General features: G+C 47.0%; 3 protein-coding genes and 2 pseudogenes across 5 annotated transcripts; 2 read left to right on the forward strand and 3 right to left on the reverse strand.

The window, feature by feature from the left end:
• Nucleotides 1–8,108: 8,108 nt before the first annotated feature.
• Nucleotides 8,109–8,756, forward strand: LOC149348010 (speckle-type POZ protein B pseudogene; annotated as a pseudogene).
• Nucleotides 8,757–15,014: 6,258 nt separating this feature from the next.
• Nucleotides 15,015–48,401, reverse strand: LOC149348011 (fatty acid synthase-like). Of its 3 annotated transcripts, none has more exons than XM_089585709.1 (14): nucleotides 48,056–48,401; nucleotides 45,499–45,640; nucleotides 44,293–44,619; nucleotides 40,797–40,997; nucleotides 38,488–38,610; nucleotides 35,585–35,818; nucleotides 31,929–32,230; nucleotides 30,401–30,787; nucleotides 27,845–28,034; nucleotides 26,273–26,502; nucleotides 22,712–22,915; nucleotides 19,698–19,970; nucleotides 17,721–17,823; nucleotides 15,015–15,405 (listed from the first exon to the last, which is right to left on the reverse strand). In XM_089585709.1, exons 2-14 carry the CDS (start codon nucleotides 45,629–45,631, stop codon nucleotides 15,209–15,211), a joined length of 2,904 nt encoding a protein of 967 aa, XP_089441835.1. In that variant the 5' UTR covers nucleotides 45,632–45,640; nucleotides 48,056–48,401; the 3' UTR covers nucleotides 15,015–15,208. The 3 variants fall into 3 exon arrangements, with proteins under 3 accessions (XP_089441835.1, XP_089441834.1, XP_089441836.1); XM_089585708.1 differs by lacking the exon at nucleotides 48,056–48,401 and adding an exon at nucleotides 46,025–46,664; XM_089585710.1 differs by lacking the exon at nucleotides 48,056–48,401 and having other exon boundaries at nucleotides 45,483–45,616.
• Nucleotides 42,752–43,811, reverse strand: LOC149348012 (uncharacterized). The gene is made up of 2 exons (XM_089586049.1): nucleotides 43,785–43,811; nucleotides 42,752–43,315 (listed from the first exon to the last, which is right to left on the reverse strand). Exons 1-2 carry the CDS (start codon nucleotides 43,809–43,811, stop codon nucleotides 42,752–42,754), a joined length of 591 nt encoding a protein of 196 aa, XP_089442175.1.
• Nucleotides 48,402–58,249: 9,848 nt separating the features above from the next.
• Nucleotides 58,250–111,607, reverse strand: LOC149348013 (fatty acid synthase-like). The gene is made up of 14 exons (XM_089587860.1): nucleotides 111,514–111,607; nucleotides 85,251–85,389; nucleotides 83,635–83,961; nucleotides 82,273–82,473; nucleotides 74,214–74,336; nucleotides 71,957–72,190; nucleotides 70,363–70,664; nucleotides 68,897–69,283; nucleotides 66,502–66,691; nucleotides 64,023–64,252; nucleotides 62,626–62,829; nucleotides 61,068–61,340; nucleotides 59,930–60,032; nucleotides 58,250–58,633 (listed from the first exon to the last, which is right to left on the reverse strand). The coding sequence occupies exons 2-14, from the start codon at nucleotides 85,381–85,383 to the stop codon at nucleotides 58,437–58,439; spliced, it is 2,904 nt and encodes a 967-aa protein (XP_089443986.1). The 5' UTR covers nucleotides 85,384–85,389; nucleotides 111,514–111,607; the 3' UTR covers nucleotides 58,250–58,436.
• A 346-nt stretch (nucleotides 111,608–111,953) lies between these two features.
• Nucleotides 111,954–114,995, forward strand: LOC149348014 (uncharacterized; annotated as a pseudogene).
• Nucleotides 114,996–121,896: the final 6,901 nt, after the last annotated feature.

Genomic DNA, 121,896 nt, shown 5'->3' on the forward strand with positions numbered 1-121,896 from the left:
AACGGACATGAACACGTAAAATACACTTGACCGAGCAATGATTGTCTAGCTTAACTGCAACCACCATACGGTTGAGTGACCACGTTGGAGATAAGGTTGACGCTATGATGAACGGCGCACACTTACATTACAACTCTTATTCGGTCTGGGGAAGGACGACCGATATGATGATGATGATCATCATCATATCGGTCGTCCTTCCCCAGACCGTATAAGAGTTGTAATGTAAGCGTGCGCAGATTCTGAAGTTGCGCGTGAATCGGCTGATAATGATTATGGTCATATGGGCGCGTGGGCTAGGTAGCGACCACAATTATAGAGGATGGTGTCAGATACGAAACGGCTGCAGCTACAGCTGTTATGCTGTAGGTGTTTCTCTACGTCAGTGGCTAAGAAATTCGGGACCGATGGCTATATTTTAAGGGCATATAAGCTTTGAACGACGGCCACGAAGAAGTTCCTGTCACTCATACACGTGTAGTACGGTATGAGCCACGATGATTCGGCGATTATTAGGATGAGACCTTGATTACTCCGGGCTAATATACAGTACTACTGGCGATAAAACATACGAAGAAACTGACATGTAAAAACGGAACAAGAACTCGCAGATGTTCAGTAGACATGGAATTCTTGCCTCTCATACATATTTACCAGATGCTGAGTCCTGTTTTGATTCTGATCATGCGCATCTGGCCATACCTCGACTTGTCAGTTTATTCCGTTTTCGGCTTGGTTGGTTTATAGGGTTTTAACGTCCCAAAGCGACTCAGGCTATGACAGACGCCGTAGAGGAGGGCTCCGGAAATTTCGACCACCTGGGGATCTTTAACGTGCACTGACATCGCACAGTACACAGGCCTCTAGAATTTCTCCTGCAAAGAAATTCCAGCCGCCGCGGCCGGGATCGAACCCGCGCCTTTTGGGTCAGCAGCCGAGCACCATAACCACTGACCCACCGCGGTGGCATTACGTTTTCGATTAGGTGCATCTCAGTTTGTTTGGTTTGGTTTACTGGGGTTGACCGTCCCGAAGCAACTCAGGCCATGAGGGACGCCGTAGTAAAGGGCTCCGGATATTTCGACCACCTGGGGTTCTTTAAAGGGAAACTGCATAGGTTTTAGAAATCAACGAGCTTAAGAGGGTCGAGTGTGTGAAACTTGCAGGTAATGCATGCGAAGTTTTTTGGGCTAGCACTTGAAATAGGGAAGTAATCGCCGATTTAAATCCGGATGGTCTTCAAGCTTCTCCGCAGCGCACAACGCCAAGTGAGAGCGTATGTTGACGTCATCGAAGGTATCGGTACATTTCCAACGCACGAACGCCTGCTCTGAAGGAAAAAAACCAACGCCAACGAAGGCAAACCCTGCCGACAGGAGTTTGACAGCGTCTAACGAGTCAGGGCAGGGTGTGGCAGACGACAGTGTTAATTTGAAATCATACCTTCCGTGACGTCACACTGTTTTTCCTCCACTCTTCCGGTGCATTGGGGAGAAGCGCAAAATTTAGTCGTCGATTACGTCACTATATTGAATGCTAGTGCAAAAACAGTTGGCATGATTTACCTACAGCCTACATAGATTTGAATCCTTGAATATCCGGAAATTATCAAAAAAGTGCTGCAGTTGCTCTTTAACGTGCACTGACATCGCACAGTACACGGGCCTCTAGAATTTCGCCTCCATCGAAACTTAGCGGCCGCGGCCGGGATCGAACCCGCGTCTTTCGGGTCAGCAGCCGAGCACCATAACCACTGAGCCACCGCGGTGGGGCGCATCTCAGTTTTTGCCAACGCAATGGCAGGCAGAATGCAACACATGCAAAATTCACGAAGATCTGACCTCATGCGGCTAAACTGAACGCTGAAGCACCTCAGCTGATGGCCAAATGCTACACTGAAAACATGCCGCTATATCGCCTAGTCCCGTCGCTTCGTGCATGTGTGCCAGCTGTAACGGTAGGCGACAGCCGTCGTCACTGTACGTCGCGTCCCGAGGGATACCGCCTCATGCGGTTAGCGAGACCGAGAGACCAACCAGGGTGGCGGAGCGACGGGGCCAAGGGGACGTGGGCCAAGGGAGATGTGTGTTTTACTATCCGCTTCGGGACATTAAAACACACATCTTATTGTTGCGATCGGCGTACCAAACAAGGACAAAGAGCAAACACATTTTCTTTGTTGGATTAAAGCAAAGCAAGTCGTCGTGAGCTTTGTGGGCAGCGCGAGATATTTGTCCGCCAAGAAAAATATAATTGTATTTGTGTCGCGTTTTCGAGTAAGCTACTAAACGAAAGTTTTCTTAATGTTCAGTTTAAGCCTATTCATCAAGCACCATTTCTCGATGTTGCTAATGTGAGCTTGCAAAAGGCGACATTCTTGCAAGGTCTCAAACTTACGGAAGAATTTTAAATCACCAGCAAATAACAAAACCCTTGAGTTTACGTGTAGCGGCAAAACATTAATAAACACTAAAAACAACACAGCGGTCCCAAATTGGAACCCCGAGGCACTCCTGACGTTGAAACAAACTCGTCAGACACAGCCGGGAAATCTGACCACATTATGGCGGCTTCCAAGGCAGCTATTGAGCCATTTGCAGCACAAGGAACAAAGTCCGTATTTTTCAAACTTCGTCATAAGTATCTCATGGGAAACAGTGTCAAAGGCTTTAGTCCAGTCAAATATAGACTGCGTCCGCTTGGCTGTGATTAAACACGTCAGGCCCACTATACCCGAGAAAGTTTCATAGATGCGATTCAACAGATCGTCCTTTTAAAGAACCGTGCTGCAGAGGTGTTATCTTTTCTTTAAAATATGAACTCATGCGTTCGTACATTACCATTTCAAAAACTTTTGCAAAACAACAAATAAGTGACACTGGTCGAAAATTATTCACACCACAAGCATCGCCAGACTTGTGACAGGAACAACTACTGACAGTTTCCAAAGACAAGGAAAAACACCAGTGCTCTAAGATAAGTTAAACAAATACGTTAGAGCAGAACCGAAAATGTCACTGCATCCTTTGATTATGAAGCTGGGAATTGCATCGACTGCTTACGAACATTTTGGCTTCAGCTTCTGAACCGCTGATAAAACTTCATCATACTCAGCAGTCAGGACTGTCATCAAGGGTGGTAACACCAGTTGTGTTGGCAGAGCGCACAAAGCAAAAGCTAAAGTGCTCAGCGAAAGCTTTGCATACATCTTGCGGCTTGAAACAGATACTGCCATGTATCCTCAGCACAGCACCACTGACTTTCTACTTACTTTGTTTCCGCACAAAAGCCCAAAAAGAGTTTGGTTCTTTCTTAAATTTCTCTTCAAGATGCGTGTGGTATTGAGCATTATCGCGTTCAGTAAGGTCTTTCACAATTTGCCTGCATAGTGAATATCTTTGGTATCAATACTCTCTGTTCTAACGTACCGTTTGTGATACCGCTGTTTTTTTAGCGTTTCAAATCGCAAGAAAACCAGCAAAGGAATCTAGACCCTCTCGGACGACACCGCGAAATGAATTTTTTTCATTGTTCCCTGTAAACTGAGATCAGTAGATCAACGCATGAGTCAACGTTCTCGATATCGAAGAATCGAAACCAGTCGTAGCTGTAAAGTTCTCTGTACAGCCCCAGATAATCGCCGTCAGCGTACCTGAATTTTTCTGGTTTCAGTTCAAGCGCTGGACGAAAAGAAATAAGAATGACAGAGTAAATGGACTGTGAAACCTGTCTACTAAAACAAGCACCAAAACATGCAAGTACCAAAAACACGCACGTCCGATATAACTAGATCTAAAATATTACCAGCGCAGTTCTTCATCACATAACGTAATCTATGGAAGTTAATAAAATCAGAGACATCGGGCTTTTCTCGTACGGCTGCGCAGTCTCTGCTGACCAAACCAGTTCCCCATTCGACTTTAGGAAGATTAAAATCCCCGTAAATATGAACCTTGTACTTGGAAACATTTTTTCCCCAATATCCAAAAAATGATTAGTGAAAACGTTAAGATCTCAATTTGGTGCAAAGTAATAACAGCCAACGAGACGGTGATATTTGTCACGTGTTGGAATTTCCAGCCACACTCATTCTTCGTAGGTCTCCAGGTCTTGCCTTCTAAATGAATCTTATAAAGACCTGCACGCTATCAGAACTCGGCCACCGTATTTGACCCGGTCAGAGTAATTTCTGTCGGCTCTGAAGACAGCATACTCATCTGAGAAGTAAGAGTTACTAGCACTTGATGAGTTCAGCCATGTTTCTGCCAAGCATATAATATCATACCCACATTGGTATGCATTCGCGAAGAACCCTTCCCTTTTAGTTAGAAGCCCTCTCGTGTTTTGATAATATAACCTAATTTCCTGAGCCATTTTGTGAAAGGGTTAGAGCACAGTTAGGATTGTCAAAGCGTCGGAAGGACCACATGTTTCTATAGAAGGGGCGAAACACGCAACCGTCGGGCCACACTACAGGTTTGTTAACAACACAAATGCTCATGGAGCGAAGCATGGAAAGAGCAATACGCGTCGTACCTCATTTTCAGTCTTGTGCACGTCCCCCACCTTGTCCCACACTATATCCCACAGGAGTTCCTGTATGTCCGACGCTGTTGTAGTCGGGTCTAGGCGAGAAACAAATAGGCCTTGGTTTGCCGGCAGTTTGGATGCTACTTTAAGCATCGATTGTTTAGCATTGCCAAACGTCGCTAGAGGTCGTGATGGCTGGCTCACCGCTTTAGACGGGCGTGGCAGATGAATACGTTGGTGCGGAGCTAGAAGATGAGGAGGGACGCCAGTATTTGGGGCAGCGATGTTTGTGGCCACAGCAGACGCGTAGTTCTAAGGTTCCGAACAGTCGGAGAGCGAAGTCATCTCGTTTGGCGGCATGCACCAGAACGAATGCACTTAGGCCATTCACATCCTCACGCAGGAGCACATTTTCCGCTTCGCACCTCAGCCGCGGACGCGTCCATTCTACTGCTCATTGTCGGCATCAGGTGAACAACGCTCGGCGAAGCGCTGATGCCAGCCGCGCTCTGAAGATCGAGGCAAAAACCTAGGTTCCTCGTGGGGCATATCTGGGCGGCCGGTGTTGCAGATAAGCTCTGCCGACGAGGGGTCTTGCCTCTTCATACACTGAATACATTCTTACTACCGCGCTCAATATGACTTGGAACCCTCGTGCGTGTGGCCGCAGTGTTTTCGGAAGCATATTGGGGCCGACAAGCGGAAAGGCAAGTTGAAAGGAATCTGGTGTTCGAGCAGCCACGCGCACCCCCCCGCGTCGTCTGCTCAACGAAATCTGAGCTCGTTAATTCTCGCAGGCGCCGGCGCGTCTCGCATCAAATCGTCAAAACCTCTCCAGTCATACTGTGATTGAAGCGCGATTTGGGCCACGGTTTCATCGGCCATGGCAGGTGAAAGCAAAAGGAATGAAACAAAATCAACTGTGACATGCGTCTTGCATTCGTCACGCAAATGCCGGTGGTACGATAACGCCATCGTACTGCCAAGACCGCAGGGGAGAAGACAGTGGTGGAACAGCAAAATTACCGGAGACACAATGGAAATTCTAAAGTGCGCTTGGCGAAAGCCTTGTGGTCAACCCACTGCCACTTCCCCGAACCGCTTGGCGCGGAATCACTGGGCCGCCATTGCTTAAGCTTAGCGAGACACCTTTATCGAAAGAAAACGGAATATTTTAAACCCATGCCAATCTTCCCTTGCGCGACGGGCGTGGCTAGCCTCGGACGAGCTGTCAGAGCGGGTGTTCTTCATGCTGGCGCAGAACATTTTCGATATTTGCTGCTTTGTATGAAAAACTTTCTCTCTGTTTCTCCTTTAACAGGACTGTGCTTGTAAAGTTGAAACCTGTACACTGGGAGAATTTTCTAGCACGATGACCTGTCGTTTCTGAAAGAGCTGTGTTCAACTTCGCTATGTGATGATGATGATGTCCTCAAGCTTAATCCTGCATAGAAAAATTCGTCGTTTTCTTCTGAATGATCCCACCCTGAAATCCATGGGTTGCTTGCCGCCCTGCGGAGGAGCACTGATCTTCTGTGCCTAATTCCTTCTTCCGCCAAACCAGTCTCACGTCTATCGCTGCTAAAACTAAATTCTCCTTAAATGACGCCGGAAATATTTTCGCGCTTTCAACTTTTAGTACACCGAATTTTACTTTCCTTTCTTCTTCACAAAAGGCGAATGACCGTTTCAGGCTGGTAATGATGATAGGCGGAGTGAAGAGAATGATCAAATATGCTTTGCCTTTTAAATTCCCGTGCTTAGAGATTTCTGAGAATATTTTACAGTGCCTGTGCCTACCGCTCTGGATGTCCGTGAGTAATTTATTGTTCCCCCTGGTATTCATCCACTTGATCTTCGTATTAATCTTTTTCTTAAGCGATGTGTAGCTGTTAACCGTAATTCGTCTTTAGCAAAGGAGCGCAAAAAAAAAAACGAAATATCATTTTGTTCTCTCTGCTACCTCCTCGCTTACTCCGCTCCCCCGTCTTTAAAATTTCTTAAGACAATTTTGAGTACAGTTCCTTTCTAACCGTCCACATTAGTCTGGAATGCTGAAAATTCACTTTGGCTTCCGAACTTCTGCCATCGAACGATTTGCGCCACTTGGCAGAATTTCATTGACGAATCTATGAAGACACTCACACAGATCCTCCTACTTGTTCCAGTTTACGCATTTCTTCCTGTAATGATTTCGTTTTCAAAGTATAGTAACAGCAAACACAGTCAAAACAGGCTGGAGTCGCTTATGTAACACCTTACGAAGCCTTGTCTTCTCATGTAAGATGAATTAGCAAAATAAATAGCATTTGGCTTCATTATAAAAACGTGAAAAGTAGTGGAAAATGGGTATATTACAGTGTAGTAGTGAGAGCACAATTGCAGTGATGAGTACTACATTACAGTTTAAGAGCAACCAGCAGTGATGATGGAGGCAGAGGAGGAGTGCCGTTTTCACATCATGCATTGTTGATCGTCTTTTCTTATTTAGAATTATGCTGCATACTTTTATACGGATAATTTTACACACAGTTGTTTTTATTTTTATTATCCGTGTTCCACACTTGTGAGACCTCAATCCGGTGAACCATACCTTGACATCACCGGAGACAGCTAGCAATGATAGTGCAGCCAGAGCAGCGAATGCAGAACGAAATTGTTACAAAACACGGCCCCTAGATGAAAGCGTCTTCGGCATCATTGTCATTTTTTTCAGTGATTGATTTTAAGCACTTCAACTTTCTTTTTCCGCTCGTACTTGAGCCAATAAACCGAGTTTTTTTTTTGTTGTGCATTCAGCTGCCACTTTCTTCTTGGGCGGTATTTTCGAATGCACAACGAGAACAACATGATGCTTATTGTTGCAAACAATTATTCACCAAATTATACAAGGACAAGTATAAAAGCCGACGTTGGAGTCTGTGTTATACTGGTGAATAGAACGAGATCCTTGCTGAAGAAGTAGAAAACGAAACGGCGCGCGCCTGCGCGGCCACTATAGCCAAGGCTTGCCGTCTGGACGCTCCTCTCAGAAGGAGACCGTGGTTGAGGACTGAGGCTTACCCGAGCAGTTGGAGTGAGCCACCTGGTTCTACATACACGCGGTAAGCTGGTCTCCTGAGAAGCTTCGCTCGACTGCCCTAAACTCGGCCACAATGTCCTCCATCCAGCTCAGCTCCGTAAGTGAGCCCAAAACCGAGAATATCTCCTTCCGTTGGGTCGTCAAAAACATCCGCTTGTTCTCGCACCAGGTTACTGACGGAATCTACAGCTCCCCGTTCCCTTCACGAGACGAAGACAGTGGACATTGGCGCCTGAAGCTCATGCAGCGCACGTTCGATGGGAACGAGCAATACTTCTCACTGTTCGTGTTTTACACAGGCATTGTCGAAGTGCTCGCCGAAGTAGCCGTTTGCGTCGTCGATGCAGGCAGAGCGGAACGAAGCAGAACACGTTCGGGTGTCAGATCGTTTTCCAGGCACACAGGGTGCTGGGGTGTCGACAGATTCGTCCCCAGAAGCGTCCTTGAGTGCAGCAGTTGTAACAGTTTGATGGAAGGCGACCTCGTTATACGCTGTATGGTGACAGTAATTGACGGTTACGTCAACGTACTTGGAATACGCATGAGCGACAACACCACTGTACCCCGGTCCCGGCTCTCCCAGGACCTCAGCTGGCTTCTTGACAACGGCAACCACGCCGACATCACCATTAAGGTCGGCGAAGGTGTGTACCGTGTTCATAAGGCGATCCTGGCATCCCGATCACCGGTGTTCCGAGCAATGCTTAGCCACGAGATGCTTGAAGCACAGGAAAGGGAGGTAGTCATTTCCGACATTGACTACGATGTGTTCGGCGAGTTGCTCTACTTCATCTACACCGGGCATACCCGGCGACTCCGTGACATGGCGGACGATCTGCTAGTAGCAGCTGACAAGTACGGCCTGCGGACCCTCCAAGACTTGTGCGAAGGGGCCCTCATCGAAAGCATGGACGTCGACAACGTCACGTCTACACTCATCCTAGCCGACCGCCATAATGCTGCCACGCTCCGCCGGAGTGCCATTGACTTTATTGCTGCCCATGGCAGTGAAGTGACTGGAACGGCCGGCTGGGATGCGCTCACGAAGTACCGCGCCGACTTAGTGGCGGATGTCGTCCGTGCGCTTAGCGCTCGCTGCAACAACTCAAGCGAACCACCGGCTAAACGAATGAGAACCTGCTGAAAAGATGAACTGGCTGATGGCTGAGGTCCCGTCTAATGCTGCACTGGTGGCATGGTTAGAGTTTTGCTTCAGTGCTGGCATTAGGATTGATCCGCTTACGTTCTCGTCATGAACCAAAAAATCTGCCTCTGCTGTTTGCTTTTTTTTTTTGGAAAAACCAGGCTCTGACATTAAAAAAAAAATGAAACACAAAACGACGTCTATGTTCGCCTTCTGCGTATTTTGCCGGTGTTCTAAACGTACGACGATTTGCTATGTCGGGACATAATTCTTACACTGTTTTCGGTGGGGGCCATGCAGAACCTTCTGCAGCAGTCTCTAACACAGCTAAACCAGGTGCGCGGCCAAGATAAATTAAGTTTGGTTTGATATGAGCTTTTCAAAGCATTCTTATTTTTAAACACTAGCGATAGCGCGGGATATTTTTTGAAAAAAAAAACGCATTGCTTTATTCAGTGAGTCGCTGATATCCCCTTTCCGCTCTCCGCCTCTTCCCTTAACGCCGTACCTCATGAGAGCAACCTCGGCTCTCAGATAACCTGACTGAGCAGGGTGAATTTTACGCAAGAAATGCTTTTAGCTCCCGTTGTCGGCAGTGTTGTGACGTCACGGTGATACCGAGAGCCAACATCCGGGCACTGAATTCCACGCACTCATCCGGGCACTGAATTCCATGCACTCATCCGGGCACTGAAACGAGAGCATCCGGGCACCGTACGAGATTTAACGAGACTCTCTAAGCCCTCCTACAGGACCGGCATACAAGCGCCGGTAGCTTCGCGCCCTAACTGGTGGTGGCGTTCCTCCCTTCCTGTACGGTGCGGTTCGGGTGTCCGTGTCCACCGAGATGACAGAGAATTACTGCGCCATTTCGTTTCCTCAAAAAAGCGTCGCGTTCAAAGGGCAAGGCATCGCGCCGAATGGGGGGGGGGGGGGGGGGGGGGGGAGAGCGTTCCTCCCTTCCTGTACGGTGCGGTTCGTTCGGGTGTCCACCGAGATGACAGAGAATTACTGCGCCATTTCCTTTCCTCAAAAAGCGTCGCGTTCAAAGGGCAAGGCATCGCGCCGAACGGGGGGGTGCGGTTCCTCCCTTCCTGTACGGTGCGGTTCGGGTGTCCATCGAGATGAGAGAGAATTACTGCGCCATTTCCTTTCCTCAAAAAAGCGTCGCGTTCAAAGGGCAAGGCACGGCCGCTCGACGCAAAGCGCAAAGCGCTTTGCGCTTTGCATCTAGCGGCCGTGGGCAAGGCATCGCGCCGAACGGGGGGTGGCGTTCCTCCCTTCCTGTACGGTGCGGTTCGGGTGTCCACCGAGATGACAGAGAATTACTGCGCCATTCCCTTTCCTCAAAGAGCGTCGCGTTCAAAGAGCAGGCATCGCGCCGAACGGGTGGTGGCGTTCCGTGGACTGCCTGGCAGCGCTACACACGCTGTCGCGTTCCACTCCTAAAGGCGAAGCTTAAGCGTCATTAATTAGGAGATAATTAGTGTTTAGTCATTAATCATAACTAGTCACTAATTAGTAGTCATTACTTCGTCATCACTTACGTGTGACGTAATCCAGTGGTGACGTCACTGGTGTCACGCAGGCAAAGTGGTACAAATAACCGAGGAATGAAAATAACGATTACAAAGATGAAAGGCAAACAGAAACCGGATACAGCTGACGAGGCAGAGCGGAAGAGATTCCCCAGACACTCACAGGAAACGATCGCGTCCACATGGACCAGTGCACAGTATGTTTGGTGTGGTGTGGTGTGTTGAACACTAGATTTTCACTAGCACCATCTACAACCAATGTGTTATGCCCGTAAACATTTCATGCTTACTCTACTCTCGGTTACGGGAGAGGCAGAGATTTTTTTTTTAAGTGAGCTTATCTAGTGTTCTAGTAGGGTGATAAGCTTATTGACCACCATTCGAATGCGCTTGTCTTAAGGCCTACGTGAAACAGTACTCTCCTTCCCCTGTATTAGGCGTGGAAACGTTCTGTCTTTTCCGGGGGTGGCATGCAGCGAAGTGGCGATGACTGTGGCCCCGCTTATAATGATTCTCGCAGGACACATTGACACATTCGTTTTGGATTGCAGAAAACGGTAACTAACAGCGTGGCTGCGGTGAATAATTTAGATACCTTCATTTCATGAAACCTGCACTGCTGGTTATGACGGGCTTTCCGTAGTTTTGTCACTATTTGTCGTTATGACGAACACATTGTTGTATTAAAAAGCGCCATTTTGGAGAAAACTGCTTAGCGCTTTCGCCAAAATGCTCTCAACATCTGGCAGCCTAAGCAAACAGTTGTTAAAGGCTAACGAACGTTCATTTGGTTATATACCTGCGTCCTCATAACTTTACTGCGTTAGCATATGGGCGACGTTTACCTCAGCATACGTTTGCTCAGCGGGTGTTTTCGGCACACAAAGACTTTTAAACATCTCATATGCTCCCGCGCCAATAACAACCAAAAGTACAGACAGTTTTTTCCCTTCAACGTTTTCGTTCGCGCCAATAAAAAATTACCGACGATTACGTTACTTCCTAATGCGAAATTTGAGCGCAGCAAAAAGGTGTTTCACCTTTTCGATAGATTGAGGCAAAGAAATCGAGCAACACATGTATGCGCTATCACAGAGTTTTTTTTTATTTTTCACACGTATTCCTTTAACAAAGATTCCACTAACAGTTCTTGACAGTCAGGAATGAAGCTTTGTGGTCGGAGAAATAGACTGATATATGTTCGACTTGGTACACCAATGCTTGATTCTCAAAGACGAGATCTATACAAGTGCCTCGCGAGGTTGTCACAGCCGTGGGACGCGTTACGAGCGAGAGGAACGGGATGTTCTCCCGCATAAGTGTTAGGAAATTGCTGTTTGTCTTTATGTCAACATTAAAGTCCCCCACTACTAACATCGGTGTGGATCGATGGACGGTTAATGCGAGTTGCAGGAAGTGCACGACGTCTCTCGTGAGTGCGGTAGGGGCGAAGTAGGCAGCTACTACCAGCAAGCCGTTGGGCAACTTTGCGGCGCACAGTTCGCCAAGTTCATGTGACGTGCCAAACATTTCGACTGGTATTGCAGAGAGACCTGTGCGCAAGTAGATAGCGACTCCCGCCGCTCTGTTGTGGTCTCTGCGAGCACCACAGCAGTATAGGAAATCTATGATTTCGAGAGGCTCTTCGGGATCCATCCAGGTTTCAGCAAAGCAAAGTGCAGAGGAATGGCGCAGAATGTGATCGTGGTGTACGTCCTTGGCATGTGCGGCAAGGGAGCGTACGTTAAGAATGTGGTTGTGAATGATGAATCAAGTGCTGCCAGCGAATGACGCGTCCATTGGCTGTCTGCGTGTGTTACTGATGTGTGGTTAACATGTTAAGCTTCGCCTGTAAGAGTGGAACGCGACAGCGTCTTGCAACGCTGCCAGGGAGTCCACAGAACGCCATCGCCAATTCGGCTGTACGCCTTGCTGGACGGTAAATTTATTTTTTGAGGAAAGGAAATGTATCTCTCTCGCATATCTGGGTGGACACCTGCACCTCGCCGTAAGGGGAAGGGGGAAGATGGGAGTGAACGAAGACGCCGTATTAGCTAGACGCGCCTTTGTTCATTCCAAACCATTCAGCTGGCATTACGGAGTGGCTAGCGTGCTCGTATCGCACTCCGGAGACCCTGGTTCGATTCCCCAACTCGACCAATTTCGTTCTCGGTTTTATAGATTTATGCGGTCTAACTAGAAAGGTTAATTAGGCTATTTCATATTTACATTATTGCATTTCTATCCATCGTGTTCTGTCATTAACCTGTCAATTGTTGGAACTGTCTAGGATGTTCGACACAACGTATATGAAACGAGCAACGTCTTACTGAGTGGGGAAGTGCGTGGTGGTGGTGGGAACGCGGCTTCGTACTTATCTGTTTTTTTTTCAGCAGCGTCTCCTTCCGCGGACGCTGTTGTCGCTGCGGCGCGCGTCTTTGTTTTCTTTTCTTCTGACCTCTTCATTCTCCTCTATATTAATTAGGCTAATTGATTAATTAAGCAATTAACTAAACTCAGTCCAACTTAGTTGCAGCATCACTATACGATCCCTTTGATTGGTTGCATGGTTACTAGCCAAAGTACAATTGGCCCCATTTGAAATTCGCGCACTGTGACGTCACGAGCATTTCGACCAATTGAAAAGCATGACATTGGGGGCGGAGCTGGTTACGAGGCCGACGCCGACGCCGACGCCGACGACGACGACGACGCGAAACCCAGGAACGGACGCCAAAGAGCTGCGCTCTAAAAGTTCGAAACGTTCCACGTATGATTCAAAGTTCTGTGTTTCAGCATCAAACTTTGCTATCTTTCCGTAAGAAGGCGTTTTGGCAGTACTCATCACACGCTGCGTCTCGCTTCCTCTGTCAGCACTCCCGTCGGACTTCAGTCGGCGCTTCCGTTAGCTCCTTGAACAGGTACAGCTCAGTCGACGGTCAAGCGCTCGACGAACGTGCCGTTGCGCTGGCTGCTCTCCGTAGCGGATAACGTTGCTTCCGCGGTGACGAGGCGGCCACACGTCTGGACGAAGTGCCTCGTCGCCAGATGATATGACTGACGTCAGGCGTGAACGAAGAACGTTTATTGAGAAGGGTGCAGCGATATAGAGGCCCGAGCGTCGTGGTAACGCAGCACGGAATCATGGTTCGCAAGACCGCAGTGACGTCACAATACAGCGTCGTGCTTTCACAGTGTCCATATATTAAGGCGAAAGCCTTTTATGGCTCATACTCGCGGTGTCCGTCCGTGCGCTGGAATCGTGCCAACTGTGGCCTCTCCTCCGCGCAACGGCGCAACCTCCTCCCCACCTTAGCAACCAGCGCGCCGGTGGGGGGCGCAGCTGTGCATAGCAACCGTGACGTCACAAAGTAGCGGTATAGCTAGAATATACGGCTCTGGGTATAACGAGCGCGCGCGTGTCGGCGGCAGGGGCAGCTGCACTGCCGCTCCTTCGCCAGACGTCTCGTTGCAGTCGAGTGAGTCAGTGATCCCGCGCCAAGCGGTTCGGGGAAGCGGCAGTGGGTTGACGACAAGTCTTTCGCTAGGCAGACTTTTGAATTTCCAAAGTGTTTTCGGTAATTTTTCCCCCACCATATAGACTCTATATTCCCATAATTCCATACCATCGACTCAGATGGAACGCTTCAGTAGGGGAAGCAGGCGAGCGAAACAGCTACGGCGGCATCAGATAGAAAGACGCAGTTGGACAGTGACAAATCTAAAAGCGATTGTACAATAGTACTGATAATGAAAAGTGCTCCAATCACCTCGTATGATCGCCCGCCATTTGGTTCTTGTTATAATTCAGTGGCGACCAAGTACGATTGGAAATGTAAACTAGAAAATAAAAAGATTGGGCTGGTGTAAATATTCGACTACACGAAGGACGATCCTCGCTCTCTTTACAGCGGACGAGGGGTGGGCCATTATTAGAGGCGTTGGCGACGCGAGTGACGAGAAGGACATCACTAACACTGAAATAAAACTAAACCACTCTCCGACTCAAATGGTGGCCTATACGGGCAAGTTAAGCTGAGAAATGGTCTTGAACAGTGTCATCTACCTTCATCTACGGGCCACGACAGCGGTAATCATAACACATGGAATGGCTCTGGCCGTCATACCAACGATAGCTCGCCCATATTGGCAGTGTGCAGTATGGCGCCTGCCCGCAGGCGTTTGCAAAACAAACTGTTCAGAAACTTTTTACGCTTACCATATGTAACTCGACCTCCTGCTAACCCCTCGGTTCTGTTCTTAGGTTTAAAACATAGGAGAGACGGGGTGAAAAGAGTAGTTGTTTTTGTCGTTTTTTGTACTCTGCTGCAGTTTAGTATGAATAATGTACCAGTTAGCTCCGAAATGTACGTTACTAACTACCGCAATCGGTGCATGCCCGCTTCTTAAAGTTTTCGGGCTAATTATGACATGAAGACCTCTTTTCCTTAAAAAAAAAGCACGGTTGAGACTTACCGCTCTTTACCGTAGACACAACCCACGGAAAATTTTCCGTTATTTAGTTGCTGTTGTAAATGTCAGAGATAACGTGTGTTGAGCACTCTTTTCTAAACCTAATGTTTTATTCAGTGGGAGATGTATCCATGGCACCATGAACACAAATTCACATTGGCTTCAGAAAAAAAAGCAGCAAGAAATACTGCTTCTAGGATCACGTCAGTATGGCTACATCTGCCAGCATCAGTAGAGAATACGCATATTCGGTTTGGTTTGGTTTGATTTATTGGGGTTTAACGTCCCAAAGCAACTTAGGCTATGAGGGACGCCGTAGTGAAGGGCTCCGGAAATTTCGACCACCTGGGGTTCCTTAACGTGCACTGACATCGCATATTCATGCAACACGGGCAGCTTACGTAGAAATGTTTTTTCCAGTTGAACACTGTTCAATCGTTTTCAGGTAGCTTGCATCACACCATTCTGGCGAGCGATCTCTTCCAACGCTCGGATTGTGCAACGCCGAACTTCTTTTATGCACAGTACGACACCGCAGATTCGTTCGATCGCGTGCAAAACTTCGACACCCATCCCGGAGTCCATGCCCAGCTCGACGAGGTTGGTGGTTGGGTTTATCCTTGACGGGTCCTCGTAGCCTGAGATTCATAGCAAGAAAACGTTATTTTATTAAAGGCTCGAAACTGGCACGTTTCATGGAAATACAACGAAATGCACCAAGTAAAGTAAACTGGACCCTGCTTTATGAAAACGATTTTTAGCAACCCATGAGCAATCGTCATTTCTTGAGGTAATTTTTTTTCTTCTTGACCAAAAAATATTCGAAATTTTTAAAAGCGAGCCACTTAGAAGTTTATCATGAACTCATTAACATAGTGAGTGTAGTTTTTATTCCCTTTTTTCTAATTTATTAGAGAAAGCATGAACAAGAGAACATCAGTATAACAATGGAGGGAAATAACCGGCAAAGATGGCATCGCAGCAGGTTTGAACGAAGCCTTGGCCCTGCATTTAGAATTGGCAGTTTTGTAGAGTGCCGAGATGCGCATTTAGGATTTCTTTTCCCCTTAATATACTACTAAGTGTAGTCTAATTTCATATTTATATTTTCCCTTTTTTATGTTCAAATATTTATATTTATATGTTCAAATTTGTTTATGTCATTGATAGATGTTCCCTGTTTATCTTTGCTTTTTTAATAAGTATGCTCTAAAATGCCAAATTGTGCTAACTGGGGCAGGAGCCTCTGTCAGGCTATGAGCCCTTAGCTCCTGCTCAATTTTTGACTGTTGTGAGAAAATGAAATAAAGAAAGAAAGAATGAAATACCTCCCAGTTGACTTCTTCTGTAGGATAAACTACAAAGCTAAACACAGGGCTTGAGGACGTTCCTAAACTACCTAAGCAGCGCTCGATTTGGTGTGCTCCAGAGCTTCGCAGCCAGCTTATAGACTAATTTTATATCTTTTTTCTGTTCTTCTTTGGCAAGCAAAGGTCTGTGTTACGGCACGAATTTAAATGCAGTGGAGTTCAGCGCTGTTTTATTCGCCATCAGGTTATTTTTAAAACCGTGCCGAGAACAACAGTGATAAGATTCGTTGTAAATTTAGTTTTGAAGCGAAAAGCTTCGCTAGGCTAGTCAACACCGAGGCTAGAGTGGGCTCCGTCGTCAGAAAAAGGCACAGGTGCGCATGCGCGAACTGCGTGACGTCACGGTGGACACCCCAACCACGCCGTAAGGGAAGGAAAATGAAAATTGATTTTAAGGGAAGGAAACGACGCCTGTCTCTCTCATATATAAATGGGTACCTTGAACCGCAGCGTAAGGGCCTTAAGAAAAACTTGAACCGCGGCGTAAGGGCGTTAAGGAAAACGAAATGAAATGAAAACTGGTTTTAAGGACAGGAAATGCCTGTCTCTCATATCTTGATGCACACCCGAAAGGAGTGACGTCACATGCTCCACAAATAAAAAAATAAAGAAAAGACAAGCAGTGCGTGAGGAACCCCTCATATCTCGGTGGACACCCGAACCGCGCCGTAAGGAGAGGAAAATGAAAAGAGAATTGGATTTAAGGAAAGGAAATGACTCCTGCCTCTCTTATATCTCGGTGGACGCCCGAACCGCGTCGTAAGGGCCTTAAGGAAAACGAAATGAAAATTGCTTTTAAGGAAAGCAAATGCCTGTCTCTCATATCTTGGTGTACACCCGAGAGGAATGCACGCCACAGTACATGTCTCTAAAGCAACCTTCTAACCGTATTCACTACACGCGCGGCTCCTCCTCCGCCTTGCCGCAGCTTTTCGCTTCGAGGGAACTCAGGGAACGAAGCAGCCCACCAACACGCTCGAGGTTTTGTCGGCCGAGCGGTGGGCTCTCGTCCAGGGGGATCCAAGATGGAGGCAGTGATTTCGTACCACGAAATTACCCAATTCTATAAACTCTCTCGAAGAATCTATCCTCCCCCGCACAAGTCACTCTCCAAACACCAAGAGGTGGCTTGGAGAAGACTTCAAACCCATTCTTACCCGAACCCGTACATTTACGCCCACATCTACCCCGATCTCATAGACCCCACCTGCCAACACTGCGGTAGCACTGCCACCCTCGATCATATGCAATGGGACTGCCCGGAGGATCCTCCTCCGGAAGCTCTTATAGAAGCTCCCTCACCAGACGCCTGGGAAGAAGTGCTGCGCTGCTCGGACCCCGCCGTCCAGGCAGGAGCCATCGAGCGCGCCGAAGAGGTCGCCGCCAGCTATCAGCTAACGGCCACCTGGCCCTTCTGCTGAGCGCCCAGGAACTTTTCTTTTCCGACAATAAAGTTTTCTCTCTCTCTCTCTCTCTCTCTCTCGCTTCGAGATATCCAGACTTAACCTTAGCTAAGCCACAGCCAATTTTTTGTTTTAGCGAATACGCAAGCCCCAGAAGTATCGAAGGGAAAAGGTACTTACCAAGAATGCGAGCCACGGTCTCGACGATCTTCTCCCCTGGAGTTTTTTCCGTCGTGGAGTCCTCGTGAGCCTCTTCAGACGGCGTAGAGACGGTAGGTTGGCTCTGAAAAGAAGCAGAATGATTAACTGGAAAGTACAAGCTACCATTCGCTTCTTCTTAGGATGTTTTATTTTTGTGTGCAGAACAGAATGAATCATTACGGGACGGGGAAATGTAAAATCTTGAGTTCAGATTACTTTAGAGAAAGATACATATCCTTTCTACTTGTCAAGAACTTTCTTCCGAAGTTTTTTTAATGCCGTTTCCTTTTTCTTCCTTCATTGGACATTTTATACACTTGTTTCTTTAAAAGGCGAAATAGGTAGTTTATAACGACGCCAGGAAAACATTGAGAAGCCTTCCTCGCATTAGGGTCGTCAGAGTGCAAGCAGAGTGGTGTACTCGGTCTTCAATTTTTTGCTCAAAAGGCAAGCTGTAGGTTTAAAACTTGGGGATAGCGATGTGACCACATCCAAAAGGGCTTAGCAGAGAATCCCATGCAGACATGAATCGTTGGAAAGTTGGTAATTATACACAAACTAAAATAAATTGAATACACCTCACAATTGTATGTAAAGTTTAGCAAAGCCAAGATAATAGGTATTATAATGAATGTATATTCCCTCTTTGTAGCCTAGCTTTTTCGCTTGTCTCTTATCAAAATGCACTCCCTTCGGCCTCTTCTCCAAAGCCAGTGCGGGCCAGCTAGGTCCTTGTGCGCCACGCCGGCAAGACTACAATTACCAGTTGGAATACCAGTCTGACCGGTTACACAAAAATGGTGACCGGCTCTTCCGCCACCCCGTTTATAGGGATCGTATTCTATAAGCTGTCCATTTTGCGTCTATTCGGTCCTCTCTCCGTGGTCACTCAGATATACCCACTAATTTCAAGGGTCTGTTGCAAGCGACTGGGCCATTGGTTGGTTGGCAACCAGACCTCAACACCACCATCATCATGATGATGATTTTGAGGTCTGGTGATGGTGTTGAGGTTGGCAACCAGACCTCTACACTGGCAGCATACTGCATCCAATTTCAGCCAATGGTCAGGTCCGGTCGCCAATTACCCAATGGCCGCGTAGCTTTCCACAGAAGCTTGAAAGCCGCGGTTATATCTGAGTGACCTATGACACAGGACCGACTAGACGCAAAATGGGCAACGAATATTGGACAGCTTATACCTTTTTTCTTAATTTCAAGCAGTCTGCATCTAATAGGTCTGTCGAAGAAAACTGGCTAACTTTCAAAAACAAACTTTCAAATCTGGTCGAAACCTATATAGTATACGGTCCCAGGCAACAATATTTTGCCCCTTTATGTTTATTTCAAATTTGCCACGTGTCAATTATAGCCGCAACCTTTTGAAATCAGCGCGACAGATAAAATTACGTGGACACTTCGGCAACTAAAGTGTTCAGAGGCGAAAGCCGAGGCCACTATGCCATGACGACTTCCGGTGGATGTGACGTCACACCGTTGCCGTGGCCATATCGATAACCAAATTATACATCTTTCGGAGATCTTAAGTGTTAATTATGTTTAATTACACACTTCTCCAACTCATTTTACACAAATCTGACGTTTTCCCGACCATTAAGTCACAATTTGACTATGCCGTGACGATTTCCGGTGGATGTGACGTCACACCGTTTCCGTGGCTACATCGACGTCCGCGCTATTTCGACACAATTTCGACATTTCTGGCTATAATTAATCAACTAATTAATCTACAGTCGCCAAACTTGGCTTCTAGGTTCATTTTTTTCCTCCTCTATCTGAAGCAACCATTGGTTTCCTTCTTTTTTAGTTCCCGAGTTAAACGCATGTGACACGCTTTGTTAACGGACGACAGTATGAGCCATTAAGGCTTTCGCCTTAAAATGAATCTCTCTATTTTACCCGGCGAAGCCCTACTAAGCAATTGGTAATACCCACAAAGAGGTCGTGGCCCTCCGGCAATGTAATGCAGTCCTTCCATCCGACGACGCTCCAGCGCTGAGAATGCTCCCAGGCGACCAGGTGGCCAATGCTCGGCGTGCCTCGAGGTACAGGCCACGTGACTGGCGGGTAGAGCGGGGACAAGTCCATTTGGACGCCCAGCGTGTGTAGGTTGCCCAGAGAGCTTAGGAAGAATGCGTGGTTGTCCGCACCCTTCTTCATAAGACCGACGAAACTGGCCCGGGCACCTACACCACGCCGGAGGATAGACTGCAAATAGGTAGTAGAAGAAAGGAAATAAAACACCGGTGGCAGAATGTTAATGTTACGTTTTACAACGCATGTTCATTATTTTTCTTCCCACATAACATTGCCAGTTCCGGTATCACCCTAAAAAATGCTAAAGAATTAATCCGTAAAGTAACTTCGATAAGTTGTGGCCACGTAATTTGCCACGGTTGTTTTATGACAGGTTGTATTCGTTTGCACCTTTACGACTAGCATCTCCCAGCCGTGACGACTGGAAAGATAGCTAGCAGCGAAGACGTTTCGTTGGTTCCGTAGTGGTTAGTGAAGCGCACAACGATACAAAGAAAAAAAATTGGCTGTGGTTTAGCCCTGGTTAAACCTAGAGTGACGCTATAGCTATAGCTTGCCGAGTGGAACTAGCTCAGTCGAATTGCAATGTCAGTCATTCGCCGCTCCGTTTCGCTGGGGTTCCTCCTTCATATTTGTCCCTGGACGTAGATTCACTCTCTCCATCCCCCCCCTCCTCGACTCCTCCCCCACTCGTTTTCGCTGGCGCGCCGCGCAGCAGGCATCTGGTCCGCACCACGTGACCAACCACGTGACCAGCCACGGTGCCGCCACGCTGAAGGCTCGCGGTGTATTCTAGGCACTATACTCTCGCGGCGCGCACACCAGCTGCGTGCTCTGACGCCACTCGGCGCATGCGCACAGCTGGCGGAGCGCTGGTGCCACGTCTCAGCACGCAGCCACGCTGACCTCGCGAAGCGGCTGGCGTAGTGTAGCTATCGCTACAAAACGATTTGGAAAGAGACATTGCGTTCTTGGGGTATTTTGGGAAGGTCGACTTCTGCTTTTAACCTAGTGGCGTTGTGTGCTGGTGTATCTCAGGTCAGGCTCGTAGCTACCAGGGATATCTTATCTCTGACATTCAAGACAGTGACGCGATCAAAAATTGCTCAAAAATATCAAGATAAGAACACATTTGAATATTGCGTATCTCTGTTCAAGTATCAGATGTAAAAAATGTCCTTCCAATGTCTAAATACGCAAACAGTGGACAGCAATTAACTTACAAATTACACCGCTCAACTTATATTTCATTCAAACAGGACCCAAAAATCATTTTACACCTTTGACCGCTATTTGATATCACGTACTCCTATCGCATAGTGAATTTTCCGCCTGGAAAATGCTTTCATGCGCTGAGATATAAATGAATTGGAACCATAAATTTTTAAATAGTAAATTATCCCCTGAATCAGCACATATTTATCTTTCAATGTGAACCCCAGAAATCACTGGATCATTCCAACCAGTGCCATTTTCACACAACGTTACTAGATTACCTGGTCAGTTTGCAAACTGCGCTGCAGTTCGGCGGCCAAACGTGGCCCCAATCGGCTCCCTCTTGTGAGGTGGCGCTTTCGAGGCTGTTGGCCCGTTCCGGCCGGTCTCTCGTCACACGAACTATTGCTATGAGACGAGCGCGCGCCGTGTTTCACGTCACTTTACGCCGGTAATTCCTGTGTAACGAAGGTATTTCCAAGATAGTGCACAAATATTATTCTGAATGTGCAAATACAGTGGCTGCGCGAACGGTCCTGGGCGGCAGAGGTACAATCGGGATGTCTGAATCATTAGCTATTTCGATGAGACATCTGGTTCTTGGTCGGGTATAGTTTTTTGTTCCATTTACTTCCCTACAAACTAAATGACTCTGCTTACGGCGAGCCACGACACGGTAAATGAGTCGCATGTTGCCGAAAATATCGAAACCTAAGGCAAAGTACCATCGGTTTGAATCAAGACAGTCAATGATGCATACAGGCTTTTTAAAAGGGAGATGCAGGACTACCACCGTGAAACTTCGACGTTATTAAGATCATAAAACGCGAAAAATGACGGTAATAGCACAGGTCAGATTGAAAGCAGTTTATTCAATTCATACTGGAAAAAGACCTGTACATCTTAACGCGAGCCAATTTTAATGGGCCACACAGTTACAAGAGACGTGCTTTTACAAGAGACAAGAGACGTGCTAGAAAAAAAGTGCATTCTTGTAGCAATAACAAAGTTCAGTATCTGACAAGTGAATGCGGACACGTGCTCAACACAACCCAAACGAGCAAGGCTGCACTTCTCTAGCTCTTCCAGCACTTTCCAGAAAATGTTTGCAGCCTTGGCGATGGTCGGTGTGAATTGCGGTCGCACATTACGTAGAATGCTTATCTTGCCTTGGTTTGGGGGCAGACAGGTCGACAGCTCGGCCGCACCGACTCACGGACGCATAGCTCGGGTGCACCGACGCTGTTGTGCTTCTGTGTTGAGTTGCAGCCGGAGCCAACGCCACACGAGCTGCGTCGCTCGAAACGCACTTATATAAATCTGGCAAGGACACAGAGGAGCAGCGATCAACTTGCAGCGCAGTTTAACCCAACAAAGGAACGCCTGGCACAAAAACGCTTCGCTGCAGTCTTCGCTGACGTGGTCAGCAAGGCTACTCTGCCGAGAAGCCGGTCAAACAGCGACGAGAGCGCCCCCGCTCGGCGGTACAGGCAAGGGTGACATCCGGGACGTCGGAGTTTGCAAACTGAAGAAGTAATCTAGTAACGTTGATTTTCACATTACTATCGATGTATTCCGTACAGGGTTAACAACTTCAAGGCAACAGAAATGTACAACCACTAGATTTAGAAAACACAAGTCCCGTTCCACCACTTATCAATGACAGAGAAGCTATTCTGCTAGCGATTTTTGCTTACCTGCAGTAGACAGTGGGGCGCAATTTCAACAACGATGGCGTCCGGTGGCACATGCTGCAGGGCCTCACGGAACAGAACTGGATTGAGAAAGTTGTTGACGAAGTAGTCGCTTGAGCACTCCTGAGCAGCGGGCTCGTTCCAGCGACTCTCCGGCACCGAGGAGCTGATCCATCGCTTGCTGCGGGTCTTGGACTCCGGAAGCACCTGTGCCACGATCACGCAAGAGATTTTCACTAAGCTGAATGACCGGCAGTCCTATTATTCTGCCCGTACAATGCATGTCCACGGTGGCGAATCTTATTATGCGTGCTGAGAGAGAGAGACCCTTTAATGAAAAACAGAATTTAGCCGGCGTTTAAAAATCACTGGCATGCTACGATGACTGTATTCTGTATCAAGTGGTGTCTTCAGTTGACGACCAGGTGCGTGTAAATAATGACCTAGCGAAGGTGGTTGCGTGGTGCAACAAATGGTAGATGTGTATTAATTTTGAAAAAGCCGCCTTCATGAAAATTACACACAAGAAAATGCCTCTTCATTTTGTGTACGGTACTAACAGCATATCATAATTAGAGGTGACAGAGTATAAATAGTTGGGCCTATGGATTACTAACAACCTTTCGTGGTCGAAGCACATAGACGCTGTAGTAGCAAATTCAATGCGGAAACTCTTTTTCTTGAGGCACTCACTAAAGTAATCCTTACCTAGTGTTCGTCTATTGGCGTACAATTCCCTTATCCGTCCGTTACTAGAATATACAATAATCATTTGGGACCCGTTCACGCTAACAAACATTCAGAAATTAGAGTGAATACACCATAAAGTAGCTAGATCTGTTTTTAACTCATATTGCCGTGCATCTGTAAGTGAGCTCGTGAGGCGAAGTGGGTTACCCCTTGTCGTTGAGCGCAATCGTGTTTGTCGATTAAAGTTTTTCTTCCAGCTTATAAAAGGACATTACATAGTTGGTACTTCTAATTATTTTTCTTATTCCTCAGGTTATAACACGAGACAAAGGCATGCTCTAACAATAACCCATTTGAACGCGCGAAATAACTGCTTTAAATATTCTTTTTTTTTTCGAGGACAATTACTGATTGGAACAAGCTTAATAGCTAGGCTGTTAATCATAATTCTTTACTGCTGTTTGGAAAGTGCCTGTAAATGTTATGAATTTGAGTGCGTTTATATGCTTGTATTTTGTTTTGTCCCATCCTGCTATGATCTGTACGAGATCGCAGTATCTATAAATAAATAAATAAATAAATAAATAAATAAATAAATAAATAAATAAATAAATAAATAAATAAATAAATGGCGAAGAGAATCTGGGAGACATAGACGAAAGGAGAGTGGTGCGGAAAAGCCAAAATAAAATAACTAAGAAGGGAAAACAACGAAATTCGGCCATTAAACGCGTATTATGGTACATCGACGAGTAATGATGTAACGCATGAAATGATGAAGTGCATAGTACGAAAAATGGAATGAATGAGGGCAACATGCAAGGTGAAATTAGAGGTTTTAGAGATGCCCAAAGTAATTTAGATATGCAAACAACAAGTTCATTGCATTTCTCTGTTGCCTAGGGAAGGCTAAGGGACCTAAAACACTGTTCATCGTTAGAAGCATTGGGGAGAGCTTCTTCATGCAATATATCACAGTCAGCATACGCAGGACACTCAAGCAGGATATGCGCCCAAAGTTTCAATCGATCAGAAGTGCTTTGTGGCATGTCACTGTGCTTGCAAAGAGGTTTATCAACGTTTCTTGAATCTCATTGGGCATGACCTCCTGTTATGCACCTCAAGCGATTAATTTAATTTTACGCAGCTCTCAGCCACAGCGCAGCTTCTGTAAATGGAGAGGTTTTCTCTATGTCTAAAGGTTTCACCCAGAAAGGGTGCCTTCTTGATACTAGGAGGCGTTTGTAGAAGGTGCTTGTTAAGTGCCACACTAACTAAGAGGCGTCTGTGCCGTGAGTCACTAATCCTTTAAGCTGTTAGTACGGCCTAATGACATCCTAATGACATCCTAGTCGAAATCGAGAGGAAGAAATGGGCTTGGGCAGGGCATGTAATGCGAAGGCAAGATAACCGTTGGTCCGTAAGGGTAACGGAGTGGATTCCAAGAAAAAGCAAGCGTAGCAGGCGGCGGCAAAAAGTTAGGCGGGCGGATGAGATTAAGAAGTTTGCGGGGATACGGTTGGTTTGGCTTATTGGGTTTAACGTCCCAAAGCAACTTAGGCTATGAGGGACGCCGTAGCGAAGGTCTCCGGAAATTTCGACCACCTGGGGTTCTTCAACGTGCACTGACATCGCACAGTACACGGGCCTCTAGAATTTCGCCTGCATCGAAAGTCAGCCGCCGCGGTCGGGATCGAACCCGCGTCTTACGGGTCAGCAGCCGAGTGCCGTAACCACTGAGCCACCACGGCGGGGCGGGGGGATACGGTGGCCGCAACTGGCGAAGGACAGGGTTAATAGGAGAGACATGGGAGAGGCCTTTTCCGTGCAGTGAGCGTAGTCAAGCTGATGATGATGATGAGTACGGCCTGACTAGTAATGACAATTACTTGCTGGCAACAAAAAACATTCAAGGCCTCGTTGCACGCCATACACCTGTGGATGTTTTAAACCACTGGTTTTTAAAGTGGAGCCGACAGTTGAACAAAGTACCTCCTCCGAACAAAGCGGGTGCTCTACAAATGCGCTACAGTAACGACGACTGTGAAAGGATCATTTAATATGAGACGATTCGACCTCACATTTTAAAGCGGAAAGAGAACATTCCAGCAGCCACCGAGCGTAAAAAAAAATATGAAAAGAAACGATCGTTGTTTAGTGAGGTTGAATTCGCAAATAGCCCTAGCGGAAGTTTAATTTGCTGAATCTCAGCTGCAGAACTGATAGAAGCCTGAGCTGATTTCGAAAACCGAGTGTTAGAATTTCTGTTAGCGAACAAACGTAAGGCAGCAGATAAGTACGTAGAGATACGTTTGCACGGCATTGTGTAATATAGTGAGATACCGCGCCGCCTTTACAATTTCGGTATTAAGGCGAAAGCCTTTAATGGCTCATACTGTCCTCCGTTGGCGGAGGGTGTCACACCTATGGCAGCGTTTTAACTCGGGATCTAAAAAAAGATAAGAGAAAACGAATGGTTGCTTAAGATAGAGGAGGAAAAAATGAACCTAGAAGCCAAGTTGATGACTAGATTAATTAACTATAGTCAAAAATGTGAAATCTGCGTCGAAATAACGCAGACGTCGATATAGCCACGGGAACGATGTGACGTCACATCCACCGGGAGACGTCACAGCCTAGTGAAAATCGTCACAGAATGGTCGGAAAAACGCAAGATTTGTGTCAAATTAGATGGAAAATTGTGTAATTAAGCGTAATTAACACTTAAGATCCCCGAAAGATGTATAATTTGGGTATTGATAAAGCCACGGGTACGGTGAGACGTTACATCCACCGGAAGTCGTTACAGTATGGTGTCCTCGGCTTTCGCCTCTCAACACTTTAGTTGCCAAAGTGTCCTCGAAATTTTTTCACCTTTTTGTACGCCTCCCTTAGTGCTGGTCCAACGCTGCTTATGTGGCTACTGTGGAATGCCACGTTCATGCTGTCGACTCTCCGAGCGAACATGTTCTCAGCCGTGAGCTCTTCGACCAACTTGGCAATGGCTTTGGTTGGTCCGGACACGGTGACCGAGTCCACCGCATTGTGGCACGCAGCTTCGACGCCGTCTGTGCAGAGTTTCTGGGCTTCTTCCCATGTGAGCCCTGCAATGACGACTCTAGGTTGAGACTTCCTTATATTAGTGGCGCAAAGGTTGTGTGGCGCGTAACCCTGAAAAGCCTCTGTAACAGTTCCGGTTCCTGGACGGCTCACCCTTATAAAAATGGTCTATTGACTGTGCATGGATTTCTTATAGACTCTATTGCCTTCGAAAAAAACAGCGCTGAGACGAGGGACAAAGAAAGAAGTATAGTGAACTAGAATAGTATTCTAGTTCGCTATAGAAAGAAGACAACAGGACTGGCGCCGGTCCTGTTGTCTTCTTCTTTCTTTGTCCCTCGTCTCAGCGCTGTTTTTTCGCCAGCAGTATGTACCAACTAGCTCAACTCTCCATTCTATTGACTTCCTATGGATATTTCCTTTTGCCTATTCATAGTCTATAGACTGTTTATAGAGAAAGTATACTAAAAGTGAATGTCGATAAATCTTTAGATTGCCTGTGGACTGTCTATGGGATTTGATTTATGGATCTGGGGTTAACGACCCAAAGCGACTCAGGCTATGAGGGACGTCATAGGGAAGGGCTCCGAAAATTTTGACCACCTGAGGTTCTCTAACGTGCACTGACATCGCATAGCACACGGGCCTCTAGAATTTCTCCATCATCGAAATGCGGCCGCCGCGGCGGGGATCGCATCCGCGTCTTCCGTCTCAGCAGCCTAACGCCATAATTACTGAGCCACCGCACCGGCGAATATGGGAGCACGCCGCGGTGGCTCAGCGGTTATGGTGCTCGGCTGCGGACCCGAAAGACGCGGGTTCGATCCCGGCCCCGGCGGTCGAATTTCTTTGGAGGAGAAATTCTAGAGGCCCGTGTACTGTGCGATGTCAGTGCACGTTAAAGAACCCCAGGTGGTCGAAATTTCCGGAGCCCTCCACTACGGCGCCTCTCATAGCCTTAGTCGCTTTGGGACGTTAAACCCCATAAACCAAACCAAACCAAACCAAACCTAAGGTACTGGTATAGTAATATTGAAGGTAATGTTCCATTCTTCCGGTATGTAGCAGAATCTTTCTTTTATAGTGTTTCCATCCCTCGCATTGAGCTGTTAAGACAGGCATACAAAACCAATGGGGAACGCTTCTGACGATAGCAAGAACGTTAATAGCAAAAAAAAAAAAATCAAGCTTGCGGACGGGAGATCTGCGGCTGTATTGATTGTTAGAGTGAAATTTACGATATATGAAAACATTGTGCTGATAAACTCTTTCTCGTTGAAAAATACTTTTGTCCAGAATTCTTGGGTATGAACGCTCTGTCTCCTTCGTTCTCTCCTTCTGTAAAGCGCGACACGCTTCGTCATGAGGACCCGATTCTTCACTTACCAACGGCAGCCATAGCTCCCTCGGACAGGCTAGCCAACTCAATGCAGCGACCTCTCCAGTAGGCGCACAGGGTAGCCTGCTCGGCGGTGAGACATCCATCAGCGTAAGCGCCGGCAATCTCACCGAACGAGTGACCGACGATGCCATCAGGCTGGACACCGATAGCATGAAGCATATCCACGAGCGCCACCTACAGAGAGAAGAAAGGAAAGCTGGTTTAGGTTTGGTTTGGTTTGGTTTGGTTTATGGGGTTTAACGTCCCAAAGCGACTATGAGAGACGCCGTAGTGCTATGAGAGACGCCCTAGTGGAGGGCTCCGGAAATTTCGACCACCTGGGGTTCTTTAACGTTCCCCAGGTGGTCGAAATTTCCGGAGCCCTCCACTACGGTGCCATTGAATTTCAGCTTTGTTTACGTCCTGCATATTTATCTGTGCTTTTTGCCTTTCAACCGAAAATGACATTAAAAGATAATTCCACTACGAAGAGAGTCGAAAGATTAGAGCTCTGAATAAGCAAATATGTCATCTGGATTGAGAACAATACTCGAGAACAGTGACCGTGAGGCATGGCGGTGGCAGCACCTGGTCACTTCAACTAATCATCGGCGGTTTGGACTGGCTCATTTTTTGTAGCGAGAGCTACACTACCCCAGCTCTTCGTTAGCGTGGCACCCCTTGAGCTCCGTGCCTTGAGCCGGTTGGTCACGTGGTGCGGAGGAGCTGCTGCTGCCGGCGAAACCGAGCTGCAACAGCTGTGAGCATGCGCGGTGTCGAGTGACGGGGGGGGGGGGGGGCAGTGGAGAAGGGGAGAGATGTCGCATCTGCATAAGTAGGCGGCTCGGCGGAGCTCTCGCGTCACTCCAGGTTTAACCAGAGCTAAACCACAGCCAATTTTTTTCATGCGACGCCATTCCGACGGGAACGAGAAGCATCGTCGAAATAGCTGTGGGATTAGGGCTATTAAATGCCAACAATCGCCCGCTTTCCATGCTGCCTAGTCGGTCTGTATTAAGCCGCTGTTCCCGGCAACTTCAGACGGACAAGTCAAGCCCCATGCTCTTAGGACTACTGGCATACTTTCTGAACGCAGCGGCTTTTGCGAGATAAGGAGGTAGCGTTGATGACACCGCGACGCACACTGAAGAAGAATCCCTCTCTTCGGAGTCAAGTCATGATTGTTACGGTGTTTTTCATTCCGATCACTGGATTTTCAATCCGATTGCTGGACATTGCTAACAAAGCTAACCGCTTGTTGGGCTACGTGCGCCGTAACTTCTCCAAAACTCCGTCTTCCTTGAAATTATTGATTTATAAAACACTAGTATGTCCTAATCTGGAATACGCCGCCGCCATATGGGATCCCCATCATGAAAAATTGATAAATTTGCTTGAGCTAGTTCAAAATAACGCTGGCCATTTTATCCTGTCCAACTTTAACCGTACCGCAAGTGCAACAAGCATGAAAGCTAATCTTTCTTTGCCTCTTTTAACATCCAGCCGGCAGACAATTTGTTTGAGCCTCTTTCATAAACTATACCATCATCCCATCTACATGATGCCCTCATTTCGTCTCCCAGATACGTGTCAAACCGCATTGATCATCGTCGCAAAGTTGGCATTGAAACGTGTAACACTGTAACCGCATTTCAGTCTTTATTGCCTCGTACATCACGCGAATGAAACCGCCTTCCCGCAGATATCGTCGACATAAGTGATAACCAGCATTTTCGTTCTGCACTAGCTAACATTGTACAACAGGAATATGATAACACTTTGTTTTGTATCATGCATTGCATCTGTTTATGTATTTTCTTGTTTTGTAACCACTCCCCTCTTTAATGTCTTTGGCCTTGAGGGTTCAATAAATGAAATGAAATATATGGTGCATCGGGTTTATGAGTACGATCGATGGCTATGACGGGTGCATAGGGCTATAAATGGATGGGCAACAGATTTGGTCAAATGTGTCATTCGTTCAATGATGTAACGTTTAACGACCGCTGGCGTTTAGAGAACATGACGCCAGCGTGACTGATGTTACCGTTGCGCAAGTTTCTGTACGTTGAACTTTGGTTGAACTAAACATGCTGTGGTGATGTACACCGTGAAGCCGTGAAAAGTGGCTGCGGTTAAAGTACATAATTGTTCGTGCGCTACTATATATTTCTACTCTCTAATGAGGGCCTAACTGTTTGGAAACAGATCAAACACCCCTTAAAGCTCACGCTTTAAGAATATGCAGCATCTATAGGCGAAGAAGCATCAATAAGTGCAGCGCAAACTTATCACCTGACAGGGCTTTTCTCACCAGTCTCTACTCAGTCTCCGCTAATAATAGTTGCAACGCGAGCTAACCTAGGCTTAATTCTTTTATATCATTTCTCATTGCTGTTATAGCTTTGGACGTCCCCCACTTTCAATCCAGCTCTTTCATTACTGCTGATGTTCGGGCCCCTTAGCCCAATACTGGGTGAATAAATCAACGGCAGGTATGCCTTTAAAAGGTGTTTAAATCCGAACGCAAAATTTGCAGAACAATGTCAGTAATTGCACACCTGAATTGCCGTGATGGATACAAAATTAGATGCCATAGTCGGACTGCTGGCTTCCGGGTTGGTAATCAAGGTGATCAGGTCAATGCCGAACTCCTGGACCACGTCGTGGCTTCTCTGGATGGAGCTGGCACACAAGTCGAACTGCATCATCTGCTGGGCCATGGCATTCCACCGGCACCCCAAGCCCGTGAAGGCGAACCACAATGGCCGCTTCTCGGGAGGTGACTGCTCGACCACCTTAACCACCTCCCTGTCGGAGCCGTCCACGGGTACCACGGCGTAGCCACGGTACGGGAACTGCTTCAAGCTGGCCTGCCCCACTTTGTTGAGGAGGGCGTAGGCGGAGTCGGGGTACGGTCCGTCGGATACCAGACGGTCCAGTGATCTCTGCAACAGCGGCGATAGAATTCATTGGCTTAATATTTGACGTGGATGGACAATTTTGGGCACAAATATCCGCTGTTTTTCATAAACACATTGAACGCATCTTTTTTTTCCTCGCTTCCAGTTTAACTTGCTCTTATAAGGAGAGATCTAGAGTGTCCATCGTATTTGGAAAAGAACAACAAAGTAACTGTAATGAGCGCCGCAATGGCGCTGCGATCTGCAGCGACCCAACGTCTCCAAAAGGCCCATCACCATCGCGTACAGTCGATGAATACCAACGTGTCGCTCAATAAAGTCGCTTTGTTCCCATGGACGTCAGTCTGTTCACAGTAACGAAGCGTTCTCTGTTGAACACAAGGCTGTTCAACACAAGCGTTCAACACAAGGCTTGGAAGCCTTGAATTAAAAGTTTTAATTCAAAGTTTTAATTCAAATCTGGCATGTTGCGAGGCAACAGCGGTCCGAAGGAGCTGTATAGCAACTATAAAGCTTCTAGTAATGGCTAAGCTTTCCATAAGCGGCTAATAACAAGAATTCTTCACACAAGCATACGCTTGGACATGCCGAGTCTTTACCAGCCTCCATCTTTGCGTTCTCGTAAATGGCAAAGCCTTTTAAGGCGAAAGTCTTTAATGCCTCATCGTTGCCGACAGAAGGTTGTCAGTAGAAGGTTCTCAGAAGAGGTGTCATGCTTTTCGGTTGATCGAAATGGTTATGACGTCAGAGTGCGCGGATTCGAAGTAATGACGTCACCCACGGATGCCTGACGCCCCCTTTTGGAGCCCACGGCAACTAATGAAATAGTTGTTGCCCGCTCCGACAGGGGGCGCAAGGCGTCCGTGGGTGATCACATTACATACTCATTACTGCGAACTGAGCCATGCATACAACCGAACTCATCGAAGCAGACACAGAGTCGTGCTAAAGGAGCAGTCAAAGTCGGGAATCAAAGTGTGTAGTTGTAACGTGTAGTCAAAGCGTGCAGTCAAATAAAGCACTATTACAGCACAAACAGCCTTACTGTTACTGTCGTCAATGTCAAACAGTGCGCCAGGAAAGGCTTTCGCCTCGCAGCACTTTAGAGAGCGAAAGTGTCCCCTGAATTTTTTTTAGAAAAGTGCTGTATAAAGAATGCACAAACCGTCAATGTTTTTTTGCTTCTTCCAGCCATCAGGACAAGCCTAGGAAGTTCTCGTTTCTGGCGAGGTAGATTGTCCACGTGAGGGCCACTATTGGCCGCAAGGACGGCGTGCACGTTGGTTCCTCCCCTGCCGGTCGCATGGACGCCGATGACACCGCCAGGAAAGGGTGTCACTTTGCTGACGACTTCGACGCTGCCGTCAAATAGCGCATTGATATTCGGGCTCGGCGCGTTGAAGTGCAGGTTACCGGGTATTTTACCGGTCTCCAAGACGAAGACCGCTTTTGCCATGGCGCTGATTCCTGCAGGCAAGTTTGCATAGGAAAATGTTGATCCTTAAAGGGAGACTGAAGCACTTTTTTTGAAAATCGGGCTGGCAGCGGCATCCTATAGTTTTTCATGCTGCATACTGGAATATCCCATCCAAATAAGGCAAAAACAAGCGCGAATTGCCTTTTTTAGCCGAAATATGCGGCCTGCGTCGCGGGGCACGCCGCGCGGCGCGCCGCCGCCCGTGATTGGTCAAGAGAGGTCGTGACGTCACTTTGAGGACTGGAGAAGCTGCCGATGCGGATCCGGCGCTGCGTTGAGTGCAGATCGCAGCTTTCCGCGTCGTTGTAAAAACGAATACGGCGACTATTTTTTTTACTGACCTCCGAAGAAAAGGATACTACAGTTTGCTCATTCCACCTATCGCCTGAAACCAAAAAAGACGCAAGCAAAAAATTCTACGCCTAGCACAAGCATACGCCAGCGTCAAAGACGCGATGCAGACCATGCGTAAAAGGTGCCAGCACAACCTCGGCTCGTATTCTCGGAAAGGAAGTGGTGCGAACAATACTCAAGTCAATTACCACCACCGGACGCCTCCTGGCTCGCCCGGAAGAGCGTCATCCTAAAGAAAAGGCCCAAAGCACTGTGTACAAAAAATCCTGTTCTCAGTACCCGGCGTTGCAGGTTGGGGCAAGAAAGTATTTCAAGGAAACGATGAAGGAGCACAAAGTTGGTGTCAAAATTAGCGAAGCGCAGTGGCCAAGCACTGCGAGGCATGTGACCACAAGATAGTGACGCAATCATAGTGCGCTGGAAAACAAGCCAAATACGCGGACAAGGCTGCTGCTTCACTCATGGCGCGTTCAGCAGATGCCAGAAAATATTAATCGCTGCCTCGGAAACGTTCACCCTTCCTAGATTTGCAGTTTAGGTTCAGTGAAGTAGTTGCCAACTATATATGTGTTTAAAAGCCAAGCTAGCTGCAACTCGCCCGCTGCCACAACTTTATGAAGAAACCGAGTAAGGTTGCGATGTTTTCTTGCAAAAACTCGGTTGGCATTCATTTCTCTCATAAATTTGCATCCGAAATCAATGTCGAACGCTTTCATTTTAATTGCTGAGGTACGATTCAACGAGATGCCGCAAATGAAGAGCTTCGATGCTTGCTTGCTTTGCTTTATTGTGCTTTGCTCTGCTTGCTTGCTTGCGTGGACACGTCGAACCAAGTATAAAATCACTAACCGAGCCTTGCTGAGCACGTCTCAGGTGGTCTGGCCGCACCTAAGCTGAGGATAGCGACACATGCTTGAGCCTCTATAAGGTTTCTTCATGGGCTAAGTGAGCATGTTTCTACTTTTAAAAGGGGCGCTTCTTCGGAATGGTGACACGCCTCTCATGCGCAAGAAAATCGAAGGAACTGTGTCATGGTTCAGCCGCGCCTTTTCGACAGAAATCTCCAGAGGTCACATTAGGGACAAGCTCTGCATGTAGCCGCTCTTACGAAAGTGCTTCGAGCAGAGTAGGCTTGCTTTCGTCAGCTTGAATTCTTCGTCAGCAGCGAGCGCTTGCGCTGCGAGCTTTTGATCTTGCTAAAAACAGTGGAAGACGACACAGTCTCGGCCGTATTTGTTCATGGACACGAACGCATAGTACCTCGTGTTGAATCTGATTCTCAAGGTCGGCTGACACGCTTTGTACGTCACAACGCACGCAACACGAGAAACAACGCGCGCTGAAAGCTCGCGCGGGTGTGCCGCAGTATCCCCGGCTCCTCAACGTGACGTCACGTTGGCCGACATGGACGAGGTTTCCCTCTCCGCTGTTCTCCTCTCCTACGCTTGCGCGGGGCGCGGGAGATTTGAACATCGCGTTTTTAATTGCTGATTGCGCCACTGTTTTAGCCAAAATCGAAAAAATAATTTCACAGACGTGATCAGCAATGATAGTACTTCAAAACCCTAAAAAACTAGCCGATTCGAAAACCGCCTCAGTATCCCTTTAAATCGCATCCTGAGGATAAAGAAACCTTCGGCTGAAATATTTGGTTGATGCGTCTAAATGACAAACATGCTCTTTCCACTGGAAATGCAAGACACAATTCGGCTACAGCCTCCACTTGCCGGTTTGAAAAACAGCGATGACTTCAAGCACTTTGTTTATTTCAAATATTAAAGGCTAGAACACACAGCCATCCACTTCGAGTCAGCGCTCACATACTCTATAATTTTTTCGGCGTCATCATTAAAGTAATAAGTCTTAATCGTGGGGAGACAAGTCGTATTCTGAGATGCAGATATTGTAACAACATTTTTTTGATGGCTCTGACACAACCCTTGTTTTTATTTTTTGTCATCTTTTCTGCCACGATCCTTCCGCCTATGAAAGGTGTGGCTTTCGACGAATAAATCCAGTTGACAGTTAGCGCTGGTGTGTGTGTTTCGTCTCTCTTGTCCGTGTCTAGGCTTGCGCTATAACATTTCTACTTCAAGATGAACTACCATCTCGACCAACAGGAAGTTTAAATGAACATGTATGCCTTCTATTGCTTATATGTACAGAGGGCAAAACACACGTCTACAACAACCGAACTGTGTGTTCCGCAGCTTCTAAAGCTGCTGAGACCAGGAAGGCAAAATATGACGCAGAAATGCCATGAGTTTAACTGGAGAAGCTTACAGACAGACAATTTTTCACCAAAGGTTATCGATAGATATCGCATCTTCAGCATGAAACGCGCCAAGAACGTGTTCTAGGCAAGCGTTTTACCCTGTGTACGCGATATGTACAGTCGGGGACAAGTCTCCGGACCACATGTTCCTCTAAAGAAGCCGATAGCTCTGCTATTATTCGGAAGCTGGAGACCACACTTGTGGTGGTAAAAGTTAAATTTTTGTTCTTTCATCTCCACAAGTGCGGTCTCCAGCCGCTGTCTGATAGTAGAGTTATAAGCTTCGTTTGAGGAACACGTTGTCCGGAGACTTTTGTCCCCGACTGTACATGTTCTGAGATGTTGATGTCCCTTTATCTAGTCAACTGTAATAGCCCGGTCTGTATCTAGTCAACTGTAATAGCCCGGTCTGGGGACGTCGCTTGCCACAAGCCAATGAGAGAATTCAGCTTCAGACAATGCATTTTCTTTACGATGACGGTTCTTACGATATCGCAATAAAATGAACACTGAAGTAGCATCGAACCGCATTAATTAGCCGAGATCTAAGGAAGCGAGGGTAGTTCTGCGAAGCCACAGAAGCAAACATCAGATCTGCTCATGACCTGGTTGAAATGTATGACCACGTTGCGCCTGCTAGCTTTGTTGGAAGCACTACAGTTGCTTACTGTGCATGGCATAATTGACAATCACGCGTGCAGACCAAGTGTCTCACCCGCTGCAGCTTCCGAGTGACCCATGTTGGTCTTGATGGATCCAACCAAGATGGGCTTCTTGCGTCCCGGGTCGCGGAAGACGCTGCTGATGGCAGCTATCTCCTGGATGTCGCCCGCCTGGGTACCCGTTCCGTGAGCCTCCACGTACGACACTTCCCGTAGATCCACCTTGGCCTCGGTGTACACTTCCCGCATCAACTCCGTCTGCGCCTCGCCGGACGGAAAACTGACACCTGCGTATGCAGTTAAAGGATTCACATGCAAGCTATAGTGTCACGATGCGACGTGCCACGGCATTTCCCTTCTCAACTTGGTCACAAAATAATGTCAGCCGCCGAGATGGCTCAGTGGTTATGGGGCTGGGCTGCTGACCCGAAATACGCGGGTTCGATCCCGGCCGCGGCGGCCGAATTTAGATGGAGGCGAAATTCTAGACGCTCGTGTACAGCGCGGTGTCAGTGCACGTTCAAGAACCACAGGTGGTCGAAACTTCCGGAGCCCTTCACTACGGCGTCCCTCATAGCCTGAGTTGCTTTGGGAGGTTTAACCCAATAAACCAAACCGACCACAAAATAATGTTGCCATGATGTCTCGGTTCCCCAGGAAGCAAAGCGTGTCTTTTAGTATTTCCTGCTGACGTGGCATAGTGATGTGCATATTTTGATCATGCGTCATGCTGAGGTCCGTCAAGTTGTTGAGCTCATTCCCTAATCTATCATACACACCACCCTCCTAAGCGAAGTGTCAACTGCCGGTCACACCCTGCGATTATCTGACTATATTTGATATCGAAAGGCCCCTGGAAATGCTGGAGCTTCAGAGCTGTAACTGAAAACTTTACTACTCATCTTTAGGGGCCTTTTCAGCCTCCCTCACAGAAACGATGGCCCCATAATTGCTTTCTTTTGATGCTTTTTCATGCACAAAACAAACTAGAAAACGAAACTGTACACCGAGGCAGAAAAATTCAGGGGGCACTTTGGCTGTCTAAAGTGCTGCAGGCGAAAGCGTTTCCTGGCGCACTGTTTGTTTTTATTTATTTTTTATTTCTCATATTTTTTCAACTTTTTATTTGCGCTCTCTTTCTTATTTTTATTGTTTATTTTTATTTTCATATCTTATTTTAATTTTGTTTTGATTTTTGTTTTTTTCTTATTTTCATTTTTTAGTTTTCCTTTCCTTCACTTTATTCCTTTTATTTTATTTATTTATTTATTTTTTATTTTATTTTAGATGCGCCTTTGTGGCCGAATCGAACCTTGAGCCTTCGTGGCGGAGTGGTAGCGTCTCCGCGTCAAATGCCAAACGCTCCGGTTCGATTCCCACCCTTGGCGCAGTGTCTTTTTAAGCAGTGACTCCGAAAGGCGGACAAATCTGCCGACGCGTCTATCGACACGGCTGCCGACAGCGTCTGCTAACGACAGCATGGGGCATTAAAGGCTTTCGCCTTAAAAGTGCTGGGTCTTTGGTGCCTGATGCCCGTATTGCTGGTTCTCTCGACGCACATTGCCGTTATTATAAGCTCTTTGGCTCTCCCCAGTCTATAAAGTGGTACGTAAGCCTGTTAACATTGAGAGTTGCGGCCAGGATTGCGAACATCTGTAATGAAACAAAAGCTTTAATGCTGAAATCGCGGGGCCCTTTTCTCTTCGTCATAACCTTACAGCGAAGTGGAAGGGAACCCACAATTTCTTTGTTGTGATCTTAAAGATCAGAAATCAGTTAACCATCTCCTCAGTTGACAGGTTTCATCTGTTTTTTGTAGTTCGCGAACACTGGTGTTACTGGACCACAAAAGCCAGATTTATACTGAAATACTCCTTTTTGATATAATTGAAAGGCTTGCGTGGAACACTCTATATAGGTATGTTACAGTGCTGAGTGTGCAGTCTTTGCTACTGTGATAATCTTTCGCTACAAATCTTCCGTTACGGTAGCTTTCTGCAGTTTATTTTATTTCATCACTTGGTTTCATATTCACCCGCGAGGAAGGTGTCTAGAGGCTGCACGCTGCAATCATTGCGCGGGTGAATATAGCCAATGGTGTTTACTTCGCACTTTGTGGGTACTCTACCGTCATCGATGCCATGGAAGTAGATGGTTTAAAAAAAATTATGGGAAACACCAGGTTTTGGCGCTTTTCACTTCAGCTGTGGTTCTCAGAGGTTCACTGTACTATCGTCTCTGAAGCGAGGCCATTGGAGACCGAAGACGATGATTTCGGCACCACTGGCCAGTAGCGATAGTTTTTCAGGCATGCAGGCGTATCCCTCTGGTTTCGTGTTCTTACTCGCAGTGAAGTTTAGGGGTTTATTTCTTTAGAGCTCTCCAGGAACCTGAACTCTGTACCACTATAACCTGGAACTGTTGGAACCTACCTTCGGAATTTAATATTATGGAATTAATGACAGGAGGTTTCACAAAGCCGACGGAAAAAGCTATTTATATGGCATCAGAAAAATGGCCTCAACACCTTCTATATAGATGCCGCATAACAGATTTTTGCTCTAAGACAACGCGTTACAGTTCACGCTCTACATGTAATGCAAGAAAGTTTGTCTATGCTTTCATGGTCATCGGAGCAAATGTCCGGAGGACAGAAATAATGAAACACAGATACAGTACATTATGTGTTCTAGTCTCATAACACTTTCACATATTACAGTACAAACATTAACGAACCCAGCACTGGAAGCCACGGAGACGAAATTACGTTATATACAGAAAGCTCATGAGGTGACTCAAACTGAAATTAATTTTATTTGTGTTCAAAATGGCCAGATGCATTTGGAGTTGAAATCAGTTCCGTTATCTGCCATTCTGTAGCTACGATTGCTGTTATTTTCAGTTACCACACGGCAATTAACATTGGTAGCCGGACGTCACTTAAATTAAACCTCACCTTCAATCTTGTATCCATCCTCGTTGACTTTGACATGAAGCAACTTCGCGTAGATACGGCGGGCTTCGGGTGCTCTTTGAAGGAATAGACTTCCAACGAGGTCGCTGCGTGCGTACCCGTCAGCTGCATTTAAAAACACACCGCTGGTCTCAGTGCCTCTTTTTTATTACACAGAGGAAGAGCATATCACACTGAGATTTACTCTTAACTGTTATTGTGCCGGTTATATGAATTCACGTTGTTTACCTATCGGCCACCACGACCCACAGACATGCCCCCCACCTCAAAAAACTCTTGGCAAGACAGAAGAACACGTCCTTCACCAACTACAAACGGACACTCTCGTAACCCCACTTAAACTCCACCAATGGTCCCCCTTACTCTACAAACCAGAGTGCCCACACTGTTGAGAAACAGCGACAGCTTTTCACATGGTGCGGGCATGCCAATTCAATCCTGCCGTAGACAGACTTCCGAATCCCAATATCGAGCAGTGGGAGGCCATTCTGCACAAAGAGGACTCCCGACCAGCAACGAGGACTGGTTCGCAGGGCCCACGCTGCGGCGCAGGCCAGTGGGCTGCCGGAATAGGTGAGGTGCGGTTCCGAAGTGAACGCAAAAAACCATGGGAAAATCGTCTTCCAGCTACTTCCGGTTCCAAATTTCTCCCATGCACTGCCTTTGCCGTGCATCGAATGCCGTGCATTCGTGTGCTGCGACATTGCGTATTGCACAGCATCACCGTAAGATCAGCGCGTGCTGCGTGTGAACGCGTCCTAAGCGCAGAAAATGACATTAACGAAAGGTACGCGTGTTTTTTCGCGGTTATAATATGCCAGCGTAGGCTGGCTGTTCTGCGTATGCACGGAAGTCGGTTATGTGTGCGGTTGAACTATAGTTTAACGCGTTGGTCATTATTAGTTTTTTTTTCGCTGCAGTACGAAGGCAACGAAGGGCTGAGCTTGCGCAATTTAGCAAACGATAGGTGTATTTTTCTCAGAGCGTGTAAAAGCTGCCAGCGGGCTAGCTAGCAGACTATCCACACATGCAGCTGTGCGCACAAGGCGTCTCAGCAAATCGCACTTCATACGCATAGAAAGCCTCCTACCGTTTACACTATTCTGGTTGTACTTCATGCGAAAACACGCTACGAAGCAGAGCAGAGTCGACGTCGTGTTGGTCTTGCGATGATGCGATACAATCAGCGGTGTTGCAGTGAAAATAAATTAGTGTAAGAAGAGAATTAAAACAGCGGCTGCCGTAAAGCAAGCGAGCAGGCGGATAAATTTGGAACCGGAAGTAGCGGTAGCAGACGACTTTCGGTTTGGTTTGGTTTGTGGGGTTTAACGTCCCAAAGCGACTAAGGCTATGAGAGACGCCGTAGTGGAGGGCTCCGGAAATTTCGACCACCTGAGGTTCTTTAACGTGCACTGACATCGCACAGTACACGGGCCTCTAGAATTTCTCCTCCAAAGAAATTCTAGCCGCCGCAGCCGGGATCGAACCCGCGTCTTTTGGGTCAGCAGCCGAGCACCATAACCGCTGAGCCACCGCGGCGGCCAGACGACTTTCTCATGAGCCTCTGCGCTGAATCTGGAAACGCACCTCACCCATAGGCGGACCATCCAAGGCTCCAGTAATTGCCATTGCTTAAATAAAGTTTTCAATCAACCAATCTCGAAATTGTTCAAGTTGTTGCTAATCCGCAGCATTTTGAGTTTTGAGTCGCAGCCACCCTTCTCTCCTAGTAACAATCTCTCATCTTTCTATCATATGAAAGTAGACCATGACAGCCTTCATCGTTAGTCGAAGTGACAAGCTCTCAGAGAAGCTGAAGCCGTATCTCTGGTTCTGTTACAGGCCGAAGTTCAGTCGAAGACTTGCACCCTAAAATAAGGAAAGGTGACCACGATTATCCCCTTTTAAGATCTAGACTACCTGGGGCAGTAAGATATTTCGTAGCCGTTTATCTCACTGCAGCCTGTCACGTAAATTAATCGAGAAAGCAGAAAACGAACAATCTCACGTGCCAATGATAAACATGAGCCACATTTCTCTTGCCTAGCGTATTTATTATTACCGAAAAAATAACACCCCCCCCCCCCTTCTTCTGAAAAAGAATGCGCAGCCGCAGTACTAATCCAAAGAGCGACTTAGCCTAATATTTAGGAAAGCCAGTCTAATAAGAAAGTGTTTAGTAAACGCGTATCTTCCACACTGTCTTTCTACAAATCCTAGGCATTCCATTTGTCATCTCATCGCACAGGCAGCATGGCTATTGCGAACGCCCCGTGATACAAAACACTAACCTTCAGCATCGAAACTGCGACATTTCCCGCGGGGGGACACGATACCAAGGCGCAAAAGCATCAGCATCGCGGTGGGACTGATGATTACGTTAGCGCCACCTACGATGGCAGCCTCGCACTGGCCCGTACGCAGCGCCACCGCTGCCTGGTGAAGCGCCGTCATGCTGGACGAACAAGCTGTGGCAACGGTCAAGCTGGGACCTGCATGGGAGAGCAATGAAGCAGACAATATAATAATGTAGCGTGCCAGTGACACAGCAGGTGGCAAGAGCTGCTGCGCAAGGCCTCCTACGCTGGCCCGGCAAAGATCAAGGTCAAGGCTTCCCAGATACCTGGGTTCTTCAGCCTTTCTAGGGAAGTAGCGCTTTCGCACTAAAATACAAAAAGAAGCTTATGTAAGCATAATTTAGCACTGAAAAGCGAACAGCAGCTATAACAAAAGAAGTATGGAAAGTCACTGATGGTCACAGGACCACTTGTATAGAGGAGAGAAATAGGTAAAATATAAAACACAACAATCTGGTTTGCATTACTAAACGGAGGGATTAAAATAAAGAACTGAATGGAGTATAGGTCGCATTTGAAAGTGTAAAACCATGAAGTGCAACACAGTGAAGCTAATGTGGGTGGACAGACACACAGAGACTCGGAGGCTCAAAGTAGCCGTAAAGAACCTCGGAACTGGCGGAAACCGAAATTGCGCATTTGGTACTTTGAAAGTCCTGCACGTACGACCACGCAGGTATTGCAAATAATTAGTAATCAGCAATAAGCCCCTCTTTGCCAAGGGGCTAAGTTGAAGTCCCCTCTGGATCTTGTAGAGGGAAATTGGGTTGATGATGATTGTTGAAAGATGCTTGACGTCTTGCAGATTCGAATTGCTCAATCACATTGCTAGAGGACACTTTTGGAGAGGTTAACTTTTAATAACAATTAATAACACAAAGGACGATACAAGCAAGGAGAAAAGATATTTACACCTGACTGACTCGTAGTTCCACTTGACGAAACCAGCCCTCGGTCCTGCCGAAACAGCTGGTTTTAAACCCTATGTCAACGCCCTCGGTGGGGAGAACAACCAATCAGGTAATTGCACGAACATCCGCCCAATGAATTATTGGGGAAAGGAAAACATCACCAATCAAAAATTCGGAAAAGATAACACAACCAATCAATGATTGGGGAAAGAAGGTAACTCATCGCGACAAACACTGTACACATAAGTACACTCTCTACCATCACCGTTTTGGAGGATTATGCTTTCCTGCTGCGAGCTTCGCGAATCCTCTCACTTTCCCATGATGCAGATTATTTCAACGTCCGGTTGACCCAGTTTAAGGAAAGTCACTTCAACCCATCTGTTCAGCATCGTCACTCCTCATGCCTGCAGCTAGAGTGGCAATATCCTGTTGACCCAGTGCTGCCACGACACATAAAACATTAGTAGTAGATTTTTTCGCGAAAAATCAGTAGAAATCAGTAGATTTTTAATTTCAATTTTTGTACTCAGTTTATGAGCCCACGAATTCAGCGCTTATATTAGTACTCTGCTGTTGTATTGTAGCTTCTAAGAAATAGTACAAAAATTGGCCACGAGATTCTTGTCGATACTTTTGAAAAACCCGGGGATCCAGAGAGCCATTGTCAAGCACGAAGTAAAAAACAGTGAAGCCCTCTGATGGGTGATTGGGAGATCGCTGGGAGAGGCCTCCGTGCTGCAGTGGACATAAATATAGGTTGATCACGATGATGACGATCCAGAAATAAGAAAACATGAGTCCCTTATAGCTTACGCAAATAAACTTTATTGCATGTGAACAGGCAACTTCAAAATGGCCATGCATATTTTTATTATTTACAGACTAGATATGCTGACTAGATATGACTAGATATGAGACTAGATATGACTAGATATGCTGTGAAATTTCACAAGTGGCTGTGCCAGCAACGCCGCATTAAATACACTCATGCTTATCCTTGTGCCAGTCGTCCATTCTCCTTATCAGTGGCCTGTCAATGGTGAAGCTGTGACATGCTGAAGACGTCATCAGGCGTTTCGTGTGCAGAAGGCCACAGATAGTCTCCGTGCTAAGCTTGTTCCGCAGTTTTGTCTTCAGGTTGTTTAAAGCAGAAAATACCCGCTCAACTGCTGCACTGGAATGCGGTAAGCACAGTATAGCCGTCACAAACTCGGTCAATGCAGGAAAAGCGGCGCTTCCATCACAATGTTTTTGAGAAAACACGACTGCCCAGAACTCGTGCAACGAGGTATCTTCGCTTGTAGGGATATCAGCGTTTCTTAAATATCGCCATTCGGTATCCAAAGATTGCAAGGCTTTGCCGGAGACTAAATTCGGAAAGGTTTGCGCCAGTGGTGCAAGAGACGCTGCCTTCCCCGTCATGGACACAGTTGGATCTAGGAGTTCGAGACGTTTTAAAACCGGCTCTTGAAAAGGGATACGCTTCAGAATTTGGTCGACACTCTCAATATAAAAATCAAGGCACCTTAAGCGGAAGAACTGACGTTGCTCAGTGGTAACTTAACACTCTCCGGAAAAAGTAGCAGCTTTTGCTTTCGTTTCAGTAGAAAAGCAAGAAAATCAGTATATTCAAGCGCTTTATCACTGAATCAGCAGAAAATTTTAAAAATCAGTAGATCTACTGATAAATCAGCAGCCGTGGCATCACTGTGTTGACCGCGCTTCAAGCTGTCAACGCACGCCGCTGCAGATATGGGACAAAAGCCACGCACTGTGACGCGGATCCGCCTCGCCGCAAGCACGTGCACAACAGGATGCGACCTAATGTATCCGTCCCTGGAGGGAATTTGACCTTTCCCGTAATCCTCTGCTATCCGGCGCCCCCTTATCCCGCTGGGTAGCGAGTGTAACTCACCCCCTTCTCTGCGGTTGTGCGGAGGGCACAAGAGAAAGAACGTAATGGGCATTCCACAAACGCGAACCGGATGCGGCAAACAATGTAGTGCACCGCGAACTTCACTGGCTTACTAGACATGCCCCAAGGACTATCGCCGCCGCGGTGGCTTAGTGGCTATGGTGCTCGGCTGCTGGCCCGAAAGACGCGGGTTCGATCGCGGCCGCGGCGGCTGAATTTCTTTCGAGGAGAAATTCGAGGTCCGTGTACTGTGTGATGTCAGTGCACGTTAAAGAACCCCAGGTGGTCGAAATTTCCGGAGCCCTCCACTACGGCGTCTCTCATAGCCTTAGTCGCTTTGGGACGTTAAACCCCATAAAACCAAACCAAACCAATCCAAGGACTATCCCACAACTCAATGTTGCTTCGTAGTCTGAAGTAAAAATCTGCTGCGTCCTTATTGTCATTGTTCCTGGAGCATAATATGATAAAAAAAAACCTATGTTCAGTTGCCTACGATAGTGAGTCAAATACGAGTCATAAATGTACGTCTACGCGAACGCAAGGCGACAACAAAATAAAAGCTCTAAGAACTCCTTATACACAAAGAGGACTTGCATACCGCGAAAGTCGAAGCAGTATGAGATGCGGCTGGAGGAAGCACCGAGGGTTGTTCCAAGCCTCACGTAGCCGTCGGCCTTATCGGGGTGGGCGTAGAGCGCACTGCCCGTGTCGTTTCCGATGCTGCCGACGAAAACTCCGATCCTCCTTCCTCGCAACGTCGCTGGGTCGTAGCCTGCGTCAATGATCGCTTCATAGGTTGTCTCCAGGAGCAGCCGTAGCTGAGGGTCCATCACATCCGCCTGCCGCGGTGGCGTGCTGAAGAACTGGGCGTCGAAGCGCGTCAGGTCACGGATTGTGCCCATGTATTTCGGAAGTCCTAGAAGACCTGCGGAGGAACCTTATTCAAATAACAATGCATCACCGAAGTGTCATCCGTTTCTATGACATATGGATGCTCCTTGAGTACGATGTGATGGCTACCTAGCATTTCATGTCATACTATAGTGACGGCCTCATCTAAATGCTTTTTGCACGCTCAGTACTTCGTATCCGACTTGCAGGTATATCCTTAGGCTGAAACGTTCCATACGAGTCGCCCTTATGGATTAATAGGAATTCCATATTATGCGAACAAATATATGGACAGGAAGTCCATTTTATATGAACAAATATACGGACGTCCGTACGTTTCTTGTACGGTGTCCATAAACATTCCATAAGGCTTCCATATAGCTTCTATAAAATGTGCATGACGTCATATGGAATCCGTAAGTCTGCATACGCGCTTTTTATAAAGTTTACATAGACTCTGTAGACTCCATACTGACTCCATATAATCCATATAGAATTATGGGACTCGCCTTATGGAGACGTTCAGTACGGCACGATCTCATTAAGCCTCCTACGCCGTACCGTAACATACGACCACGTTTGTTCAACATGCATTCGTTCGGCTAACCATGAGAAAGGCAAAAACTATGCCAGGACAAGCAAATCATTAAAAAAAGTGTTCACACTCGAGGCGTCAGGTATAATGGGCCGGCGATCATATGCACTAGCTTGTCCTAACTGTGGTAGTAAAAAAAAAAAACGCAGCTTCAAAGCATGAGAGGGCAATTTGTTCCCCCCTGTCCTCCTTTGATGCTAAGCCATCTGATGATAACTTGTGCGCAACATACGCGAATAATCGGTGCAGGTTTGAATAGCTAGCTAATAAAAAACTCAGCAAAAGCAGAAAGGATAATATACTTCGGAGTCATCGTACCACGTGGCCAGCGAGTCTCGTCATCCGTGACCATGTCAACACCAGCGTAAAGCTTTTCCTTGAACTCCACCAAGTCATCTGCTTGAGGGAAGCGTCCCGAGATTCCGGAAATCACGATGTCGTCATCCGCCATGGTTGCCTGCTGAGGAACAAATGCAGTAAACTAAGAAAACGAAAGAGATGTTTCACGCAATATTGGGAATTCCTTAACGAAGGGATGCAAGGTCAATGACCACAGACTCTAAGCGGTGGAAAATTGAACCACTCTGGTTAGCCTAGATTTTACCGTAGAAGTAATGTTAATGCTTTCATTCGCCACCTTTTGCCCCTTCTCTACGTGTAGGGTTGCCGAAGTGGAATTTTCATTGGCACATTGATTACATCACTCTGTGGCGAAGGTATCACGTGGAATTCCCCCAGAAGCACAGCTCATCGGCACAATAGTCGAATTGGGAATGTATTGGCAAAGACGCGTCTTACAAAGGACCAGAGTGAAACCATCCATTTGCAACATTAGGATGATGACTTGTGCGGCTTGGGAGATGTTCAACGTCTCGGCTGGCGCAGCATCAGCAGCGAGAAGCGGTAAAGGCCGCAGCTCGGCCGTGTTAGAGGTCCACTGAAACACCTACCGAAGAGAGCACATCAACTCGCTCAATCATTGCACTGCGTTGTCATGGAAACCTGGGCCAAATAATACACTTCTACATGCAGCAGAGGACCCACAATCACGCGCGAAAATTGGCGAGCCCTTCCCGGCGACTTTTTCATGCTCGCACCCTCCTCCGTCGCTCGCACGTGCGTATACAAGTTGAGAGATGGCTATTGGTTAGATTCTTTCAGACGTCAGGCAGCTACCGTGGCCGCAGCCAATAAGCAGCGCAGCCCCGATGGCTCAGGAAGCTCCGCCCCCGGAGGTGAGGCCAGAGGAGGAGCACCGACCTCAATAACATGAAATAACATTCAGTCAATAACATTCAATATTTCTATTATTGCCTTCAAAGTCAATGTGATTTTGGCCAAAATATTTCCCCACATATTCAGGACAACGCAGCGAGCTATGGAAACAAAAATGATAGGTGTAACGTTAAGAGATCGGAAGCGGGCGGAGTGGGTGAGAGAACAAACGCGCGTTAATGATATCCTAGTCTAAATCAAGAGGAAGAAGTGGGCTTGGGCAGGGCATGTAATGCGAAGGCAAGATAACCGCTGGTACTTAAGGGTAACGGAGTGGATTCCAAGAGGAGGCAAGCGTAGCAGGGGGCGGCAGAAAATTAGGTGGGCGGATGAGATTAAGAAATTTGCGGGAATATGGTGGCCGCGGCTGGCGAAGGACAGGGTTAATTGGAGAGACATGGGAGAGGCCTTTGGCCTGCAGTGGGCGTAGTCAGGCTGATCATGATGATGATTGGTCCGAGAACGGTAGGACGTACGGGCTGCGACGTTAAAAACCCTATCGGGAACTCGTCACTTCATGCCGCTGATTTAACATTCCTAGCCAGCCGTTAAAGGACTACGTCCCCGCTTAACGATTGCTCGAAGCCGGTACGAGTTCGAGCTACCGACCACGTCGTTTCCCGATCTACGCTGATAGTCGGCCTTTCAATGCTAGCCTGTTAGGCTTGCTTTCCTCGCGTCAGTCTATCTCTGTTTTCCCCGTTTTTCCGATAGCATTTTTTCTTAAATCCTTACAGGCCATTATAAATAACGACTGTCAGTGTGCCGTATCACTGCACGTGTTTTGATTTCTCTGGCACGCTCTGTTTCGTTGGTGCATCACTGGGGCGCACGGAACATTCGCGTCCCGCGGTAAGTCTGAGTAGGGATTCAGCTAGTTTGTGTTGACATGTAGAGGGGCCGCGGGCAATTTGCTGGAGCAAAAAATTCAGGGGGCACTTTGACTCTCTATAGTGCGTAGAGGCGAAAGCGTTTTCCACACCACTTTGACTGCCCCCTCTCTGGCCCTGGTGACGCCACCACTAGATGATGTCACACATAATTAATAACTAATTATGAAGTAATTAGAAATTACCAATTAATGATTAATTACTCATCAATGACTATACACTAATTAACTGCTATTAATGACACTTAAGCTTCGGCTTTAGCAGTGGAACGCGGCAGCCTGTTGTAGCGCTGCTAGGGAGTCCACGGAACGCCAGCACCCGTTCAGTGCGATTCCTTGCCTTTTGAACGCAACGCTTGAGGAAAGGAAATGCTTGAGTAATTCTGTCATCTCGGTGGACACCTGAACCGCAGCGTACACGAAGGGAGGAAGTGGGAGTGAAAGAAGAAAGAGGGGCCGTAATGAAGAAAATGAAAATTGTATTTGAGGAAAGAAAACTATGCAGTAACTGTCTTACTCACTTATCTCGGTGGACACCTGTCAAAAGCATGACACCTCTGCTGACAAGCTTCTGCTGACAACATTCTGTCGACAACGATAAGGCATTAAAGGCTTTCGCCTTAATACGCGCGTTCATTTGAAGTTCAAATGATGAGCCCAGGATCCGCGCGATTCTGCAGTGGACCTTGCCCACTGTCAGTGTAGGCTTACCGTCCTGTCGGCGAGTTCCACGGACTGGTTGCGAACTACGACTAGGAGAGTGGAGGTGCCGGCGGCCCTTTGCTCCAGACTTCTGCAGCGCTATGCACGATGGCCCAAGGAGCTGACTTATGTGCTGTACAGCCCAGATAATGAAGGAGCCCGCATCTGAAATGACGGTGCACAAGCTGCGTTGGAGGACGACGAGTATAGATTCTTCGTAGCGCCGGGATGGTAACCGTGACCGTGCTAGTGTATCGCTCTCGCGCTACTCAGCGGTCCGTAATTGTCCCCAGGTTGCCGGCGAGTCGTTGACGCAAGACAAACCCCTACGTGGTACGTCACGATGAAGTCGGGATCTTGGTGCCTACTGCAAATTCCCAAGTCCTTTGGGGCGCATTCAGGCGCGCCGTTGTAGATTGCGGAATGAGAGGGGACGTGGAAATGGCCCCCATCCCGGTGATGGGACAGATACATGTCCCATAACTCGTAGAGGTGCTTAGAAAACGTAATTACTTCGTGTGTTTCCCAGAAAATTGAAACACGTGGAGACCAATCACACACACACATGCACACACACATGCGTGTGCGCGCACGCACACACGTGCGCAAACACACACACAGACACACAGTCGGCAGCAGGTGCGATTTTAAAACAAGGCTAGGCTATCTCACAAAGACCTTTGTATGAAGCAGTTCATGTTTTACAAGCAGAAGACAAACATGCCAATCACATAGACTGGAGACCTGACGCTGCACATCGAGGGCACAACAGTCACGCAGCTTTCACAGCGGTGGCAGCGAGATGTAAAAAGTTTAAATCACTGGCAGCGACAGAAGCTAGGACTAACGACGAGCTAGTCCTCCATTTTCGGCTCGCAGTCGGACGTGAGGGAGAAACCCGGCATTGGATAGCTCTTTTTTTTTCCGGTCGTCATTTCAACCATGTTCTCAACTGATGGTGGTGGTGGAAACTTTTATTGCCAATGGTGTAAATCGTGGGGGCGAAGCCCCCTACATGGCACTTGGATGCCTCCTTAATGTGAGGAGGAGGCACTCTTACAACGCGAAGGATAGCCCCTGGAGCGCAATCCTTCTGTGAGCGCTGGAGATGATCCGGCGCTGGTCTTGAGCGGACGAGGTGGTCAGAAGAGACTCCCAGTAAGACTCCGCCGCGGTTGGTGATGGGGGATGAGGGAAGGTGGGGCATGTGAGGAGGGTGTGTAAGAAGTCTCCTGGTTTGCCGCAAAGTTTGCATGATGACGGGAATTGGTCTGGGTATCGGGCATGCAGCAGTATTGGGTATGGAGCAGTTCGGGTTTGTAGTTGTCGCCAATGAGCAGCCTGCGCTATGGTGAGGGATGGAGCTGGGGGTGCGTATTCCCTTCGTTTGTCTCGGTAGTACGAGAGAATATCACGGAAGAAGAGCAGGCGCTCCGAGGCTCGTAGAGGGGGCTCGACTCCTGCCTGGAATGTGAGACCTCGGGCTAGGGAATGAGCCTCCCCGTTGCCAGGGAGGCCAGCATGTGCTGGCGTGCAGATGAAGGTGATGAGGCGCCAGGGCTGCCAGAAGCGTAGTAAACGAGCAGCGGTGCTGGATATGTAGCCCTTGGCATAATTTAAAATTGCAGACATGGAATAGGAGATAATTTTTGTGGCAGACGTAGAAATGAGAGCAAGCGCGATGGCTGCCTCTTCTGCCTCTGTGGTAGAATTGGTAATGATTGAGCTGGAGGTTAGAAGCTTTGCATTATTGTCGGCTACCGCCAGAGCCATACGGGAGCCTGTCGTATATTCCGCTGCGTCCACGTAGACCACCTCATGGTCCTCGCTATACTGTTTGTGGAGGGCCCGAGCCCTTGCTACTCTGCGTTCGCTGTCTCGCTCAGGGTGCATATTCTTGGGGATGGGAGTTACGTTGAGGTTAGAGCGGAGGGTAGCAGAAAGGGGGACCCCCTCGGTAGGATATGTAATTGGGGTCAGGCTTAACTGGGACAATAAAGTACGACCAGCCTCTGAGCTGTATAGACGGGATAGTTGTGCCATAAAGGTAGCTTCTTTGAGCTCCTCAAAGGTGTTGTGTGCACCGAGTTGAGGAGTCGGTCGTTGGATGTGCTGGGGGGAAGACGTAGAGCCGTTCTCGTGCAACTACGTAGGTGCGCATTAACCCGGTCTCTCTCCTTCTGTTTGAGGGGTAGGTAGGGAAGGGCATATGTGGTGCGGCTTATGATGCAAGCCTGGGTGAGGCGAGTCGTGTTTCGCTCGCGTAGGCCAGCCCTGCGGTTCGCTATGCGGCGAATCAGTCGAGTGGTGTGTTGGGCGTGTGTGTGAAGTGTCTTTATGACTTCTTCGTGCGCACCGTGAGGGTGGAGAACCAGTCCTAGCACACGGATTTTGTGTACTAGTGGGATGGGATGGGTACCTAGGGCGAGGGAGATGGGTGCATTGACTGAATCGTGTTGCTTTGGCCGGTAGAGGAAAAACTCAGAATTTGAAGGGGAGCAGGTCAGGCCACGCTCCCGTACATATGCGTCGATGGCGGCTAGTGCCAATTGTAGGCGTTCTTCTATTTCGGCATCGCTGCCATGGTTTGCCCAGACAGTGATGTCGTTGTCGTAGAGGCTGAAATGGATGTCTGGAATATGAGCTAGCTGTTGTGGTAGGGGCAGAAATGCTATGTTGAATGAGCGTTTACTGAAGAAAGGTAAAAAGGAAAACACAGAATGCTCGGCCTGCGAGATGACCATTTCGTCATCCCAACTGAATGATTGTGGTCGGAGGATATCAAGATTTCTCAGAAAGCAGGTGTGTTCCACTCCGGAACAACTGAGCAAACTTTCCCTGCAGCTGCTATGATAGGGTCGAGCTATGATGGCCGAGGAAAGGCCATACTGCGCATGCGCGCGGAGCAGTGACGTCACACGGCGCACAGCTGGCACGCCGCCGCCGTCGCTGAGCGGATGACCCAGAGGTGCCGCCGCCGCGATCGCCAGTTGCGCGTGCGCAGTAGCGGCGCATAGCTAGCGTGCCGGGGCCGCCGCCGCTGCCACGCGCTCTCCATCGCCTCTCTGTCTGTCCTCTCCGATGTGCAGTAGCGGCGCACAGCTAGCGTGCCGGGGCCTCCGGCACGCCAGCTTTGCGTAGTGACGTCACTTGCTCCTCGCGCATGCGCAGTATGGTCGTGCAAGAGCACGCGCAACGGCGAGACTGTGGGCAATGTATTTCACGCAACAATATATGGCTACGCGCCGAAGTTGCTTTCGCAATCCTCAAGGCTTAACCAGAGCTAAACCACAGCCAATTTTTTTATCACAGGTGAGGTCAAAATTGGAAAAACATAGTAATTTCTTTATCTTTGGTACTCAAAAATGCCGAAACTTGCTTCCACGTTTTTCAGTAACTCTAAAGATTTTCCGCCCTCAGGTTGTGCCAGAAGAGTCGGCTTTCTAAAGCTATTTTGAACATGCGCTAACTCGCATGTCTGTTGAAAAAGATGTTGCCTGGAACAAAAGTGGGAATTTCTGTAAGCTCAGATGATTGCTTAACAGCGGACGCAAGGAAAAAAGGAACTATAGGTATGCTCTATTTGACGTTGGCACGTTTTCAACTATTATGTTTTTACTGCGTGTGCATCGGGCGACTTTTGCACGCCACTGCGGCTATTCTGAAAATTCTTCCCTTTTGGCTCTAGAATTAGAAAACATGCGAAAGGCTGTTTGGGCCACCTATTTTGTCCTGTTGGCTACCGAGAGCGATACGTCTCAAGCACTGTGTTTGAGACATACACGCATACACGCATGCATACACGCTTGGTGTGTATGCAAGAACAAAATGACGAACGGGCTTTAATTGCATAACACACCCAAATCACATCTTTGTGCCAGGAAATCTTATTTCCATGAAGTAGAATAGCCAGAGGTTGTTAAGAAATGTCTCCACGCCGAACCGACAATGCCACAAAGTGCTTTATCAGCGTCGTCTGAAAAGGACAATCCATAGGCTGTACATATACTTTTCTCTATAAAGTCTATAGAAATTTCTATAGACAAATCCTATAGACTTGTCTATACGCAATAAAAGTCCTATAGACAGTCTATGGACAGTCTATACATTTAAGGTCATACACGTTCAGTGGACATTTGTTTATAGACATTCTAAAGACTATGAATAAACAATTGAATAGAAAATATCTATAGGAAGGCAATTGAGTCGAAATGTATAGGCAGTCTATAGACCATTTCTGCCACAGTCGGCGATTTCTGGACTGGATTGGAGGGGAGCTGGGTACAGAGTGTCACACTGTAATTGACGGAGTCGATCAAGTGGTTTGGTCTCACGTTGAAAATAACAGCATGAAAAATGCGACGAACTAGGAACATAGCAATACCGGACGAGCTAGTGCAGAGAGTTGGGCTTGTTGGTATCGATCGCTATTCATAGCTAACAGCCTGAAAAAACGAGGACAAGACGAAAAAAAATAACAAAAGAAGCTCTTTGGAAACTACGCGTTCACGGTGATAACGATTTCTCGAGGATTCCATTTTACATCATAAGGAATTATGTAACGACTATGTAACGACTGCTCCCTCCATGACCCCGCCCCCCCCCCCCCCTCTCCTTTTGTAATGCCCTCCTTTTGTAATGCCCTTATCGGAGCTGGTTTTTTTCATCGCGGACAACGAAAACTGCAGTTTTGGTGTTGCTGCACGGAGGGGGACGAACAATGTTTCTTGAAGTTGCGAGATGCTGTTGAGTACAGAGTCCTTAAAATCGGTTCCCGCAAACAGCAAAATGGCCGCAGTGTCGTCTGGACTGCCGCTGACTGCATCCCAGTAATCATTGAAGCCGTTATTGTGAAAGTATACTTGTACTTTTAGATTTAAACCACCAGGGTGGAGTCGTTGGAGGCGTTCTGTGGCTTTACGTCCGGGGAGTGTAAGTAGAATCTAGGCTACGGCAAGACCAGGTGGTTGGTCATAATGCCAACGCTTGATAGGGACCCGAAGCATCTCGCAGCTTCGAAGGGATTATTTTTCTCGGTAGACAAGTCTCCGTCTCTAATGAAATCGCTTTTTGAAAATGCGTGAGCACAGCTCTGGCTGCACTTTCTCCCCAGTTAAGCCGCTTTGTTTGAATCTGCATTGCTGGAGACTGAAGTCGACACAAAGACAGCTGTACACGTACTCAACTTCCTTAACAACATCCGGACAAAAATACGAGAGCGAGGCCCGTGTACTGAGCGATGTCAGTGCACGTTAAAGAACCCCATGTGGTCGAAATTTCCGGAGCCCTCCACTACGGCGTCTCTCATAGCCTTAGTCGCTTTGGGACGTTAAACCCCATAAACCAAACCAAACCTAACAGCACGAAACACACTGAAAAAATGGCTGAGGCTTAGCTAAGGTTAAGCCTAGTCAGATGCGAAGCATATTGATGGCTAGGCTTGGTAATACATGGCTTTCCTTGGTTGACGTTCATCCCGCTCTTCATCGGTCTCTGTGGCACGTTGAAGCTTTCGCTTCTCGTTCAAATCAGCCCTGCTTCTAGGCGGCATCCCAACACCTGGCCGCCTCGTAAGTGCCCGGAGAGCGAGGCAAGCTCAGCTTTATACCGCTGCTGTAGCGTCACGTGGTCAGCTGCAGCGCCTCTGATGTGGAGCCTCCACCGCCGCGGCCGACCGCGCGAGCCGGCAGCCCCTCTCTCCTCTACTGTGACGTCATGTTGTCACGTGGTCAGCCGCCGCGCCTCTGATGTGGAACCTCCACAGCTGCGGCCGACCGCGCGAGCCGGCAGCCCATCTTTCCTCTGCTGTGACGTCATGTTGTCACGTGGTGTCACGTGGTCACGCTAAAGGTCAATGGTAGCTCCACCGCCGCGCTCGACGGGCTGTAGTGTAGCTCTAGTAATATGCTTCGCATAAAATTCCAAGAGAGGCAGTGGCCGAAGTCATGACTATGTTTTACGGCATTTGCGCGCCGTAACTCTTTTCCTAGAATGCGCTGCCGCAGTATCTTTCTTCTAACGTCGCCAATTCTTTTAGAGGAGTCCTCACTGACTGAAAACTCTGGCACCTAAATTTCGAACATGCCCTCATTATCGAAGTATTCTTTCAATATTTATGCAATTTTTTAATGATAGAGCGATTATTTTTTGATTTCATAAATGTTCGATGGCGGCTTTACGTAATGTTTACCGTCGCTCCTAGCATCTCGCCAAAAATATCCTTTCGAAATTTTATTCGTCAGCTCTGCTTCTATTTCCGTCTATTCTAAATTTATGGCGTGAATGAGTTGGTAGTTCCTACGACTCCTGTTTTCCATGTCGCACGTTTTATTCAACAGGTACGATACATTGGCATCAAGCTTAGTAATTGTTGACTTCAGATCCTGTACTTCTGTTTACAAAGCATTGACAGTTGCTACCTCGTTTTTAAAGCCTCTATTTTTTCTGTCAGGTCACGGATCTTTTCTTCAGAAGTCCGCTGTTTTGCAAGAATTTCACTGTCAGAAAAGGTTAGGGTGTTTTGTCGTAAGAATACAGCTAGAGTATTCCTTTTTCAAAAGTATCTGGCCCCGGCTTTTATTCGATACCACCACATTTTAAAAGATCTTCTTGCAAAGAGAAACTGTGAGCTAACATATTTCTTATACACAGCGGGCAAACCAGCGGAAACAAAGAGCGATTGTTGGCACAATATCAATAAGCAGATAAGTAATCACTAACCTGCGCAGTGAAGAAAATAGGGCTACTGAGCACTGTGCCTGAGGTGCTACTGCCAGGCCTACCTTGCTGAAGCATCGATGGAAATATTCTTATATGGGCGGCGGTGTACCCGTAATGTGACGCTCCCAAAGATGGCGGAGTCCTCGAAACAGTGCCGGAAGGCACAACGAGGTCGTTGATCAAGCAAAGATCACCACGTGCTGAAAGCTCGAAGCCAACGTCACTGGCTTAGAACGGAGTACTTACTCTCATCCTGCCGGAAACACCAGGCTATATATCTGCTTTTAACAAGCGGTAGGCATAGAGTCTAACTCGTGTTCTGTTTCTTCGTCAATACACTGTGCAATTTAGAGCTACATATCTCAGTTTAAACTCGTTAGGTCTGATGTTTGGGCGAGTTGATATGCCATCTTCAAAAAGGAAATCGCGAAAAGGCAAGGGCTAAAGGAAGATACACACAGACAGGCGCTTTCCGTATGTCTGTGTACTCTGACTCGTTAGACGAGCGCCTTACCACTGAGCCACCGCGGCGGGTAGAGAAAGAGGGGCCGTAATGAAGAAAATGAAAATTATATTTCAGGAAAGGAAATTACCAGTAACTCTCTCGCATATCTCGTGCACACCCGTCAAAAGCGTGACACCTCTGCTGACAAGCTTCTGCTGGCAGCCTTCTGTCGACAACAATAAGGCATTAAAGGCTTTCGCCTTAAAATTAAACAAAGCTCGAAACACTCCAAGCCATGAAGCTGAAGCTGACAAAGCTCTAGAGAGCGGAATTGGCTCGTTTTGATCCGCATATCACCAGAACCTAGGTCAATTTTTTTATTTGAAACAGCCTTTGCGTGCTTTTTCTCTAGGCTTTAGGGACCCCTTTTATACTGAGAGTTTTTCCGAAGGAGAAATTTCTGGAGTTTTTTATTGCAGTGTGACCTCACTTCTGTTCCTGTATTTGGCTCGATTCGAAAGAAAAAAAATTCGTTACGAATATTAGGAGTCAAATATTATCGCACGAAAAATTGTGTATGTAAGTGCTGAGTGAACTCCACTTAATAGGGGCCGTTCACATCGGCCACCAACAGTAAAAACTTGAGTGCAAGGCACTCCGAGGAAATTGTCACTGAGTATCTTTCCACATTCATGGTTGCCTTGTGTAGCACGTACCACGTGCAGTATATTGTGAGGATGCTGAACTTTTGCTATTTTTTAAAGGGCCTGCACGTGTGAGCATTTTCCTTTCTTTCATCCTCCCCTACTTCCGCGGAATCCTTACTAATTGTCATATTTTATAGAGCATTCTCGGGGGCCAGCACCTGAATGCTGACGTTGTCTCAGGGTTTTAAAACTCTCAAGCCTCTATGCCGACGGAGTTCATTAAATCCTGGCTCGATTTTTCCGACGGAGAATAGAGCTGTATACCAAATGTTAACAGGGCGAAAGCTGTGTGTCGTGTCCCCGCGGAAAGCACAAATAGGAGTTGGTATGAATAGATGTATTAAAATCTCAAGAAACACGAAACACGCGTTTGCCTGGGAACTAAAAAAGATAGAAGAAAACCAATAATAGCTCCAGATAGAGGACGAAAAAATGAACCTAGAAGCCAAGTGTGATGATTGTAGATTAATTAGTTAATTAATTATAGACAAAAATGTCGAAATAGCGTCGAAATAGTGCGGACGTCGATATAGTCACGAGAACGGTGTGCCGTCACATCCACCGGAAGTCGCCACGGCATAGCAAAAATTGTCACACAATGATCGGAAAAACGTCGGATTTGTGTCAGATTAGATGGGAAAATGTGCAACTGAGCGTAATTGACACTTAAGACCCCCGGAAGATGTATAATTTGGGTATGGATATAGCCACGGGAACGGCGCGACGACGCATCCGCCGGAAATAGTCACAGCATAGTGTCGTCGGCTTTCGCCTCTCAACTCTTTAGCTTCCAAAGTGTCCTCGCAATTTTTAACGGAGTCCGCACGTACTGCAAACACAGACCGGAAGCGCAGCGCTACAAGAACAGATGGACAGATGTCCGTCCGACATTTTGCATCGGGCGAGCGCACTTCACCGTCCTGACATCCTTCCACTAGGGGGAGAGGATTTCCGACGTACTGCTCAGAGAAAATAAGCGTTTGATGGCGAGGACTACTAAAGGTGCGAGAGCAGACAGGCGGAGCTTGTGCGCAGTCCAGCTGAACCAATAGCCGGAAATGCCTAAGGTATGGAGGTGACAGAAGCCAACAGCCACAGAAACCAAGGGGCACAGGGGATTTTTTTTTATATATACATTGATTTTGTGGTGTTGATCAATTTAGAATATCACTGAATATGTTATCGCTTAAAGATAATTGATTAGAAAAGCAGAAGAAAAAACAACCACATGCCGCCGGTGGGATCCGAACCCACGACCTCCGAATTACGCGTCCGGTGCTCTACCTCTGAGCTACGGCGACGGCTGTCAATTCTTCTGCTTTCGGGGGTATTTATGTTAACAAGTAACCTAACCTTGAGAGTGTTCATCAGCGCCACCCACGTTCATAAGCGGCGGACGTAGAACGTCCTGAGTTACCGCAGGTGTGACGTAGAACGTCATCGAACGGAGAGGGTGGAAGCTGCGTGAGAACCCTCTTATGCTTCCTAAGGCGTCAAGGCTGCCAGAATCGAGGCCCTCGCTAAGCAATTAAGCAAACAAGGGAAGGGGAATGAGGGGCTCGTTATAAATATGACAGAAGCCAACAGCCACAGAAACCAAGGGGCACAGGGTTTTTTTTTTATATATATACATTGATTTTGTGGTGTTGATCAATTTAGAATATCACTGAATATGTTATCGCTTAAAGATAATTGATTAGAAAAGCAGAAGAAAAAACAACCACATGCCGCCGGTGGGATCCGAACCCACGACCTCCGAATTACGCGTCCGGTGCTCTACCTCTGAGCTACGGCGACGGCTGTCAATTCTTCTGCTTTCGGGGGTATTTATGTTTACAAGTAACCTAACCTTGAGAGTGTTCATCAGCGCCACCCACGTTTATAAGCGGCGGACGTAGAACGTCCTGAGGGTCTTGTATACTACATCTGCTGCCGCGACAGGGATGCGAGGCAACCCACCAATAATCATGTTTCGACAACATCTGTCGATAGTACATCTACCTAGCAACGGATAATGTGCCCATCATTATGGAGACGAAAAGAAAGCAAAAAGGTAAATGACGGAATGCAACCTTGCAGTCAATCGACAATGCATAGGCTGCTCGTCGCTCTTATTTTGCAGTAATTCCTACAACATTAAACGTGCATTGAGAAGTTCTCAGTGCACGAGGGGATCTGGGAGCGTTTTGCGATAGATAGTCGTATGATTAAGTGTTTCTGTCGACCAAAAACGTAAGACACTGGCCTCCGTTTATCAGCCTTCAAATCATGCCAAGTAATCACTTATTTGCTTGCTGCTGTAAAAAGGAAAGGCTACGCACGTGCAGGAAGTGTTTTATTGGCAGGCTTTATTGCACGTGAGATGTAACCATGGTGTGCATTACCAGCAAAAAAACACCGGTTCTTCGGTGCTATCATCTTTGCACTCTCAGCAAACGTCTCAAGAGATGATGCGAGTTCTTTCAAGGAAGGTAGGGGGCGCGGCGATGTTCCTGGATGTTCTCGGAAGCAGCCTTTTTCAGGCTGCTTGGCGGGTGCCGGTGCGGCCGCTGATCTCTAGCAACGAGTTAATGGTGCAGCGCCGAACTTCTTGCATGCACAGCACGACGCCGCAGAATCGCTCGATCGCGTGCAAAACTTCGACGCCCATCCCTGAGTCCATACCAAGTTCCACGAGACTGATGGTAGGGTTTATCGTCGACGGGTCCTCGAAGCCTGCGGTACGTCAACGAAAAACACCAATTAATTGAAACCACGAGCCTTCTGGTAAGATACAACAAAAAATTGTATGCACTGTAAACTGGATTCTATTTAGCATAAAAGGTTTAAAAGATGCCTGTCTTGCAGTCGACTGTTTAGAATTTTTTTTTTTGCAGGCCCATTTTTCTAAAACAGTGAAAGCGAGGCAGTGTTCTTGTTTCAATCACTAACTGCTTGGTAGAGTGAAGCCTGAATTTAAATTTTCTTTACTCCGTTAAAGAACGCTAGGGCGAGGTGAGTAGAGGGGAGGCGAGCATAAGAGACGCACAGACACTTTTTCGTGGTCTGTGTCTGTTTGCGCTAGAACGCTTTATAAGATCGATTAGTGAAATAACAATGCTGAGTGCTTTAAATTCGTACACTACCAAAGCAGCGCTGAGCTAGCCCAAGCAGCACCGATAATGGGCCCAATATTGAGAATGGGCGGTCCTTTGCAAGACCGACATCTGCCAATACATTTTCAATATTGGGCCGAATAGCTGGGCTGCTGGAGAGTATGGTGTGTTGCATGCCTACACGAGGAGCTTGCCATTTTTTCCCTCGTCTGTTTTATGTCTTTCTCATCCAACAAAAGACAGGTTTTCAGGCCTCTGATGTGGCTGCTCGGCGCCCACTCCTCTTATTTCACATCTTCGGACTTTATTTCACACGCTGCTCTGTTTTGGGCTTTCCTAGCAGTCATAAGGTCGACGCCGACGGCGTAACAACTGATTAACGGTAAAGAAGATCTAATGAGTTGGTTTGGTTTTATGGGGTTTAACGTCCCAAAGCGATTGAGGCTATGAGAGACGCCGTAGTGGAGGGCTCCGGAAATTTCGACCACCTGGGGTTCTTTAACGTGCACTGACATCGCACAGTTCACGGGCCTCTAGAATTTCTCCTCCAAAGAAATTCTAGCCGCCGCGGCCTGGATCGAACCCGCGTCTTTTGGGTCAGCAGCCGAGAACCATAGCCACTGAGCCACCGCGGTGGCTCTAATGAGTTGTAAACATTACTCAGTTTGTAGAGGCTATATACTGATCCTGAGTCAACCACACGCACACACAGAAGATAGGACAAATTGGGTAGGGTGCGCCACTGGGTGCGGACAGCCAGAGCAGAAAACTTGTGCGCGGACGATCAGCGACGACGAAGAAGTGCGCCTGTCGCTTCGTCGTCATCGCCTTCTTGCAATGCCCGTTGTGGACGGCGCAGCGGGCGCCGACGACGGAGCGAAACAGCAAAGAATGTTCTGAAACAGCTGGTACTGACCAAGAATGCGTGCCACGGTATGGAGGAGCGCCTCCTCTGGACTATTTTCCGTCGTGGAATCTTCGTCTACCTCGTGGACCTCATTATGGACGGGAGTTTCAATCTACAAGAAAGCAGAAGCATGCACTTGCAGTCATACACAAAAGCATTTTTACAGCGAAAGCTACATTGGCCACGAACTTGCGATTTCGCTGTGGCGGGCACAGAGACCGACCTTGAGCCGTCCCCTAGCAACCGCCGCAGCTGGCGGACGCCGCGCGCTCGCCGCGCCATCTGGTATGACGTCACATCCCGCGCGCCTCGCTGCGGAGCCGCCGCCGTTTGGTATGACGTCACACCGCTTGCCTCGTCTTTGCGCTCGCCAGCCGAAATGCGACGTCGCAACCGCAAGGTCACTAGACGAAACTGCTTTCACTAAGTACATCCTGGCCTAGCTGAGCTAAGCCACTGCCATTTCTTGCTCCTAGTACAGCTTAGTATTGTCTGCACAGTCTGAGTCGTCGAGTGACAAAAAAAAAATGGCGAGAAAAAATGATGCCGTAGGAATCTTTCAGCGACTTCGCCTTGTTGCCGGGTTTCTTCTCTAGTTCCCTGCACTGCACTTTGTTCGTTCTTTTATTTTTCTGCAGCCCGTACACATTAAAAAGTTAAATGGCCAGTGCCACGCGCACCTCGTGTACCTGATCACACTAAATGGTATTCCTATTTTTGAGATCCCGTCAGAAGGGAAAAATAGAGGTTCGGTCAAAAACCACTCTGTGGTTGTCTGGCAAACGCATGCTGTAAGGCTACACATTCAGGGCAGCTGCAATCACACAAATAGGGGGTAGCCAGGAGCCCACAACGCCATGAACATATCGAAAGCAAATGATCCGTCACAAGCCAAAAACAAAGAGAACATTCCTGATATGTAGAAGTAAAATTAGTTTCAGGCAATATAACGTTGTATGTTACTTGTTTTCTAGTTGAAAATATATTTTATTTTTTTTTTTATTTTTGCTTCCTGCGGTACTCTTATCGCTTATCAGCAGTATCTCCCAACCAGCGCGACGGGCAATAATCTAGCACTCGAACTTAACAACACTAGTCGCCCTGTTAGACGAGCACAGAGTTCTACTCGCGGTTCGGCAATACTCACAAAGAGGTCCCGTCCCTCCTTCAGTGTAATGCAGTCCCTCCACCCGACGATGCCCCAGCGCTGTGAGTGGTCCCAGGCGACCAGGTGGCCAATGCTGGGCGTGCCCCGGGGCACAGGCCAGGACACCGCTGGATAGAGGGGCGATAGGTCCATCTGAACACCCAGTGTGTGCAGCTTTCCCAGGGAGCTCAGGAAGAAGGAGAGGTTGTCCACGTTGCGTTTCATGAGGCCCACGATACTGGCCCGAGCGCCTATACCGCGCCGTAGGACAGACTGTAGACAGACGGTGGCAAGGAAAATTAAGAACGCACGAAGCAGTATCATTGTCATATTCTGCAATGATTAGTACTATCAACAATGCTTGTGCCGCGATTCGTTGGTACTCACCGCTCTTGACGCCAGGGCTAAGAGCATGCCATCAATGGTTATGGGAGACCAACGACAAAACTGCAAAATAATGAACCTGGAAAATGGTCTTTACGAATTGGACGATCGTATTTTCTGCTATTTCTGCTCTGGGTGGCTTTCTCCTCCTTTGCTAAATTTTGCTTCCCTTTGTGATGTCACGGCTAATAGCCTGCCATTTATGCCTGTCGCCAGTTTCCGCAACAAAAGCTGTGAATATGAACGACAAGCAAAGCGAACCGAGGATGAAATTTTTTTGTATTTAACATATTTCTGTTGCACTTGAAATGTCGTATTTGAGGGGTGGTAATGTGGGAATTGTCCAGGAAATTATTTTCTGGAGTGATGACTTTGAATTTCATGATCACAATGAAGAATGACATCATCAGGCAAGTAGGTTATCTCAATGACACCACTTTACAAACTCTGCCGCCTATAAAATTCCGTGTCGCGTCAGCAGAGTTTCGGTAAAGATGCGGTCTAGAGACTTGTGACCTGAGATTTTGTGCTCGTAATAAAGCAGATGTCTTACCGAAGGTTACTAAAGCAAAATGAGCAGAAAATCCATTCCTACATTGATCGGTCTGAGAAAATTTGCTAGCGACTTTCTTGATTATGCAACACTAGCATTGGCACTATACCCTTTCTTTACAAAAGAAAATTTTGTAAAACAGTAAGCATGTGCTCGTCAATTACGTGTATAACAGGAAATTTGTCAGATGCTTTGAGTAGGCATAGCAATTCAGTGCAATGAAAGTCTAAGTTTAACCATAAAGTTTGGGTTCCACCAAAATGGGAGACCATCATTCTTCTAGAAATCACTGCGTCCATCGTCATCACAGATTTTAATGAACATCAAATTCATTCAAATAAATGTTGCTGCGGTACAAGAACTTACTTGCCAGCAGTAATCATAAATTTAGCAGTTAGAGGAGTTAAACTGTCCCAAACATCAGCAGACACTAGCCAACAAATTTTATCTGCAGGAATCTCTAGATCATTTCCTCTATATGGTTATACATTACTATGCATGCAGTTAGCAGAAAGTTAGGCATATTCAAGGCACTCTACGATACAAGAACGGTAGGCTAATAAAATCTGTCCGATCAATAATGAATGCCTAAGCGCCTACTACGATTAAGGCGAAGCCTACCTGCAGCAGACAATGGGGCGCAATCTCAACAACGATGGCATCAGGTGGCACATGCCGCAGGGCTTCGCAGAAGAGCACTGGATTCAAGAAGTTGTTGACGAAATAGTCGGCTGAGCACTGGGTGGCGGCGGGCTCATTCCAACGACTCTCTGGTACCGACGAACTCACCCAACGCTTGCTGCGAGGCTTAGCTTCTGGAAGCACCTGTGGTACGGTAAAGCAAGCATCATGGACTAAATGGAGTTGCTAATAGTCACCTGGTTATGTGATTATCGGCAACTTCACTTGATTACCTGCATTAAGAAAGCCTATGGCCATTTTCTGGTGCGACTGCGCCCGCGTACATACACAAAAGCTCATCATGAATATAAATATGGCAGCTGCTCTTTCTATGCTTCTTACGGCGCTCGGCTGCTGACCCGAAAGACGCGGGTTCGATCCCGGCCGCGGCGGCCGAATTTTGATGAAGGCGAAATTCGAGAGGCGCGTGTACTGTGCGATGTCAGTGCACGTTAAGGAACCCCAGGTGGTCGAAATTTCCGGAGCCCTTCATTACGGCGTCCCTCATAGCCTGAATTGCTTCGGGACGTTAAACCCCATGAAACCAAACCTTCCTATGCTTCTGAAGATAGCTATCTTAATCCCTTAATTCTATTATCAATGCTTTGATCTTTTTTCTAAAGGAATAGTGATGGTTTGATTTTATACATTTCCATCTGACAGGGATTCTGAGCAGTGATTTTCTCCAGAAGTTATACCAGTGGTTACGGCCGCAGGAGAAATGTCTCTCGCTAAATGGCATGCCCAGAAGACGGTACGCTGTCACTGTGGCCAAGTGCTGCCCTCAAGAATTGGTGGTTACTGCCATGAATGATTAAGCCTTTAGAGTGCGCTTGTAATTTGACTCGTATGGTAATAATGACAAACGAATGGGATTGACCATTGGAATCCATCGTCAGCCTAGGCCGAGTTACAGACCATCAAACTCGGTATTTTTATCCGGTAGATTTTGTTACCGCTATAGATCCTTCATCTGGAACCTGCTTGAGTAACCCGTTACTGGCATCATGACTGTGGGAGGATCTGCTCTAATATTCCGATGCCATCTCGCATTCTCCGCACCAATAATTCTTTCTGGAATTTGCCTATAGTGGAATGATCTTAAGAAGATTGTACAACGACATTTATGAAGTTAGGCACAGACTGAACGAATATTCGCCTTGCTGAAATTATACGTGCAGTAAAGTTCAAGGTGGAATTGCTAGTCGAAACACTATCTTTTCGAAGAAGAAGCAGCGAAGAAAAAAAGGATGGCAGTTAAGAAAGAGCAGACACGTGTGCACAATGTTGTATAGAGCAGAAAGCTGAAGTGCTTATCTGAGAGTTCATGTCTATACCTTTCTGTACTCTTCTCTCAAAGCTGGCGCCACGCTGCTTATCTGCTTGCTGTGGAAAGCCACGTTCATGCTGTCCACCTTTCGGGCGAAGACGCTCTCAGCCGTGAGCTCATCGACCAGCTTGGCCACGGCCTGGGCTGGTCCGGACACGGTGACCGAGTCCACCGCGTTGTGACACGCAGGTTGCACGCCGTCGGAACATCGTTTCTGAGCTTCTTCCCATGTTAGCCCTGCGGTCCAGATGTTAGATTGAGACACCCGTACACTAAGAGCCCAAATGCCTCTATCGACCACCGCCTTAAGGAATTGCAGTGGAACACGTTCTTGGGCAAGTTGGTGCATAGCTTGGTTTGATGAAGCGCACAAAAGACAGGACACAAAGAAAAAATTCAGGGGGCACTTTGGCTCTCTGAAGTGCTGCAAGGCAAAAGCCTTTCCTGGCTCACTGTTTGGCATTGACTGCGAGACTGTGCTGTACTAGTGTTTTGTTCGACTACACACTTTGACTACACTTCGACTGCCGACTTTGACTGCTTCTTTAGCACGACTCTCTCTCTATGCTTCGATGAGTTCGGTTGTATCTATGGCTCTGTTCTCAGTAATGAGGTATGTAATGTGATCCCCCACGGACGCCTTACGCCCCCTGTCGGAGCGGATGACCACTATTTTATTAGTTGTCTGCTCCAAAAGGGGCCGTCAGGCATCCGTGGGTGACCTCACTATTGCGAATCCGCGCACTCTGACGTCATAACCATTTCGACCAACGGAAAAGCGTTTCACCTCAGCTGACAACCTTCTGCTGCCAATCTTCTGCCGACAAGCTTCTGTCGACAACGATGAGGCATTAAAGGCTTCCGCCTTAATAACACGAGACAGGCGCTACTTGAAACTGTTTATTGAATTCAGGACATGCTTATTTATAGCCAAGACGAAGGCGTGGAGACAGGGGAGACTAAAAACAAGAAGAAATAACAGGTAAATGACATATGCGAGGGCAAATATACTATAATAGAGGGTAATGGATAGTTGGTTCTCTTTTGCACCCTCCATTGTAGTATCCTTGCCCTCGCGCATGTCATTTGCATGTTGTGTAATGTTTTTGTGTCCCCTACCACCACGGCTTCCTCTTGGCTATATATAAGCAGGTCCGGAATTCAATAAAGAGTTGCAAGTAGCGCCTGTCTCGTGTTATTCTTTGTCTGTGTGCTGTCTTTTGTGCTCTTCATCTACTCAAACAACCTTAAGGTTTCCTTAGCTGCCTCAGTTTCGCAGGTGACTACAGAATAGACTCTTGTGCCATTGCAAGATCACTAGCTGAAGGGGAGTGTAGTTGGGCCTAGGTGATGATTTGAAACCTGTCTGAATATCTCAATATATGCATTATGCACATCAGTTGTCATGCATTACCTAGTGCTGAATGCGTAACATAAAAAATTGTAAAATTTGTGCGAATGTGTTTGGATCAGATATGAATGTTGAGAACATTGTTCTTCGAAGGTAGTACACATGTGGTGAATTAGTCAGTAGGGACAAGAAACTGCTTTTTGGTAGTTCATGACGGCGCTGTCCGCAATACCATCGTTGGATTCCATGCTTCTGTGACCAACAAGCGATTGCAAATGTAACGGTAAGCTTTCAGATATTATTACAAGCTACGGCTTCAACTGGGATTGGGTGCGAGACCGTATAAAAAAATGAGTGGAGCTAAGTTTCCCGGCTTAGGCCATTCTTAAGCGAAGTGTGATTGGCATTAAAGTCCGAGAGGTCTGGAGTGGCTGGCACGTTTTGGCATTTCAGAGGCGACTGCCCGGTACGGTGTATCACAGGCCCCCATGGACGTCTCTATGCTTAAGTGCACACTTGCTTACGATGTACAGTTAAATAGCGTTTGGGACACACTTCACAGACTCCAAGCTTAGGAAATATACACAAGGTCCACGATGTAGAGAGACCATCGTCGCTTCAACGCCACACTTCCACTATCCTTTACAGAATCCACGGCAAACCGATTGCTAAATACCTGTGCACTGACCACTAGATCATGATGAAAACTCAGTGCAACAGCTGCGCGGAAATTCCCTGGAAAGTTTTCCTCTTCCGGACTTCTTCAAAATGAGACTGCAGGCCGACGACCGCAATGGGTGACACCTTCGCTGACCTACTTTTCCGCCCCGAAGAATTGGCAAGGCCACAAACATTTCTTTTCTCCTCTCTCGTTGGGACAGCCAATCGGCGGTTTCAGAGTGACCCCGTTGCACCACCGCAGGCGATGCTAGCGCTCCTAGCACTCTTAGTGGCGGCCAGCTTTAACAACGAGGTTTGCCTCCTCTCCCACCCAGCGGCCGCACTGTCATGGGGCTACGGGGTAGATTTGTCGGTACGATCGCTGATGACAGTTTATTCTACCTCGAAATGCTACTCTAAATGGCTCAACTAAGGTTAAAAGAGCTTTTGCTGTGAAACGAAAAACTGAACTCACCAACAGCCGCCATGGCTCCCTGAGGAAGGTTGGCCAGCTCGACACAGCGACCTCGCCAGTAAGCGAACACCATGGCCTGCTCGGCAGTGAGGCACCCATCAGCGTATGCACAGGCAATCTCTCCGAACGAGTGACCCACGATGCCATCAGGCTGGATGCCTATAGCACGAAGTATTTCTACCAACGCCACCTGCAGAGAGTCGGGAGAAAAACGGCGAGCTCCAGTTGTGCTGATGTTGGGCGTTGCTTCTCAGCTAAGGTATCCCCAAAATCCCGAATAACGTTATAAACATGCTCTTTGTGCTTTAATAGCGTTTTGAGCTGCATTAGATTTTCATTCGACCGTCTCTGCCCGCAAAAACTGATCGCAAAGCGCTACTTGCCGGGGCGCAGCGAGCAGTTCGATGAATGGAAAGACAGTCGAAACTAGAATTCGATATACCACGTGACTTGTTTACGGTATTACAGACGATTTTCAAGGGAATATCCTGTGAGGGAATATATATCCGCACTCGACTCTATATCCTACATATTAGCCTGAGGCTAAAACAGAACATAACAGTAATGACAGTCTCCAACTTCTAGTGTCCAAAAGTTTAAAGCAACATTAGAACATAGTTCGATCGCTCTATCCCAAATCTGGTTACTCTGTGCACATAAAAATAAAGTTAAGCTAGCAGAAATTGGCAGTTAATAGTCTTAGATTAAGCCTGTCTTTCATGGGGCTCAAAAACAAAAAAATTATCTAAAAACTTAACTTTTTTTGAATTCATAAATGTCACTATAGTCCGCACTTCTTTCTTGCCTATATAAGGCCGAGGTCATGGCATCTGTTCGAAGGTAAGCACGAGCTGCATCTGTTTTGCGCCTGGTACTGTATTGTTATAGCGTTGCCCTCCTTTTTCTTGCACTTGTAGAATTATTTCAAGATACGTGTTTTGATAATTGCCCTGTCTTTCTCAGCAGAGAGACTCTGAAAACATAAGCAGGGGCCTTTAACAAAACGCGAATATATGTGCTTTTAATATTTAAAGGGATACTGAGGGTAAATGTCGAACTAAGCAAGACGAATAGAATATTTATCGGGAAGAGTACCGACGCTTTTTCTACGCGGAAAGGTTACTGCGTTGCCGAAGAAACTGCGAATGAAAGTCCCAAAATCCTTCCACATTCAAAGAGCCTGCGAAAAATGAAATGCCGTGGCGTCATTTCTGCGACACCATTTCAATCCGACCAATCAAAAGCGCCGCTTCCGAAGACCGGAAACGCGGGCGGAATCCGAACACCGAACGACAACAGATTAGTGCTCACGGCTACAAGGTGCAAGAGCAGCAACTGCAGGCTGCCTCTGCCCTTAACTATTTTGATGGGGGCCCTCCGCGGCATCGTCTGCGTATAGTTGCAAAGCGCGCGTACAGCCGCCCACAGGCTTAACACGAATGACGGAATGCGTGGCCTGGACTGCCGTCAGCGCGATGAAGCGATAGTCATCGGGTGCGAGATAATGCTCTCGGAATGTTTGCGGTGTCTCACGATAGAAGGTGCGGACCGCGGCAGCTTAGCGGGCAGTTCCTGGCTGCCGCGATAAGAAAACTGTAAAGAGCGTTCCCAGGATCATGGAGGCCGAATCGGCGAGCAATAAACTCTGAAACGCCCCCGTGACGAGCGTGCTGTCCACGCGGTGATCAGACACTAGCGGAAAAGCAGTAAAAGCGAAGCTGTCGTCAACCACCGCAAAGATACCGAGAGCATTGTCTCGCACCAATGACTATCGCTTCGTGGCGCTGACGGCAGTCCAGGCCACGCTTTCCGTCCTTCGTGTTAAGTCTGTGGGCGTCTGTACGGTTCAAATGGGTTAGGTGGATGCGGAAGAAACTTAGTGAGGTTAGTTAGGGTGCCCCCTGACTGCAGAACAAACTGCTAATCGCGCTCACGCAACTCGGCGACATCAAAAGAGCGTGTGGTCTTCACTGCGTGTGCTGTCGTCAGGTGTACACATAAGCTTCGAGAGATCCTGGAAAACATGCAAGCAGCATTCGCGCTCTAACGTATTGTATTCCTTACATGTCGTATATCTGCTCTTCTGGGCTTGGCGCGTGTCGCCTGCGACCACATTCCTAACAATAAGACATCACAGCTCTTTTTTTTATTCATGTCATACTGGTCACGCTCTTTTAATTTGACCTATAACATTCCGCATGATACTTACTATTCCTTTTATTGTTGTGCCTGCCCTCAGTTGCATCGGAAGCTTCATCCGCATCACCTACGTTCCAACCGTGGAGCTCAATACAGTAACAGTAAACTGACGTCACATGTCCCACTCACTCTGCCTGCTTCCAGCACTCGAAATTGGTCGCGTGTGATCTCAAAACGAAGATCAAAAGTGCCACACCTGAATCGCCCCGATGCACACAAAAGTGGTCGCCATAGTCTGACAGCCGGCTTCCTCGCTGGTAAGAAGTTTTATAAGGTCAACGCCGAACTCCTTGACCACGTCGTGGCATCTCTGGATGGAGCTTGCAAACAGGTCGAACTGCATCATCTGCTTGGCCATGGCATTCCACTGGCATCCCAGTCCCGTTAAGGCGAACCACAGTGGCCGCTTCTCGGGTGATGTCTGTTCGGTCGCTTTAACCGCGCTCCTGTTGGAACCGTCCACGGGTACCACGGCGTAGCCACGGTACGGGAACTGCTTCAAGCTGGGCTGACCCACTTTGTTGAGGAGGGCGTAGGCGGAGTCGGGGTACGGTCCTTCTGATACCAGGCGGTCCAGGGATCTCTGCAATGGTAGGGAAAGAATGCCATGTACAAGGTTTTGAGGGCATTCCTTCCCTCTGGTTCCTTCAATCTCCGGTAGCATTTACAATAGGATGACCGCACTAATTTAATCCTGAAGACGCTAAGCGCAGCATTTCATATGTTAAATCACGATAGATATATATTTCATACTTTTGTAAAACTACTGCGATATAATGCACTGTTCGCCTCGCACATTAATTACGGCTTTTTGGTATGGGGTACAACTCAGTCAAATCTTAACAATATTTGCACCACGCAGAAAAAGGACTTTACGCCTTATTGCCATCGCATCATGCTCTGAACGTAGTGACCCTATATTTGAGAGATATAACGTTAAAAAAATCCGAGATATTTACACATATCGACTCCCGCGCGAATTCTATTTTAGCAGAAAGAAACGTAATTCTACACTTCTTGACATCGCTAATTTACGTCTAAACGTACCCGCTCACAGTACGCGCCGCTATGAAAAGTGGCAGGTTAAAGCACCCAGGACAGCTTACCGTAGCCAAATGTTTGAGAACGATTTACCGCGGTTATTAAATTCTCTTAATGAAATTGTCATCAATATCAAAAATATGAGCCCCTCACACTCTAAGACTTTGATATATTCATATGGAAGTTGATATACTTCCTACCCTTTCATATTTCATATAGTTCAAATACTTCAGAGTGACTATGTAACGTGTTGTAACAGATCTTTTCCTTCTTATTTCTTAAAGTATATCTGTATGATTGTTTTTCCAGGGCAGGCGACCTGTGTATGTTGTGCTTCTCCGCACTGCCACGTGTAAAGGGGGTCGAGGGCATCTCAAGCTGGATTGTAGCAGTTTTTATCTCGGCCTCCTCCATTATGTAAAATGGAAATCGATAAAAGAAATAAAGAACGGGATGCAAACGAGAAATCTCCACACTAAGACATTTTTTGGTGCCTCGGAACACTAAGCATGCATAGAAGACATACGCTTGTTCATGTCAGGCGCTTAATGTCCTCCACCTGTACATGCTCAGATTTGGCGAATCCTGATTAGAGAAGTGGTATATGATTAACGAACAAACCGTCAGAGTTTTCTTGCTCCTTCCGGCCACTAAGACGAGCCTGGGAAGTTCTGGTTTCTCGCGAGGAAGGGTGTCCACGTGAGGCCCACGGTTGCTCTCCAAGATGGCGTGCACATTGCTTCCTCCTCGTCCACATGCGTTGACACTGGCAAGAGTACCCTTGAATGGTGTGACCTTTGTGACGACTTCGACGCTGCCGTCAAACAGCGCAGGGATGTTGGGGTTAGGAACGTTGAAGTGCAGGTTACCGGCTATCTGGCCGGTCTCCATGGCAAAGATCACTTTGGCCACAGCGCTGATTCCTGCAAGCAGTGTTGCGCAAGTGTTCATGATAAAAAGGGACTTTGAGCAAAAACTGAATTCGGCATATATCACTTGATTACCACGTTCTCAGGTAAATTCGCTTGATTGGCCTTTGGAAAACAATAGAGAAATTAACTGCGAGTTAGCGCTAGCGCTGTCCAGCCGCCATATCGTACCGTGTTTCTGGGCTAGGCGTTATTGTTCATTTATACTAAGCTCACGATGAGCACCGCTACTGTTTAGCTGCGGGGCGTAGTGCGTTGAGAGTTATCCCAGAAAATGTTTCATAATACCCTTGCCAGCTGAGAGTTATGAGACAAAAGCTCTGGTAGGGCATGTTTCATTTTCTTTTCATTTTTATTGCATTTGTTCTTAGTTTTCTACGTACAGAAAGCTAAAGGATCAGGGACAAAAGGTGCTGTGCACCTGACTAGGTCCCTAAACCCCTATTTTGTTCAGAAACAGTGCAATTTTCAGAACAAATAACACAAACTTCGAACCTAGGGAAATCAGATGCAGCTTTTACAAATACAGCATTAAAATAACATTATATACAGAATTAATAAAGGAGCATTACAACGAACACATAACACTTTAAGCAAAACAGTAATAGACCTAATGAACAAAGAAGACATAACTCACCATGTAAAACAACACACACAGGTCTTCTACGAAAATAGATCATGTATGCATAAATCAATGTTTTATCAAATAATTCTGAATTCTTCTAGATGCACAGTCATTGCCAAAAGTAACCAGGCTCCATGATTTGCTTCTCATTCGTATAACAGAGCTCTCACGGCTTCCCTAAAGATCAAAAAGTTTTTGAAGGTGAGAACAGGGGTCCTTCTCACCATACAGAGATTTAGGTTGGTTGGTTTATGGGGTTTAACGTCCCAAAGCGACTAAGGCTGTGAGAGACGCCGTAGTGCAGGTCTCCGGAAATTTCGACCACCTGGGGTTCTTTAACGCGCACTGACATCACACAGTACACGGGCCTCTAGAATTTCTCCTCCAATGAAATTCGACCACCCGCGGCCGGTGTCGAACCCGCATCTTTCGGATCAGCAGCTGAGCACCATAACCACTGAGCCACCGCGGCGGCATACAGAGATTTAGAGCTTGAGGGCTGGCATAATAGCTTCAATATACGACTGAGAAGCAAACTGTGCAGCCTGGTTACTTTTGACAAAGACTGTACTTTAGTGCAAGACCTTCACGCCTGTGACCATACAGTACCTGGTTAAGCATGGCGTAATTCTTAATAACGTTTGTGCACTAAAACTCTCACCAGCTGCGCCTTCGGAGTGACCCATGTTGGTCTTGACGGACCCAACCATGATAGGCCTCTCGCGTCCCGGTTGGTGGAAAGCAGCGCTGATAGCGGCCATCTCTTGGCGGTCGCCGGACTGCGTACCCGTGCCGTGAGACTCGATGTAGGACACATCCCGGACGTCCACATTGGCCTCGGCGTAGACTTCTTGCATCAGCTCTATTTGTGCTTCGCAGGACGGAAATGCGGGACCTGCAAGTGAAGGTAAAGGAATTGACAAGCAAGTTCTAGGTGTCCCCATGCGCCGTGAACGGCGACATCTTTCACGGCAGCGTGCTTACAACACTAAGTCACGATGTCGTTTTGGATTTCGTGCAGGGAAATAGCGCGAAATCATTAGTCAATTAGTAAATATTGGTCAAATGTTTAGACGAATCCCCAAAGGTGGAGTAGATTTGTAATTAAGGGAGTAATTACTCATTGACATCCACCCAAGCGCAGCCATATGGCTACAAGCGAAAGCTGTATTTCGTGCACGGAAATAGCGCGAAATCATTAGTGAATTAGTAAGTATTGGTAAAATGTTTAGGGGAATCCCCCAAGGTGGAGTAGATTTGTAATAAGGGAGTAATTACTCATTGACATCTACCCAAGCGCAGCCCTACGGCTACATAGGAAAGCTGTACTTCGTGCAGGGAAATAGCGCGAAATCATTAGTGAATTAGTAAATATTGTTCAAATGTTTAGGAGAATCCCAAAAGGTGTAGTAGATTTGTAATAAGGGAGTAATTACTCATTGACATCCACCCAAAGGCCGCGATATGGCTACAAAGGAAAGCTGCACAGCTTTCTCAGAAACTTCGGAGTTAAAGAAAAATTCGTCCTGGGCCTGGCCCTTACAAAGGGGAGTGTATTAATGAAACAAATACAAACAGAGAAAGAACGCGGAGCAGAAAAGTCAATGATATGCATATACAGTGTTGGCTAATGCGGTTCGAAAATGAGGAATGTCTTTAATGTTGGCAATCGATCTGGGAAAGATTGTGCACTATTGCAAAATTGTGCACAATTGCACAATAGTGCACAATTGCACAATTGTGCAATAGTGCACAATGCTACATACGCTAAATTTGCACTATTGTGTAATAGTGCAGGGCCGATTTTCATCACTGTATCTTTTGTACTGTTGTTACAAGCCAAAAGACGACATAGACATGCTCCATAGCAATAGTTGGTCTGGTATTTTATAGTTTGTTATCTGAGTTTCTCATCCCCATTTCCAGGTGTGGCGCAGCACATCGGGCATTGTACGCCTGATTTCCTGCCTTTTATTTTCTTTCAGTCTCTCTCTCGTTATGCATCGCGCACAGACCCTGCAGACTTGTGGCGTTTGTTGTAAAGGCGGTAGTACACTACCCCCAAAAACACAACGCTCAAGAACTACCCATAAATCACCGTCCGGTAATGGTGCATATTTAAGCGCTGAAGGGTCAGCGGTTGGCCCTTGAATGCTAACAGTTAGGCTTTGATATCCATATTGTTCGGCATTACGGGAGTTTATCAGGGAAACTGATATTTTTATTTCACATTTGGGGCAGTCCCAGTATTTTTCTTTTAAACAATCTAGTGATCCCGTTTAGTAGTGGCCGCTTTGGGTCTCTCGCGTGTCTGCTCTTTGCCTGCCCCGTTTGCTCTCCCATGATCACTCTGTTCGCTGCTTGAGTGAAGCAGCACGAGTAATCGGTCCAGTATTGCAAATCGATGGTTTCAATGTGGTCCTTCGTAAGTTAGGTTACCCTCTTGCTGCGCTATTAATTACTCAGGACACCTGAAACCTGCCTACAGTATTGCAGTTGTGCTTATATATGCGCTCCCCTCGCTCACAAAAATTTCTTTACATAGTCTATAGACTGTCCATAGACTTTTGTCTAATAAGTCTGTAGAGTTTTTATTCACAACTGCTACTGTCTAGTCTGTAGGCATTGCAAAATCTATCGACAGTCTCTAGAAAATCTCTAGAAATGTGGCTATACACTTTTAGTACGCTTTTTTCTATAGATCCTCCCTGCCTTTCCTTTTATACCTCCTCCTCCTCCTTGTCTATGACAGTTTGTAGACTATGAATGGACAGAAAAAAATATCTATAGAAAGGCAATAGAGTTTACAAGAAGTCTATAGACAGTATATAGAGCACTTTTATAAGGGCTAACTGCAGGTGTTTCATGGTTACTATGTAACTCTGTGTACTGTAGAAGCCTCTGAAAATAAGACTCACCTTCCACCTTGTATCCATCCTCGTTGGCCTTGATGTGAAGCAGCTTTGCGTAGACACGGCGGGCTTCGGATGCACGTTGTAGAAACAAAGCTCCGATGAGTTCACTCCGCGCGTATCCGTCCGCTGCGTAAACAGGCCCAGAGTTCCGTCACGAGGGGTATTTTAAGAGTTTATGAAGAACCTCATTACACTTTGAACAGAGTTCTCTCAAAATCTGATCCGATCGTACATCAGAGGGGATGCTCTTTCTAACTGTCCATAACGTCCAACTTCGCACAGCTTTAAAGGTGCAGTGAAGAGGAATCTGAACCCGTCTTTTTGCCGCGGGAACTCAATCTACATGTTAAGAGCATTCTTAGAAACTGCGATTGATAGCCCTGTGCGGCCGATTTCCCTAATTAAATCGAATTAATGTCCAGCTCCCGCCTTTTTTTTTTAATTCTCCCCGTACGGTGGGTGGAGCCGACCAACGCGTGGAGTGCTTTTCACCCAGTCACGTGGGGGCTTGCCGCTCTGCCATCGGCGGAGTGATACGTAGTAATCCGTAGTAGCAAATAGCCCACGCGTATTTTTATTTCTGCGAGCTTTTTTTGCAGCTATATTATCTGCGAATGAAACTATTTATTCACGAAAACATAAAAAAACAAAATGAAGCGAAATTAAAGCCTCCACGGAGCTGGCTGAAAGGCACTCCACGCGTTGGTCGACTCCGCCCACCGTACGGGTAGAATTAAAAAAACATATAAAGGCGGGAGCTGGAAGTTAATTCAATTTAATTTGGGAAATCGGCCATACAGGGCAATAAGTCGAAGTTTCTAAGAATGCTCGGAACGTGTAGATCGAGTTCCCGCGGCAAAAAGAGGAGTTGATTCCTTTTCACTGCACCTTTAACTCCTGTAATCAAGTCATACCTATTTTCTTAAGTAAGTTCACTCCTTCTCTCATACTTTAGGGGTACGCCGGCTCGCGGAGACCAGCTTATGCTGAAGCTGACCATTTACTTCTACCTTTATTGCAGGCTCATGTTTCTTCAACTCTCTTTCACCCGAAAGATGAATTAGACAATACAATCGCGCACCATTCGTTACGGATCATTATGCAGGCCTTAGAATATTTATTTAGAGTAGCCAAGAAGTGGGACTACGTTCCTGTCACTGCAATCTCTCAGTTACACTAGCCGAAACGTGCCATCATGTCTTGTGAATAAAAAAACTATAGTTACAGCGAATTCGGACAAAAAAAAAATCCCAGCCCACTTTTCTGATCTACACAGGAACTGTTCATTATTGATTAAATGTTTAGGGGAATCCTCCAAGGTGGAGTAAATTTGTAATAAGGGAGTAATAATTACTCATTGGCATCCACCCAAGCGCAGCCATACGGCTACAAAGGAAAGCTACACAGCTTTCTCAGGAACTTCGTAGTTAAAGAAAAATTCGTCCTGGTCCGGGGTTCGAACCCGGGACCACCGCTTCACCGGAGCACTCGCTCTACCAACTGAGCTAATTGGGACTTTTTTTTTCTTCAACATGGTATTTATTACAGTGATGTAATGTTCTATGTACAGAGGCGTCCACTTCCAACCTGAACACCGCTCCGTGCGGCCAGCGCAGCCGGCGCTCCGCGGTGCGCCTCTCTCGGGCGCCTGGGGAAGTATTGCGCGCAAGCGCAGTGACAGCTGTAGCACGGCCGCTCAATGGAGGCGCACTTCACCCAGTGCGCTCTCTCTATTGAGCGGCCGTGGCTGTAGGCGGGGCCTTCGCCGCGTCGTCTGCTTCAGCGCGGTGGCTCCGCGAAGCCACGCTTGCTATGCGGTGAAGCGAACTTTGCTCTTGCTATGCGCAATAAAACGACAGTCCGGCAGGGTGGTGGAGAAGCGCAGCAACCGCGCTTGGTTCTGTGTAGCGCGTGATATATCGGTGGCGTTTACCCCTGTTCGTGTTACCTTCCTTCCTTCCTTCCTTCCTTCCTTCCTTCCTTCCTTCCTTCCTTCCTTCCTTCCTTCCTTACGAGAGTCAAAACGAAGGTAAAGCGGCCGTCCTAGTCAGCAAAACCATTACAGCCATCAGGCACGATACCATCGCCGACACCGACGTTGAACACGCGCTTGTTGAACTTATTCCGAAAAAGCGAAAGGGACGCAGCACGTTCTTACTGAACGTGTACAGCCCGCCGAGACAAAGAAAAGCCAAACTCTTCGAACTGTTTTATGGAGCGCACAAGCTGGCCAAAGAAAATGCACTCATCATCGTAGGAGATTTCAACGCCATGGACAGGAGTTGGGGATACCAGAAACAAGACATCAAGGGAAGAACATTAGTGGAAGTAGCGGAATACTTTGGCTGCAGTCTAATCACAGATCCACGAGAATCGGAAAAAGCGGGAGCACGGACACATGCCCGGACCTCACCTTCGTAAGGTTGGTTTGGTTTGGTTTATGGGGTTTAACGTCCCAAAGCGACTGAGGCTATGAGAGACGCCGTAGTGGAGGGCTCCGGAAATTTCGACCACCTGGGGTTCTTTAACGTGCACTCACATCGCACAGTACACGGGCCTCGAATTTCTCCTCCAAAGAAATTCAACCGCCGCGGCCGGGATCGAACCCGCGTCTTCGAACCTTCGTACCTCGAACCTTCGTAAGGAACAGCAGGGAGTCACAGTGGGAAAACATGATGGAAAATCTAGGCAGCGATCACTTTATCCTCCGGACACGAATAGCATTCGACACCATAAGACGCCAGATTGGACAGGCGAAAATCACTGACTGGAACGCGTTTCGCGGGGCTTGCAACAAATCTGAAGGCGGTATCCAATCACTGGAGGAATGGAGCGGCATGCTGAGAGAAACGCGACAACGATGCACAAAAAGTCTAAGGAGAACGACAGCAACGCCTGAAGTAGACGCCCACCTCCTCAGACTATGGGAAGCGAGACGCAGTCTCACCAAAAGATGGCGGAAGCAAAAACACAACAGGAAACTAAAACTAAAGATAGCAGAAATTACGGCAAAGGCGGAAGAATACGCGATGCAACTCGCGAAACAAAATTGGGAACAACTCAGCGACTCACTTAGGGGAACTCTAGGCACGGCCAGAACCTGGAATCTCTTAAGAGCACTAATCGATCCGACCAAAATAAAATCAGAAAACAATAAAGCCATCCACCGGTTCATCCACTCCTTCGAGGGATCAGACATCGCCCTACTGGAGAAGGCACGAGAAAAATGTTTCGGCGATCACAACCCCCCGCGATACCAAGGAACGTATCGAGGAGCCGAAAACGAGAAACTCGACCGCCCCATAACTGTGGAAGAGGTTTACGCGGCCATAAGAAACACCACCAGAAACACGGCAGCCGGAGCGGACAGAATCGACAACGCCCTAATCCGCAACCTGAGCGACGACATCATACAAGAGCTCGTCACCTTTCTTAACAAACATTGGGAGGCGGAAACGGTTCCCGAAGATTGGAAACACGCCGAAGTAATAATGATACCTAAACCTGGTAAAAAGCTACAAATTGAAAACCTCAGGCCTATATCACTCACTTCGTGCCTTGGCAAGCTTTACGAACGGGTTGTAACTTTCAGACTGCAAAATTACATGGAAGACAACGACTGTGTACCACATACCATGTTCGGCTTCAGAGCGAAGCTCTCGACGCAGGACGTTCTCCTTCAAATACAAGAAGATGTCCTGCGAAACGTACCTCGGACGGGAGAAAATGTCATAATGGCCTTGGACATCAAAGGGGCATTCGATAACGTCAGCCACGAAGTGATCCTTACGGGCCTAGACAACCTGGATTGCGGACGCAGAATCCACGGCTTCGTCAAAGCCTTCCTGTCCGATAGAACTGTCACCATCGGCATAGGAGACCTTCGATCGGAAAAAATTCGCACTCCAAACAAAGGAACACCCCAAGGGTCAGTTATCTCACCCCTACTCTTCAACATAGCTATGATAGGCCTAGCTCGAAAACTAGAGAACATCGAAGGCATCAGGCATGCAATGTATGCTGACGATATAACAGTCTGGACAAACACGGGCTGTCTCGGAGAGAAGGAAGAAAGGCTACAGCAAGCGGCCTCTTGTGTAGAGCAATACATCGCAGAAAGAGGACTCGCATGCTCGACCGAGAAATCGGAACTGCTGAGAGTCTGGAGAGGCAAGCAAAACCGGACCGTCCCAACCAACGAGGACCTAAAACTCAACGTCTACCTAGAAGGGACGCCCATACCCGAAAAGACAACAATAAGAATTTTGGGCATGTGGGTTCAATCCAACCAGCGCAGTACACACACTTTTACCCTACTGAAAGCAACAACGCTACAAGTCGCACGCATGATCACCCGCATCACCAACAGGCGACATGGCATGCGTGAAGAAGACACACTAAAACTAGTCAGAAGCCTAGTAGTTAGTCGAATCACGTACAGCCTACCCTACCAGTGCCTCAACAAAAATGAAATACAACAAGCGGATGCCCTGCAACGCAAAGCGTATAAGACAGCGCTCCGACCACCACGCAACACGTCTACAGAAAAACTCATGGCCCTGGGATTACACAACACCTTTGAGGAGCTACGAGAGGCGCAGCTTGAGTCGCAAAAACTCCGGCTGTTGCAAACAACGACAGGAAGAGCACTCCTGCAGAGGCTCGGATACCGCGAGCAGATGCGAGAAATGTCGAGGACGGCAACGATCCCCGACGAGCTTCGCAAGACCCTCAAGGTAGCGCCAATTCCAAAAAACATGGATCCCAACCTCCATCGAGGCAGAAGAGAAGCGAGGTCCGAATTCATCGAGAAAACATACGCTCCTCAAGCCACGACCGTGTATACAGACGCGTCTTGGAGAGGAGGAGATACCAAAATCGCTCTAGCGGCGGTCGTCGATTCGTCTTTACGCGAAATGACCAGCGCGTCTCTCCGAGGCTGCACAGCTGCAGAGTCCGAGGAAGTAGCCGTTGCTCTAGCGGTGGCGGAGGGCTGTAGAACCGGGCGGTCACTAACAATACTTACGGACTCTCAAACAGCCTGCCGAAATTACATGAATGGCAGGATAGGTCGTCACGCGCTCCGTATACTCCTCGCAGCAAGTGACAGAATTAAAAACCGGGAAGAACAAAACGACAAGATCCGACACAAAATTGTGTGGGTACCGGGGCACACGGGGGTGCCAGGGAACCGAGAGGCCGACAGGATAGCTCGAGGATACATTACTTTCCGAGCTTCCGACGAGACCGCGGAACTCGCGCCAGCACCCAGGGAATACTCGGCCATACTACAAAACTATAGAGGCAGAAGAATGCGATATCCCCCACCGCACAAATCTCTCAGCAGAGAGGAAGCTGTCACTTGGAGACAATTACAAACAGGCTCTTTCCCAAACCTACATATACTAAACAAAATGCACCCTACGATATACACGAACAAATTTCCCTGGTGCGACGAAAAACCTACACTATACCACATCACATGGGCCTGCCAAAACATAGACGTGGTCCCCAAAATACAAAACCCTAGTGCGGAGCAGTGGGAGACTCTGCTGTCCAGCGACCGCTGCGAAGACCAACAAGGTCTGGTACAGCGAGCTCAACGGGCGGCAGTGGCCAGCGGAGCCCTCGACTGAGGGCAACCGACCACTGATTAGAGGCGGACGACTTCGACAGAGAAGGCTCCTGGGGGTAGAACCAAGACGTCTCTGAAGATGCCCCCAAACCGCAGGAAAAACCATTAGTGAAAATAAAGTTTTCCCTTCCTTCCTTCCTTCCTTCCTTCCTTCCTTCCTTCCTTCCTTCCTTCCTTCCTTCCTTCCTTCCTTCCTTCCTTCCTTCCTTCCTTCCTTCCTTCCTTCCTTTCTTTCTTTCCTTCTCTCTTTCTTTCTTTCTTTCTTTCTTTCTTTCTTCCTTTCTTTCGTTCTTTCTTTCTTTTCATGGGATTAAGGCTCTCGTGCAAAACTTGTGAATGAGATGCCCAAGCTGTGCGGACACTTCAACAACTCAGCTGCTCAGCTCCTTGGTGGCGATCAGCCAGGCTATTCCCCGGACTCACATGATTGTTTTCATTGCCTCAAATTTGGGCGCCGCAATGTGATGATTGTTGGGGGTACAGTTGGGGATAAGAGTTAGCAGAGAATACCTTTAACCTGCAATTCACTGGTGACATCGCCTTGCTTAGTAACTCAGGGGACACCTGGTATATCACGCGCTACACAGAACCAAGCGCGGTTGCTGCGCTTCACCACCGTGCCGGACTGTCGTTTTATTGCGCATGGCAAGAGCAAAGTTCGCTTCACCGCATAGCAAGCGTGGCTTGGCGGAGCCGCCGCGCTGAAGCAGACGACGCGGCGAAGGCCCCGCCTGCAGCTGTCACTGCGCTTGCGTGCAATACTTCCCTAGGCGCCCGCGAGAGGCGCACCGCGGAGCGCCGGCCGCGCTGGCCGCCCGGAGCGGTGTTCAGGTTGGAAGTGGACACCTCTGTACATGAACTATATACAAGCCATTATGAAAACGGTGGTAAACAATACATATTCAAAAGACCATGCACTAGAAAAGGGGCAATGCAGAGCACATCACTAATAGTGAGTGCCACTCCGGTTCGTACTCAGTCTGGGCATACACGTCTCTTAGATAAACAACCATTCGACTGAAATGATCCTTTGTAGACACAACAGGTTCACAGTGTCTGTCCATCATGCGGCTTTTCCAGAGGCTGTGCAGTCCAATCAGAAAGAACATGTCCAGGGGTTCATCAACAAATGGCAGCGCAGTGAGATAGCGAACAGAATGTGGAGTCAGATGAATTTTTTTTAAATGTGCGTTGCAGGATATCCCAGAAGAGTACTGCATCTTTGCAACTGATGAAACAATGCTCAATGGTTTCTGGTTCATCACAAAGGCGGCAATTAATGGTAGACACAATAAATGCCCTTTTTATCTAACCATGTTCTAACGGGCAACGTACCGGTGTGTAACTTAAAGAAAAAGGTATTTGTACACAGCGAGACTGGCGTCTTACGTACTCTTTTGAGTACGTCATGCCCCGGTAAACCAAAATACAGAGAGCGGTACATGGGCGGAGGGAAGAGCATACTAATCAAATCCTTATACGACTTTTTCCTCGACACTAAAAAAAGGAACTCAGGAGAAAAACGAACAAGTAGGAAACGGACAGCCAAATACACCTCTTGCATTATGCCTCACAAACACGGACGGTCACAAACATTGGAAGACACAATGAAGTTGGGTAAAACATGAACTCAATTTCTTTGCAGGAATGAACGTACTATTGGGTGTGTAGTGTCACGGAAAAACATGAAACGTGACACTATCTGTCAGACATACAGGTGAACTAGACCAAGGCCGCCAGCGCTTACAGGCCGAAAAAGGTTATCACGCCTCATGGATTCAAAAGACGAATCCCACACAAAAGTAGCGAAAACCCTGTGAAAACGCTGGATAGGAATTCTTGCGCAATGAATAATTTGCAGTACATAATATATTTTAGTGGCGAGAAACACATTACAGGCGGTCACCCTGCCAAAAATTGAGAGGCCATGGGGGACAAACGTTTGAGCATAGCGCTGAAGAGTTGACACGCGGTCTTTCCAATAATGTGCGCTATGCTTACAGGCACTCAAAGGGACGCCAAGCTAATTGGGACGGCAAGCTTGTGGTAGGGCAGAGCGACTTGATCAATAACTCGAAGTGGGAACAGTGTTGATCAAATTTTTAGAGTAATCCCCCAAGGTGGAGTAAATTTGTAATAAATGAGTAATTAATCATTGGCATCCACCCAAGCGCAGCCATACGGCTACATTCGTCCCGGACCAGGACGAAGTTTTCTTTAACTACGAAGTTTCTGAGAAAGATGTTAGCTTTCCTTTGTAGCCGTATGGCTGCGCTTGGGTGGATGCCAATGTTCATTATATGTTCATTATATGGCATTTTTATTTTCTATACATTTATTTTTGCACTATTTGCTTTCGCGTGACCGAGTACACCTGATCATGCTGAAAGAAGGACACCGCGGAGAGTCCGATATTACAGCCCTTACCTTCAGCATCGAAGGTTCTGCATTTTCCTCTTGTGGACACTGTGCCCAGTCGCACAAACATGAGCGTCGTGGTGGGACTGATGAGAATGTTGGCGCCCCCGACGATGGCAGCCTCGCACTGGCCCGTACGCAGTGCCAGCACGGCCTGGTTCAGTGCCGTCATGCTCGATGAACAGGCCGTGATGACGGTGAAGCTGGGCCCTAAACAAATCGGCAGAAATCTTTACTCATTATCTTGGGCGCTCTGAGTGATCCGAGCTGCAATGCCTCTGCCCCGTACGTTTTGGTATAGGCGTAATTTTATTTATTTATTTATTTAAATATACTGTCAATCCCCGGGGTATTGTAACAGGGGTGGTTACAAGAAAAAAATTACAGCATTATTAACAAAGAATTATACCAGAGAGAGAGCGGCACAATCGACAGGGCAGGACATGTCAAAGGAATTCAAGAGGCAACACAGAAAACTTACTGTGTTTCAAAATATATATATAACAATGGTAGGTACACAATTTGTAAAATTAGCATCATAAAATACATGCAAGAAACGCAGCACCAAACAATGACAGCAAAATGATCAATATATATATATATATATATATATATATATATATATATATATATATATATATATATATATCATGCCTTCGACAACATTTAGCAGCTTTGGTGTATATTCGACTGCGGTCCGCCACATCAGGCCGTGGCCAGGAAGACATTTCATCTTTTTGGCATTTCAGATTCACTTCCCTTTTACTAATACTAATGGTTTGTGGTTTATGGGAATTTAACATCCCAAAGCGACTCAGGCTATGAGGGATGCCGTAGTGAAGGTCTGCGGAAGTTTCGACCACCTGGGGTTCTTTAACGTGCGCTGACATCGCACAGTACACGGGCCTCTAGAATTTCCACTCCATCAAAATTCGTCGAAATTAATTATAATTAATGAATGAAAAATTAATCGAAGTAATTAAGGAAAATAAGAAGTGAAAAACCCATGACGCCATCGGCACGGCGTAATATTTCGCAACAGGAAGTAAATAATTACAATTATTTGATTAAAAAATTTAAAAGATTAATAACAATAATGAAAAAAAATGATGACGCTATCAATTGTCGTAATATGTCGTAACCATATATGTATTGCGCATGCGCGTGCAATCAAATATTACGTCATCACCACAGTAGCAGGAAAAGCAACAGAGGCAGAAACGGCTTTCGCCTCAGGGCACTTTAGTCAGAGCAAAGCGTCCCCTAGAATTTTTCCCCGATGTTGATCGCAATGATCTCGCATTGGCAAAAGGGTTTCACGCGAAGATGACGGGACTGAGAATTGCTCGTTTGGTAAAATGGCTTACATACCGCGAAAATCGAAGCAGTATGAGAGGCGGTTCGAGAATGAACAGAAGGTTGACCCAAGCCTCGCGTAGCCGTCGGCCTTATCGGGGTCGGCGTAGAGAGCACTGCCCATCTCGTTGGCGATGCTGCCGACGAAGACTCCGACCTTCTTCCCTCGCAAGGCCGCGGGATCGTAGCCAGCGTCAATGATCGCTTCATAGGTTGTCTCCAGGAGCAGCCGTAACTGAGGGTCCATCACATCCGCCTGCCTTGGAGGCGTACTAAAGAACTGGGCGTCGAAACGCGTCGGGTCTCGGATGGTACCCATATATCCTGGAAGCCCAAGAAGACCTGGAAAGAATTGTAACGTCTTAGCATCGAATTACCCATGTGCAAACAGTTCCTAAGGCAGGGGTAAATTTTTCTTCTCGGTAGACTTGTGCCTGGTTAACACTTGGCCTGACACTATGGAGACGGTTCTGTGTTAATTTTTCCCGCTTGTCTGGTCAGCTATGCGCGACCAGACATGCTATGCGCTATGCTTGCCTTGTCTTAGAATCGATTCGTTATCCTGTGGTACCATCGGTTTTCTGGTCTTCTCATTACTTGTTTCTTTTTATTTCAATTAGAGTGTAATTATTCCCCTTTCTTCCCAGACCCACACTGCTCACTCTCTATCGTTAGAAATTACATCTGTACTTTTCCTTTAGACGTCTCACTGCACTCTCCCGAATTTATTTTAAAAGATCTGTGCGACTTGAAAACAGTTGCGCAAATATCAACACGGAGGAAGAAAAAAAAAGGATGGCGCAACGAAAAGTGCTGGCTACAATGTTTTTTTTTATATATACAATAGGGGCTTTTCATGCGCCAAGAAAGTGCCTGCGAGAGCTGGCTCTATCAGAGAATACTCTTCAGATATAACTATTGCATGCTTTTCTCTTGAGGGTACTAGTAACTTGCTATTCATGACATGACTTTACCTGCCTTGTGCACTCTACCATTTCCTTTCTATTCATTGACGTCACTCTCGTCTCCGAATCTCCGGTCACTACTTACCCTAAGTAAATCTTTTTCCCTCATTGCTTCAACGCTTCGTTACCTGTCATAAACTGTCATTTCGTTTCGAGACTCTGGAGCCTTTCTTTAATGTATTAGTAGTAATCCTTGCTAATTTCCTTGCTTTCCGATTCGCTCTCAACAGTTCAATATTTAATGTAGCTCAGTCAGTCAGAAATGCGAGTCGGGGCACTGGCAACCAAAGCATAAGTGAATGTTCTGTAACAAACTGAGACGAATTTCTCTCTTCAGCACCATCCGTTCAGCGTTTAGTACTTCATATTTTCATCAAGAAACCTACCAGAAAAAAAGTAACAAAGTTCGTCGTGTACGGCTTGCTTCACGGAACGCCTTGTTTTGAAACATGTTTTAATTATATGCCGTTTGGTAGCTACATTTACAACGTCCATGAGCCTGGACAGTAAAACAATATCACCTGAATACGACTGCGCCCTCTGCCCACTCCGCGCAATATATTGCATTCAGTAAAATTTCTCCTTATAGTACGCTGAAAAGCCGCTCGCGTATGGATATCTAGCTGATAGATAGCTGATAGAATGTATCCATGCTAGGGTACTTACCTCGTGGCCAGCGAGCTTCGTCATCCGTTACCATGTCGACCCCCGCATATAGTTTCTCCTTGAACTCAGCAATGTCGTCCGCTTGAGGGAAACGTCCCGACATCCCGGAGATAACAATGTCTTCGTCCGCCATGGTTCTCTAGTGAGATAGATGCAAGAGCAGGAAGCAGAGAAGGTTAGACAAGCTAAAAAATTTGGAGGGCCCACTTAGGTTCCGCCTTAAAGGGAAACTGCATAGGTTTTAGAAATCAACGAGCTTAAAAGGGTCAAATGTGTGAAACTTGCAGGTAAAGCTTGCGAAGTCTTTTTTGAGCTAGAACTTGAAATAGTGAGGTAATCACTGATTAAAATCCGGACGCCCTTCAAGCTTCTCCGCAGCGCACAACGCCAAGAGGGGGGGGGGGGGGGGCATGATGACGTCATCGAAGGTATCGGTACATTTTCAACGCACAAACGCGTGCTTTGAAGGAAAAAAACCAACGCCACCGAAGGCAAACCCTGCTAAGAGTTGTTTGGCAGCGTCTAACGCGTCAGGGCAGGGTGTGGCAGACGGCAGCGGTAATCTGAAATCATACCTTCCGTGACGTCACGCTGAGTTTTCCTGCACTTCTTTGGTGCATTGAGGAGAAGCGCAAACTTCAATCGTCGATGACGTCAATATTTTAAATGCTAGTGCAAAAACATTTGGCATGGTTTACCTACAGCTTACATAGATTTGAACCCTTGAATATCGCGGAATTCTCGAAAAAGTGCTGCAGTTGCCCTTTAAGAATATGACGCGAAGGATTCAATGCCCATGTACGCGGAATTGGTCATTTCCGGCTTTACATTGATATTTTCCTGGGTGTCCTCGCCCCATACCTTGCGCAATGGCGCAGCGGTTAAAGGATGCGCCACTGCCCTGCGATGGCAGCTCCCGTCACCGGTGGGTCTTGTGCGATCCAAGTTGCTCTTCCCAAGAAACCCCTCGCGATCAACCATTGACTTAACTGCGCCACCTGCCAGGGTGTTTAGTTTGCTCACAATCCAGTGGACAGGTCCTGATGTCACAAGGTCACGTGACCTAGGTGGACCACATGGGCTACTTTCCCGGCAGTGGCTGCCTGGGGGACCGTACACCCCCCCCATTTATTGCTCACAACGCTGACAACGCCGACACCGCATTTTCTGCGTCGCTGGGCCTCTAACGTTATCGCGTTAAAATCGCAGTGGTTGTCACTTGATATACAAATTGAAAACGAGTCGTCGCGTGCACTGTATGGCGGACTCCTGAACAATATTGGGGCAGAAAAAAGAAATCGCGAATGAGATAGGAGAATAGGATGCAGTAGGTAGTGTGAATGGTAATCCGTATTAAGAACTGATGAAATCCATGGCCAGATTATCGGGAGTACAGCTGCAAAAGCATGTCAGATCGATGTCCCGCCGCTCAGTTCTCGACGTACTGAGTCAATGGTTTCTGGTTAGCGTCAGTAGGGGCGTTACTTTAAAACAAGTAGTATACTGAGTCGACAAACGATGGAAGACAGTGCTTGGGAAAGAGTGTTCACCTTTAGTGCTCCTTCCAGCGCATCTAGCACCGCTGCAGTCTGTAGGGAATATCAAGCTAACGCAACATTCACTTAGACATAGGGCAGATGATGTACGCTGGAGTACGAAAAGGGGGAGGGGGGAGGATGGTGAGGCGTCATGAAGTGCATGATGAACATTTTTCTATAGTAGCGAGGTTCACCGGCTAGCTTTTCAACAAATAGCTGGTAAATTATTGCATCATCTGCAGAGGAAAGCAGGAAATCAGACGTGGTAAATTAATGCATCATATCCAGAAGAAAGCAGGATAAAGAACTCGATGCTTCGGTCACGTGTCTACTCATGTACTTGGGGCATCCTGTATATTTGGTGAGAATGAATTAAACTCCATTGAATAGAGAACCTCACGGCGTCAACAGCCGGCAGGAGGGAGTAGTTTATAATCGGGCGCATTTGTTCCCTTTCGCATGCTGTTTCTGCCACACATAGAATGACGTTACTGAAACCAGCACTGGGCTAGAGTTGCTGGATATCTCAAGCTTAAGCAATAAATATTGACTGAGCGCCTGTAGTCGAAGCTCCTACAAGAAGGGCTTGCGTTGTGGCTCGCGTGTCATTCAGAACGAGAGGAGGTGTTCGATGTTACCCTCCGGGCCACAATCACAGATTGCCGCATTAGAGGACACGTCTTATACCTGTATATGGTTGGTTTATGGGGTTTAACGTCCCAAAGCGACTGAGGCTATGAGAGACGCCGTAGTGGAGGGCTCCGGAAATTTCGACCACCTGGGGTTCTTTAACGTGCACTGACATCGCACAGTACACGGGCCTCTAGAATTTCTCCTCCAAAGAAATTCCAGCCGCCGCGGCCGGGATCGAACCCGCGTCCTTTGGGTCAGCAGCCGAGCACCATAGCCACTGAGCCACCGCGGCGGCATTTATACCTGTATATAGGAAGCGCTCAGTGACGGTAGGTATACTACCTACATGCAGGCACGCGTCCCGTGATGGTGCCTTTGCGTCCAATTTTGAAGCAGCCATGGTGGCTCAGTGGTTATGGTGCTCGGCTACTGCCCCGAAAAACGCAGGTTCGATCCCGGCCGGGGTGGCCGAATTTCGATACAGGCGAAATTCTAGATGCCCGTGTACCGTGCGATGTCAGTGCACGTTAAAGAACCCCAGGTGGTCGAAATTTCCGGAGCCCTTCACTACGGCGTACTTGGTGGCTCAGTGGTTATGGTGCTCGGGTACTGCCCCGAAGGACGCACGTTCGATCCCGGCCGCGGTGGTCGAATTTCGATAGAGGCGAAATTCTAGATGCCCGTGTACCGTGCGATATCAGTGCACGTTAAAGAACCTCAGGTAGTCGACATTTCCGCAACCCTTCACTACGGCGTCTGTCATACCATTAGTCGCTTTGAGACGCTAAACCTCATAAACTAAATTAAACTAGCCATTTACTGAGGAATCTCGACCCGCCCATTATCTGTGGCTTCAATATAAAGTATGCCAGCCCACTGGCACCCCGTGAACCCGTCGGAGTCTGGTAGCGATTGTAGATACAGACTTACCATTCTTTCAGAGAGCCCAGTGGTGTTGGTGAAAACCTGGTCAGGAAGTGAAAAACAGGTTGTGCGTCCCTCGAAACTTCTACACCTCTGCGAGCGAACGTCAGTATCGACCACTTGGTTGCTATAGGCCTAGGCTCAGGCTGGACAGGAGGCCGCTCCGACTACTTCGTAGCTCCAGAACAGTATACGTGGCCGTCGCACTGCCTCGCTTTTGCAATACGAAACCGTCCGTGAACGCCGGCAGGGGGTCAGCGTGTTATTCGTGCTGGCCGGACCTCATATCCTGCGTGACAGCTCACTTAAAAGAGTCCGGCGCTTAAGCTGCGAATGCCCGATACCTTTCGACGCAACTCAAATACGTTGAGGCGCGTGATTGATGACCTCTAAGGCTGTCCTGTCAAGCCCTGACAGGTAGCGAATTCAAGCGCAATGACCGATCCTTTGGCCACTGATTTCCTTTCGTGTTTTGCGCCGCACTCGCACTCCGCACAAGTTGATGACTTTAAGAGTTATACAGGAAAGGATGGCGGGTTATGAATGGAAGTGGATAAATAAAAGGTAGACGCACTGCCAGCAGGTGGGATTTGAAACCCAGCAAAGTTGTTTCTCGTTGACCTTCTCAGTGATACAGGCAGAAAAGAAAGCGTGCAACAACTGTCAAGCATTGCAGAGCAGACGGGGCATTATCACTCGCAGCTGGGGGCGGACAATGAAAACGAAACGAATTAAAGGAAGGTCAATGGGCCAGTCATACCAACAAGAAGAGCCAATGCTTCTACGTTGCCACACAACATTCATTCGCTTGTGGCTTTCGTTCAATAACCACCCGTTGCTGTTTGTTGCGCCTTTGCTCGCGGTTCCTACAATGGCTGAGATGTCTCAGGTGCTGGCAAATGGAGCTAGTAGTAAAAGAAATTCCGTTCTGCTGCATACGAGATTTCCCACGAGATTTACGAGTTCGAACACTACCCATGGGACTTTTTTTTATGCGATTTTCCCTGTTTGTGCGACGCAGGACCACACACATATCGCTGAAAGCGCTCACCGCGACCAGCAGTGCTAAAACATTAAAACATTCTGTACGTTCAGAATGAATTTGAGCCGTTGCCGGTGGTGAGCTAGTAAAGCTACGGCCACGAGATCATCGCCGCTAGGCTGCTAATAGTTTGTCTGCAGCTGTTTTAGCCCATGATTCGTGTCAAAGTTCTCAGAAGCAGTAGTGCTGAGACCGGTTTGTAGCACCGGATGTTTTGAGAGGGAGTGTCGTTGCCAATTTCGGAATGCCTTGTAGGAAGCGCTCAACTGCTTCATGGCCGTAGCTTAATATCATCGCAAACTTTCGCGCGAGGGTGCCGAACACGTGTAGGAGGCTAAAGGAGACCATAGCCGTAAACGCATGATCGGGAACAATTCAGAACGTCCAGTTGGCAGCAATAGTGACTACTAGGGTATGCGACGAACACCACCCTGGAAGCAGACACTCTGAAGAGTTGCCTCAGGTACTGCTGCAGGCCACCTTATTTATCGTCTACAGCGCCACCTGTTTTTAATGCGAGAGCATTATATGGCTCTGCCGCGTCAGCAAAAAGTGTCCGCAAATTTTGTCCGCACGATTACGTCGTTACCAGAAGATAAATGTGTGAAAATGTGATTGTGACAGATAGTACGTGATAGAATGTTGCCGTGGGAAAAATTTTGTTGATAAGGTGCAATTAGTGAATTAATTAAACGCGAAAAAGTACACTTATACATCAAAATGACACTGGACGTCGATACAGTACATGGACGTCAGAACAGCCACGGACGTCGACATAGTACGCGGATGTTTTGCGTTCGCATTGCTCCAATGCGGGCCGCCGCAGTGATCTTAGTTTTTGTTTACCTCATTACGTACTGTCACTGCAGCGAGAAATACCTTTGGGGAAAATTTATTTCCTCAATGCGTTCTTAAGAGGACATTTTTTTGAAAGTGCGACGACGAGCTTGATTTTTCTTAATGATATCATAACTATTAAAACCAATGACATAAAATGGATGTCACTTTACTCTTTTTCTGGTCACAGTTTTGCCTTTCACAGACACATGTATATGAAATAAAACTGGCGGGGTTTGTTCTAGTGATGCAGAACTATCGGAAAATTGACTACCGATAGTACGATAGTTTTTTTTTTGAAACTATCGATAGCGTAAAAAAAACTATCGATAGTGTTGCTATCGAGAGTCTACTATCGATAGTAATAATATCGATTCTACTATCGATAGTATTGCTATCGATGTGCGTCTATCGGTAGCAAGACTATAGACAGTGAAACTCTCGATGGTAAGACTATTGATAGTGCTGGGGTGCGTTTATTAGGCGTCCTCAAGAGACCGAACCGCCGTGCAGGATCTGGCAGCGTAGACGGGCGTAGCCAGCACCAAGAGAGCGGGGCAACTTCGTCGTCGTCAGGCGCAGCGTAGTGTCGGCGCATAACTTCGTCGTCGTCAGGCGCAGCGCAGTGTCGGCGCATGGCGGTAGCGGAACCTGTCACACTTGGCACACTACAGTTTCCCCCGGGTGAAAAGGAGCCATCCTGGCGTCTTAAGGGGAAGGAAGAACAGAGGGGTCGTAGTACGGCTTCAGTCGGTCGACGTGGACGGTTTCGCGGCCACGGCGACGCAAGTCCGCAGCGGGTGCAACAGGCTCAACAACATAATTGACCGGAGATGTTTGCTTGAGAACCCGGTAGGGACCATGATACCGATGCAGCAGTTTCCGCGAAAGGCCGGGAGTTGTGGGAGGCACCCAGAGCCACACAAGGGAGTCGGCAGGGTAGGAGGTAGAGGCCGCGGAAGTGTCGCGGTCATGTTTTTGCTGCCACTGGGTCTGCGTGGTAAACGAACGAGCAAGCTGGCGGCATTCTTCGGCGTACCTGGCAGCGTCGGACAGTGGCGTGGACTCGGAAATGTCGGGTCGGTAGCGAAGAAGAGTATCCATCGTGCAGGGGGGCTCGCGGCCGTACAGAAGAAAGAAGGGAGAGAATCCGGCGGTGGTTTGTGTCGCAGTGTTATATGCGTAGGTGACGAAGGGAAGAACTTGGTCCCAGTTGGAGTGGTTGGCGTCGACGTACATGGACAGCATGTCCATGAACAATATTAATATCATGCATTTGTTGGCCAGCGATATAACCAATACGCTTTGCGGTACCTGATTGGATTAACGTCCCAAAGAGACTCAAGCTATGAGGGATGCCGTAGTGGAGGTTTCCCGGTATTTTTCGACCAGCTGCCGTTCTTTAACGGGCACTGGGACAGTTCGGAAAAATACCTGCAACTGCATCCGATGAAAGAACAAACAGTACAAGTTCTTACACGACACTATTGTGCACTGCAGACGTCGTCTTGCTGACGCAACCGCTGCAGAACTGCTTTTCGCGCACATGCTTCGCAACTAGAACATTCGCACACTAACATTTTATACAGAAACTTTACGCAGGGAACGTCTGCAGAGCTCGGTGACGCGTCGGCCGCGAAAACGGGCGAGTCCTGTCAGCAACTCATACCATCACCTCCATACCTCACACTCGGGAAACCAAGTTTAGGATGCAGTGGGTACGCGTGGTTGATTTTATAGAATCGATAGTACTATATATGACAAGTAGTATCAATGCGGCTATCGATAGTACTATCAATAAAACTATCGATAGTACTATCGATAGCGCGCTATCGATAGTACTATCGATAATATTTTTTACCATTGGTATTTCGATAGTGACTCAACTATCGATAGTATCGGTAGTATTGATAGTACTATCGAGAGTTTTGCGTCACTAGTTGGTTCGCCAGGCTACAAAGTAGAAGGCCTTTACGGTGCAAACATGAAAGAAGGTGGAATATGAGCTTACATTAAGCGGGAACATAGCAATGAACAGTTGCCTGAATATCTCTATGGCTGTGATTTTTGTTATCATACTTGCGAATTTTATAGCGACACTAGTTGCTGCACCACATAAACAGTTTTATGGAGGTTTGAACACATTTCTCTTATTTCTAAGCTTCGCTACAGTCATTTTAATTCGAGATGTTTATATGGATTATCATATATCAGCTATATATATCGCTGTTTGTGGATGCAGAATTTCCCTAAACCTTTAATGTTATCAACAATTTAAGCAATGTAACACCACAGTTTGAGACTGCTTAATTTTTGCAAGTCTCTCCATGACAAAAGTTGTGCTGTTTCAGCTACTGTTACCTTTTGCTAATGCCATCATGTGCCAGTATAATGTTTCTTGCCACGTTTGAGAAACGTTACAAAAAGTACCGGCTTTATATTCCAAATTCTGAAGTTACAGCCCGTATTAAGACAAAACGCGTCGCAAACGCCTTCGCGATTATCGAATTAGAGAGAAGTACAAATTGAGCGTTAAAAATACTTTTCAAGCAAAGATTTTTAGAATAAATAGAACACAAACGAATCAGGGACAAATTGAACTCTGAGCACAAGAGCGCAAGCATGCAGAATAAGAGTAAATTTTTTACCACTGTTGAATAATTGGGACGAAATTCGGAGTACCGTTACAGATATTGGGATCAAAAAGAGTATTACGATCTCTAGTACTATTAGGGCTTAAGGCATATAATGCTCCAAGGCTTGTTTTACAAACATATCACACTCATTGTTTGAGCCTCAGTGCTAAGCTGGAACCGAATGCAGCTACTAATTGCATGAGAAATACGTAACTTCTGTTACAATTATTTACTTGTTATGCAAACAGTGCACCCCATTGTTTAATGTTCGAATTTTTTACAGTGGATTGTAGGGCTTGTATACGTTATTGGGACTGAGCCAATGGTACACTTTGCTGGAGTCTCGTCTCTTTTTCTGGAGTGTATTTGGAAACATTCATTATGTGCAGGAATATTTCTGGTCAGTGTTAAAACTGTACGAACGTTCATTTTTCGTTACAGCTGCTTACTATTGTCTATTATTATTACAGACCTTTTTTTAAGTTTTCATGTTCTCGAAACTTATAGAGAGGTATAAGCCGCCGAATAACAATGTCGCTTCCTTACAGAGCATTCAGCTAAGACAGCTTCATTGGATGTTAGAGGCAAAATATTTCGCCATCTTAATTATAAAAATTTTACGGTGATGCATTCCTTGTTTCAAAAGCCATCGAACAAAATGAATAGAAATTATATTCTATCTATGCTCCTTTTTAGGACTCTGTGGCGTCACAGTTAATTAGAAACTGTTTGATTTGGTCAAATACAGTTTGCTATCCTTTATATAGATCTTTTTAGATTAATATAGAGGCATTTTGTATGCCAGAAGTTCGTATTGCACTTTGTAATTTATATTATGATGTTCCTCGTATACTGTACACTAGTGGACGACAGTAACAACCCTTCGTTTTTAATTGTTTAAAACATTTAGGCGATCTCGGATACACCAGGAACGTCATCTATCATCTTGAGTTCATCTGCAGTTGACAGTTTGTATATCATAAGCTGTCATCGTGAGTACATTTAAAAGAGCTTATATTAGCCGTACAGGCGTGTACCACACTGAATGTATTTTTTAAGCCTTGCCACAAGCCTGTTCATTTTGAAATTGACACCAAATTTCAGAAATGTGTGCTGGAACGCTTACATCTTTTAAATTTTTAGGTGTTCTTTCTGAAGAAACGGTAACCTAGATTACTTCTCTTCAGATCCACGCAAGAATCTCTAAATCTACCGGCGTCATGAAATGCTGCATTTCCGGATAAAGTGAGCTCATATAACAAATATACTTCACGTTAGAGAACTTCAGTGTCCATTATTCTTCTTAATTTGAAATTGTACGCCTACAAAACATAGAAAGCCTTGCTAAAAAGCATTGCTAAAAACAATGCATTTCATAGAAAGCCGTCAGCCTACGGCAACACGTATCTATTATCTTTAAAGTGAAAATTTTCTCAATTTGCAGCCGCCGTGGTGGCTCAATGGTTGTGATGTTCGGCTGCTGACCCGAAAGACGTGGATTCGATCCCGGCCGCAGCGGTTTAATTTTGATGGAGGCGAAGTTCTAGAGGCCCGTGTACTGTGCGATGTCTGTGCACGTTAAAGAACCCCAGGTGGTCGAAATTTCCGGAGCTGTTCGCTGTGGCGTCTCTTATAGCCTAAGTCGCTTTGGGACGTTAAACCCCATAAAACCAAACCAAACCATCTCTCAATTCGCATTCTTTAAGCAACGTGCAGCAGATATTGAGGCCTAACTGCTTGAAAACCTCTTTTATAGTAACCTAGTATGGCATTCACAACTTTGTTTACTTGACGTCCAAATTATGAAATAAACACCCAAGTAGCTGATTTGGTATTTCAGCAACATCCTCGTGCATACTATAGCTTCAGTACCATTGCGAAAAATTCTGTTTTGTGCATCTTCTGAATCCCTCCCCATGCACAATGGACAAGAAATGCCCTTATAACGAAGAGTGTTGAAACAATACAATATATTAGCTCATAGATAGAGACTACAGGCGGAGCTTACTCCCATTTACAAACTGCCGTCTTCGTGCTTTAGAACGAGAGAGCCCACTGGGCTTTTAGTTTGCCTCACCATCTATAACCATGTCTCGTGGTTCCTGCTTCAATGACATTGTTCCAGTTACACTTGGCCCTGGAATTACATGTTCTTCACTTGATTCTGGTATTACGTCTCTCGCTACTTGGTTCTAGTCTTTTTTTCCCCCTGGCGAGTTTTAATCATGCTCTGCAGCTGCGGCCTTTCATGTATTCTATTGCAGTTTATTTCTTTTTACTCCGCACAGACTGTTAAGCCCTCTGTTTGACTTTGATTTCGGAGCCGCGTAGAGGCTGGAGGGCGCCGTCAGAAAAAAATTGTAATTTTATGCTTGCCCAGTCTGGCAAGGCCTTGTTTTTCCGAACTGAGAATTTGAAAGGCAAAGCGTCCACAGGTAAAATAACAGAGCGTGCGTATCAGTGTTTGAGAGACGGATGTCATCTGAGCCGAATCCTCTTAGATAGTAGTGCACCCTCTGCTAAATGACGCAGGACCAAGTGGGTTCTCGTAATAAATTATTCAGGGAACGCGTGCAAGGCCAAACTTAATAGGCAAAGACAACGGCCACAAAGAAAAGATTTCACCTTCATGTCGCCATCAGGCGCGGACTCGAAACACGTGGACGAGAGCAAAGCCTAAACATGTTGTGATATGCATGCAAGGTGAAATTCTGGCTTATAATCGCTCGCACAAGAATTCACGTCCTGCGTGCCGAGTTTCTGGCTCCGTCGCTAGTAGCTGTAGTGATAACTCGTTGTAAACAAGAGTCTTTGCATCCCTCTGCATGGAATCTGCGCTTCGAAAGTCGTGTCCACATGAAACTCCTGATAGCTTTGAACATCGGGTACTCATTCTTTTGGCCGCAGGCTTCCCTTCTTCGGCGCTTATTGCGGTTGCTGAAACATTACAAATAAATTTGAACACAGACGAAAAATGGCCGAAACTGAACGCGCGAAGGCCAAACCTAAGGTCACGCCTTATATTCGTAAGGCTTCAGATAACCTTGAAGAAGTGGTCATCAGGCACGAAGTGCCACTAGTTTCCTGAGCACCAAATAAGTTGGCGAAGCTGTGTCCCCGCATCTGCGGTGGTGGTGAGCGTGGTTACAAAAAAGGCAGTGGCTTAGCTCAGCTAGGCCAGCATATACGTAGCGAAAGCAGTTTCGTCTACTGACATTTCGGCAGCGACGTCGCATTTCGGCTGGCGAAGCGAGCGGAGGCGAGCGCAATGACGCGGCGCGCGGTGTGACGTCATACCAAACGGCGGCTCCACGGCGAGGAGCGCGGTGTGACGTCATGCCAGGTGGCGCGGCGAGCGCGCGGCATCTAAAGTCACTGTAACTCTGAAAGTACCGCAACCAGCGGGCGGCACGTGGGCAACATTGGGGTGTTGTTGCCAGAGGTGGTCCAGCGCGGCGAGCGCGTCGTCTGCTAGGCGAAGAAGGTCTCGCTTGCGGCCGCCTTGCTCATCGATTTTGCGCGAAAATTAATCAATGAAAGTATTCATGATTGAGACCTTAGATGAGGTGAGGGTTTCGAAAACCTTGAAAGCGTCGCATGACAGCTGCGCAGCCTCTCGTACTCTTTAGCCCACGGGTGTGAGCTGACAACGTAAGAAGCAGGCTTGTCCTATTTTGCTTCCGTGAGAGGCTCGCAAATGCATGTTTTCGGGGCCCGGAAAACTTTAAAGCCGGCAGGCTGCGTACATACGAGCGAAATATAGCAAAACGTTTAGTAAATCGGTTCACTTGGAAGTCTGATGCGTATGAAACGTTCCCTGCGCGCTTGCTGTTTCCTGCCTCCTGTTCTTCCCTCCGTGTGGGCAGTCGCCGGTCGGAGGCTTGTGGGAGGTAGTTGGGCGACCCCAAGGTCGACGACGGGGCCAACGCTCTAACTGTGCGGCCAGATAGCATGCGGGCGCGCTGTGGCTGTATTTCGATGGAGGCGAAATACAAAAACTCCCGTGCGCAGTGCGATGCAAGTACGCGTTAAATAACTCCAGGTGGCATAAATTCTCCCACTGCGCTCCACTTCGGCACCCTTCACAGCTATCGTGTCTCTTCGGGACGTTAAACTCTGCAATTTATTATTTTTTATTTAATCCTCATTAGCCAATATCGATGACCAGCAGAGAAAAAAAATCTCCTAAAGCAACGTCTTCGAAGACATTTATTGCGGTCACACTCACACAAACACACGACGCACACAGACATACGCGGTGCTCAAAGACACACGCGCACACAGATACGCACGCAGACACACGCACCGACAGAGACACGCATACACAGACACACGCGGTGCACAAAGAAACGCGCGCACACAGATACGCACGCAGACACAGGCACCGACAGAGACACGCATACACAGACACACGCGGTGCACAAAGACACGCGCGCACACAGATACGCACGCAGACACACGCACCGACAGAGACACGCATACACAGACACACGCGGTGCACAAAGAAACGCGCGCACACAGATACGCACGCAGACACAGGCACCGACAGAGACACGCATACACAGACACACGCGGTGCACAAAGACACGCGCGCACACAGATACGCACGCAGACACACGCACCGACCGACACGCATACACAGACACACGCGGTGCACAAAGACGCGCACGCACACAGATAAGCACGCAGACACACGCACCGACAGAGACACGCATACGCAGACACACGCGGTGCACAAAGAAACGCGCGCACACAGATCGCACGCAGACACACGCATACACAGACACACGCGCGCACACAGATACGAACGCATTGACAGAAACGCATGCACAGACACACGTACGCACGCACAGACACGCGCGCGCAGCACACATGCGCGTACACAGAGACAGGCGCGCGCACAGAGCCACGCACACAGACATACGCTCAGATAGAGGCACAGGCACGCGCGCACACGCACACAGACACACACACACGCACACAGACGCTATACTGAACTGCTACTTCATAAAACACGCCGTCCAAACACCTCGGAAGCACTGCGCCCCGTCGCCTCCTAGAGCGAGTGGACCATCTATGGAGGCGCCTAATCACGTGATCAAAACTGTCCAATAGGCGGCGCGGCGGCGAAGAGAAAACAGCTGCGGTACTTTCAGAGTTCCAGTGACTTTAGCGGCATCCGCCAGCTGCGGCGATTGCTAGGCAACGGCTCAAGGTCGGACTCAGTGCCTCCTCGGAGCACCGCCACAGGGAAATCGCAAGTTTGTGGCCAATGTAGCTTTCGCTACAAAAACAACATGAAGAAGCCTTCGTCAGATGTGCTTTAGGAATAGTGTACACGATTCCTCTATCCCGTGGAAGGTGCTATAACGGGCAGACGGGTTGCCTCAACGATCGTTTAAAGGAGCATGCGCAAATCCTAAAGCAACTAGATAAGCTTGCGAATTTAGTTTCGCATGTTATTGAGTGCAAGTGTGCAACACGTTTTCATCAAGCAAATATTCTGCGCAGAGGTGCTAGCGCAAATTCCAGACTATTGCCAGAGGCCTTCAACATACACAAAACGGCGAACCAGTGCATCAGCGATGCTTCGATGTTATTGTACTCTGCCGAGCTCGATTTTCGAAAGAAGTGCACAAAAAAGAGGTGAATGACTCTCGTCTTTTCCAGGTTTTCTGGCTGCTGCTGCTTGATGCTTTTTGTTTCGTCCATATCTTGTTCATATCAGAATCATTCCTTGTTACTTGTTACCTGTTACTCGCTTAGCCACACAGTGAAAGTAGATAAGAGTATGAGCCCTGACAACAGCATGATTACGGCTGGCACCACCCCATAGTGCGCATGTGATGTGATAATGCCTATAAAGACCATCCTTGGAGCGAAAAATATACCAATTGTTAGTAACGTTCTTATTTGTTGTGTCATCCTCTCTTTGTGGTGTTCGTAATAGCACCACATTTAATTTTCAAAGACTGAGTGACCAACTAGCCCAGCAGCAAGTTCTGAAATACTTCATGTAAGGACTACGAGGTCAAAAGATATTTACGTTGAAGGTTCCAGGCTTTTTGAGTAAAGTTTTTAAATGAAGTTTGCAAAAGCGAAGCTTGCAAGCGATGTGAGCCTGTTTTATATTTTACTAATCTCCCGAAAGTAATATTTCGGTGCTCTAATTAGCCCCGAAATTAGTGTATGCTATGATGAGTATTGAGCAGTATTATCTTGACTTTCGCAGTTATTTTCCGCATCTCTGCTCAATTTCTGCTGCAGCGACAATCGAAAGATCGATGATTTATCTTCCCTTTGTTAGCAAAATATTTCGAGCATAAAATCGCGAAACGAAACAGGAAGAGGCTTAAGACAGAATGGATGGGAACGGAACTCTAAATATCGTGCCCAGAAGCATGAAATCAAGATATATTTGATAACCTGTCAACACTCAGAGCTCGTTAGTTCAATTACACCAGACTAGGCCAGGGTCAGGACAACGAAGCGACATAAATTATTAAGCTTTGTAAACACTGACATCCTAGGCACAACGCCGTGCACGAGATTTTGATGGCAGCTTCTGACGTTATCGCGCGGCAGGTCGCCTGTGAACTACTGCATTTATCGAAACCGAAACAGCGCATGCTGGTTCGTCAGCTTTAATGACTTCCGGTTTTGTGTGTGGGGCTTGCATTTTACGGGCTTGCTGCATGTACGCCTGCTCAAATAGGTCACGTGCTAACTCAGAGTTCCTTCGCTCAGCCAACATGACGCGGTCACTGCCCTGCACACGGAGATCCGATCATAAGCCCCTGAACCGCGTAACAGTTGCGTATTTTGTGTGCTAATTTCGCGGTCATCCCTATACAACTCGGTGACTGCCGGGCTAAGGAAGGTAGGGTCGCGAACATCTGCGCCCTACCACATACTGAGAACAACTGTACGAAGTCCGTAAAGCTTCTCATGTGTTCGTCACCTGAGCATGCATATGTTTCGTCAGTGCAGCGATTATGAGAAATCAAATAGTTGTGGTTTTTCATCAAAGTCGCAAAGGACAATGTGTTGACTCATTTCGCATCCACCGTCATGATTTTTGATGTCTTGGTAACTCCTTTAGTTATCTTCGTGATTTGCGACAACTCGGATGTTTTTCAACAATTGAAAGCAAGAGCAATGGCGGCAGTAAATGATGATGCTGTGGGCATCATTCTTAACTAAGCCAGTCGTTCAAACAACGACCGATTTGTGTGATGTATGAGCCTCCAGAAGACAACGGGATTGAAGACACTTGATTATCTTTGTAAAGATGCATACTTTTGTTGCGAAAGCAACACTACGCGAGTCGCCGAGCCATTTCGCGGAGCGGACGAAAGGCCATACTGCGCATGCGCGAGGAGCAGTGACGTCACACGGCGCACAGCTGGCGCGCCGCCGCCGTCGCTGCGTGGGTGACCCAGAGGTGCCGCCGCCGCGCTGGCCATTTGCGCATGCGCAGTAGCGGCGCATAGCTAGTGTACCGGGGCCGCCATCGCTGCCGCGCGCTCTCCATCGCCTCTCTCTCTCTCTCCTCGTTGCTTTCGCAATCCTCCAGGTTTGACCAGAGCTAAACCACTGCCAATATTTTCTGTTGGTGTTTGCACTTGGGTACTGCTTTCTCACCTATTTCACATCCTGATAATGACAGGCTAAAAAATTAAGCATTACTGTAAGCTTGCCTGGCCGCTGCTTCTGCCTTATTGTTTCCTTGGGTAAGGCAATGCCCGGATATCCATTAAAAGACTACTAAATTCAGCATCTTTGATGCCTTGCAGAATTCTTTAAGCGTTACATAAACCAAACTTTTCTTCGGTGCTGCAGAACTTGCGCTGTCGCGGGATTTTAGTGCAGCCTATGAATAGCTTGACAGCACCCGCCTACTTGGATCTACTACTGATAATATGAACTGTGATGCCAGATAAATAGCATATATCTCAGATGCCACTGACACTGTTGTGTGAACCAGTTTAACTGTTCGTGTTTCATTCAGCTGGGGAGTTATGAATGAGGATGTCGGTGAATTTTTAAGACTTCAGCATTCAGTACATACATAAATATGACCAGGATACCACATGTATGTTTGGTACCTGGCTAACTGGTTAGTAGCAAGCACCATCATGTCGGGATTTCTAACCACCCCTTCGACAGACAACTCCATCTCAGAGGACAACACGAGCCATGTGGGGTATAATACATCCCTTTCAATACTCATAATGTGGAAGTTGCTGTGGGTGTTCCAGAACCACTTGATGAATTTCGCTTTCATTGCGATCCTGAACGGGTATTTTTCGTGTCGGGCTATTAGACGAGAATAGCGTAGGCAGGTCTCAGTTGCTCGCGAGATTTTAAATGGAGGCCGCTATCCGTCGCCAACAAACAGAGAGCTAGAAGTCGCTAGAGGTCCTCGAACTGAGCGATTCAATGTTCAAAATATCAGCAGGAGGACAAACACGGAAACCGTACAACAGGTTTAAACATGCAGGAACAAATTTTAAGGCGGAAAACTTTAATGTCTCATCGTTGTAAGCAGGAGCTGTCGACAGAAATGTCACGCTTTTCAGTTAGTCGAAACGGTCGTGACGTCACAGTGCGCGAATTTCAAACGCGGCCAATTGTACTTTGGCTACTAACCATGCAACCAATTAAAGGGATCGTATAGTGATGCTCCAAGTAAGTTTGACTTAGTTTAGTTAATTGCTTACTTAACCAATTAGTCCAATTAGCCTTTCTAGTCAGACCAGATAAATAAAAAATTACAAGGAACTTTAGCGGCTAAAGTGCTGAAAGGCGAAAGCCTGAGTGCTGCATTCTGCTACGCGATTGTTCACTTCGCATTTTGTTGGTGCATTAATTAACTGCCAATTAATGACGCTTAAGCTTCGCCTTTAGGAGTGGAACGCGACAGCGTGTTGTAGCGCTGCCACGGAGTCCATTGAACGCCACCACCCGTTCGGCGCGATGCCTTGCCCTTTGAACGCAACGCTTTTTAAGGAAAGGAAATGGCGCAGTAATTCTCTGTTGTCTCGGTGGACACCTGAGCCGCACTGTACAGGAAGGGAGGAAGTGGAGTGAAAGAAGAAAGAGGGACCGTAATGTAGAAAATGAAAATTGTATTTGAGGAAAGGAAATTACGCATTAACTGTCTCGCATATCTCAGTAGACACTAGTCGAAAATTGTATTTGACGAAAGAAAGTTGCGCAGTAACTGTCTCACATATTTCGGTGGACACCCGTCAAGATTCGCGCGTGGTGACATCACGACAATTTGGACCAATCTGAAACGCGGACAAATACGCCTTGCTTGTCAGTAAATTGGTTTTTGAGGAAAGGAAATGTATCTGTCTCGCATATCTCGGTGCACACCTGAACCTCGCCGTAACGGGAAGGGAGGAAGATGGTAGTGAACGAAGACACCGTATTCACTAGACGCACCTTTGTTCATTCCAAACCATCGAGCTGGCATGGCGGAGTGGTAGCGTGCTCGACTCGCACTTGGGAATCGAACCCCGGTCTCCGGAGTGCGAGGCGAGCACGCTACCACTCCGCCATGCCAGCTCGATGGTTTGGAATGAACAAAGGTGCGTCTAGTGAATACGGTGTCTTCGTTCACTCCCATCTTCCTCCCTTCCCGTTACGGCGAGGTTTAGGTGTCGACCGAGATATGAGAGACAGATACATTTCCTTTCCTCAAAAACCAATTTACCGACGAGCAAGGCGCATTTGTCCGCGTTTCAGATTGGTCCAAATTTTCGTGATGTCACCACGCGCGAATTTTGACGGGTGTCGACCGAAATATGTGAGACAGTTACTGCGCAACTTTTTCCTCAAATACAATTTTCGACTAGTGTCTACTGAGATATGTGACAGTTAATGCGTAATTTTCCTTTCCTCAAATACAATTTTCATTTTCTTCACAGCGGCCCCTCTTTCTTCTTTCACTCACAATTCCTTCCTTCCTGTACCATGCGGCTCAGGTGTCCACCGAGACGACAGAGAATTACAGCCCCATTTCCTTTCCTTAAAAAGCGTTGCGTTCAAAGGGCAACGCATCGCGCCGAACGGGTGGTGGCTTTCCGTGGACTCCCTGGCAGCGCTACAACACGCTGTCGCGTTCCACTCCTCAAGGCGAAGCTTAAGCTTCATTAAATGCCAGTTCATTGATGCACCAACAAAATGTGAAGTGAACAATCGCGTAGCAGAATGCAGCACTCAGGCTTTCGCCTTTAACCACTTTAGCCACTAAAGTTCCTCGTAATTTTTCACTTCAACAACTTACGTGACAGGCCTAAACTGCTAATGCCATTTTGCACTATATGTATTTACACTTCTTTAAATTAAACTTTTCATACAAAGTGTGCAATCAGTAGCCCCATTCGAAAGCACAAACCGTGTTTCAGTGGACATAATCCAAGAAACACTGTCATAAGTTTTTTAGGCTGGCAAGAAAATTAAAAAAATTCGAGAAAGTGTGGCATGAAAGTTATAGCTAGAAGAAAATCGATGTTCGTAGCAAGCTTCATTATGGATAATATTACACACTTGAAAAAAACCTCTACGTGGGCTCTGTTACACGCTCTATCAACTACGCTTCAAAGCCTTTCTCAGAGCAACCGTATTTAACTTAAGTCAGAACCACAAAACAACTTTTCTTCGGCGTCGCGTCAGCGTCTCGAGTACTGGCATTGATGTTGTTAGTGGCTATTTATTATTAATAAAAACAAAAATGCAAGGAAAAGACGTTGCTAGCCGCGGCATCTGCCATCGAAACCTTAAGAAACAGCTGCGACTAGCGGAAATAAAAGAACAGGGCGAAGGAAGGGAGCAGGGATAGAAGAAAGGATAGGGGTAGGGCAGCAATATAGACTATGTACAAGTAATTATTTAAAATAGAGGATATTACTAGCGTCGAAAGAGTTAATCGAAGCGCGGCTACGGCCGCTTATCTGTTTTTTCAGCCAGCGTCCGCTTCGGCGGACGCGGTTGTTGCTGTGACGCGCGTCTTTTCTTTCAATATTTCCTCTGATCTTTTAACTCTCCTTTATCTGCACGTGGCAGCGGTGGTGGCTCGGCTGGAGCCAGTTGGCAGGCCCGTGCACTTTCCTTTGCATTCTTCTCTCAGTCGCAACAACAACAACGTCGAAAGATGGGGCACTGGGGTATCTGTTACAGCCGGCGTCTTCGCTTCGGCGAACGCGGTTAATGCGGCGCGCGTCTGTTCTTTCACTCTTTCCTCTCATATCTTATACTGCTCTTCTATCTGCACGTGGCAGCGGCGGTGGCTCTGCTCGAGCCAGTCGGCAGGCCCGTGCAATTTCCTTTTCATCCTTCTCTCAGTCGCAACAACATCGCCAGATGCGAAATTTCGACGCTTGCATCGAGCAAGGCGACGTAGGGAGACGCAGATATCTGGCGCCGCCAGATCTCATCGTCGGCGCCGAAAAGACCTCGTAGGCGGGGGGTGAGAGGCGCGGGTGGGGGGGGGGGGGGGGGAGGATTAGTGTGGGCCAATGACTAGCCGAGCTTCGGGCGTTGTTGGTTCACGCTCCGTCACGCAGCTCATCTCTGGTTATCAGCGGATATATAAGTGCGCCTGGCTTCTTTTGTCGTCATTAAAGTTGAAAGTTGCGCTTCTTTCCCGTCGTCTCTATCCTCTTTCCTGTGAACGTCTTTTTAGCGCACAAACTATCAGTTATGGTAATTGAGTGATTTTCTCCAAGATCTTTCCACGCCCCCGTCTGGAGACGGCAGTTCGTACGCCCTCTAGTGACTGGTCGTCCTTTCCTGCGGGCTCTCAGTGATGACGCCGGTAGACAAGACACTGACTCGATGCAGAAGAAACGCTCCCTTGTGGTTTGGCTTTTAGGCTAGTTTTTTGGTTAACCCTCAGGTTAAATGGTATAGGTATTGAATGCAGCCAGTTTGAGGCGCTGAGGAAACCGGAGCGACATGTGTGCAGTATCCTGCTGGCTGTGGCAACTTTTCTTTGAGGATGTTCACGTGAGCAGTCTTCCTCATACATGCGCAACAAATTTAAGGAGGAAATTACAGAAAATCAACTATACCAATCACGTTATGGCTTAACACAAGTGGGCAACCGATTGTAGTTGTATTCACCGGTGGAAACGAAAGAGCTTTACCTTTTCGTTATGAACCAAAAGCCGTTTGCTAAGGTCTCTACAAATGAATTACCAATAATTATCCGCTCAATATTCAAAAGGTCGGTCACAAGCAGAATAGAGTGATTGAATTATATAGTGTGGTTCACGAGCAGTGTGAGAAATGTCCTACAATACATATATTGGATATATATTTAATACGGCACATGAGGATTTCCTTCAGGAACGCCACGATCAATGAGAACATAATTGATAAACATTGATAAAGTCCTGCTTACATACGCTAAGATATGACTGTGCCAGATCGGGACAAGTGCCTAGGAGCGCATATTTAAAGATTTTGAAGTGCCATATTCTTTTTAAAAGCGTGGAAGGTTTTGCTAAAATATACAAATATTGTAATTTTTAATAACAATGTTTCATACAGTGCAAAATAACTTCCTGCGGCCACAGTACAGCAGACTCTGCAGCCGTTCCTTCCCAAAAACAAACTGGAATTCGGTTGTTAGGTTGTTAGGTTGTTTATTTCAAAATATCGTCGTTTTGTTATTTATAAAATTTTTAAATGCTTTTGAAAACGCTCTTAAAATTGAAAAGCCTGAACGCCAAGTAAGGTCAGATGTCCCAAGCACTGAACAACAGAGCACGAAAAAAAGTATTCGTCTTATTGTTCATCGTTTTTCTTCTACCCACGCAAGCTGAGGTGTCAGTGCACTCAGACTCATTTAAATTACAATTGCCTGCCAGTCATGACACATGACCGTCACTGTTGAGGCCAACAATCTTTTTTCGCTGTTATCGGCACGACAACATAAAAAAAAGCAATCTGCGCCTGCATAATATGTTGTAGGTGCACTTGGAAACACGAACATACAAGTAATTACATTGGAGTTTATTACTTTCATCCTGAATGTGTCAGCCATGCGTCGAACTTGTTTTTCAGTGTCCCACTTTCCAGAGCCCTTTGAAAGACTGCGGTGCGCGCAAGGATTCCATCAGTGAGTTCATGGCTGCGACACAGATGCAATTACTCTCTGCCAGCTCCAGTGCCGCTGTGTGAGTAGCATGCTATTGATTGCCGCAAGCTCCGGCGTCGCCTCTTTTTCAAGGCACTTTTGACTCTCTGTAACGAATCCGTGTTTTTTAGAGAAAGGTCAGAAACCACTTCCCATTTTATGGTTTTATGGCGACCTTAATAAATGCCATTCTCTAGCTCTATATAAAGGTTGTAGAACTGTCAAGTGAAAATTGTTTTCTCAGCTGAGGAGTTTGCTGCCCGAACTGCTATGCCCGCATACGATATCTGTTGTGATGGCCAGGTCCCCTCACCACTGTGATAAACGTTGGTCCAGAATAACGTTCTGCGGTGCTTATATAAGGCTGTCCTGTGTTGATATTATTTATCACAGTGTCGGCGATAGCGAGGCGTTGAAACGGGCTTGCGTCAGTGACTTCAGGAATCAATGAACGCTAAAAAAAGGATCACTGCGTTCGCTTGTCACTGATCTTCATAAACGAAGCGTTATAGGTTCAGTGCTTTGTCAGCGGCGTACATTTTTCCTCCTTGGAGGTTATGCTGGCTCCGAATGGTCGACCTTCATAACCTCTGACATCGGCCGTTGGCTGGTGAAATCAAAGTGCCGTCATCCACACGCATAAATTGTATCAGATCCTTTTTGCTGGTATCTTCTCTGCTATGTTAGTGATTTACCCTAGAATGAGACTAGAGCATTACCGCTCCGCAGTGCGGCTGGCTTGCTCTTCTCTTGATGACCAAACATGCATTATAATGAATAATTCTCATGCCCAGCGCAGTGCCCTCCGCAGACTTCGAACCACATCGCATTAAGAACAATTACCGGGACAGGAGGCAGCATAACGACATGCGTAGAAAGCTGCGCTGCCTCTTGTGCGGATTTTTGACCTGCCATTTGCGTCTGGCAATTTGAAAGATCACGATAAACGTGTCTGGGTTGAAGCACCAGCTAGGCCTAACATTTTCTTCTCCAGTCTGTAGATTACCCCCATGTGTTTACAAGCGAAAGCATGATGACTATACAGGTGGCTAAACCTCGAGAGTCTTAATTTAATGCTGCGCGTGGTGTTCTTTATGGTTTAGATATCGCATCGAGGAACACCAAATTATCGAATTATGCAAGCTTGGCTTTCTAAGTGGCCTCTTTGCCCAAGATGCTTTGCTCCTTCTGCTACATGATGTCCTCGAGGGCATCCTTTCAGGCGGGCAACATCGTCTCACTCTGGACTGTGGACTTATGGTTTATGGGGATTTAAAGTCTCAAGGAAACACAGGCTATGAGATACGCCGTAGTGAAGAGCTCCAGAAATTTCGACCACCTGAGGTTCTTTAACGCGCGCTGACATCGCACAGCCCACGGGCATCTAGAATTTTGCTTCCGCTGAAATTCGACTACCGCAACCGGGACAGAACCCGAGTCTTTCGGGTCAGCAGCCGGGCGCCATAACCAATGAGCCAGCGCGGTGGTCCACTCTAAACAATAAAGGAGCTTTAGACATCTCACTTGACGCCATACTAGAAGAAATAAACTCCATCAGATGTAGTCACCGCATATTTCAATGCGTCACCGATTAGTTATCTAACGGCACCGCCACCGTCGACTCTGGCTCCGCACGTTCACCCGCTTTCACCACACTTGACAGAAGAACTCAGGGTACAGTCAACTGGTTGTAGCGCCGAAGCAGACAACACACAGAAAGCTAGACGGGACAGGCGCCTGTACCGTCTAGCTTTCTGTGTGTTGTCTGCTTCGGCGCTACAACAATTTTCTGGAAACATGCACCAACTAGCCCCCCAACAAGTATTACTCAGTACAGTCAACTCCCCAGTCGTTCTCAACATCCTCATCGCCATACTAGCCGGCACTCTTTCAACATTCGCTGACATCGGCTACATGTTTAACGCTGATTGCATTACCATCTGGCCTAGCCATGTTTCCTTGGCAGACAAAAAAACCGCTGGCCAATTCGCAATTCATAAGTCGAAGCCTTTTTCACCTCAAATGACACGCAGTGTGCTCTGAGAAATCGAATGTCATCCCCATCCATTGCCGCAACTACACATCACCGGGATGCACTGACTTCCAAATTCATAACCGCCCCATTATGGAGAGAGAGAAAGGAATTTTAATGAGGGAAAGGTGGAGAGGTCGGCCGGTGGTAACATGGTAACATTCCACTCTTAAGCGTCCATAGCCTCTGGCTCCATTTAGACGGGTTCCTTACTCATACCGTTAGTAGCCCTAGTACCACTGCCCGAAACATCAGCCGCATGATCCGATGGCTTCCCGGTCATCGAAAGAGCATGCATGAGAAGGACACCGTTCACCTGGTCACAGCCCTTGCTCCTATAAGTCGCTCCAATACAGCTTACCCTGCCATCCCCTTGCTCATGAACACCTCTGTCTCCACATTTAAAACACGCATTCTCGCCCTTGGCAACCACAACCGTTTCGAAGAGATTCAGGAAGCTGTTTTGCCCCCTAAACTTACTCGCCGCCTCACTACTAGCGCAGGCAGAGCCATTCTCCACGATACTGGCGAGGTTAGCTTTTGAACGGGGTTTTTCTTTAGGGTGGACGATGCGCTGTTGAAGGACGAAAGGAGGACAAACTCTCACAAATGAGAACAACGCACTGTTAGCCTTTCCGTGGATGGCATAACTATGCAAAGTATGGTGTAGAAGAATGAACTTTGCAGGAGAAAAGATACAGTCGCATGGGAAATTTTCAGACCGTATCTTATTATCATAAAAATAATTGGCTGTGGTAGAGACTCTTCGCTTCCGTCTATAAAGCTACACTAAATACTTTTTTTTTGGCGTCATAAGCTCGTAACACTGCTGGTCACAAGCGCGTATTCCATAGTTCCTAGGCTTAGGCCGCAACAGGTAAACAATAGTTCGCTCGAAACGCACTCTTCCGCACCTGGAAACTCAGCCATAAGTCCAACTTATTCTTCTGTGGCACACTTTGGGGTGCTCTTGGACAGAATTCTATCCTCCCATTAGAGCAGATATTTCATTTACAACTGTAACTGCATTGTGACAATGCACACAAGGACTGCGTAAGACCTCTCTTGGCTTCCACAGCGCTCGAATTGCAGGCTCTAAAGTTCAAAGCCCCTGTGGGCACCTTATAAGAGGGAAGGTTGTGTTTACTTGTGCAAGTAAACACGTGTGGGGGTTATTCCCTGTGTAGCACCGTGTGCGACTCTGAGAGTGGCGGCTTTGCCTCTTAGAAACAGTTCGAAGAATGCCCCGGATTTTCTTCATTTTTTAGCTATTAGCCGCATGATCTTTACAACTGCACATGTCCTCTGAAATTATGCGTGTTCGTGTTGGACAATGAACTCAAAAATTACGCGTGAATATTTTGTTGCGTTCTTTTTATAAGGCTAAGTTAATAAATATGTGAAATAGAAAGTGGCGAGAGATTGCCACGAAGTTTGTGCGTTTGACTTCACAATTTAGTGAACGCAAAACGCTATTCTCCGCGTTTGTGGCTAGTTTAAAACGTTCAAGCGCAAGAACTTAGCTACTACGTTGGCACTGCGAATTCCTTTCGCCTATTCCATATTTTCTTTCTCATCTGAACATAGCTATGGCTTTTTTGTGCACTGCATGCTACAAGTACGGAGTTTGACATCTCAATGACATCGCCTTGAAGAATCTGCGGACTGCTCAGTCAATCCTATTGAACCTCAAATCCAAGAATTCAATAAACGAAACAGGCATCCCCTCATCCTAAGTAAAAAAGACACTCCCCACTTTTCGCAAAGCGCATACACTAGATCTGTGGGGAGCATTTTCTGATATTAACACTAAGCCTAGAGCATTCTTTGCTGCCGGTCTTAATCAAATGTGTACATGACATTCTGGAAAAAAAAAAGACTGGTAAACGGAACCTTTGGTGGCCGGACCGGGTGTTGCTATTCAAAATCCATTTTCTCTCTCTGGACTGTTCCTGTTTTCGCGGCCAGGCCACGCACGGTTGGTCTCAACAATCCCGCCAAGAGTTCAATTGCAATGCTTGTCTTCAAGAGCATTCACACATTCCTACTGCCCCGGACACTCCCGTACAGAGTAAGTTACGACGTAAGATCTGCAGTATTTTGCAGAGCTTAATTTCTGGAACACGGCGCTACAGCGCTCGCAAGACCTACAGTTGTTACAGCTACGAAGTTGCATTGAATATTTACAAGCTGTACAGTCTTTGTCAAAAGTAACCACGTTGCATGGTTTGCTTCTTGCTTGTACAGTGGAGCCCTTACAGCTTTCCTGAAGTTGAAACGGTCGTTAAAGGCAAGGACTGGGGGCCTTCTTACCTTCCAATAACTTTTGATCTTTAGGAAAGCTACAAGGGCTCCACTAAACAAGCTTGAAGGAAACCATGCAGCCTGGTCACTTTTCACAAAGACGGTACGTATAACTTGCCTTGCTCCGTAAACGGTTTGGCCTCGTTGTGAGCCCCTCAAGTCTTGCCTTGATCCTCGAGCAGCAAATTGTGTTTACGCGTAAAAGGCTCTTTTCACCGGAGTTTTACCGCTGCCTCCTCAGCCCTGCAGCCATAAGTGCACAGTGCTGAGGAGGAGGAGGTTTTAAAGAGAACGAAGGTGAGATCTCTCCCTCCAAGTGGGCACCTGAAGGGCACCGAGGGGGAGAGGAGTAAGGAAGCAAAACGGACGGGCAGAAAAAGAAATGTATCGACATGCCACCACGACACGGCTGACGTTTTCGAACGTGGATAAAACATTCTTACGATCTAAGGCAGAGTCTTGCGCACGCGACACAAAAGTATCACGCGACACATATCTTGGGCCGAGAGCGCAGATACATAAAGGGAGGGTGACAATCGAAATCATCATCATCATCATTTATTGACCCTTAAAGGCCCCTGGGTAGTGGGGCATTACATAAGGGGGAGGCGTTACATAACAAAAATACACCAGGTCACAATCAGTGCTATATACATGTACTGGCAGGATATAAAGAAAAAAATGTACATGAACCCATCACAGAGAGTGGTCAAACATTTATGAAACGGTAGTTAAACACAAAAAGAATAATCAACATCAGGTTTTCAAGTGCGACAGCAGCAATATGCGGTACTTACACGGATCTCATTCGATGACAATGCACTCGGGTAATGAATTCCATTCTTCGATGGCAACGGGTAGAAAAGACTTGTTAAAGGCGTTAGTGGAGCCGTGCACGCGTAGAATGCTCATGGAGTAAAGAGACGGCGCGAAGTTCTGAGCGGCGGAAGCAAAATGGAGTCCCGAAGTGATGGAAAACAATGGTAAAGTTTGTGGAACAATGACAAACGGGCAAACCCATTGAACTTCTAACTACTAACAAAATAACTTGCAAACCCATTGGACGCGGAGTACAGCGTCTCTACATCGATCACTCTTATCTTCTCTAAATGCATTGAAAAAGTAATAAACGTAAAAGTGAGAGCTTTATTATGAAAAGCATACCTTTATAACTCGTTGCAAGTTTGGTTTCAGGATCGGCAGACCAGCTGAATCATCACTGCCAGCACCAGAAGAATTCAACTTACGTTGCAGCTGGAGTGCACACTAAGTATATTCAGCGGTTTTTCAAAGGCCCTCTATACTCAAGTAGAACTTGTATCTGGGCGAGTTCGTGCATAGTTTCTGCATGGCATGGTGCATGACAACGCCTGAAGCGCTTTGTCATGCCTTTCTTTCTCGTGATTGTGTTTGTGTGTTGCGCTAATTTTTTTTTTTCAGAACGCCCTCTATACTGTTACACAGTACGTATTACTAAAGCAAGAAATTGATGCTCCTGGCCCTGCGTTTTAATGCTGAGATTTTTTTCAAGCTACCTATAGTATGGAAGCCAAAACGGTGGGCTCGGTGGCTGTGCCACAACACGGTCTAAACCACCCGTCTTCGCCATGCAGGTTTTCTCGCCGATGATCATCTGCGTCATGCTCCCTGCAGCCTTTTGCGGTTCCTGGATGACAGCAAACGAAAGTGCACCCATGCGCAGTGCAAATGGAGGGACATTCTGCGCTGCACCTACTGACGCCCCCGCACCTGTGCTACTGACTCAAGCAAACTGGACCCTCGGACTCGACTGGAAAGCCCCATCGTCAACGACATTCTACGGACAGTCTATAAAAGAGCAGCAACCGACGCCAGCACTCTGTGGTGTGGAGTATCTGTTCTCGCTTCGGCGAGCGCGGCTTCGGCCGCTTCTTTTTGAGCAGCGTCCGCTCCGGCGGACGCAGTTGTTGCTGCGACGCGTGTCTTTTCTTTCCCTTTTTCTTTCCTCTGATCTTTTAACTCTCCTCTATATGCACGCGGCAGCGGTGGTGGCTTGGCTCGAGCCAGTAGCAGGCCCGTGCAATTTCCTCTTCATCCTTCTTTCAGTCACAACAACAACAACAACAACAGCACTCTGTGGGCTCGGTGGCTGTGCCACAACACGGTCTAAACCACCCGTCTTCGCCATGCAGGTTTTCTCGCCGATGATCATCTGCGTCATGCTCCCTGCAGCCTTTTGCGGTTCCTGGATGACAGCAAACGAAAGTGCACCCATGCGCAGTACAAATGGAGGGACATTCTGCGCTGCACCTACTGACGCCCCCGCACCTGTGCTACTGACTCAAGCAAACTGGACCCTCGGACTCGACTGGAAAGCCCCATCGTCAACGACATTCTACGGACAGTCTATAAAAGAGCAGCAACCGACGCCAGCACTCTGTGGGCTCGGTGGCTGTGCCACAACACGGTCTAAACCACCCGTCTTCGCCATGCAGGTTGGTAACCATCTGAGTTTATTTTCAAAGAAAACTAGCAATTACTTTTTGGTACAGCTCCCGAGCCCCCAGTGTTGCCTTGTTATCAGTGTCGAGTGCTTTAATGTTGTTCGGTCTCTTCTGCTGCTGTGCGGTGACATTGAGAGCAACCCTGGCCCCGATAAGCTCGACGCTATCCTTAGCGAACTAAAGAAGGTGTCTTCTAGCCAGGCAGAGTTAGTGAATGAAGTGCAGGGGCTTAAGGGTCAATTGCTCTCAATGGAGCAAAAAATGTCTAATTTGACCGTACGCCTCAGTGCCCTAGAAACCCACTGTGAAAATCTACCCACACTCCGTTCAGATCTAGAGGCAATGCAGACCACAGCAACCGAGACTGCTCGCCTAGTTGGTGTACTAGAGGATCGCCTTGACGACGCGGAAAATCGCTCCCGACGCAACAACCTAATCTTCTATGGTTTGCCTGACACTAACCCTTCTGAAACATACTCTCAGTCCGAGGACCTAATAATTCGTCACTGCTCCGAACACCTCGACACCCAGCTGAGTGCAAATGATATAGAACGTGCCCATCGCCTCGGACGCCACTCTGTAGACCGGCAACGCCCGGTCATCGTTAAATTTATATCCTTCAAAACTAAGGAATCAGTTCTTTCAAAAGTTCCGAAATTCAAAGACACCGGTTATAGCGTCGGTGAGGACTTTTCACGTCGTGTCCAAAATTGCCGAAAACACCTTTAGGCTTTTGCCAAGGCAAAGTCTGAGTCTTTTTCCCTGAGGTTCAAAACGATGCATATTGGCCCAAAACGCTATATTTTTGATGAATCATCTCAGTCCGTACAAGAGATATCGTAACAATCAACTAATCCTTCCCGGTCATCACGATCTTCCCGGCCTACTCCTCGTGCTAACTTTCCATTATCGGTAATCTTTACTAACATTCGCAGCTTCCTGCCGAAACGTGATGTCGTGTCAAATCTTGTAACATCATCAGGCAGCAATCTGCTCGTTCTAACTGAAACATGGTTGAATAACGACATCACAGATTCCGAGATATTGTTCGACCTGCCTCATTTTCGTCTTTTTCGCGCTGATCGCAAAGATGCTCGGGGGGGAGGAGTTCTGATTGCAGTCCATGAGCAGTTATCTTGTTCTAGCATTGAAGTCACTTCAGACTTAGAAATTCTATGGATCATGTGCCGTGCATCCCCATTGACAATATTAATTGGTGTGTGTTATAGACCACCTCGCAGCAATCCTGACTTTCCTCGCAAACTTCACAATATTTTAAATAACATGGTTTCCAAGCACCCTAAAGCACACATCCTCCTGTTTGGGGATTTCAACTATCCCAATATCGACTGGCATAACCAGTCTCAGCCTATAGCCAGTCAAGAAGAGTCAAAAGAATTTATAGACGTTTGCCTTAATTTTAATTTAACCCAACTAATCTCCGAACCAACACGTGTCGCAGGGGAAACGGCTAACACACTCGACCTTATACTGACCACCAATCCAGACAGCCTAGAATTCATTACGTGTCTCAGGGAAATCAGCGATCATAAAGTAATCCATGCCAGTTTTAACTTCTCACCTGTAATAAGACAAACTACTCAGAAAACTATTAGCCTCTACAATAAGGGAAACTATGACGCAATTAACACCGAACTAGCTAACTTTATATCGACGTTTCAAACGGATCTTCATAGTAGAAGTGTAAACGACAACTGGGTGCTATTGAAACATAAGTTTTCTGAATTGATCAATAAATATATTCCGACACGAAGTTTTCGAAAAAATAATCAAAAACCCTGGTTTACAAAAGCTCTGAAAAAGCTTGAAAATAAGAAAAAACGCGCATTTCGTACAGCTAAGCGTCAAGCAAGCCAGCAGGCTTGGGATAAATACTACGAAACCGAGCACACGTACTTGGTGGCGATTAGAAGTGCGAAGCGTTCATTTTACGAAGTTGATCTGCCAAAAATGATAACCGATAACCCCAAGAAGTTCTGGAAATTGATAAACCCGAAGGAAGCACGTCTTCCAACCCTCACTAACAATTCTGGTGAAAGGATGACTGATATCGAATGTGCAAACGCGTTTAACACTGCGTTTTCTTCCGTTTTTACTAACGAATCCGAAGCACCGTGTTTTAGATTGCCTCTTATAATCACCACAGGCATGGACGCGATAACCTTCAAAAGTAATGGAATTTCGTGCATAATCGACAAAATTAACAATTCCTCGGCCTCCGGCATAGATGAAATCAATTCAAAGGTCCTGAAAAACACTAAATCAGTCTGTTGCAGCATTTTTTGTTCATTGTTCTCGCAATCACTCTCCGAAGGTACCATTCCAGACGACTGGGAAGTGGGGAAGGTCGTTCCCGTCCACAAATCAGGTAGTACTGATTCACCTCTTAATTATCGCCCCATTTCATTAACAAGTGTACCATGCAAAATCATGGAACATGTCATTTATTCTCAAATCATGCAATTTTTGGATTCAAATAATTTCTTCCATCCATCACAGCATGGATTTCGCAAGGGGTTCTCCTGCGAAACACAACTAGCCATTTTTCTACATGATATTCACGCCAACCTTGATACTAACCAACAAACTGACTCCATTTTCCTAGATTTCGCTAAGGCTTTCGACAAAATACCTCATCAACACTTGCTTCTTAAACTCTCCCAGCTGAACCTACATCCGAACATAATTGCATGGATTAAAGCTTTCCTCACGCATCGCTCTCAGTCCGTCGTCATTAATAACCAACTTTCCAACCCGCTTCCTGTAACCTCTGGCGTCCCACAGGGTTCTGTTCTCGGTCCTTTGTTATTCCTCATATACATTAATGATTTACCCCAGCATGTCTCTTGTCACATCCGCTTGTTCGCCGATGATTGCGTCATTTATCGCTCAGTGACTAACCATTCTGACCAAGAATCCCTTCAGGCAGACCTGCGCCATGTGCAAGACTGGTGCTCCCAGTGGATGATGATGCTCAACTCTAACAAATGCAAGTGCATGTCCTTTCACCGCCGTCGAAATCCTCTTGTTTTCAAATACACAGTTTGCAATAACCCAGTTGACCTCGTCCAGTCATATAAATACTTAGGAGTCACCATTTCTAATGATTTATCTTGGCGTTTGCACGTGACTAACCTGATATCATCTGCTAATAAAACACTAGGTTTCTTAAAACGTCACCTACGGGAAGCCCCACAACACGTAAGACTACAAGCGTACATCTCATTCGTTAGAACTAAACTTGAATACGCATCACCCATCTGGAGCCCTCATCAAGAATATTTAACACACGCTATCGAAGCTGTTAAAAACAGGGCTATCAGATTCATTCACTCCTCATACTCGTACGACGTGAGCATATCATCCCTCAAATCTCAGTCAGGTCTAGCTAATCTTTCTAGTCGCCGTCGCATAGCCAGTCTTGTCCTGTTTCACAAGTTCTTTTATTCACCACTAAAACAAGAACCATACATTTGCGCACTTCCACAACGCAGGTCCCATCGCATCGGTCATTCTCTTCAAGTTTTGCGTCCACGTGGCCGTACCACTGTTTTTGCCAACTCATTTTTTTCTCGTGCAGCAGCTGACTGGAACGGCCTTCCCCATAATATTGCTGCCATAACATGTTCATCATCATTTTCAAGCACTGTTGATTCCTGCATTTTGTAAACCCCACCCCTTATGTAACACCCTGGAAAAGGGTCTTTAAGGAAAATAAAGTGAAGTGAAGTGAAGATACGCGTAATTACTCTACTTAGTCTACTATGAGAATAAAACGCCTGATGCCTGAAGGGAGTATTGTTGAACCTGCGTTTTAACATTTTCCTAAGGAATGTAGTAACTTGAAATGATTTGCAACCTTTTACATATATGCGCTAATAACGTAGTTTATTTTTTCCTCATCAATTACCGCGATTTAATTCGCCAAGCAAACAAAATCTTTATGTGCATTTGTCTTTCAATGTACCATCTTACCATTTCTTTGGGAATTATTTTAGGAGCAACACCGAGATAACAAGCGGTCATGACACCTTTATAATTTGTAAGCTTACCATAAAAACACTGCCGCCCGTACAATGCCTCTGTGTCGTCCCAAGAAAAAATATTACGGAACAGTCACAGCCAAGTGATCGCCGGTGAAACCATTTGTATTACCGGTGTTCCTACGAATTTAGCTGTCGTGTCCAATATTATTGGACAGGAATTTGGAATATTGAAAAACTATAAGGTACAGGTATAGAAATATTGATGGTAATAGTGCAGTCTTCCGATATGTAGCAAAATCTTTCTTTTATAGTGTTTACATCGCTGGCATCGAGCAGTTCAGGCTGGCATAGAAAACTAGTGGGGAATGCTTTTGACGATCGCAAAAACGTTAACAGCAAAAAAATTCACACCGGCTGACGGCGGATGTATTGATTGTTATAGTTAAATCTACAACGTACGAAAAAAAATGCGCTCATAAACTTATTTTCGTTGAACAATGTTAGCATTAAATTATTGATTTATAGCAGTCCCTTTATGTTCCACTTAAACTCTAACCTAGCATAGTGTTACACCACCTTAAAATACACCGGCTAGTCTTTTCCTCTCGGATGAAAGCCCACTCGGGTTACCACCGACGTGCTCTTTTTACGTCTCACTGTTCTGCTCTTTTTATATTTAGAATTTTTCCAATATTTTCGTTAATATGACATGTCTTATTCAAATTGTATGTTATTACAATAAGAAGATTTACATCACTTCTTGTGTAATGTTTGACGTATTTCTACATCTATATGTAATTTGCGTGATCCTGTACATATATACAATACGTTTTCCAGTAGTTGCCTTATCTCTTTGCATTGTATACATAGTTTCTACACCTGTGCCACTTGTAATGTGTACTTAGATTTGCCGAAATACAAAAGTTAGTATTTTTTCGTTGCTCTATGCGCACTAGTGGCATCTCTTTCCTAATAAATTAAATTATTTGCATTTAGTGTTTTGTTTACAGCATGTGAATGGCCGCCTGCCAATGTCAAGGGTGTTTTTTGTGCTTTCTCGCCTTGACTGGAAAAATCGCGTTTCAGTATAATAGCAGGGGCAATATCTGGCTTGGCCCCTCATTACATAGCTGGAAAGCTAAAAGGTGGACACTGCGTCACAGATAAAGAAAAAATTGTGCACAGTGCCACGCCGCTCAAACTTCATGAGGGTCGGACTGCCCTTGACACACTTGAAAAAAGCAAAATGAAATTTAGTGCGTAAAGGTCATACACGTGTAGCTTGAACGGTGTTTCATTCGCTACAACTGCGGTTTCCCTGCCGCCAGTGGAAAAGTGTGCCGCGCATTTCAGGATCGCTTATTTTTTGCGAACGCACGCCAAAGAGGACATGTCATTTTAGGCAGTTGTTGACCTACATCCTAGATGCAATGTTCTGAAGTATTACTGCTTTATGGACCTGTTGTTGGAGCACATGGCACATAATTCTTGCAGATCCCGCTCACACTCGCCTGAAAATAATCCCTGAGGTATGAAAGGGAGGAAAAATAGGTCACAGTTTAGTGATCCGGTGTCCTCAGACCCCTATTTTAACAGCGACCCTCAACCACTAAAGCGACTTCCAATGGGCACTAGTATTCTCCTGGACGTCCCATGGATGTCTTAAACGTCCACAGGACGTCCAAGAGAATACCAGTTCCCATTGGGACTCAGCTAACAGCGCGAGCTCTAAGGAAATTAGCTTTCTCTTGCGGAAAGCGTGAAGCGTACTTGCAAGGCCGAACAAAGTTATCGAACCAACGGGCAGAAAAAAAATACTTTGGTGCTGGTGACGATTAATTTGATCTAAATTGTTCACGGTCGTCTTCACTGCAGTTGAGAGACATTTCTTGCGGAATTGAACATGAACTGGGCAATCAAGTGCAATGCATTTCAGAATGATGGGTGTTTGCTTTATTTTTGTGGGCGTTAACTGCGCCATACTAGGTGCACGACCGCTACCAAGGAAGTTGACCATACTAGGTGCACGACCACTACCAAGGAAGTTGACCGACCCTTGAGGGAACACCTCAAGGGTCGGTCATTTCACCCACGCTATTCAACGTGGCCATGATCGGACTGGCGAAGCAACTAAAAGAAATTGACGACATCGACCATGCCATTTATGCCGACGATATCACAATATGGACTAACACTGGCTCACTCGGCGAGAAAGAGGATAGGTTACAAGAAGCGGCCACCTGCGTTGAAAACTATGTCAAAGCAAGAGGGCTAGCATGCTCGACCGAAAAATCTGAGCTCTTACGGGTTTGGAGAGGAAAACGGAACCGAACAGTCCCTACCTGTAAAGAGCTTCGACTACAAGTTTACCTCGAAGGAGAACCAACACCAGAGAAGACACTCATACGGGTACTAGGGATGTGGATACAGTCAAATCAACGCTGTACTCACACCCTTGCGCTATTAAAGGCATCTACACTCCAAGTGGCCCGCATGATTACGCGCATCTCACACAGACGTCATGGCATGCGAGAAGAAGACACACTCAAGCTGGTCAGGAGCCTAGTGGTCAGCCGGGCGACATACAGTCTCCCGTACTACAATCATAACAAAAGTCATATCAAAAATCATATCATATCAATATATCAACACACGCATCCCAGGATACAACAGTGTATGTCGACGCTGCCACATATGCCATGACTAGGGGACAAGGCACCAACAACGCAGTGGCAACTGTAGTCAACTCGGAATTACACGAGATTACCAGCGCCTCCCTGCAAGACTGCACGATAGCTGAGGCTGAAGAAGCGGCCGTCGCTCTAGCGGCAGCGGAGGGCTGTCGGACTGGGCGGTCACTGACAATTCTTACTGATTCACAAGCAGCCTGCCGCAACTATCTTTGCGGCAGAGTCGGTCACAGAGCGCTCCGCATACTCCGCTCTGTAGACTGCAAGACGCAACAAACACATGCAAAACCACACAAGCCGATCAAACATAAGATCATCTGGGTACCGGGGCACACGGGGGTGGCAGGAAACCAAGAGGCAGACAGGATAGCTCGAGGATATACTAACTACCGAGCATCCAACGTCAACGACCTTGAGGAATCCCTGCCAGTACCTCAGGAATACTCGGCCATACTCAACAACTACAAAGGCAGCAGGATGCGGTACCCACCACCGCACAAATCTTTAAACAAAGACGAGGCTGTCACATGGAAACAACTTCAAACGGGGTCATATCCAAATCTAAACACACTAACCGCCGAATTCAGAAACGCTCCTCGACTCGAAACTCCACTCCGACTGCTCCTCGAAGCCAGATTTGCATTTCATAAACCAACCTCGACTCGAGGCGCTCTCGAGTTGAGGAGCGGAGCCGAGTTTTCCCTCGAAAATGTCAAGGTAGCGGCTGCCCACCCTCGAGCGCTCCTCGAGTGCTCCTCGAGTCGTCCAACATGGCTGCCGATCGGTCCTTCGCCGAATTCATCGAATTTGTTTTAAGGATTGACGAACTTCTTCATGACACAATGAGAAGGCAAGATGGTGACGTGCCAAGACAGCGTTTGCGAGACCGGCTGAATCCACTCGAGCACTTCACGGACCGCGAATTTCTATTCCGGTACCGCTTCACGAAGCAGTCCGTCGTGCTCATATTGGAGAGCCTGCCGCTTCAAGAGAGCACTACAAATCGCGGTTTGCCACTATCGCCGATGCTGCAGCTTTTGGTTGCACTGCGCTTCTACGGCTCGGGCACATTCCAGACGGTCGCGGGGGACCTCGTGAACGTCTCCCAGCCAACGGTGTGCCGAGTCGTAGAACGCATTTCGCGACTGATAGCAAGCGCGCTCTTCGGCCGAGTGGTGAAATTTCCGGAAGACCTCAGCAACACCATGCGCGAGTTTTACGAGATCGCTAACTTTCCGGGAGTGACCGGGTGCATCGACTGCACTCACGTCCGTATCAAACGGCCGAGTGGGCAAAATGGAGAAGTGTACAGGAACCGCAAGGGGTACTTCTCCATTAATGTGCAGGTAAGCTGTTTCTATTCCTCCTTCGAAACGCGAGTAGGGTAGCAAACCGATTATTCTTTCGGTTAACCTCCTCCTCTTCAAAACGCGATCCCCTAAAAAAAAATAAAATGATGCTGATTTGGCTGTAATTAGCGAGGGTACTGAGCACATGTGTGGAATGCATCATGCTCTTTAACAATATATGACAAACATGCATGCAGCACTTTAACTTCATTACGTAAAGTGATCAGCATTTTCTCACTCAGGCATTCTCTTTTTCACTCACTGCAGACAAAAATTTTTTGGAAAGCATTCTAGTTATTGAATGGTACTTCACAGCAGTTAATAAATAAGCAGTATAGGAAAATCCAATAAGATATCGGCGATTATGCATGAAATTTTGATGTATCAAATGCAGTAATGTGTTTTTCACAATCATTAAAATGCTAAAGATGATGAGCTGGCTAAAAATGCACTAGGTCAGCCTGAATACTACATAACTATTTTGTTTAATCATTTTATTTTGTTGGACTGCAGAATGCACACCAGCTGTTATATAGTCATTAAGCTCACTGAATGTAAAGATTTAAATATAATCTGCAGATTCCAATGCAGCTGCCCACTGTAGTATCCATTTATATTCACCTCAAATGTACAGTGTGTGCAAGACATTTTGGCAGCATGCCTACTATGCATATCTTATTTATACCTTGCAGGCGGTGACGGGGCCAAAACTCCAATTTCATGACCTGGTTGCAAGCTGGCCAGGATCCGTACATGACAGCCGCATCTTCGACAACAGTCGTGTACGGGTCCTGTATGAGCACCAGCGGCTACCTGGCATACTGCTTGGAGACGCTGGTTACGCATGTGTCTCCTACCTGATGACACCGCTAACCAATCCAGGAGCCCCTGGGAGCCCAGAGGCTAGGTGCGTATACATTGTTATTGAAATAATAACACGAGATGTCCCACACAGAAAAAATATTGGACCCAATTGTCAAATTAATGGGCTTTTAAGAGATGTGATAATGCTTAAAAG

The sequence above is a fragment of the Amblyomma mixtum genome, chromosome 4 (genome assembly GCF_055824585.1).
Source record: "Amblyomma mixtum isolate Tamu chromosome 4, ASM5582458v1, whole genome shotgun sequence".
Classification (NCBI taxonomy): domain Eukaryota; kingdom Metazoa; phylum Arthropoda; class Arachnida; order Ixodida; family Ixodidae; genus Amblyomma; species Amblyomma mixtum.

What these genes read in the sequence shown, in the direction of transcription:
- LOC149348013 (XM_089587860.1), bottom strand. Translation starts at nt 85,383, where the DNA reads ATGGCGGACGAAGACATTGTTATCTCCGGGATGTCGGGACGTTTCCCT. An exon ending in GGGAGCCATGGCGGCTGTTG is followed by an intron (nt 64,253 to 66,501) that starts GTGAGTTCAGTT and finishes TCTGGACCGCAG; the next exon opens with GGCTAACATGGGAAGAAGCT. An exon ending in TACCGTGGCACGCATTCTTG is followed by an intron (nt 58,634 to 59,929) that starts GTCAGTACCAGC and finishes GACGTACCGCAG; the next exon opens with GCTTCGAGGACCCGTCGACG.
- LOC149348012 (XM_089586049.1), bottom strand. Translation starts at nt 43,811, where the DNA reads ATGTCTAGTAAGCCAGTGAAGTTCGCG. An exon ending in GTAAGCCAGTGAAGTTCGCG is followed by an intron (nt 43,316 to 43,784) that starts GTGCACTACATT and finishes GAGCAACGTCAG; the next exon opens with TTCTTCCGCTTAAGGTGCCT.
- LOC149348011 (XM_089585709.1), bottom strand. Translation starts at nt 45,631, where the DNA reads ATGGCGGATGACGACATCGTGATTTCCGGAATCTCGGGACGCTTCCCT. An exon ending in ATACTGCTTCGACTTTCGCG is followed by an intron (nt 40,998 to 44,292) that starts GTATGCAAGTCC and finishes TCTCCCATGCAG; the next exon opens with GTCCCAGCTTGACCGTTGCC. An exon ending in TCACTCGGAAGCTGCAGCGG is followed by an intron (nt 32,231 to 35,584) that starts GTGAGACACTTG and finishes ACTTGCCTGCAG; the next exon opens with GAATCAGCGCCATGGCAAAA.